The sequence below is a fragment of the Sceloporus undulatus genome, chromosome 9, assembly GCF_019175285.1.
Source record: "Sceloporus undulatus isolate JIND9_A2432 ecotype Alabama chromosome 9, SceUnd_v1.1, whole genome shotgun sequence".
In the NCBI taxonomy this organism is placed as follows: domain Eukaryota; kingdom Metazoa; phylum Chordata; class Lepidosauria; order Squamata; family Phrynosomatidae; genus Sceloporus; species Sceloporus undulatus.
The window spans coordinates 16,454,644-16,591,864 of record NC_056530.1 but is presented as its reverse complement, the minus strand read 5'-3'; the positions used below and the strand labels follow the sequence as shown (position 1 = coordinate 16,591,864).

General features: G+C 42.8%; 3 protein-coding genes across 3 annotated transcripts in view; 2 read left to right on the top strand and 1 right to left on the bottom strand.

The window, feature by feature from the left end:
- LOC121916068 (transmembrane immune signaling adaptor TYROBP) overlaps positions 1-2,078 on the top strand; it is a 13,697-nt gene extending 11,619 nt beyond the window's left edge. Inside the window, exons 4-5 of the mRNA XM_042440815.1 lie at positions 1,205-1,239; positions 1,946-2,078. Of these exons, the coding sequence (XP_042296749.1) occupies positions 1,205-1,239; positions 1,946-2,011 (101 nt within the window). The 3' untranslated portion in view covers positions 2,012-2,078. The remainder of the gene's footprint in view (positions 1-1,204; positions 1,240-1,945) is intronic.
- A 38,013-nt stretch (positions 2,079-40,091) lies between these two features.
- On the top strand, positions 40,092-50,479 carry NFKBID (NFKB inhibitor delta). The gene is made up of 11 exons (XM_042439814.1): positions 40,092-40,102; positions 40,407-40,440; positions 41,542-41,751; positions 42,529-42,731; positions 43,365-43,470; positions 44,969-45,115; positions 46,294-46,345; positions 47,012-47,157; positions 47,280-47,396; positions 48,129-48,293; positions 48,468-50,479. Exons 1-11 carry the CDS (start codon positions 40,092-40,094, stop codon positions 48,531-48,533), a joined length of 1,257 nt encoding a protein of 418 aa, XP_042295748.1. The 3' UTR covers positions 48,534-50,479.
- Positions 50,480-52,322: 1,843 nt separating this feature from the next.
- Positions 52,323-96,488, bottom strand: NPHS1 (NPHS1 adhesion molecule, nephrin). The gene is made up of 31 exons (XM_042439813.1): positions 96,458-96,488; positions 95,028-95,105; positions 93,954-94,154; positions 92,863-92,985; positions 92,173-92,304; positions 89,384-89,465; positions 88,713-88,816; positions 87,689-87,807; positions 84,782-84,953; positions 84,096-84,253; positions 83,823-83,964; positions 83,580-83,704; positions 82,642-82,743; positions 81,101-81,272; positions 79,179-79,308; positions 76,173-76,345; positions 74,146-74,286; positions 70,068-70,208; positions 68,418-68,539; positions 65,994-66,165; positions 64,371-64,527; positions 62,908-63,059; positions 62,681-62,792; positions 61,729-61,910; positions 60,587-60,643; positions 59,427-59,549; positions 57,879-57,903; positions 57,176-57,257; positions 55,423-55,525; positions 54,521-54,663; positions 52,323-52,518 (listed from the first exon to the last, which is right to left on the bottom strand). The coding sequence occupies exons 2-31, from the start codon at positions 95,086-95,088 to the stop codon at positions 52,390-52,392; spliced, it is 3,837 nt and encodes a 1,278-aa protein (XP_042295747.1). The 5' UTR covers positions 95,089-95,105; positions 96,458-96,488; the 3' UTR covers positions 52,323-52,389.
- Positions 96,489-137,221: the final 40,733 nt, after the last annotated feature.

Here is a 137,221-nt window from a genome sequence, read left to right as displayed (position 1 = left end):
AGCTGGTATTTTGACCTGTCTGTATGGGGCCTTTATTAGAAGATTAGAATAGCGCCAGCATTTTGTTGCAGTGCCACTAGTTTTTATTCATTGTTTAAGTCCAAGTAAAGAAAAACAGTATACATGTAGTTTCTTGTTTGGTTCTCACAGTGTGCAGACACAGCCTTTACCTGCCATCTTTAACCAAAGCTTTGAACTTTGTCATATCCTCTTGAGTCAGAGTGCAGTAACTTCTGTTCCCTTCTGCTGAAGATTTCTTCTGTTTGCCTTGGGCAGCAATGCTCGTGCTGGAGAGGGTGAAAATGGCATTTCTTGGTCTGTCATGACAGTAGTTCAGTAAGCTTTAGCCAAGGGGTTGGCACAGCATATGTGGCCTGAAGAGCCAGGACATGAAATCTAACATCCAGAGACAAATTTGGCAGAAAAGTAGTCAAATTCTTTCACACTTCTGTTCCACCCCATATAAAAGAGGCAATTATTGTTAAAAGTTTTAAAGAGAACATGGAAACAAACCTCCCCCCTGCTTTATGCATTTTAGTTACAGAAGGGATAATGCACAGCTTCTTAATGATAAACATAATGAATAACATCAGGATTCATTGTTGAGGAAATCACGATGTTATAAGATTCAGAATTGTTCAAAAGTCTTTGTAAATTGACCACACTGAAACGCATGGGAGCGGGTGGTTTCTGTATTGTAGAATAAAAACTGTGTCTCCTGATGCTGGTTTCTGTATTGTAGAATAAAAGACCCCTGCTATGCCATCCCCTCCTATCATTGAGGCCCTCCTGATAGGCAATCATAGGGTTGCAACTGCTTGTCAGACATAGGTCTAAATATGGCCACCATTCATTTAACCCTAGCACCTGCATGCAGGGGGTGGAAAACATATGGCTCTCCATGTTGGGGCCCTGCTCCCCTCAACGCACCCAATATAGCCAGTAGCAACGAATCATGGGAGATAATTCAACCAACATCTGAAGCGTCACATGCTCCTAGCCCTCACCTGTATAATCTTCACAAACCAACCTGTATTGACAATGAAGAGATGGTATACTGAAAAATGAAGAACAAGTCAGAAAGGAAGCATGGATGAAAAAGAACAGCACGCACATATGTCCTGTCTCTTGCCCATATTCAGTGGAGTAAAAAAAACAGAGAGCATGTCTTTTCTTCAACCTCCCCTCACTTTCTTCTTTGCAGACATAAAGAAGAGTCAACATGAGTCCCACTATGAGGTGAGTGTGACAAAATTGTGACCCCCCTAACTTGTTACAATCATCCAATGCAATGCTAACATTGACAATAGGCATTGTTGGGGAACCTACCATAACAGCCACCATCTCTGAAAAGAACTGAGCACGACTTGTCTCTCATAAGGCACTCCACAAAGTAAGCATATCTAAAGAGAGAAAAGAGGTACGTGTGTGGTAACCAACAGCCATGCTTTATGAGAGCTCTGGTGCAAGCAGAAAGTGTAGCAGCACCAGAATGGACAAATCCACACTAAAATGTCATACTTGGAACATCATGAGAAGGCAAGACTCACTAGAAAAGACAGTATTGCTGGGAAAGGTAGAAGGAAGTAGAAAGAGAGGAAGACCACATACAGATGGAAGACTCAATCAGAAAGGCCATGGCCCTGAGCCTGCAAGACCTAAGCAGAGAAGTAGTAGTGGGGAATGTAGAGATGCCCATTCACAGGGTCGCCATGAGTCGAGTTCAGCTTGAAGGCAGCACAACAAAAGGGCTCAACTGGTGGCACTATGCCAATGAAGTATGACCCTGGTCTGGGATGTTGCTGCAACAATCTGAAGTATTGGAACACTGTTGGAGAAATTTTAAGAAACATGTCTGATCTAGCACGCTCTTCATCAAATAACTGTTAGGTCTGCTGAATAATATAGATATTCCTTGACGCTCTGCTTCTGTCTCATTTCACAGGAACTTCAAGGGCACAGACTGGATGTTTACAGTGACATAAGGCGACCTGCAGCCACCTTCAAATAGTCTTCCCTCCTTTCCACCCCTCTTTTGTCCTTCAAAGTCAAAGCTTTGAAATACAAGCTTTCTACTCAGTCTCATCTTGAACAGGTCTACTCAAATGCTGTCCTTCAGAGCAGGCCTGCAACTGTGAACTTTCATTTGAATCTTTCATATAACTTCTTCCAAGGAGATCATCTGCTCTGTTTTAGGGGTGCCCCTCCCCTCTACAGACATACCTATTGCAGTTGGGTAAAACTACTGATTGTGCAACACAATACAGAATTCTTGGAGCGGGGGGGGGGGGGATAAATCCTATCCTTCTCCAAACAGCCATCTTCAAGCAAACATATTCAGGGTTAGCCATGTTGGGCATGCAGCAAATCCACCAAAGGCCACAAGCCAGAAAAGAGTGATGCCTTTATTGGCCAAACATAATGCACATCATGTTTGCTTGAAGCCCATTGGCTTCTTCATCAAGCAAATGATGTTTAAAAATCATTCAAGAGATTCCATTTTAACATTAGGAGGAACTTCCAACAGTAAGGGCTGTTCAACAGTGGAACACACTCCCTTGGAGTGAAGTGGCGTCTCCCTCCTTGGAGGTCTTAAACAGAGGCTTCATGGCCATCTGTTGGGATGCTTTGATTGAGAGTTCCTGCATGGCAGAATGGGGTTGGACTGGATGGCCCTTGCGGTCTTTTCCAACTCTATGATTCTATTATTCTAGAGTCTATTTTATCAGATGCATAGAATGGAGCTTCAGTGGAATGAGCAGACTAACTTTACAAAAGTTTTATGCTACAAATTGCTCCCCATTTAGTCTCATAAGTGTCTTTTTATACTACAACATTGCTGTCTCTATGAATGAATATTTACATCTGAGTCCAACCTAACAACTTGCAGTTATGATTGTGGGCTACTATAACTGCAGTTTATGGTAAACTGTATCATCCACTTAAGCTCTTTGCCATCTACCATTGTATTGTCAAGCTAGATTAGCAGAAGTTGTCAAGGGTCACAGACGTGATTTTTCTGTAACTGAAGATCTCATGAATTGAACGCGGAGTCTTCCACATGCAAAGCAAGTCCCCACTACTGAGCTAAGCGCCGCTTGCACAGTTTCGGTTCAGTTCAGTAAGAGTCATGTGCAAAGGACAGGCCAAAATAAAGCTGCTTCAGGTCACTTTGAGGTATGCTGTTAAAATGATGCATGTGTACTAAGAGTCTGGAAGCTGCGCCAAAGATGCGCTCCAGTCCTTAGTACTGGATTGTGACTTTGGTGTGGCTTCTGGACTCTTAGTATGCATGCATCATTTAAACAGCATACCTCCAAAGTGACCCAAAGCAGCTTTATTTTGACCTGTCTGTATGGGGCCTTTATTAGAAGATTAGAATATGCTGCAGCATTTTGTTGCAGGTGCCACTAGTTTTTATTTCATTTTGTTTAAGTCCAAGTAAAGAAAAACAGTATACATGTAGTTTCTTGTTTGGTTCTCACAGTGTGCAGACACAGCCTTTACCAGCCATCTTTAACCAAAGCTTTGAACTTTGTCATATCCTCTTGAGTCAGAGTGCAGTAACTTCTGTTCCCTTCTGCTGAAGATTTCTTCTGTTTGCCTTAGGCAGCAATTGCTCGTGCTGGAGAGGGTTTGAAAATGGCATTTCTTGGTCTGTCATGACTAGTAGTTCAGTAAGCTTTAGCCAAGGGGTTGGCACAGTCCATATGTGGCCTGAAGAGCCGGGACATGAAATCTTAACATCCAGAGACAAATTTGGCAGAAAAGTAGTCAAATTCTTTTCACACTTCTGTTCCACTCCCATATAAAAGAGGCAATTATTGTTAAAAGTTTTAAAAGAGAACATGGAAACAAACCTCTCCCCTGCTTTATGCATTTTAGTTACAGAAGGGATAATGCACAGCTTCTTAATGATAAACATAATGAATAACATCAGGATTCATTGTTGAGGAAATCACGATGTTATAAGATTCAGAATTGTTCAAAAGTCTTTGTAAATTTGACCACACTGAAACGCATGGGAGCGGGTGGTTTCTGTATTGTAGAATAAAAACTGTGTCTCCTGATGCTGGTTTCTGTATTGTAGAATAAAAGACCCCTGCTATGCCATTCCCCTCCTATCATTGAGGCCCTTCCTGATAGGCAATCATAGGGTTGCAACTGCTTGTCAGACATAGGTCTAAATATGGCCACCATTTCATTTAACCCTAGCACCTGCATGCAGGGGTGGAAAATGTATGGCTCTCCATGTTTTGGGGCTCTTGCTCCCCTCAACGCTACCCAATATAGCCAGTAGCAACGAATCATGGGAGATACATTCAACCAACATCTGAAGCGTCACATGCTTCCTAGCCCTCACCTGTATAATCTTCACAAACCAACCTGTATTGATAATGAAGAGATGGTATACTGAAAAATGAAGAACAAGTCAGAAAGGGAAGCATGGATGAAAAAGAACAGCACGCACATATTGTCCCTGTCTCTTGCCCATATTTCAGTGGAGTAAAAAAACAGAGAGCATGTCTTTTCTTCAACCTCCCTCTTCACTTTCTTCTTTGCAGACATAAAGAAGAGTCAGCATGAGTCCCACTATGAGGTGAGTGTGACAAAATTGTGACCCCCCTAACTTTGTTACAATCATCCAAATGCAATGCTAACATTGACAATAGGCATTGTTGGGGAACCTAACATAACAGCCACCATCTCTGAAAAGAACTGAGCACGGACTTGTCTCTCATAATAGGCACTTCCACAAAGTAAGCATATCTAAAGAGAGAAAGAGGTACGGTTGTGGTAACCAACAGCCATGCTTTATGAGAGCTCTGGTGCAAGCAGAAAGTGTAGCAGCACCAGAATGGACAAATCCACACTAAAATGTCATACTTTGGAACATCATGAGAAGGCAAGACTCACTAGAAAAGACAGTATTGCTGGGAAAGGTAGAAGGCAGTAGAAAGAGAGGAAGACCACATGACAGATGGATAGACTCAATCAGAAAGGCCATGGCCCTGGGCCTGCAAGACCTAAGCAGAGAAGTAGATAGTGGGGAATGTAGAGATGCCTCATTCACAGGGTCGCCATGAGTCGAGTTCAGCTTGAAGGCAGCTAACAACAAAAGGGCTCAACTGGTGGCACTATGCCAATGAAGTATGACCCTGGTCTGGGATGTTGCTGCAACAATCTGAAGTATTTGAACACTGTTGGAGAAATTTTAAGAAACATGTCTGATCTAGCAGCGCTCTTCATCAAATAACTGTTGGGTCTGCTGAATAATATAGATATTCCTTGACGCTCTGCTTCTGTCTCATTTCACAGGAACTTCAAGGGCACAGACTGGATGTTTACAGTGACATAAGGAGACCTGCAGCCACCTTCAAATAGTCTTCCCTCCTTTCCACCCCTCTTTTGTCCTTCAAAGTCAAAGCTTTGAAATACAAGCTTTCTACTCAGTCTCCTCTTGAACAGGTCTACTCAAAATGCTGTCCTTCAAGAGCAGGCCTGCAACTGTGAACTTTCATTTGAATCTTTTCTATATAACTTCTTCCAAGGAGATCATCTGCTCTGTTTTAGGGTGCCCCTCCCCTCTACAGACATACCTATTGCAGTGTGGGTAAAACTACTATTGTGCAACACAATACAGAATTCTTGGAGCGGGGGGGGGGGGGATAAATCCTATCCTTCTCCAAACAGCCATCTTCAAGCAAACATATTCAGGGTTAGCCATGTTGGGCATGCAGCAAAATCCACCAAAGGCCACAAGCCAGAAAAGAGTGATGCCTTTATTGGCCAAACATAATGCACATCATGTTTGCTTTTGAAGCTCCATTGGCTTCTTCATCAAGCAAATGATGTTTAAAAATCATTCAAGAGATTCCATTTTAACATTAGGAGGAACTTCCAGACAGTAAGGGCTGTTCAACAGTGGAACACACTCCCTTGGAGTGAAGTGGAGTCTCCCTCCTTGGAGGTCTTTAAACAGAGGCTTCATGGCCATCTGTTGGGGATGCTTTGATTGAGAGTTCCTGCATGGCAGAATGGGGTTGGACTGGATGGCCCTTGCGGTCTTTTCCAACTCTATGATTCTATTATTCTAGAGTCTATTTTATCAGATGCATAGAATGGAGCTTCAGTGGAATGAGCAGACTAACTTTACAAAAGTTTATGCTACAAATTGCTTCTTCCCATTTAGTCTCATAAGTGTCTTTTTATACTACAACATTGCTGTCTCTATGAATGAATATTTACATCTGAGTCCAACCTAACAACTTGCAGTTATGATTGTGGCTACTATAACTTGCAGTTATGGTAAACTGTATCATACCAGCTTAAGCTCTTTGTCCATCTACCATTGTATTGTCAAGCTAGATTAGCAGAAGTTGTCAAGGGTCACAATGACGTGATTTTTCTTGTAACTGAAGATCTCATGAATTGAACGCGGAGTCTTCCACATGCAAAGCAAGTCCTCCACTACTGAGCTAAGCGCCGCTTGCACAGCTCTGGTTCAGTTCAGTAAGAGTCATGTAGCAAAGGGTCCTTCCTGGGAGACTGTGTCATGTGCCTTTACTTTAAGGTTCTGATGCATAAGTTTGAGGATCATGCAGGTTTTGGATGTATGCTTGCTACATACTTATAACTATGAGTATTTGCATATAAATTTGCTTTCCTAATTATTTTCTGTGGAGTGTTTTTCATTTCAATGAAATGAAAAATGATAATGTAAGGCAGTTCCGATGCCACTATCAGCATAAACCGCCACTGATTTGCTACTTTCCTTCAAGGTGGTCATGTTGCTGTTGTGGCCCACCAATAACCTAACCAGTGGCATCACTAGGATTGGTATCAACTAATGTGATAACTCATGGTGTCACACACATCATGCAGATTCCTTAGTAATGCTTTTGTACTAATGTTACTCATAAATTGTAAGTGGCCACCTAACAAGACAATGTTGAAGATGTGAAAGATAAGCCACCTAGTAAATTAGGAAATGGGTGGCAAGTCTGGTCCTGTGGTCAATTGGAAGAAAGGGTTAAGCAATTGTTCCGTCTGTGGTTTGTTTTTAACCTGATATTTCTCAGCAGTGGCAGTGAGGAGTGTGAGACCAGACTACTTCCTCTTGTCTTCTCACTTGGAATGTGAGGCTGAAGGAGGAACTGGTTGCTGTTCCCTCCTACAGAGAAGGCCCTGTTTCGAGGTACTAGATCCAATGCTTGCACAAGGCTCAGTTAGCCACTGGATGGCACTACAAACTGTGTCATTAAATACCTCTTAAAACTGTCCATCTAAAATAATCCAAAAGACACCAGCAATACTAAAATTAAATTAAAATTAAATTAAAATTAAAATCAAAAAATCTCATAGCCATAGTGCCAGCCTACAGTTGCCAAGCTTGAGCTCTTTCAGGCCCGGAGATTTCAAAGCCTGAGATTTAAAAGATGACCTGTTTTAATGTCACAGAGGATATCATTAAGCATCAAGTATGTTAAGCAGGTATGGACATTATCACAGGAGGGAAATTGGGGGTTTAAATAGGCATTTTCTGGGGACAGTCGCACAATCGCGGCAAATATTTTCACACACCTTGTGCTTAGAGAGGACTTATCCCTGGAAGAACCAGGAATGCTCCAGGAACAAATCATTCACAGGACTTCCCCAAAGAGAATCTAGGCCCTGAGATCTGGAACCCGAGGTACCACCACTGAAGAGCTCAGAAAACAAAGTCTCAGGACTCAAGTATGTTCAGTTTGGGTTGGTGAGCCTTAAGGTAATGGCAACAAATCATTAAGGTTCTGGGAGGGGGTTGTCCAGGGGGGAAGAGTATACGCAGTAAGGAAAGTTCCTTCTAAGACTATCCTATCTTGGGAAGGATGGCATCTATCTAGATGAAACCAGTCAAAACCATCTTGGCATCATGTGTCCTCTTCCTACCATTACTGGAGAAAGCCACAACATTGGTAGAAGCATTGAGTGCAGGGAGAAATAACCAGAGGAGAAATAGGTAGGGACAGAGACTTCATATGGGAGAAATCAGGAATTGTGTGTTTTGAACCTTGGGTTAATCTAGTAAATTGTCGTGGACAGTGTGCATGTTTCAGCATCAGTGCCCTCCTGAAGCACCCAAAAAAGCACACCACATTATCATCTAGGATTCACTTGGCAATGTGATGCCTCAAGCCTTGTTTTTTCTTTGCAACTCTTTGCTGCTTTAATGGCAAGAAAAGCTTTGTAGTGTACGGTCCCTGCAAAATTTTCCCATTTCCTTTGCCTTGTTAAAACATGCTGCAATCTGCACAGCCATCTCTGCTGAAGCCTCAGCCCTGCAAAAGGACACAAAGCGACTCACACAAACCATCTGATCCTTTTAGGTTTCCATTTTCTCTTTTCTGAACAAACAAACCAACAATTTCTGATCACTCATGTCTGTGTAGATATAGGAATTGTTTGCTTTGCCAACTCTACAACACACACAACATAATAATTGTCCACATGAGAAGTAACCCGTGTCTAGATCTAAACCGCACAGTTCTAAAGATTGGCCCTGAGCTTTGTTGATGGTGATTGCAAACGCCAATCGAATATTTAGTATCGCGTGTGTTGCTGTTACTTCAGACAGATGGCGGTTTTTAAAATATATATATATATATATATATATATATATATATTTACCTGTCACAGATGTGACTATATAATAGTCGGTATAAAACATGTGTGTATTTGAAGGGAACGTCGTGTCAAAATTTCAAAGCAATCGGTGAAGCACTTTCAGAGATTTAAGATTTTGAACAAACAAACGTTCGCATTTTTATTTATATAGAAGATAGTATATAAATTACTACATGCAAATTTTATGCAAAGCCATGCTGTCTTTCATGCTTTGGTTTGATATTCCCCAAGTGGTCACTCTTGGCACCTGACAAGTAGGTTTGCCTGGTGGTAAAAGAGGCAGGGATCCCATCCCTTTAATGGTTGTCTAGAAGAGAGAGTGTCTGCAGATGCTGCTTGTTACCTGGTTGCGTGACAGGCAACATTTGCTGAAATTCCCTCATCTACACAACAGCAGCCCTGTCTCTTATATCACCAGGCAAACCTACTTGACAGGGACATAGTGCGTTCATTCCCAAGAGTTATAGAAGATTCAAAGCAATCTTTCAATTCTCGCAGTTTCCTCTGGAGGAAATGCCTTTGTTCTTTGTAACTTCTTTGCTATAAGAGCTATTTGACAGTGGAATAGATTGCCTAGAGGGTGATGGACAACTCTCCTTCTTTGGAGGCCTTTAAAAATCTTTCAGGAGTGCTTTAGATGTGTATTTCCATTGAACTAGATGGCCCTAATGTTCTATGACTTTCCCCCGTATTTCCAAGAATATCTATTTTCAAGTGTTAATTTGAATTTCCAGTGCCTATATATCAGTGGCATATTAAACACCTATATCAGTGGCCCTTTTGGAAATGAGAGAGGAATGTGTAACATTCATTACTGACTTTCATTCGTATGTGCCTATATGCGCAGCACACAATCCAACACATTGTGGAGAGCTGCGAATGACTAATCTCATACATATATAAAAGGTGTCTCTGGAGGCATATTCCAATTTTATTACTTGTAAACTCGAACTCGGAAGACTTTTTCAGGGCTGCCATCTTGTGGATTTAGTTGGAATAGGTACACCAACCAAAACAGTGTAAAGGTGGTTGAATGTCAAGCCTGATTTCCATTTCACTTTTTGACCGTACAAAAAAAATACCATTTTCCCCCCAAAGTGAGTATCTGGGATCCTGTTGGGGAGTTATGAATGTGTGACCTAGAGAGGTCACACAATCCCTTCATATTCCCTATTAGGGGAACTATGAAAGTCCTCCAGTCCTCACTTATTGGAAAACAGCCACTGGGATCAATGGGGGCCCATTCCCCATTCACTGAGGAAGAAGCTGACTGATGTTCCCACCCCATCATGTGAGCGATCTCCGATGTGAGGGGGGGGGATTGTGATCAGGACACCATTTCTGCCTGTTGCATTGAAGATGACTCACAGGAGCTTTGGGAACATCAGTCAGCTGCTTCCTGAATGAAAGCGGAACAGATCCCTGGAGATCACAACAGCTGCTGCCTGGGATGTGGGGACTGAGAAACGTTGGGCCAGGAGTCATATTGGGCAGAGCTGTACCATATATTTTCACCCATCCTATCCATATTGGGCAGAGCTGTACCATATATTTTCTTCTATTTATGACCCCCTTCTTACAGTAGCGCCACTGGCTGATGGTTTATTTTTGAGCACATTTCAAAATCCTAGTTATTGTTTATTAAGCCCTATACAGCCCAGGTTCGGGGGCTATACAAACCGCCACCCCTTTACTGACCGGATCGAGGTTGCGGCAACCTCATGCTCTATTGGCTGCAAATATGTAGCTGAGGCCCATTCACATGACACAAATGTAGTGCTATATACCACTTCAACTGCCATGGCAACCCTGCGCAATCCTGGAGTTTGTAGTTTGGTGATGCTCTAGAGCTCTCTGGCTGACATTCTAAATGCTCCTTCCTAAACTGCTAATACTATGAGTCCATGGGGTATTATCACAAGAGATAAAGTGGAATATAGCACTATCATTGTGCCATGAATTATGTCCTGGTCCTCCTCACCAGCAGCCCATCCAAAAGTAGATTTTTCATACACCATATGACCTATATTTTGGGGCAGACCATCTCAGACATACCTTCCAAATTTGATGTAAATCATCCATTTTTGCAGAAATTGGTGGGGTGCCCCAGTAGGAATGCCCTTAAATGTCTAATTAACAAATTAATAAGTTGCTTTGATAGCCTTGGCTGAAGAGCGGGGTATAAATTATTATTATTATTATTATTATTATTATTATTATTATTATTATTAAATTGAATTTCATGTACACTAGGTAGGCTATATTGTTAAATACTCTCTGAATATGTTACAACAATGTCCAGCCATTCTGGGAATTAGCGGGGTGCCCCTCTGGGTTCCCCCACCATAGAACTCATGGGTGCCACATAATCTGCATTTTAAATACAACTCCTCAGGCATAGCTTTCAAATTTGGTGGAAATCTATCTGGCAACACACAGAAAAACAGAAACTTAACTTTATTTATATTGTTGTTCATGCTAGAAATTACAGAGGTCCAGTTCAGTCTGCATCTCCCATGCCCTCCCCAGTGATGCCAATGTATGAGGAGGGAAAGAAGATCACAAGTGTGTGTTTTACACACGGTCAGTAATCAAATAAAAAAGTCAGTGATGTATCTTTGGAGATTGACTAGTCCAAATAGATGTGGCTGATTTATGCTTGTTAACTGATCTTTCAGTAGAGAAAATTGTAAGCATTTCACTAAGCATTTGTTTCTAGGTTTCACCAGCCATACCCCCAATACTTCCATCTTGAAAAAACCAGGGAAACACAATACTTTGTTCCTGTAATCCCCATTCCCATTCAGATAACACTTTAAGAAATTTGGTGCCCAATACAAGGAGAGGTCATCCTTGGCCAAGTTTCCCCCATCCTCCACATTTTTCTATCCTGTAGAAACAGCTTCTTCTGGTCATGTCAGTGTAGATACATACTGGAGGTCAGAGTCAGATAGGAAGTAATGTCACTGATATTTTCCAATCATGTTGATGTAATTCCTTGCTTCGCCTGTAGGAAAACATAAGGTATGACAATTAGGCCATATACAGTGTGTAGGAAAGCCAATGTGGTGTAGCTGTTTGAGCATTGGACTATGGCTCCAGAGGCCAGAGTTCAGATCCTGGCTTGGCCATGTAAACCCACTGGGTTTATAGCCTCAGAGGATGGCAATGGCAATAGGAACCCCCCTCAGAAGAAACGTGCCAAGAAAACCCCATGAGAGTCACCTTAGGGTCACTATAAATTAGAAACAACTTGAAGGCACACAACAACAACAAAAAACAAATGGTGGAATCTTTTTTCCTGGAGCTTGCATCCATTGCTCTGGGTCCTAATCTCTGGAACAGCAGAAAACAAGCTTGCTCCTTCCTCAATATGACATCGCTTCAAGTATTTAAACAGGGCTGTCATATCACCTCTTAACCTTCTCTTCTCCAGGCTAAACATCCCCAGCTCCCAGGTACCATTAATTTTAGCTCATCAGTATCAGTACTATATAATGGTCAGAGTTTCATATTTGCAAACATTTTAAATTATGTAATAACACTATTAAAATCTTCACTCTGAAGCAGCTGCTTCACACTGCCAAATGGTAGGCTGGCCCTGTACACACAGATATCTGGGGAGGATCCTATAACCTCTTCTTTGCTGATATTATGGTTACTAGTCACTCAGGCATGTTTCACTTACTTGTGTCGCTCTGCTTTGTGTCTTTGGGACGAGTGCAGTAATAGACCGGGACGAGGAGAAGTGCAGTGAGCAGAATATCTCCGGCTACAATTGCAACCATGATGTCTGTGGTGATATGGTAACAGTCTCCATAATGCCCTGTGTAAGAAAGGAAAGGACAGCCCTGAGTGCAACCTGTTTCCCTGGTCCCTCACTTATCAGGGGTGGCATGAAATACATTCAGAGCACAAGCAGAGGGTGCTGTGTCACCATATGATGCCAGGTCATCAGTTGCAGCCGTATCATATGAGATAAGGGGGAAAGCAGCAGCTTTCTCTGTGTCTCTTTGCATGCCACTGTAGAATGTTTGTTATCTTTCCAAATTTGTTCTCTTTCCAAGGGAGATGGCTGTAGTTTGCTTTTGTCTGAGCTTACCAGGAAGGACAAGAGTCTATCCCCTCTTTCTCCCCCTTGTTGAGTTGAATGCAAACTACGTTTGCACGTTGAACTCAAACAGCAACAATGGAAATAAGTGATGACAAAGGGGGCAATTGAAGGTGGAGTTTGAAACCGGGACATTTTAAAAGCAGCTGGGAAAATGGGACAACAGAGGGTTGATCAGGGCTATCTCTGCCAAACTGGGGCAATTGGGAGGTATGGGGTCATCTTGTTGTCCATAAAAGTGATGCTGTGGGTGAGCAACTCTTCCAGTACATTTCCCCTCTCTTTTATTTACAAGGGTGCCTAATGTTTACAGGCAGGTCGCAGTATTTGAAACAGAATTGGTACCTAGTTAAACCCAGCGAGCCTTGCTTTGTGAGGAAGACAATAAATAGAGCTGGAATATTCGCTGAAATGTAAAATGAGATGAAATGTCTAGTAAAACCTTTTACAACTCCAGGCGGACAGAGCAGAAAACATCTTTCTCCAGTTAGTAGTGTCCCTCCATCAGCACCATTAAAGTTTTACATGCTCTGATTTATTTCTTCTTCTTCTTCTTATGTGTTGTCCTTTCCTTTTTCAATTCCCCATTTGCTTCCCTTTTTATGCCTCTATTCTTTTTTTGTTTAAAATGTTTATTTATTTATTAGTTACATTTACCATATATACTCTATTATAAGTCGAGAAAATTATGCCCTAAAATTGACCCTAAAATCCTGGGTCAACATATATGGGTCAATACACTAATACTGGTTAGAAAGGTCCTGAAAGATGAACCGCCGTGATGCCCCACTCTTCGTGGGGAAGGAGTTTGTGTGTGTGTGTATATGTGTGTGTGAGTGAAAGAGTTTCCCAATTCGATTTTAAAGCCTTCTCTTCCCATCAAAGAAACACCCCTTTGAGCTCCACTTCTTTCCCTTCCCAATCCGATTTGAAACCCTTCCTTTCCCATCCAAGAAATACCCCCTTTAGCTCCGTTTCATTTATTACAAGCAAAACCCCTTTTAAAATCTCATCAATAAACAGGAAATAACAAAAGATATGAATGTTCCCAATTTAAAACTACTGTTTTTAATTTAAAACTGTTGTTTTTAATGCAAATTTACCAGTGCGCTTTGAATATTACATGATGCATTTGCAATAGGGGCAGTGTGGGTGTGAAGTGGAAATTCGGAAATATGTGCTATTGTAATTTATATGCAAGTGGGTCTAGTTATGGTCATATCATGTAAAATTCATTATTTTAAAAAACAATAATTTCAAGTTTCATGAAATCCCTCACCTGTTTCCTTGGTGGCTGTTCTAACTGTAAGAAAGGAGGAAAAAAGAGGACAGTTATGTTATTCCAGATAGATAAAATTGCAGTAAAAGCCAAGCTAATGTGCAGATCAAAATGCAATTATCTTTTAAGTTCACAGTTCTCTCCAATGTAATTCTCATTATTGCATGACAAAAGTAAGTCAACATGCAGCAAGAGGGAAGCGGCTTTGCGCTTACCTCTCTATATGCCCTTAAAGCACTTCTGTTCTCTTCCTGAGGAAGAGTGTTGTAAAAGCATGCCTTTTATTATACCTATTTGCATATAAATAACAACATCACTTATTTCTGAATTTCCAGTAGCCCCACTTTCATGCCCTTCATTCTGTTTACAGCAGTACACAGCGGCCCCTGCCTCAGTTGCCAGGAACATTGAAGTCCTCCTGGATTATCATTTGTCCCTACACCCCTTTACTGTGGCTACTGCTAAAGCATGTAATTTCCATCTTTTGAATAACCATAGGCTCCATAGGTTTTTGACCGTCCAGACTGTCCATTTGCTTATCCAGGCCTTGGTTATTTCACACCTGGACTATTCTAATATCCTACTGGCAGATTGGCCATCCTGCTCTCTTACTCCTCTGGTTTTAATCCAGAATACTGCTGTTTGGATTGTCTTAAATCTCCCAAATACTCATATCTCTTCCCCTTGTAGATTCCCCTTAACCTCCTCCAAATTTCTAGCAGCTCAGCTAGCATGATTTCCATCATCTAGGAATATAGGATCTACAGGCAAAGGATTATTGGCAATTGCACCAATGCATATGGCTCTCCCAAGGCGGCAAACATTTCAGGATCTGGCTCCACATTTGTGGAATGGTCTTCCTTTGTACCTCCAGCTAGAGGAAGATCTTGCCTACTTTCCTAAAGGACTGAAGACCTTCCGCTTTGATTTGCCAGATTGCTGAGTTGCTGCATGCCTAAGGTTGCTGAGATGGCTAGTGACTGAGGAAGAGTTTGTTTTAGCATAAATACATATTATTTTAGTATTTTCATAGTGTTGGGTTTTATTGCTTGTTTTTGATTACATATGCTTGATGCCTTTGGTGGAAAGGGTGTTATAAATAAATGTTGTTGTTGCTGCTGTTGATTTTGTCCTGCTAGAGAAACCCATTTGGCAACCATCTCCCTCTGGAAGTACAGATGTGCTATAACATCATGAGGAGAACTAAACTAACCAGAAAGCCACTTCTCCTGTGCTGCCTGTTGGCGTACTTTTGTCACGCAATAAGGCTATTTGTTAGGGACGCAAATCCTCGGTGTATTTCATGTATTTCATCCTTACATGCAAAGTCAAGTAACTATGGTAGATTTCTTCCTACTGTAGGAAAAAAAAGTAATATTCCTCTGCAGTATTCTCCTGTATATAAAGATCTGGATACCCTAAAGGCACCAGATCCTATGTGATCTTGGAAGTTAAGCAGGGTCAGCTCTGGTTAATATTTCGATGGGAGACTGCCAACAAATTCAAGCTAATGAAGGTTATAGTTCAGAGGAAGGAACTGACGAAACCACCTCTGAGTATGCCTTTACAAATTATTCCACTGAGAGAAAGCCCATGGACCTTTTGCACAAAAAGCCTGTTTTCTACACAGACAACAGGTTTCTTATGAAAGAAACAATGTTATAGAGCAGTGGTTCCCAACCTGTGGGTCGGGACCCCTTTGGGGGTCGAATGACCCTTTCATGGGGGTCGCCTAAGACCATGGGAAACACCTATTTAATTACAGTTACGAAGTAGCAATGAAAATAATTTCATGGGTTTGGGTCACCAAAACATGAGGAACTGTATTAAAGGGTCGCGACATTAGGAAGGTTGGGAACCACTGTTATAGAGGAATAGCATAGACGATCCCATTCTGGGAGAAAGGCAATAAGTGCAATAAATGAATAAATACTTTTGCAGGGAAAAAAACATATGAAATTTGTTTTCTGCATGGAATATCGATTTTTTGCTCAGGAAACAGGCTTTTGCACACACACAAAAACCCACATTTTTCTCTGAAGAATAATTCCTCTGCAGAAAATTGCACAAAATTCTCACTACCTGTAGTCTATTATTCTTCCCTGAAATTTTAAGTTACTGCAATGCTAGAAACTTGGTAACCAAATGAAAATTTCATTGGGGGAACAGAACTCTTATTTGGGTGGCACTGCTCTCATTTTACCTTCTCTGTTTATACACCTTTGCATTTACTCTTACCAAAAAAGGTAACTCATTGCAGTTACGTACATGAGCTATAACTTGCTACATCCAAGCTCTGCTCCTGCCTCAGGCCCAGCTCCTTCTTGATTGACTTTTTAAAAAGCCAGACTATGCAAAATTACATGGTTTCAAACTACTTTTTTAATATGTGGCACTGCTTAATGTTCCTCTTTCAAAATGTCATAATGTTTTCATGCATTTTATAAGGTGGTTTTACTGGTACTTGATGTAATATTTATTATGTATTCTGGTTTATATGGGAGCCCCATGGAAAAGGTTTTGCCTTGAACAGTAGCATACGAATATCTGAAACAAAGCAAATGGAGGAGGGGAGGCCATGTGTGGTCTGAGTGCAAATCAGTTTCCTATCAGCTGCTGTTTCCTCTTGCAACACCATCTTGCACTCCGACCCCCTTCCTCTCACCAGAAAACACTGGTTTCAGTTCCTCTGAAACATGGGCAAACCCTCTAATACAATGGGGTAGAAAACAGCTTTGAAAAAGCCCTTTATACAGTGCAAAACAAAAGCAGCAAAGCTAGATTTTCCTGAGTGTCTAGAATACTCCATGTACAAAAGAAAGATGCAAATCTGTGGCCCTTACAAATGTTAATGAACTTCAATTCCTGTGATCATTCACCATTGGCAAAGCCTGCCAGCAATGATGGAGCTGCAGCTCAACTATATCTCCTAGGAGGACACTGGTTGTTCCTCTCTGAGGTCCAGAATAGCACCTAAGGATCTGGACAGTAGACCCTTGTGGGCCACCAATTGTTTTTAGGCTATAACACTTATTGGTCCTAGTTAACATACCCAATGATGCAAGGATTATGGGAGTTGTCCAGAAAAGCATCGGGAGAGTCACAGCTGTCTGGCTCTGACTGAGCCTTATGAGAGTTCAAGGTGGAGAGAAATTAGTTCCTTTTGGATACTTTAGAACTGTAGCTGAAGCAAATTGATTTTCAAAAGTAATTTTCCAAGCTCAAGCTAAAATAAATAAGCAAAGAGGTTCAACAACATCCCCAGCACCAAAACTGAGCAGTCTGAAAAACTGATAACTACTGGTACCTGTGGCCTATAAGCTGCTCTATTTTTGTCTCTTAAATCACAGATTTCATAGAATTTCAGCAATTTGAAAAACTTGCTTTGCTATTGGCAGCAGTAGATCCCAAAAGAAGGCATGTGATCCATAAATCTGGTAGAAAGAAAGCCTCTATCGGTGATGACCCCAAAGCTGTCACCAGAGCGACACTTTGTTTCCTGGTTTTAGAAATGGCAAAGCATGGACAAGTTACTTTTCAAGCTACAATGTCCAGTGTTGGGGTATTCAGACAGTTAGAATCAAACAGTAATTTCTCCTAGAGCTAAGAAAGAGTACCTATGGTGAGGTATAAACTATTTAGTTTATATGAATTTTGTAAGCAATTTTTGTAAGTTTGTGGCTGCTCCTCTTCCTATTTTTGCTTTACTTCTTGTTTTAATACGTGGTTTAATGGTGGGTATCTTGTACGGGGCGGGGGTTTGGCAAGTCATTTTGAAAAGCAGCCTTAAAAGGTTTTAAAATGTAAGTTGTAAATTATTTTGAAAAGTTCTAAGCTGTATTGAAAAGTATACTTAAAATATTTTAAATCAATCACAGATAAATCCACATTCAGGCATCTCACACAAACAAAACAGTCTTCTGTCTCCAGCAGAAAGTAGCTTTATACCTCCTGGTGTCCTCTAGATGTCTTGGATTCCAACATCCATCGGCCTCAACTAGCATGGCCAATGGTGCAGAATGCTAGGAGTTTGGGGGGGGTCAACCAATACTTAAGGGGAGTGTAGATTATATTTCATCCCTGCTTATTAAAAAGTCCCAGTGCTTTCACCCTGTTCACGCTGGCTCAACTACAGCACTACTGTTGTCACTGCTTTTTCCCTTACCACCCACTGGGCCTAGGTTGCACTACCTTGCCAAAGGTAGAATAAGGGAGATACTAAAATAAGGGAGATAAAAGTCATTGCCCTTCCTCCTCCTTGTGGCTCTCTCTGCTCCCCTGCCTGAAGAGAACAGTCAAACAGACTGAAATGGGAAGGGGCAGATGCAATGGGCCCTGGACTCTCCAGAGATCAGCAGTGGGTCTCCCAATGGGAAAAGGGACCTGAGCCTATCATTCATGTTGATCTCTGGTGTCAGCATGTCTTGAAGATCAGAGTGAGAGGCCATCACATATATGACAGACACAATTTAATTCTGATAGCCATCAGACTGAGGTTGTGTCTGCCATGTGCTTTGCTTAGCGTAGAGGATGAACTGAGTGCTTTCCCTTGATCATTAAGCTCTTTTGGGGGCAAAGCAAGCAGAGAAAGTAAGCAAAACTATATAATAAAGTAGTTTCATAGTTTCATGAGATCTAGAGTGGTGTAGTGGTCAGAGCATTGGACTACAACTCTGAAGAATGGGGTTCAAGTCCCCACTCAGCAATAGAAATTGTACCACTGGGAGACCTTGGGGAATTTACATTCTCTTGCCAAGAAAACACTGTGTAATGCAGTTGTCATAAGTCAAAAATGATATGAAGGCACCCAACAACATTTCGTAGACAATGTTGATGAAGCAACCTTATTATATCCACTCTCATCTTGGGTCCCTGTAGTACTCTGCCCACTCCAAGAGGCAGCTCCTTACTGTGCAAGGTCTCAAATAGAGGTCTTCTCACATTCTGAGGTCATTCACACTATGAATTAACCCGCTATAGAAACTAGGTTATTTCAGGGTCATTCACACCATGACCCGAATGCACCCGGTGTGGTGTGCGGGGTGGTGGTGAAAACACTTTACCCAGTGCATTATTATTATTATTATTATTATTATTATTCAGCACCAAGTAAATAAAATCTTTTTGGGAGTGCCAGAGCAATTCAGATATGCGGAAGTGTGAATGCAATATTAAATCGATTCTGGAAATGGAGGTACCTCCATTTTGATCCAGAATGGTGGCAAATGGGAATGGCAAATCAGATTTAACTGCCATTGAGAGATTTGCTGCCCTAAAAAAGTGAGATTGACCCCTCTGTATTACCACAAATCCTTCTGTCTCAGTGGGTCTCTATTTTGGTTACTCTAAAGGTTGTGAGATTACAATACCCATCCCTCCATTTGTTTGGGGATGAAGGGAGTTGCAGTCCTGCACAAGGGTATGATTAAAAAGCACTGCTCTCCCTGGAGATAAACCTTTATGCAAAGTTCAGCAATGAAGCTGAATTTGAGTAAACCACCACCAGTTTCCTGTGAACTGATGAACTGGGGTCATGAAAGAGCAAGAAAGGTGGGAACAAGAAGAAGGAAACCTCTACAGTCCTAGGGGACACTAACTGAGATGCACATAAAGGTGGCACCAGGGATCCCAAATTCAAGTGCCAACCGATAAGAAAATTTCTGAAGACACACTCACCAATTAAGAGGCAGAAAATAGAAACAGCAAAGCTCCACATGGCTTTTTTCTCCACAAGTCTGACCTCTGGACAAAGCACGCTGATATGGGGATCTGTAAAGGGAGCGCTTCGCCCAATGATGCCTGAGCAGGATGTGGGATGACGCATGGAATCATATGTCAACTCCACTGGGCCAAACAGCAGGCTAATCTTTCTCTCTGGTGGTGGCATATTGACTTCCCCAGAATCACTAGATTATGACTCCTGTGAGCCGCCTGTGTAGCTGAAATGTTCTCACACTGTTCCTTGCCATGTTGCAGAATGCTCTGTGGAGCAGGGCCTTGGGCAAATCTGGAAGGGGCGCAAAAATAGGGCACTGCCTCCCCAAATAAAATTCTCCCTCCCCATGAAATTTTGTTTTAGCCTGTTCTGTATACAATATTTTCTACATACAGATTGTGTATATATAGGATGGTAGTATACAGCCTTGCCTTACCTCTTTGCTGATTGAGGACTGTTTCTCTGTATTTAGCTTGGATGGAAGCCTCTTATCCTGAGTGTAGGTTACATATCAGGACACCGTACAGTGTAGTGGCACTCAGTGGTGTCACTTGGGAGTGTGAGGGATGTGGACTGCACCAGGTGCAATGGTTGTGTCTCCTTTTTTGTGAATGGGAATGTATATTGATTACTTCCAATCTGTGGGTCACTGCTTTGTTTTCCATATTTGTTGGCTGGTTTTAGTTAGAGGTGAGCTTAATTCTGCCTCTGTGGCTTGCAGTAGTTCTATGCCGTCTGTTCCTGGTGATTTATTCTTCCCTTTTGCTTTAAGTGTGGCTTGCAAGAATACCTCTCCATTGACCTCTATGCTCATCAGCCCTAGCCTGCATGGCCAATGGATCAGGAAACCTGAAATCCAAACACATCTGCAACAGGACTCAGTGAAGTTATTTTGTGGGGTTACAACTCTCCCAGCCATCAGAAGTCAGAGCCTGGAAAAGCAATCTGGGCATTGGAAGCTGTACTCCAACAATAAGTTTTTCTGGTACTGTTCTGTAGGGCCACATGTTCTTCATTCCTAGATGATCCAACAAACAGGGGAAAGATCGTCTAGACAGGAATAAGAGGCAATATAAGGCATCTCTTTTGGGGAGGCAATGAAGAAGTTCCAGAACGAGACCAGAATCTTCTAAATCCTCATATTAAGATACTTAGAGGGAGTTCCCCAACTCCATCCCTAGTGATCATTTCAATAAGGCATGAATGGGGGAAAATCCCAGTAGATGGTGCATGTATTAGTTGAGGGCAATGGGGAAGTGTTTCAATTTTCTGCCTCGGGCATGAAATATCTGCTAAGGAAAACCCACTATGATGACGCATCTGTCTGTTGTCCTTCACTAGTAGAAAGGCTCACAGAAAGAAAAATAACCAGTTCCCCTAACTTTCACAGGTTTACTGAAGCAAGAGATGAGTAGCAGCTTTCTGTTTCTGATACTGCCCTTGTTCCCACCCCACCAGCTCCCACTACAAAAGCCTCCCCTTGCTTTTGGTTATATCATTCCCTAACACCAACACCACCCCCAAGAATAATGAAGTGAGAGACCACTAGAACCACCCACAACTCCCCCCATTCTTCCCATTTCAGGTTCATGTCACCCAATGATGTATCATTTCTTCTTGTTTTGAAAGCATACTATAATTATCCCTCCTATAAAAATCTGTCTCACTTAGGTCAGGGCACCTCAGTCTGTCTCAGGCATCTAGCTCATCTAGCATACAGTGGATTCAGACATATAGGTCTCCCAATCTGGTGTGTCCAGCAGAATCAGGGCCGCCACTGAAACAGACCAGCAGTGGACAGGACAATTCTCCAGCAGCCATTCACATACTCCATTTCCCACAATACCCAAGGGCTTTTCTGTGCTTGGGGAACTGAGGGTAATGTTTTTAAATTAAATTTAATTACAAAACCAAAATCCCTCCCGCAAGGCTGTATATGAAGACGCGACGCCATTGGCGTGCATTTGAAATGACATACAAAGGAAGGTAAGCATTTTCTAAAATCTGAAGGTTGAGTGTCAATTGATTTCTGATAGAGGACAAAAACAGACAGACCTGACCAGTTCGAAAGAGCCCCATATATATATATATATATATAGAGAGAGAGAGAGAGAGAGAGAGATCCCACCCACCCCAATTTATTAGGGTCACTTGAACAGAGTTAGCTTCGAAGGAGAAACTTCAGACAAGTGAAAGCAAGTCAAGCCATTGTGTGCATCTTTTACATGATTACAATGGACTGTTAAAAATCTGAAGATATTTTGGCCACATGAGAACAATTCCAAAAATGCTTTCCCACACTTATGTAAAATATCCTCAACTCACAATTCCTATCATCTTTTCCATGTTCAAAGTAATCCAGAAATATTTCAACACTCGATTCCAAGTTTCACGTTCCAGTTTCTAGCCCTCTGATAGAAAGAAACGCCTTGATAAAATCCAGCAGGCCATGAATATTTGTGTGTGTGTGTGGGTAGACAGGGTCCGTTCCTCAGTGGCACCGGAGGCATCTCATAAGACAAAATCCCCATTTTTATATGCATATACCCCTTCCAAGACGGCACCAAACTGTAATGCAATTTGACCAAGAAAAGAAATGGGAGTGAAAAGATGCAGATTCAAATGTCTTGAAGCTGACAAATATTCAGCAGGAGAGATATAGAAGAGAGAAAAAGAAAGGGAGATATTGTGCAACTGAGGGTAATAATAGTAGTTAGCTCTCACATACTGGCACAGATAGCAGCAGTACTATTACTATCCACTGACATCCATTGGGTCCCCAGCCAAAAGCACTTGCTGGCAATTTGGTTTTGTTTCTCCTATGTATTCCCTAAGCAACAATTTTGTCAGTCGGCTGGGTACCAGCAGCTACTGAAAAGCACAGGCGGAATGTACAGCCAGCTTTGCATGATGTTTCTCCTGCCAACTGGAATGATAAGCGGCATGTAAAGGGAATCTATGTTGTCATCTCCAATTGATCCAAGATAAGAGAAAGAATTCCTCTCTCTGGTGACCAAAGGGAAGACTGTGAACAAGATGCACACACATAGAGAGAGAGACATATAGCACAAATGAAAATTGTAGCACAAGTGGTTTGGCAACATCAGCATGTGCTAAAGATGGCAAAAAGTTATTAATGACAAAGAACATACAAGCTAGGAGAGGCTGCAGCAATTTGTTTTTGCCTGAGTCTACATGAAAAGGCAAAATCCCATATCCTTCTCTCTTCCACTTCTGCATCACCATCATCATCATCACCATCATTTATTGGATTTATTTACTGCTTTTCTCCCAAAATGGGATTCAGTAATTTTAAAAAGATACAACTAAAACATTAGTTACAAAAGTTTTTTTAAAGAATTAAATAATACTAGTATTAAAATATAACTTAAAAACACAGCATAGTTAAAACCATTTCAATAAAATTCCAGTAAAAACATTAAAGCATTAGAAACAGCACACCAATTACACACAAACTCTACATAGTCAGATTCACACTTCAAAAGCCTGTTTTTGCATCAACTCAGCACAAGTTTCTTTTGCACTTTGAACTCTATTTGCAGCATCTGAGGTAAGCTGAGGGCAAAGAGGGAGAGGAGGAGGAGGAGGAGAGAGAAACTGGGGCATTTTAAAAGCTGTTTTAAAAAGTGGGGTGGCGGAGGATTAATTGGGAGTGTCTCGGCCAAAGTGGGATAGTCGGAGGATATGCAGGTGGAGACTTTCTGTAGGCCAGACTAGGACCATGGGCTGCAGTCATTTCTGTCCAAACATGTAGCTTTTCCAAGTTGTGTTATGAACTGGAGCTAAGATGACATTGGTTCTACCAGGCAGTGATGGCGAACCTATGGCATGCATGCCAGAGGTGGCACTCAGAGCCCTCTCTGTGGGCACATGCGCCGTCCCCCCAGCACAAAGTTTGCCAGAGTTTGTTACTAGAAAGCCAGAAGGACATGGCACTTTGCAATAAATATGTGGGTTTTGGGTTGCACTTTGGGCACTCAGCCTCTAAAAGGTTCACTATCACTGCATGTATTCAACTAACATATGGATTTGGGGAGAAAGGCGAGAGAGAAGTGCAATCAATCAATCAATCAATCAATGGGTCCATTTGTATATTGATGTAACTGCATAGAGCTACTGCACCTCAAGAACTAATGACTTAACCTAATCAAGTGAGCGCCCTAACAGAATGAAAATGAATGTAAGATTATGGATATTTTATTTTCCAGATGAATTAATCCACCATAAAAGAATAACAGTGAGAGAAGAGAACAGGCATGCAAGATTGCCAGGGTACTCTTCCTGGTTAATTTATGTACATTTGAATTGTATTTAAACCCAAATAGACCCTGTGTGCATTAAACTGTAGTAAAACTGTACTTCAGAACAGATCAAAACAATATATCACAAGTACCGTACTTAGCTTCTCCCATAATAAATCAGCAGCTGCAAATGTGTGAGCATATTTCTGAAGACAGAGAAAGACTGTTTGCAGTCAGTGGGACCATAGTATATCTTTCATATTTTGTCATTTTTTAAAAAAGGGGTAGAGGCCGAGAAATAGGAAAGGTAGCAATCAGTCACATTTTCTAGGTACAGCCCAGATCTGCACACAAAATAACAAAGTTGCTAATTCGCAACACCAATTGCTAGGAATTGTTCTGTCAGTCTTGCTATTACAGAATGTGAAACAGTTACTTTGTCTGGTGAGAAAAATGGGTAGGGACGGTCCCAGCCCTCTTTGAGACAAAGGGAACCATTCCACATCACAGGAAGAATACACAACTCGGGGCTGCAGCAGTTTGCTTTTGCCTGAGCTTCCCGGAAAGGGAAAAATTCTTCCCTATTATCTCCCTCACACCCTTTGCTACTGTAAGTTAAATAATTACTGATTTTGCAAAATTGCGAATAAGATGCAATAGAATCATAGAGTTGGAAGAGACCGCAAGAGTCATCCAGTCCAATCCCCTGCCATGCAGGAAATCCAAATCAAAGCATCCCCATTGACAGATGGCCATCCAGCCTCTGTTTAAATACCTCTAAGGAAGGAGACTCCACTACACTCCGAGGAAGGAGTGTGTTCCACTGTCGAACAGCCCTTACTCTCATGATGTTCCTCCTAATGTTGAGGAGGAATCTCTTTTCCTTCAGCTTGCATCCATTGTTCCGGGTCCTGTTCAATATTATACAATGCTATATCAGAATGCTTCTGTGATCCTCTATATTGGATGAACCGCTGGTTTTTGTTGCTGTGATAATCTCCTAAAACCTTTTTCAGACAAGACTTTGACTGATTTTAATCATACAGCAGAGTTCAAAGAGATGGACTTCTGTTTTTATTTTGTAAGTACGGTATTCGATAATCCTTTAAATGCTTTTTAAAACTGTTTACATATCTTTAGTAGAATTGTACATATAAATTCTGTAAGCCGCCTTGTGTCCCTTGACAAGAGGAAGTCAAGTTGTAAATTAAATAAATGCATATATTTTAATTGTATTTTTTCTACTTGATGTTACCCTTGTTTGATTTGTTAACAGAAAGGCAAGGTATGCATGTTACTAATAGATAAATGTTGGAATTGAGGGGGAAGATAGGCATGGATAATAAGCAACTGGTCATGAGAAGGACTACTTGATTATAGGTTTCCCCAGAGGAAGCTGAGATTCATTGATGAATAAACACTGTTGCTCAGGTGGGTTGTTATTACCAAAGGAATAGGCCCAATGACACATGCATTTACTGGAAAGTTAAAAGAAGCTGCGCATAATTCCATTGTAACGCTGGTGATTAATACAGGATATGTAATGACACACTTTGGGCACTGTGTATATTCCATCGCCGTTGCGATTCTGTGGAAAGTGCACATAAATGGCGACAAGGTGGCACCACTGAGCACCCTTTACATCACTTTCTATCATCTAGATTTAAGGCAGCTGAAGATGTTTTATCAATTCATCATCACCGATGCCAGAATTTCCCTTCAGGGCGTTTTTACAATTAACAACACCTCTTGGTCTCAGAGTATGTGAGACTTGTAAAATGTTCTTTAAAAGCGCATGGCCGGGGGGTGGGGGGGAGCTGTTTAGTAGAATATGCATTTGATTTGCTAACTTGTCCAATTGATTTCAGGGAACATAAAAACTGAATTGTGTGTCAAGTGGGGCTTATGATTTCGAAGTAAGCTGTATGCATACATCTGCAGCTTTCGTCTCCATTTGATTCTCCCTGGATGGCAAACGGATCTTAAGATATGCTGAATTTAATTGCTGTTGTTGTTACTAATGCTTGTGAGCACATCCCGAGGGTAGAATGAAAGTATGTGCAGCCTGTGTATGTGTTCATTATTCTAGGGCAGCATTATCCATTAATCCATCTTTTTTCACCCATGAAGCTGCTTTTTGCAGCTAAAGGCTAAAGGAAGCAAAGATCTTGGAATACAGTCAAATCAGAGGCAGTAGCTCTTTGAAGGCTGAAGCGGAGAGCTTGGAAATGTTATTTTGGGGCTGCAGTTTCCAGGATTTCCTAGTCAGCCACTGAGAGACTCTGGGAAATGTAGTCCAAAAAAGGTAACTTTAACAAGCTCCACAGAGATCTAGCCTACTCTCAATGATATCATATGAACTGATTGTGGCATAGATTATCATGTATCATAATAACTTATTATGTACTAACAGGATTCATGAGATAAAACCAATATAATAAAAACTATACAACATAGAACAGAGTATCCAAAGTTTAGTAAAGTCAAGTCAATGTTGTTGGGTGGGTAATTGTTTGGGTATCCACTGTTTGTCCAATATGGGACCCTAGGCAGGTCAAATCCAGTGTGGTATAATGGTCTGAGTAGTGGACTGCAACTCTGGAGTCCAGGGTTTGAATCCCCACTCAGCCATAGAAACCCACTGGGTGACTTTGGGCAAGTCACACTCTCTCAGCCTCAGAGTAAGGCAAAGGCTCCCTCTGAACAAATCTTGCTAAGAAAAATGCACTATAGAGTGGAAACAACTAGAAGGCATACAACAACAACAACAACAACAACAACAACATCAGGCAGGTTACAAAGTAGGTTAAAGCAAAATGTCAAAGGGGATTTGCCATTGCCTTCCTCTGAGGCTAAGAGACCCTGGGACAGTCATGCGCAGGGTCTCACAGTCAAGTGGGAATTTGAATCCTGGTATCTGGGGTCCTCATCCAACACTCAAACCACACTGGTTTCCAGTTAACTGCATACCCTCCAACATTTCACACATGAAAATTAGGACTATCCCTAACAAATCAGGAAAGTTGGAAAGCATGTAAAAGTAAAACAGAGAGACTGTCGTACCTGTGTCCCACTTAGACTACTTTTGTGTCCTACCGGTGGTGCATGCAGTACCAGTGGTTGAGAAGTGTTGGCTTAGGGAATAAAAGACAAACCATATAGCACACCTAGCTCTGTCCTCCAGTGTGTGTCTGCCACATGGTGAGCCTCAACATCTGCCATTTGAGGTGGATGATACATGGTAGAGCTGGTCTGATATGCAGTGGACTATCTAATTCCAAACTATGCGCCTTCTGTCATGTTTAAGATAGAACTCTTCCTGCATTCCTCTTTGCCAAATCTGGAAGAACTAGGTGGGAGTCAAACCAGAGCAAAGCCTTTTCTGCATAAAAGTTGTCAACTTTGACTTCCGTATCTGTGTTATCTTAGCCACATAACACTGCATTTCCAGCTGTATCTTAGACTTGGCCCACAGTACATGGTTTGTAAATTCTAATGCAAACCTGATTCACATCTGACTGACCAATGGTTTGCTTCTGGATTTAACCACCCATTGAGCAGACTCATTGAGATCATTGGCATTTAAACTTTCTATCTGGTTTATTGAACCAATAACATACCCTCCAAATGTCCCAATTTGGCATGCAGAGTCCTAATTAATCCTCTGCCATCCTACTTTTTCACCTGCTTTTCAAATGCTCGAGTTATTTCTGTCTTTATCTCAGCTTGCTTCAAATGCTACAAACTCTGATGTTGCTTGGGTTTGATCTGTAAAATGTTAAAGGGTATGCATTACTGCAGCAATAAAATGTATGCTCAATTATATTATTTGAATTTCCCACTGTTGTAATTATTACTTGTGCTTGTGTTTGGTCCCATGATTTTTCACATCCCTAAAAACTTACCATAAATGATAAACAGAACAGCAGACTGCCTATAATGGTATAAATGTCTTGCTGAGAAAAAGAGGGCTTTTTGGAGGTGGCATGCCTCTGTGAAACAGCTGCCAAGGAACATAAGATGGATGCATTTGTGTTCTCCTCATGGGCTTCCTGAGAGCAATCTATCACTTTGTGAACAGAATGTTGAAATACGTGGGCCTTTAGCTTGAACCAAACGTAGTTCTTTTTATGCCCTTTTTTCATGGTGGAATACAGTTCTCCAATAAGAGTGATTGGCTGGACAAGAAACAAGAGTAAGAACCACTATTCTAAGCTAGTGGCTCCACTGCCAGTACTCGCATAAGATTCAACTCAGTCAGGTTGATTGGGGTGTAGATATATTTTTATATATAATGAAACAAGGGTGCCATCTTATCTTCACCCTAAGAAGAGTCCCATGTGATTGCATTCCAACAGTTGATCCAGTAACAAGTAAGTAATGCCAAGAATACCTTAGCTAACATAAGGGCTGTACAGGCTGGCCTGGAGTCAGAGTCAATATGTGGCATCCACACATCCTGACTCTACCCCCCACACTGGCTTGATGCTGCATCATGGTGCTCCTCTGGTGCTGCATCTAGATGACACAGCACCAAAGAAGCGCCAAAAGGCCAGTGGATATGGCACCCTTTCCATGGCACAGAAAGGAGCCAATTTTTGCAGCTCCTTTTTGCACCATGGAAAGGCAAGATCGGGGCTTTGCCATGCAGTTGCCACGGCCTCAATTTGGTGCTAAAAGGGGCGGCCACAGGCTGCCCTTTAGTGGTGAACTGTACAGCTCCATAGCCACTGGCCACTGTGTTGGGCCAATTCTGGGAGTTGTAATCCAAAAAAACAATTTCTCCAATGTGTGGGGCAGTATGAACATGCACATATGTAACTGCCTTACCATGAAAGGCTTGGCATACACATGTGCCAGGCAATTATCACTGACTCTAATCTTTGTACAATGATTTTGTTGCCCCCCACTGAATCTGCTAGGATTAACCTTTTTTGCTTCTCTATGCAACCAGACAAAACAGCATAAACACATACCCTCCAATTGTCCCAGTTTGGCAGGGAAAGTCCTGGCAAATCTTCTGTCTTCCAAATTTTTCAGTTGTTTCTAAAATGTCTCAGTTTCTGTCTCTGCCCTTTTATCCCACTTTGCCCTTTTATCCTCAGCATACTTAGGTTGGTGTAAAGTGAGTTCAAGGTAATTTGCACTCAGTTTAGCAGGAGAAGATAGGAAGGGGTGCAGTTTTGCTTTTCCCAGTTGGGTTCAAGCAAAAGCCAACTGCTGCAGCATCTCCAGGTTGTCTGTTCTTTCATATTAATAACTATTGCTGTCTTGGCCACACTCTGATATTCTCCTGCCGCATATGTCCTGGTTTCTATCTGTGAAATGTTGGACAGTATGTAAACAAAATGATGAAGACACAAAATATATAGAAGACATACATGGGGTGCATTCCATATTTTTATTAAATGCTGCATGTGTGCCATCTAATACTGGCAAAACTCACAAAAATGTATAGCAACCAGATGTCAAATATTGGAGATGTCAAGGAAAAAAATGGCTTATACTTTCACATGTGGTGGAATTGCAAATTGGCCTGAAGCTATTGGAAAGAATCCATATTAACGTGACAGAAATCCTTGGAATCGTCTTTCCTATGGAGCCAGAGCAATATCTATCTTTTCAATATGACACATGCCATCGACAAAAAGATGAAGAGGAAGCACTGGAAATTAATTTTAGAAATGATTACTTTCGTGAGAATATTATACGCACAATCACCCCCCGTTGAAGAATGGATAGTCAAGCTGATGGACATTAGAATTATATAGACGTTCGGAGAGAATTAATTCATTTCTGCATATCCTGGATGCTATTCTTTTTACAAAAAGTAATAATAATGATAATAAAATTCCCGTTATTCAACTAACTGAAGACATCACAACTCTCTCAGCATTTGAACACATGGCATTTGGACGCCAACTTTTTTATGGAACTGTTGTGGAGATATTTTCATTCTTCTACTTCAATGTGGCAATATTTTGTCATTTAAAAACATGTATTTTTTTCTCTTTCTTTTCCTTTATGTGATGTTTGCAAATTAATTAATTAATTAATTGAATTAAAAAACATGTTAGTTGTATCCAGGTAGCTGGCGAGGGTGTGGTTCTTCAGCAAGGGGTTGTACATCGACTTCCTCTCGCAAGTATAAACGACAGCTTTGCTTCCTCCTCTTAATCTCAAGAGTGCCTTGGCAAGACTGGTGTGTGTGTGTGGGTGCATGTGCGTTGTCAGACGCAGCAGAGGAAGGTGGCGGAGGAAGGTAATGGGTCTGGTGCCCCACGAGGGCTGAAGATGGGAATGAGACTGCAGAAAGGTAAGTGAAGGATTCTTGAAGACTCTTGGGAGAAGTAGGCTTTGATGGGCTCCGCTGGGGATTTGTTGTTAGTTGTTGTGTGCCTTCAATGTGTTTCCAGCTTAAGGCAAACCTATCATGGGGTTTTCTTGGCAAGTTTCTTCATTGCCATCCTCTGAGGCTGAGAGTGTGTGACTTGCCCAAGGTCACCCAGTGGGTTTACATGGCCAAGCCAGTATTTAAACCCTGGTCTCCAGTCGTAGTCCAATGCGCAAACCACTACACCATGATGGCTCTCAGGTGAGGGGAGCATTTTGTCCCCTGTATTCAACAAGAAAAATCCTTCCTGACATGGGTAGCACCTGGTTAACTGCATTTGTGCCCATTTTGCAGCTGTTAGAGGGCACATGAGCCCTACCAGAAAGAAGAGGTGGCAACCCTAGCTGGCAGTCGCTTTAAGAAGACTGTGTGTCACATAGCATCTACTTCACTATCAGCAAAGAAGATTTTGGCTACATCTGCATGTCAGAAACAATCTGGTTTCACACCACTTTAACTGCCATGGCTCAGTGCTGAACTGTGAGACACTTCTCTGTCAGCGCTCTGGTGCCATAACAAACTACAGTTCCCAAGATTTCATAGCACTGAGCCATGGCAGTTAAAGAGGTATCAAACCAGACTACTTCTGCTGTGTGGATTTGTTTTGTGTAACTGGAATAGATTTGGGTGGAAGGGAAACAAATTTATCCCCAGTAAAATCACACCTACTCAATATTTATGGCTCACTGTAGCATCCACCTCCTATTGGGATGGTTATGTTTTACAGTGCAAAAAGGTGTTTAAATTCAAAACCAGCCCAATTCCTCCACCTTTAATAGCAACCTGACCTCAAGAAAAATAGCAGGTGGATTTTTTCCTCTCTGGCGGAGAGATAAGCCACGGGAAAAACCTGACGGCGCAAACCTACACATGTTTATTCAAAGGTAAGTCCTGCAGTGTTTGACTTAGTCCCTAGCAAGCACATTTCATACTGCATCCTTACTCAGCTAAGTTTCTATGAGTCAGACAGTTCACGGATCAGAGGTGGATAAAAGGAAATACTGGCAATGCTTTCTTCAAAGCTGTGCAGTTTTTCTACTTTCCAGTCCAGAAAGGAGAAACCCACCATATTTTCTCTGTCCTAAATAGGATTCCAAACCCGCTGGTCTCTACTATTGCCAGTCTTATTGATTCAGATAGACTCCAGTGTCTGTTTGTCTTTTAAGGAAGAGGCAGTTAGTGTAATTTCCAAAATGAAGTCATCCCACAATCTCCTTTCTTGTGTTTTATTAACTCTAAGGAGTTTATCAAACGGGAGGAATTCCTCTTAAATTTGAATGAAAAGAAAGTGGGGGCAGAATGCATTCACTTAAAGTCGCTAGTTTAGCGCAATTATGGGAATGCGCATTGCGTTCAAATTGGCTTCCCGTTGCCCGAAAATAGCACGCCATTGCCCGAATTTGCATGTGGCAGACTATCACGCAATAACATGAAACCACATGATTGCGTTCAGACTGACTTCCCATTGCCCAAATTTGCGTCTGGTGGGTTATCACGCAATAACGTTAAACCCCATGATTGCGTTCAGATTGCCATTGGATTATACTTCCAATTTCCCTTGTCTGATAAACTCCTAAGATTACTGTCATATCACTTTTGCCCTGCTTGGCCATAAGACCTTGGACAAGTCACATGCTCTCAGCCTCATGTGAAAGGAATGGCATAACTCTTCTGACCAAATCTTGCCAAGAAAGCCTCATGAAAGGCTCACTTTAGGATTGCCATAAATCAGAAGCAACTTGAAGGCACACAACAACAACAACAACAACAACAACAAACAAACCCCCTTGGATTCCCTAAAACCCAGGTTAAATATGCATCACAAATCAGGTGTTATTCAACCAGTGTTTTATTTGTTATTTTAAAACATTAATGGCACCAACCCTGTTTGAAAGGAAACATGGTTTGTCTTAAAAACCTCTGCGGAATAAGAGGATGTTTATTGACAAGGATATTTGGCTCTGGCTGCATCCACACTGTAGAAATAATCCAGTTTGGCAAGACTTTGACTACCATGGTTCAATGTTATGCAATTCTGGGAAATGTATATATAATTCCCCCTGATGTTTGTTTTATTTAGAGGTGTCTCATACCCTGAAGGCCCTGGGTTGTCATTTGCTTTGCTTGTGGCATAAATCTGGCACAGCCTCCAAACAATCTGAGAACTGCACTGGCACCCAGGCATTACATAACAGCTGCCTTCCAGTTTCATTGCCTGTTCTCTAGTCCAGAGCAAAGGCAGCTTGCTCAGTGCTGCGATCAGTTGGCAACTTTTACAACTTAGCACAGCAGCAGGGAGGAAGGTCCCGAAAACACACACCACAGAAATAATCCAGTTTGACATGGCTTTAACTGCCCTGGCTCAATGCTCTACTCTGGGGCCACAACAAACTACAAGGCCCAGAATGCCACAGCATGGAGCCATGCCCGTTAAAGCGGTATCAAAACGGATTATTCCAGCAGTGAGGACGCTGGGGGAGAGAAGAGAAAAGCTGGATTCCTGGGTTGCATCCGCACTGGAGAAATAATTCGGTTTGGCCCCGCTTTGTCTGATTCACTGCTATGGAATTCTGGGAGTTGGAGTTTGTTGTGGGGCCCAGCCCCACAACAAACTCCAACTCCCAGAATTCCATAGCAGTGAACCAGACAAAGAGTTAAAGCGGGGCCAAACCGGGTTATTTCTCCAGTGCGGATGCAGCCCTCACCTCTCTCTTTAGCTTGCCTCAAGTGGGCTCCGAGCCAAGCAACCCCACTCAGCCTTTCTCCTCCCCCGCGGAGGAGATAGAGCCAGCGCGGCCTAGTCACCCACGACAAGCCCCGGGCTTTCCCAGTGACGTGCCCCCGGGGATTCCACTCCGCGTGGGCGGGAGCATGTCACACTTGGCCACCGCTCTCTGCAGGGCTGGGGAGACTGGCCTACTCCCAAACAAGGGGGCGAAGAAGAGCCCTCTGCTGGTCCTTCAGCGCCCTGGAATCCCCAGAGCCCCAGGCTTCCCCGAGAAAGCCCCTTATTGGTTCCTCTCTGGGGGTATCCCCGGCTGCCTGTGTTTACTTTAGAGCAAGGTTGGAAAGGTGAATAAGATCAGAAAGCTGGGCCCAAAGTGACAACATGAATTACAACAGAGAGGAATGTGAGATTTGTCATAGGATCCTAGAGTTGGAGGAGACCCCAAGGGCCATCCAGTCCAACCCCATTCTGCCATGCAGGAACTCTCAATCAAAAGCATCCCCGACAGATGGCCATCCAGCCTCAAGGGCCATCTAGTCCAACCCCTTGGCCATGCAGGAACTCTCAATCATAGAATCATAGAGTTGGCAGACACCGCAAGAGCTATCCAGTCCAACCCCATTCTGCCATGCAGGAAATCTCAAACCATCCCCAACAGATGGCCATCCAGCTTCTGCTTAAAGATCTCTAAGGAAGGAGACTCCACTACACTCCAAGGGAGTTTGTTCCACTGTCAAGCAGCCCTTGCTGTCACTAAGTTCCTCCTAATGTTGAGGTGGAATCTCTTTTCCTGCAGCTTGCATCCATTGCTCTGGATCCTGTTCTCTGGAGCAGCAGAAAACAAGCTTGCTCCCTCCTCAATGTGACATCCCTTCAAGTATTTAAACAGGGCTATCATATCATCACCTCTTAACCATCTCTGCTCCAAGCTAAACATACCCAGTGCCCTATGTCTTTCTTCATAAAGCATGGTTTCCAGGCCCTTTGCTGGTGGACCTCCTTTGGACCCGCTCTAGCTTGTCAACATCCTTTTTGAATTGTGCCCAAAACTGGACATAATATTCCAGGTGGGGCCTGACCAAAGCAGAATAGAGTGGCACTATTATGTCTCTTGATCTAGACACTATACTTTTATTGCTGCAGCCTAAGAGCGGGGTATGAATAAATTATTATTATTATTATTATTATTATTATTATTATTAAAATTGCATTGGCCTTTTTAGCTGCTACATCACACTGTTGACTCATGCTCTTCTTGCATAGTCCTGTCCCCCAAATATGTGTACATTAGTCCCTCCACATTTGGGGCTTTGACTTTTGTGGCTTTGCTTATTCACAGATTTTATTAATATGGTCTCTCTAGGAATCTCTAGGTCCTCCAGCGCAACTCTATCTATGGTCAACTTTAACCAACAGCCACACTGAAGGACCTAGAGAGGTCCTAGAGAGGACACTGCGCTAGTCATTTGTTGCTCCTCCAGCCCAATTCTATGATCAATGTCTGTCAGATGTTGACCACCAAGCTGCACTAAAGGGCCTAGAACAGTGTTCTCTCAGGTTAAAATGTAATGCCAACAAAACAACAAGTCTCTTTGCCAGCTTGCACTGCTGTGATGCTTTTCCAAAGGAAAAATGTACACAACCAAGTTAGTGGGGCCAGTGGGGGACTGGACAAGCAATGGATGCTCATTCATTGTTGTGCAAACTACTTCCTAGCACAGCCCTCCTCACCAACAAAAACCCATGCTGGCTGGCGATGATGGGAACTATAGTCCACCCTCAAAAGGCACTAGACTGAGGAAGTCTAGTCTATTGTCTGTGCCAAAAACAGTTCTCACTATGGCTGCAAATTCCATTATTGTGATGGGAGGGAGGAGCAGGGACAGACTGCTGTCTCTCTGCAACACTCTTGATTTACAATGTTACCTGCATGTACATCACATTGATTTCTTGCCACTTGTTTATTTGTTTAATCCTTTGAGGGTTTGCAGCTTGCCTGCAGCTCAACAGGCAGAAAAAGCAAAGTGGAAGAACGGGATACAGTATATCACTTCACCATGCAGGTGAAGATCTCTCTCTCTGTCTCTTAGTGCTCCTTTCTGTAAGTAGGAAGCTAGCACAGCCAGAAAAGGACAGGTTTTTCTGACTAGTTGCAATAGCCCCCACTCACACACATTTTAAACCATCACCCCACTTACACTGTGGCTGTATTCACACTTCAGAAAGAATCTGGTTTGACACCGCTATAACCACCATGGCTCAATGATATGGGACTCTGGGAAAACAAGCTACAATGCCCAGAATCCCATAGCATTGAATCATGGCAGTTAAAGCGATATCAAACTCGATTTTTTTCTGCAATGTGGGTGCAACCTACGTCTATCCTATCACTCTATTTGGCTGCATGTGTAAATTGTTCTGGAAAGGAGTATATATCGATTTCAGTGGAACAACTTTGTCTTCACACTGGTTTTTTTTTTTAAGTTACCTTTTTGGACTACCAATCCCAGAACGCTGCCTAGGGATTTGGGGATTCCAAAAGTAACATTTCCACTTTGATTTAGAGCAATATGATAATTCTGGCAATGTTGTACAGATGAGCAAAGGCACAAGATTATACACGGCCAACTGGTGACTTGCTCACGCAAAGCAACCCACAGTGACTCACCACCAATTCACATTCATGGGGAAAGTAAGTGGGACTTTTAACTCAAGCCTCCCTCTCCCCAACGCAATGTTATCTGAATCGAATTCAATGACAGACTTTAAATGGAGAGTCGGTTCTGGTGTGAGTGTGCATAGAAATTCAGATTTGCAATAATATTGTTTTGTTAGCCCTATTATTTTGGCACATGAAATCCAGCACACATCTTTTCCCATCCCTAACTGTCAGCAAATCAGATAACTAATAGCAATAGCAGTTACATGTCTATACTGCTTAACAGTGTACTCAGCGTTTTCTAAGTGGTTTACAATGTGTTAGCCAATTGCCCCCCACAAGCTGGGTACTCATTTTACCAACCTACGAAAGGACGCAATCCTCATGTGGTTTCCCATCATTTCTTTCCTCCTTTTTCTTCTCACAAAAGAAATCTGTTGGGAAGGCAAAGATACAATAGTTGAACAATGTCTTTTGATTGGTCGCTCTAGGAGTCATTCTTGTGGAAGCATCCTCCATTTAAAGCTGTGACTATTTTATTTTTACGTGTGACATTTATATCCCACTTGCTTCATTGTGATCAAGGCAGTGTTCAAGGCTCTCTGACCGGATGAGAAGGAATGACAAGCCAAAGGCCACCTTGTGAATGTCGTGACTCATTTCTTCACAGGTTTTGACTCATTGGGAACTTGAACCTGGATGCCCCAAGTCCCAGTCCAACTGCACTGCCTTGAGGCTTTGTGGCCACCACATTAAGACAGGGTTTTCCCCCTCTCTCATCTCCTCGCTCCTGCCTTGTTTGTAGAGAAGCTGCTGAACAACTAAGGGGAGCAGAAGGCTCTGGGGTAGGAAGCAAGGGGTGTCTATTGAAGATTTGTTCCAGGAGTTGGAAAGTGAAACCAGTTGGAATTATGAAACCAGTAGCAGCACCACTCCGGCAGGCAGCATGTCGCATTTCAGCATACTGGAAGTTATGTCTGGCCACGATTACATCTGTCCACGATTTTCAGCCATTTTGGTTTGTGGTGGAGTGGGGTGCTTGAGAGGCTGAGAAGGTTTGGGAGAAGTAAACCACCACAGTTGTAGCCAGTGTTGGGTTGATTTGGCCAGATCTGGAGTGAAAAATTGCCCCCAAAATAGAATTATTTTTAATAAATCTGGGGGCTTTAGGAGAGCTTCAGGAGGCTTGTTTTGCCCACTCTTGGTTTATTCTCTTGAGTGTAATCCATTTGGTTTCTCACTCTGTACCCTCTCTCTCTCCCATGTCTTTTTCCCTCTCCTGCTGCCCTCTGTGCCACCGATTTTTGCCTACAGGCCACTAGGGAGAAATATGCTGTTCCTGCTAGAGATCTGACCTGCTTGGTTGCAGAAGGCACATGCAACCCCAATGCTCTCTGTGCACCCCTTTGCCTCAAGATTTGCCACAGACCCCTGGTTGGGGTGTAAGTCTTTGCAGCTTGGAAACCTTGGCACCAGTCTAGCCCACAAGATTACTTGGCCGTACATCATTGCAATGGGAAATAGGGTTGAACCCTGTGAGATCAGGTCACGGTGCCTGGAAACAATCCTCCATTGTGGGGAGAAATAAGTCTTGCTATTAGCCGGTACCTGTTGAGGTTTCCTTCCGCATCACTTCCTCCAGGCTGAGTCTCATGCCTTCCATCATGGAAGCAATGCTGCAGCAGTTTGGTCTTTCGACAAAGGCAAGCCAGGATAACCGCAGAACAATTCTTTCAACTAGCAGGTTGGCCTTTGCTTTTCCCCCTCCTCTTCACAGCGTGGTTTTGAACAAAAGGAAAAGAACAACCCCACGGCATTTGTGTCTGGGGCACAACCTGATCTGGAAAACATCCTTTGTGCATTGAGAAGGGAAACCACAGCTGAAGAAGGTGGAAGGGGAGGGAGAAGGCAAAATTGATTCATGGGTAGCAGGTAGAGCACTGTGATTTCCTGCTGACAGATCTGACTGTGTAATGGACAGAGTGAAATATGAATCATCATGGCATGTGAGGATTCAACACCTTGATTTGCTGTCAAGGCATTGGCTAGAGGTTGCTAGATGGCCATTCATTTGGCAGGCAAATTGTTGAGGGTACATTGTAGTAATACGTTTATTAGGTCAACCAAAATGCTTTCAGTGCCCACTGTCTTTGTCATCAAACAAAGGTTGTTTAAAAATGGCACAAAGAAATGTGATCGTGTTAGAGACACATGTTCTCCAACATTTCGCAGAAGGAACCTGAGACATGTGCAACCAAGCAACATCACAGTGTGGCCAAGTTGGGAGAAGTTATTAATGTCAAAGACACACAAGCTGCAGCTGTTTGCTTTTGCCTCAGCTGTATCGTCCTATTAGCTTAACCCATCTATCCAAGTAGTTATTTGTGTGAGTTTGCCACCTGGTGATTTATCAGAATGACGTTTCACAGGTAGGTACTGATGTGCCACCAGCAGCAACACAGTGCTGTCTTGCTCTGCGCTACTGCTGTCCTACTCTCCACTGCAATAGTATCATGTTCTTACACAAACAGCAAACTCTGGGCCTGAATGATCTCTTCTTGGGAAAGGAGAAAGTCACATGTTTCATCTTAACAGTGTTAATTTTACAGGTTGTTCCCCCAATATAACCAGTCTACAGTTTATAGTCAATCATAGGAGGTCTTGTTGGGTGTGATGGCATAGGGATGTGCTCCTGCCAGTCTATCTGTTGTGGATAACCCCAATTTCTCTCTCTCTCTCTCTCTCTCTCTCTCTCTCTCTCTCTCTCTCCCTACCTACAGGTTGCAAAGTATCACATACCAATGTAGCACCCCAAACTGTGAGGAAATTACTGGAGCAAAAACGACGAGAACAGTCAGTGCAGGGGCACAGCACTAAATCCCTGGTGAGTCATTCACTGAAAGGAGTTATGATTATCTGTCACTCTTCCACACACCCTCGCTCTCTTTCTCTCTCTCTCTCTCTCTCTCTCTCTCACACACACACACACACACACACACATCCTTGCTAAAACTTGCCTCTAGAATATTTATAGTAAATATAATGAGACCCATTTATGTAGTAGGGTTTATTATATATGCTATGAGTAGCATGTCCCATTCATTTCAGCCGGTCTAACACTGGTTGGACTAACACTGGAAGTAATCCCTTTTGGGGGGTTTGGATCCAGCAGCCTTTTCATTACTTCACTCACTTCCCAGGCTGATGTCAGACTAGACACAATTTGTGCTACATATCTGCACATTTCAAACCAGCAACAGGCGGATCTGGGGAGGGGGGGAATGTGCACATTTGAAAAGTATGCGTATATAAAAATGCACAGAAGGAACAAGAAATGCCTGAAGATTCTCAAACAATGGTTATTTTATTAGGTGAGATGCCCAACACATTTGGACTGTGTACTCTTAAGGCGAAATTCCTGAACCAGGAACTCTCATGCCATTTTACTGAGCAAGTTAAAACATGGGAACAAACGCTGAACAAAGCTCCACAGTTTCTACTTTTTTATTTAAAATTAATGTCAAATACTGCTTTAACACAATGTAATGAATGAGTGGATACATACAAGCAATTTGAATAATTTTAAAGTGCCCACCAAAATAGACACATTCAGGGAAGGGGATATGCAAGAAGAAGGGCAGATCTCACTCCGTTTTTTAAAAAGCAACATAGTAGAATGGACACAGAAATGGGAATCCAGGCATCTATTTTATAGATGTTCACATCTCTAATCATTATAGGATAGTAGAGTAAGATCAGTGGTGCAGTACATATTTTGTACAACAGAGTTCTCAGAATCAATTCCTGGCATCTCAAGGTGGGGCTGGGAAAGACTTCCATCAATACAGGCCAACCTTCTCCAATCTGATATTCCCCAAATGTACTGGGCTACAGTCTCCATTGTGTGGGAATTGGTACTGGAGGCAGCAATCTATACAGCACTCTTAGTACTCTGATACCTGTATAAACTAGCACAGATGACAGGTGTGGCTCAAAAAAGAGGGAGGCCCATCATATAGATTAATTGGCACTAGGCAAGTACAGATATAGATTTCATGGAAAGTATGCGAGCTGAATCTCACTCTCCCTTGTTGGAGAAGTGGGAGCTCTGGTTTGTAAACAATGGAACTTTATCCCCAACCTGCGCATACCTGCCAACATTTCACAAATTAAAACTGGAGTACCTGTGGCTAAGTTTGAGTGTGGTCAAACCGGCAAAAGTTATTATTAAGGAAGAATAGACAAACTGGAGAGGAATTCTGTCTTCCATCAGCCATGGACCATGTGTAAAAATTCTTTGGTGCTATCATTCACATTCTGCATTTAAATATTAGTAAACTGCATGTGACTTAGTTTCATAAGTGGCTTTTTTTTCCATTTTGGTATTCCCAGAATCTGGTTTGGCAGGAATGAAAATGGGTCAGGCTTTCAAAATTTGTTCAGCCATTTCCCACAACTAGCATAGCTAGATCAAGGTGAGATCAAGGAATAGTCTAGCCTGCATATGAGTGCTGTCTGGCCCAACCAGTCTTACTGTTTTAAAAGAGTCATTGCCAACTTTTGTTGTTGCTGTTGTTGCCTCCTCTCTAGATCCCCTTGGGAGCTCCAGAAGCCAACCACCCAGGTGAGTAGATCTGGACACACGAGGATACATTTCTCTCCATCTCATGTCTTTGCCCAAACCTCTCCTTGCTAATTCTTTATGCCAAGATTTCTTAAACTGGAGTGAGCGAGGCTTATTTAGACCTTATCAGGCTTATTCAGAGAATGAACCTATAGATGTACCTCATTTCATTAGTCAGGGAGCCTTACTCATGACATGTGGGCATAAACTCTAGGTTCTTCCAAAGCACTGGCAAAGTGCAAGGGACCCCAAGTCATTTCTACTTTTTCCTGCATTGCTGGTGAGCCCACACATCTGCCACAGAGAAATGTGACCCTACAGCTGTCACTCCTTCTGCTGGCCCCATCCTTACCCTGCCATTATATTTTTCTCCCTCTAAGGAATACTGGAGGAGCTCTGTATAAGCTGCAGCTCCATGAAAGCCGAGTCTTTTGGAATCAGTCACATAATTCCACTTTCTGTCAATCTCCACTTTCACTTTTCATTCCTTAAAAAAAACCAAATCCTTCCAGTAGTCAACATTGTTTGGGCAGTGAATGCTGGAATCACATAAGCCAAAGAAGTGGCCTAATGAGATTTTCTGGCAGCTCAAGAAGGATCTTCAGTACCTTGCCTCTTCCCTGTGACTAACCAAACCAGAATGAAGGATGCAAAGCGAAGTGCAGATGTGAGATGCGATTTGTAATTGATTTGTGCTGCTTTTCTTGACCCCTATTTTGGGACAAAATTATTATTTCCTTTGGTATAATTTAGTTGTATTATTATTATTACTATTATTATTAAAGTTTATTTATACAACACCGTACGATTTGCACAGGGCTTTATATAATCGTTAAAACAAGAATACAGTTAAAACCTGCCTGCAGTGTACAATCTACAAAGCAGACATAGCTATGGGAATGCTCAGCTGTGCATCTTCTCCTTCTCCTTGCCAGAAGGGCAGCCTCACACAAGTGAGACCAACCCTGTGTGCTTCCTTTGTATCTTTACTTAGCCAAACTCCTGTTCTCAGAGCCTGCAGGAACACCACAAGAAAGGGGACCCACGCCAGGACAGACAGCCATTCCTGAGTACCCCATTGGTGCTTTTCCTGCCTGGCAGGAAAATGCCTTGAATGAAACTACCTTCCCCCCTGGCTGTCCATACCAGCATGTGGACAACACAAATAGCTGCTGCATCCAGCCCCCAGCATCTCAATATGATGTGATGAGCCCCTTCACTCCTTTGGAACCCAGTGTTTATGAAGCAGCAGGACCAGCAGCCACTGGGCCAGCACATGACTCCAAGATAGCACCAGCCATGGATTTTGAGGTAAGGTTGGGACATGAGAATTGAAGTTTATAGCAATTGTGGAAACACTAACTACAGTTTACACTCAGTTAGCAGCTGGGAGGGGAGGAATCTTCCTTCTTCTGTAGTCTCAGGCAAAAGCAAACCTCTCCTAGCTTGTGTGTTCTTCCTGAGAAATAACTTTTTGCCATCTTGAGCACACTCTGAGGTCCTGGCCCACACACATGCTGCTTTCATCTGTGAAGTGTTAGAGGTATGGAATTGGAGCCCACTTGCTTCAGGCATGCCATTTGCTCTGTAGCTCTGGTGTAACCCAAAATACTCAACTACTTTTAAATTCATCCTATTGAATTCAGTAGGACCCACCTCTGAGTAGACATGCAAGCTTGCTCCATCCTCAATGTGATACCCCTCAAATACTTAAAGAGGGCTATCATATCAGTTTAAATGGGTTTCCTTCCTTGGAGGTCTTTAGGGAGGAGTAGTTAGAAATCTCACCCAGAGAACTCTAGTGCCTCACAATCCCCAGGATTCCATAGGATGCATCCATGCCAGTTATAATGGAATCATAGTGCTATAATTAAGTAGTGAAAGGGCTCTTGTACTTTATAAGCCACAACAGTATACTGGCTCTTCTAATGAGCTGCTGTCCATTGGCACTGTCACTGAAAATAATTATTTGATGAAAGTGTGGTGATTAGAGAGGGATGACAACAAAGGCTACAAAAGGAGGACTGAAAGATTAAGGAGAGACTGGCCTTGCTGCAATGCCTCTTTGGCGTGTTTTCTCTATCACAGAAGGCAACTGCTGAAGCCCAGGCCTTAAACCTTTATGAGAGCAACTGGCGAGAGCAGGAAACAAACAACCCCTGTTTCCTTCACCCTGGGAATTACGCAGTCCCATCTGAGGAGTTGGATCCAAGAGAACTAGCTCAAGCTCGATCCCAGATCCAGAATGTGGAGCTGACACGGCTGCTGCAACAGGATGAGGATGGGGATATGTGAGTATATACGTGGGGTATGGTAGGAGGGTGGGGGTTGATCTGTCCTGCCATTCCCCTATGAAACATGTTTGGTTGGAATGTAATCTTTTGTTGATCAGAGTACAGTGCATAGTCACAATGGAAGGAGATGAAGACAAGAGAGGCTTAACAGAAAGCCAATTTTGCAAATTCATGTTGAAGACTGGCCAAATTGGTTAATCTGTTATTGTAAAGCAGGAAGATTTAATCTCTGTGTTGGATTAAAATCCAATAGGTTGCCCATGCCTAAAATCAAAAAAGAAGGACAGGGATTGTGCGGTTGCTTACACTTCGCTAAGATATAGGACAAAATAGGAAACCAATTTGCAAAAAAGGGTACATATGCTAATCTATATTAAGTTAATTATTAAAATAATTATATCATTCTCTATATCAATAGATCTCAGAGTGGATCACAAAAAGTCATAGAATCACACAGAGAAATGGACAGGGGGAGTGTGTCCCTGTTGATCTTGCTGGATCTCTCAATGGTGTTCCATTGACTATGGTGTCCTTCTGGGCATCAGTGGGTGGATAGACAAAGGATCTTGTGTGGCATTCCCCAGTTTTGTTTTGTTTTTCAATTCCATGTTCCCCACTTACTGTCTTCAGGCTCCTTCATCTGCTTGTTGCCCAAGGATTCCGCACACTGGCCTATGCTGCTGCTGAGATGCTCAGAGATTGTGGACAGCTGGATGTCAAAGAGCACAGGGGGAAGGTAAGTGTGTGGCCCAGCATTCTTTTGCTATGGGCAGGGGCATATTGAAATTCTCTTAAACTCTTGCTTCCTGTCAAACGCGTCCTTCCCCTCTCAGCTGGAGTATGTCCTATATCATCTGATCAACAGGTGGAGAACACACAGCCCCTTTAGATGTTGCACTACAAATTCTGCCATCCATACCCAGCATGTCCAAACTGGCCTGGGTGATGAGAGCTGTAGTCAACATATATAGAAACCTTTGTATTGAAAAAGACTGAGGACACATACAATTTTACATCAGGAGTGGGGAACAACGGCCTTCCAAATAATCAGAAAAGACACCAACTCCCATCTGGCCTGACCAGCAGAGGGATGATGCAAGTTGCATTCCAAAACATCTGAAAGGCCAAGAGTTGCTCATGCAGAATCATCTCAGGTCCTGAAACTTAGGAATGTCCCTTTGTAATGTCATAAAGACTTATGCATTAAGTACCAGCCACAGTTGCTCACATTTTGCTCCCCCCAAATCCAAAATAATGCCAAGTTCAGGTGACACGAGCTGCCCCCACACCGGAGTCTGAAATAATTCAAGGGTTCAGGTGACTGGAATGGATAATGGAAAAATGGCTTCTGTATCCAAGAATGCCTCTGGCTTGTAGCCAGTTGTCCTTGGATTCAGGGTCAGTTGGATGAAATGCAACTATTGGATGAAATGCCAGTGCTTGAGGCCAGGATTAGGTCCATGGGATTCCTATATGATCAGGACAATGTTTAGAGAGAGATAGTCATTGGCCTCCACAGCCAAGGCTGTGGGCATGAAAGTGTAGATGTTCCTCCTGCCTAAAGAAACTGAACAGGCATTTTGGTACTGCTGCACCCATGAGCTTTGCTCTGACCTATGCAAATTATCTGAAGTTCCCAAAATGTGAGGGAAACTGCTATGTTTTATTAAAACAGGCCTTATCAACTGCCTCCTCTTCCCTTTTTCTGAGAAAGGAAAAAAGTAGCTGATAAGGCATTCTATTAGCTATCATGGGTACTTGACCTTGCAAAAATTCACCATGACCGAGGGTATGCTGCAGAACGATGGGGAGGCAGCAAAAGGAGGGGAGTTGTGAAGAGTGCTAGAGTCACAGGCAATCCTACATCTCTGAGAGGCAGCAAAAAGGGTCATTTCATTGTACTGCATTAATAGAATGTACCAAAGCAAGGTTGTGTATTGTTTTTGACTCTGGAAAAATCAAAGCTAAAAAAGAATAGAATTAGCTTTACTGAGCTTGACCAGTTCACTGGCTATCTCCAGTCTGGTGATTTGGTGTTGAACCCAGCACATCAAGCTGGACAAACAGATAACCAAAAGGATCTGAAAAAACAGAATTATGAGAGATTCCCACCATGAATCATTTCCTGTAGCAGCAATTTATGTGGACAGGGTTGCAATGTCTTTGCCATTGTGAGAGACCTCCCCAAAGTGGCATTATCTTAAGTCACACACTGATTTTCTCTTTTGGGTCAGACTCCACTGTTAGTGGCAGCAGCAGCAAATCAGCCAGAGATCGTGAAAGATCTGATCATGCTGGGAGCAGATGTTAATGCTGTTGACCAGAAGGGCCAAACTGTGCTGCATCTTGGTGCCACCTATGCGCTGCCTCGTGTCATTGAGGTGAGTTTGACTCTAGAGTTTATCAGACAAGGGAAATTGGCAGTATAATCCAATGGCAATGTGAACGCAATCATGAGGATTAACGTTATTGCGTGATAGACTACCACAACGCAATTTCGGGCAATGGCAAGCTATTTTCAGGCAATGGGAAGTCAGTTCAAATGCAATTCGAATTCACGTAAATTCGCTTAACTAGCAAATTCACATGAATGTGTCCTGGCCCCACTTTCTTTTCATTCGAAATTAAGAGAAATTCCTCCCATGTGATAAACTCCTCTGTCACTGTGCGATGAGAATTGGGAGAGAAGTGGTATTGAGTTGTTACCGGCAGTAGGGCATTTCCTGTGTGTATTTTTAAATTGCATTAAATTGTATTTGCAATACCAGGTTGGCACACAGAAATTAAGCAGACAATGCTTTGCTCTTCTCCATATTTGGCGACTTTGTGCTGGCTAATTTTCTACAGGTCAGATCTGTCCTTGGGTTTTTACTAACGTTTTTTCTAATTTAATTCTAATTTAAATCCTGTTTCTGTTCGGGATTCCATGAGTGTGATAAGCTCCTAAGACAACAGTCTTAGGGGAATTTTTTTCTCTTTTAGCACTTGGGCACAAATTCCAGCTTGGGAATAGAGCTGGAGGCTACATTGCAGCAGTGGACAGGAGTCACCATGAGGCAGAGCCTTAAAAGAACTTCCTGAGCTGCCAATGAGAGCGTAGCTCCATGTAACAAGCTTTAAATAATCTCTTGTCTCTAATCTCTGATTGCAGATAACAATAAAAGAAACTTGGGCCTGTTACAGACTGCCAAAATAAAGCTGCTTCGGGTCCCTTTGGAGGTATGCTGTTTAAATGATGCATGCATCCTAAGAATCTGGAAGCTGCACCAAAGCTGCCCTCCAGTGCTTAGGAATGGAGTGTAGCTTTGGCGCAACCTCCAGACTCGTAGGACCCATGCATCATTTAAACAGCATACCTCCAAAGAGACCCGAAGCAGCTTTATTTTGGCAGTCTGTAACAGGCCTTGGAGACTAAATGGGCCTCCTCCAGACCTCAAACTAATGGCTTCCTGTGTTTCCTTAAATATGACAACATGTTTCTATCTCTGTTTGACAAACATGGCTACCCCTTTGAAAAAACATGTCAATATCATTTTTTTTTTATTGATCTCTTTTCCAGGCTGTCATGATGACTGGCATCCCTGTAAATGTGGAGGCAAGAAATTTTGAAGGTAACAGAAGAGTTGCATCTTCCCAGATATGGTTTTGACTGGAGCATGCACAGAAGGTGGCAAGAGCTTAAATGCAGAACTTGGAAAGTTTAGAAATGAGGCACATTCATTAATAATTCAGAAATTCAGTTAATTGTCTCAGTGAAGTTTGGAAAATTAATTAATTACATTGCCAGCCACAGATGCTAGTGAAATATCAGGAATAAACTCTTCTAGAACATGGCCACATAGCCCAAAAAACCCACAAAAAAACTATGGATGCTGACCATGAAAGTCTTCAACTTTACATTGAGGGATCTGTTCTTTTGTTGATCAGGAAGCAGTCAACTGATGCGATCTCCGGTGTGACAGTCAGAAGCAGGTTCCCTGTCATAATTCCCTCTCACACTAGATACTGCACATGCAAGGGGGTGGATGGGAATGTCAGTCACCCATCGATCATGTCACACTGCCATTGCTTCCCAGTATGTGGGGACTGGGGGACTTTCTGATCCCAATGTGTGCCCTAAACTAGTTAATAGATAGGGATCATGAATACAGATTAGTTACAAACACATGACTCTAGGTTACGCATTTTTTGCCTGTCTTAATGAATTCTGGTCATTATTTCCAAGCTGTGCTGCTATGGTACCCAGCACTGATGTCCTTTCCATACTCCCCCGACAGGTCTCACCCCACTGCACTGTGCTGTTATTGCTCACAATGCAGCCTTCCAGACACAAACCATGGAATCAGTGTCTCAGAGCCACCTGCAGAACTTGGTGTTTTGTATTCGCTTGCTCCTGCAACTCGGGGCAGACTACAAGAGCCAGGTAGGCTAGCTGACCATTGCACTGGTTATTTTATTGCTGCATCAGGTTAGACAGCTGAGAGCTCTAAGAATAAAGGCAATGCGGCTGCTTGAATACTTTTCTTTTCCCTGTCCATTTTCTAGGATTTGAAGAGCAGCAAAACCCTCTTGCATTTGGCTGTCCAAGCTGCAAATTTGCCTTTGATTCAGTTCCTTCTCCAGCTCCCTGGACAAGAACTCCAGCACTTTGTAAACATGAAGGTAGGCTTCTGGGTTTCCTCCAGCAGAGGGGGATATGACCCAAGCTTGGAAACTTTAGGAAGGGAGCAAGCAAGAGGATGGCTTGTTTTCTTGTAGGGTGTTTGCAGCATGAAGCATAGAACCACAGGATGCGGGTGGTTGCTTAACGCTGATCATGGCAAAGCTAGTTCAACGTTTTCAAAAAGCTATTTGTCTGATCAGCTACAGAAATGAACACTTAGCAGCAGCCTGAAAGAAACAATAAGAAAAGGCCTAACAAACAAGGCTGTGACCTAACAAAAAATGGAGACATCTTTTATCTGACTTACCTGGAATACCTTTTTGTATTGCTAATGGAATTCAAATTTTATATCCTGGACTTTGGAATGCTTTGTTCCCAGCCAAGCAACATCACAGTGTGCTCAAGGTGGCAAAAGTTCTTAATGGAGAGAAACACTCTTAGGTGGGAGATGCTACAGCAGTTGCTTTTGTCTGAGCCTACTGGACTCAGCAAGATTACACTCTCTCCTCTCCCTTTTCTCCTTTTCCTGGCTGAGTTAGTGAGTGCAAACTGCTTTTGTATTTTGGACTCAGTTTGCAGCAATTGAAGAAAGGTGAGGATAAATGAAGGAAGTGGGAGGTGGATGGAGAAAGTGAATATTTCAGGGCTCCAATTGGGGGTTTCACGATGCAAGGTATGAAGGACATGTATTTTCATTAATGCTGATTAGTATGTAAAATGTCTGCCTCCAGGCTCATGGAAATACTGCTCTGCACATGGCTGCCGGCCTACATGGGCACCCCTTTCAGGAGGAGATTGTATGCCTGTTACTACGATACTGGGCAGACCCCAGTGCCCGGAACCTGGAGAATGAACAACCAGTTCACCTTTTGGCTCCTGGGCCAGCAACAGAGCAGGTAAACTTGCACTGGAATGAAATTGTGGAATGGTTGTGATTATGGACTACGGCTTCCAGAATTGGCTAGGAGATTCTGGGAGCTATAGTCCAAAGTCAATAAGTTAACTCAGGGATGGCAAGAGGATAGGCCAACCATTAATGTTCACCAATGGTTGTCTTGTCTTCTCTCTAGCTCCGCCTGCTTCTAAAGAGCCGTCGGGCATGCCCTGGTCCAGCTCATCTCCCCTCTCTTTCCTGATGCCCTTCTGTTGGGGAAAACATCAGGTCTGGGATCAGAGGAACATCCTCTCCACCACCACCAGACAGAAAGTGAAGAAATGTGGATGTCTTTATCAGTGTTGGTTTGGCTTGTTAAGATTTTTTTTTCTTTGTGCCAGCTATATTTAACTAATTTATTGGAACCAGGGCTTGGGTGCCCGACTGCTTCCTTGCTGATGCTGATTTGATTCCCAACAGGCAGTTGTAGTGGATGCTCAGTTCTGTCCCAAGACAGAGGTAAGCCACAGTCCTGCTGTTTCAATGAATTCTTTCTTCTCTATCGTGATTTTTCAGCCATAGCCTGGTGAGAAGACTGGGGACAAAAACCTGACAAAGAAGCACTAGCCTCCATTGCTTCAGCAAGGAAGTAGTTCAAAATCTGTGATTTTTTTAACCCCAGCTGCCTTCCCGATCTGCAATGTGCTCCTAAGTGGCATTATTGGTATCATTTCTGTGAAATGAATTTTAATTTGAACCATATTGGTTCATAAAAAGTTTGGATTGTATAGCATGGGACCAGCCTTGCCAGAGAAACAACTGATGCAAAATCCAACAATAATCAAATCCTGTACATGTTTACTCAGGCAGAAAGCCCTGTTTGAGTCAATGGAGCCTACTTCCAGGTAAGCAGATACAGGACTGCAGTTGAAATTCCTCTTTAGGCCATGCCCATCCTTATCCACTCTTCGATGCTCAGTACGTATCTTAAGAAGGTTCTTCTACCACCTGAAAGATCATCAGAAAAGGAGGAAACTTTCACCAGGTATAACATCTGATAGCTGTGATCCTGTAATTTTCTATGTTACAGATAGGGAATAATTCCCTTTGCTACAGAGGGGGGGGGGAACATGTGTCCCTCTAAATGTTGCTGTACTCCCATTAGCATTGCGCAGCATAGCCAATATTGGGAGCTAATGGGAACTGCATTCCAACATCTGGAGGGTCGCACTATTCCTCCATCCCTGTCTTGAGAGTATATCTTCCATACAAGCTTAACTGGTTTAATAGCTGTTTCCTCTTCCTAATGGAACCCAGGGAACTCAGATTCTGTGGGTGCAGCAAGGGACTTCCAACAGAAGTCTCAGTGCCCTCACTGAATAAGAAATCCCAGGATTCTTTGACAGGAGAAGGGACCATAATGATTAAACCTTTTAAAACTTGGTCAGTTTTGTAATGGAAAGTTGCCCTTTAAAGGTAGAAGAGTCTTCTCAGAAGATGAATCTGGCAGTGTGATAAATTCTGCCTAAAATAACATGAGGCAAATATTAAGCAGTTTTAGTGCTGTCCTCGTAATGCTTAGAACCAGGCTGTCAAATAAGACGGGGAGTCTTCAGCCTTCTAAGCTGCAAGGATCATAAACACAACGTGTTTTTGTTGTTCATTAGGCTTTGGCCTGCATTGCACCTTCTCACAGCATCTGTGCCCAGAAATCTGTAGCCAGATCCCTGGCTTAATTCAGAGCCCTTTGTGGCTCTCTGGCTCGGTGCGAAGGATTCTTTCTTGCCATCTCCCCACAACTTCATTGGCATCCTTCGACTCAAGATAGCTATATTCCCACAAAGTGGGAAATTAACCCCCTTCCCTTTTTTTTCTGGGTTCCACACCAGAACTTGGAAAGTTACTTTTAAAAAGCAATTATTTGCTGTTTCACATCCCTGTGAAGAAGCTACTTACTGTTCCAATTCTTTAAAAGCAATGCTTCATTTTTCATATTATGTAAAAGTGAATACATTTGTTACTTTTTTATACCATCCAACTCTCCTGATTTGGCAGGGACAGTCCCAGTTAATCTTCTGTTCCACTTTTTTCATTGCTTTTTAAATGTCTCAGTTTTTCTTACCTCCTTCCACTTTCTCTTGTTGGAGATTGTCAGATGGGGGGGAAAGCCAGGAGTAAAAGGCATACTCCTGGCAAAGAAATGTGATCATGCTGAATCATAAAATCATAGGGTTGGAGCGCGATCATGGCCACAAGGGCCATCCAGTCCAACCCCCTGCCATGCAGGAATTCACAATCAAAGCACCCCAGAGAGATGGCCATCCAGCCTCTGTTTAAAGACCTTCAAAGAAGGAGACTGCCCCATGAATGGTTTGTTGCTGGAGCATTTCTGGTTCCTCATAGGTTAAGTCCTGGATAAGCGCAATGTCATCTGAAAATCTTCAGCACGATTGTGTGACTTTGCAGGAGCTGTGCCTTTTCCCCCCTTAATTTTCCCCAGTCTGATAATCTCCATAGTCCTCTGTTCCTTCAGTTGCTGAAAACTGAGCTGAAAGTGCAGAAATTGTTTGCACTCAATTGCTCAGCGGGAGGGATAGGACAAGACAAGAAGCAAACTGCTTCAGCTTCTCCTAGCTTGTGTGTTTTCTGCATTAATAACTGTTGCCATCCTGATCACACTCTGATGTTGTTTGGCTGCATATGTCCCAGTTTTCATCTGTGAAATTTCAGAGAGTGTGCCTTTTAATTACTTTTTTTTAAAAATGGAAGACTATAAGCAAGTGGTCAGTGATACGAACACAGCTAGGTAGTGGGAACTTGGAAAGTTAATTCCTAAAAGTAATTAAAAATTTTGTTACGCTTTATAATATATCAGAAAAAACATTAGTTGCTGTTCATTACTATGGTGTTTTTTCAAAGTATGCCCTTGTGTTAACTCACTGCATTGTTGTTGCTTTATTAAAATAAAAATCGTAGGATTGATAAGAGAATGGCATAAGAATTGGAAAATTGCTGTCACAACTCTTGTAAAAATATGGTTCTAAAAATTGCCTTTAAAGTAACCAGAAAGCCTTGTGCATTAAATCAATAAAGTGACTTTGTTCCCACTTGTGAGGTCATTTTTGAAACATGATTATATTAAGCCCTGACTAACCCTCCAGCATTCAAATGTAACTCATCACAGCAACTACATTACATCCAAGCTCTACTCTGTAACTATAAAAGTGTATTAGTTAACACACAAAGGGTATGGGTCCTTGTTATATTGCAGCTGTACTGTAACATAGTTATGCCTTCGTTGTTTGCAAAAGGAATTACAGTAGTTGCCAATAGGTCCTTATCTGTATCACAGTATTTCCACTCCCTGCTCCCCCATCTCCACATGACACTCTTAATATCTCACTTATTAAACAATTCTGTCCCACCCATCAATCTCTTTATTTATTTATTTATTTATTTATTGTCTCTAATCTACCATATTTCCTCCTACTTAAATATTTTAGGAGTCAGGGACTCTTCCCTATTCCCATCTCAATTTGCCAGACCCAGTCCTGGGACTCGTTTTAAATCACTGAGGGGAAAGGGAGGATTTTGGCAGCTACAGCTTCTTCTCTCATAAAATGCTATAGAAGTACTGTCTAAATTTATGCAGCCAAGGAGTGAGAAGCAGAGGAAACCCCTGTCGCTCCCTCATTCCCTCTTTCATTCTTTGGAGTCTGTCATCTTTTCCCATGCACCCCTCTGTGTTTAGTCAGACAGATAATCTCAGAGTTTGTGCTACATAGACCCTCCAAACCATGGAAAGGGGGAGCAGGGGGTTATGATGAACCAACCATATGTTATCAGAACAGAAATGAGCTAATTGTGGCTATTAAGAAGCATGCTTTTAAAAATGTTTCTGCTATACCAGGACCTATGAGGCAACCAACCACAGTCTGTCTTTGGTCTCTTTCCTTCTACCACATTGTCGCTTCCTCCTAATGAATCTTTGACTGTTCACTCCACTACTTTTATAAAAGGAAACAGAGACACAAGGGACTGAGGAGTGTGCAATCAGAGGTTACTTTATACAAGACAACCAAATCCTGATGGATCAGATACGCTGGCTGTAGCTTTGCTTAGACCAGTTCTCCTTTCTCCTCAAAAGGCACCTCTCCTTCCAGGAGCAGGTAATCTGCCACAGGATCGTACATCTGCACGGCTTCTGCATACCCAGCTGGCAATCTTCCGCTCTGTTGATACGGGCTCTGGACACATGGAACAAAAAGGCCAGTGAGGCTTTCTGCCATTTTCAAATTGTAAGAGCTGGTCTTCAGAGGACAGAGCTATCAAGGGCTCACAGCCACAATCACTACGTGGGACCTTTGCTATCAAGAGGCAAGGTACCTCTGATCCACAGCTTGTGGCAATTTTTTTAGACTGCAGCTCCCAGAATCCACCAGCCAGCATGGCCAAGGCGTCTTTTGGCTATTACAGATTTTAAAAGTCATTTTTTCCAGACTCTGCTCTGAACACTAGCTGGTCAGGCCAAACAACACAGAACTATTGACTCGGTGGCTCCTTCAGTGCAGAACTTTGGGGCAGAGGTTCAGTGCCCTATTTAGCAGAATGAGCAGCAGAGCCCCCGGAGACAGAAATAATACACATTATCATTTAAAGAGCAGGGAGGGCATAAGGCCATTAAATCTAGAGTCTAAAATTAACTCACTGCACTGCTGGATTGCCTTCATGACCTGCATCTGGTTGGCAAAAAGAGAGCTGGTTTAAAGAAACCATCCTCCTGGTTCTGGGAAACTTAAATAGTCTTGAAGATTGAAACATATGCCCCAAACATTTTGCTGCCTGAAGAAAAGGACCAGATGGCACTCCCCCTCCCTCTAAAACCTGTATGTAACTTGGCTACACTAGTCAATGTATCTTCAGTACCAAAACCAGAATAGGGCACATCCAGTTCTGTTCACAAATGAGAATGGCTGGGGCAACTATTGCTGTCCTCTAATATCTGCCACTTGAGGCAGTTTTCTTGTTTGGTTTCATTTCAGGGCTGACCCTCCTCTTCCATGAAAGTACTATAAAAGATCTTAAAGAGTAAAGATATGCAACTGAGCACTAAAGGCCATTGCATTCCCCGTCACCATGTATGGATGTAAAAGCTGGACAGTAAATGAAGTAGGCAGAAAGAAAATAAATGCATTTGAGATTGGTGCTTGAAAAGAGTGCTGTGGATGTGACTTGCCCATGCTCAGCCAGTGGGTTTCGTGGTCAAGCTGGGAATCAAACTCTGATTGTAGACCTTGTAGTCCAACACTGAAACCACTATGCCACACTGGTCCTACAACCAGCAATACAGGACTACAACTCTTATAATCCCATTGGTAATGTTGCCATGTTGGTTAGGAGACTGTGGAGGAGGTAGTCCAAAAAAAAAATCTCTTGCTGGAAGAATGGCAGGACATAAATTAAATTTTAAAAATCAGAATCCGAAAGTAACTTTTCCAAATCTGTCAATAAGATATCAAAGACCTGAGTCTTGGTGAGAGGATCATAGCCAAGGATCAAACACGTTTGGCATTCGGAAGGCCCCAGGTTTAATCCCTGGCATAACCCACTTTCACAATACACAGTTACGGTGCTATGATTCCACTTTAACTGTCATGGCAACATCCTGTGGAATCCTGGGATTTGCAGTTCAAGGAGGGATATTTAGAATTCTGTGCCAGAAAGCTCTAGTGCTTCACCAAACTACAAATCCCAGGACTCCACAGCACAGAACCACAACAGTTGTGGTGTGAACAATGCTATAATTGTGTAGTGTGAAAGAAAGCTACAGACAGAGAGCAAGTATGATCAGAAAGGCTCATGGTGGTAAAGAGCTGCTTTCATTCAAAATAGGTTATACTCAGTTAGATGGATAAATCATCATGCCTAATATATATGACAGCATCAATCAAATATCTGCATGTAGGCAGAGCTTGGTAAAGCTGCGGAATTTGAGGCCCCATACAGACAGGCCAAAATAATTCTGCTTCAGGTCACTTTGGAGGTATGCTGTTTAAATGATGCATGCGTTCTAAGAGTCCAGAAGCTGTGCCAAAGTCATGCTCTAGTCTTTAGTTATTTTGGCCTATCTGTATGGGGCCATAGTTTACTTTTAAAGAAGTCAATGAATCACACAAGGGGAAGGAGATAGACTGGAAAGGAGATGGAAATGACACACCACCCCCTGCAAACCTCTTCCCAGGTACTCACTGCATATTCGTGAATCCACTGTTCTTCCTTGGGGGGCCAGACTTCATACAGAGGTGCTAGTTTTTCATATTGCCCAGACAGCCTCACTTCTTCATATTCATGGGGCTCTGGGGAGCCAAGCCAAGGGGGTAGGATGTTGCAATCTGCGGCAAGAAAACAACTGTTCTTTACTGGGAATTGGGGCTAGAGCTTGGAAAAGATGATGGGTATAACATGTGCTTTCCATGCTGGGGATAGCTGTATATATTGACTTGCATAGGTGCTAATGGGGGAGAGTTCAGTTTCAGATTGTTTTAGTATTCACCAGCGTTTGCTAATTTCTTCTTATGAATTCACTTATGAAAATATTTGTAACGTGTCCCAAATCAACAAATTTCACTACCACCAATAAAATTATATTTAAAATAATTTTTAAAATAACATAAAAAATTAGCATAAACCAAATAAAGCTTGCAAGCCAATAGTTCAATAACCAAGCCATGGCCTCACTGAGGCCCAAGTGCTTGAATGAACTACCAAATTGGAACTTACTGCCAAAGTAAAAGCAATGTCAGTGTCTGTCAGGCCTGCAAAGGAAGAGAATACTACAGTGGGGGAAATGCAGTCAAGAAAGCCCCCTCAGATGCTTCCAAGTGGTGCAGTATATCCAATGGTGGGACACAGAGAAGCTCCCAGCCCTGATCATCTTAATGTTTGCATATCATGGGTGTGTATTTGGGGAGGCATTCCATCAGGATGGAAAGAAGCTGAATGCCTCCCCATATCCATATCCATGATGCACACACCTTAATATTCTAATGTGAAAGAAAACAAACTGAAATATTTTTACATCCCTCACTTCAGATTGTGGGAATATGGTTCAAAGACACAGAATTTGGTGGAGAGCAGAGAGGAACACGTACCTGTAATGCTGCCAACTCTCTCTCTGTCAGCTTGGTGACCCAACTGGGACCAAGTCTCTGTAGTGGCTGCAGATCCAGATGTTGACATCTTAGTAGAGCTGATCTGGAGACAGAGCCAACCAGTCATGTTAGGAGTAAAGATGACTTTATTGGGAACAAACATGATTTTCTGCACAGAACATATTGTTTCTACCCAGAAGGTCATGTTTTCTGCACAGAAAATGTTTACTTTGCAAAAAAAAAAAACAGACACTGGTTCTTCTGGTATATATGGCCTCAACCAGAATGTGCTGATATTCTCACAAAACCTGAGTTTTTACAAGCTAGTCAGTTTCTAGTAATCATGATGATGGCAGAAGCTTAAGAGATGCATACCTTTCTGTTGCTAAGAATCAAAAGGAGATCTATATAAGGATCGCAGAGTGCAGGAAACAAGTTGCAAGTTGGCAGAGTTAGGTTTTAACTACCAGTATATTTCCTTTCTTTTATGATCCTCTTCCTCTGTAGGTGTGATTTTTCCATACTACAGATAATGTATTTACTAACAAAAAATACCAGAGTTCTTGTCAAATGGACTGTATCTAGAGAGATTTCAAGCTTAACTCTTTTTCAAAGGATATAACCTTGACACTGAGTGGATGTTGAAAATGTACAAATCCAGTGCCCTTGTTTTAATGTCAAGTTTGCATCTCAATCAGGGGAGAGGGGCATTAAAGGAGCACTGAAAACAAAGGACAAAGCAGTAGCAGCTGGTGGCTTCCATATTGGCAAGGCGTTGAATTCACTATGGGTCCAGACTTTGAAAGAGTTATCCAAAGTACTGAACCTATTTGGGGATTAGAACCCAGCACCTTGGACAGATCTCTTTAAGACAAAACATCATTCAAACCCTCTGCCCACACCCCATGCAGCAGTCACCAGTCAGCATTGAGAAAGATTTCCCGCTCATCCAACCACCAGGATTTAATTTTTTCTTGGACAGGGTTGGCAGTCTTTGTACCCATTCTTGAGCTTTTCTAAATACAGTACAGATTATACAATACAGGCCTATTCTCTATGCTACAAAAATCACACCTACTGCTCTTTGTCTATCAAGTTCCTGTTAAACAGTGGGGTAATGGCAAATCATGAAGTTCAGACATTTATCTTGACAGTCCCCATAGACACATTCCCAAAGAGTCCAAAAACAGAGGCATCTAGATCAGGGCAAGAAAGTATGGGAGGCTAGGGGCACCTATCAGCCCCCCAGGAGACATTGGAGGGCCACAGACCCCTCACACTGGAGTGTCCCTTTGTGCAGCTCAAGGGCCATATTTTGCCCACCCCTGACCTAAGTTGATCCATGTCAACAAACTGCTTGAACAGTTTGCATTTCAGCTGGAGCAAGTCTTTTGTAAACCAAACAGGCCTTAAATGCCCATTCAGTCCTCTAAACCACCACAAAATTCTTTGAAATACACCAGGGATAGGGCAGAACAAGAGACTGATGCTGGGAGAATTCATCTTCTCCTCAGCCACTGTAAGAACTGTTGCTAAGCTCAAAGAAAACAGGGAGGTTTGAAGAAATGGCAGGCAGTGTCTTCCCTCTGCTAATCAAAAGGTATTTGCACTTTGAAGATGCAATCCCTGATTTAGTTACATACTAAAGGCACAAAAGCAGGCCTGCTGAATGGTTCTTTTCCTAGTAATCTGATAACCTTACTTACTGTCTTGCTACTATGAACAGTTTCCCATATCCTGAGAGATGTCTTACCTCAGAGCTATGCTCCTCTAGCCGTGCACCAGGTTTCAGCCAACTGCATACTGTATAGCTGTTCCCAAATCGCACCTTACCCCTGAAATAGGAACACCATTTTAGTTTAATATAATTTAAGCCTCTGTAAGGTATAAGTGGGAACCAGCAGGGTATAGTGGTTTGAGTGTTGGCCTAGGAGACTGGGAGGCCAGGGTTTGAATCCCCACTCTGCCATGGAAACCCACAGGGTGACCATGGGTCTTGACTTAAAATGACTTGTAGGTGCAACACAACAAGGCTATAAGCATGGTATAGTAGTTTGAGTGTTGAACTAAGAGCCTGGGAGATCTCAGTTCAAATCCCGGCTCAATCATGGAAACCCACTGGGTGATCTTGGGCAAGTCACATTCTTTCAGTCTTACCAAGAAAAGCCTAGAATAGGATCATCATATATCAGTATCAACTTGAAGACACATAACAACCATGCAAAATTAGTAACTAGTGGTCAAAGCCATGTTTGTATGTAAGGTAAAATTGCCAATGTTTTGCTGGCAGGGTTCATGATCAGGCAAGTAAGAAGACTGGAGGAAATCACTGGCAAAACTTTCCCCCCAACATACCAATATAGTGATGGCCCTTTGCAGGTCCAGGAGCTGTGCCAAAAGAAAAACTGGCAACCTTTTTCTCAGGTCTCCCTCCTTCTTGTCCATTTAATACTCACTTGCTTGCTCCACGGGTTTCATCTTCTGCAAGAAAAATGAGAAACAAGAAAAGGGTCACACCAAAACATACAGATTTCTTAACCAGCATTTGGAGAATTTCCAAAGCAGGGGCTCCTAGTGATCCCAGCCCACAGGTATTATACAACTCCTCCATCTTTTCTATCTTAATATGTGGGAGATTGAAAAGAAAAAAAGACAAAGGAAATTATGGGAGAGTATGGCAAGATAGAGCAGGATGGCTTTGTGAGAAAGGTCTCTTCTCGAAGCTCCCCAACTAGAGATGGACAAACCTGTCAGTAGTTTCCCCACATCTTGCCATCCTTCAGTTTGGTTCCTCTCAAAGTTTCAGAATTTTCCCAATTTTATATTTAGTTTGTCCTTAATTTGGACATTTCCCCCCCACAGAAATCAGTATGCAGCCTGTAGAATAATTTTTGTCATACATGCATTTCATTCACAAATTTCATCTAATGTACACATCTTTTGCAGCAAGCCAAAATATACTACATTCTCTAGTCTATACAGAACATTATTTTCACAGATGTATGTATTGTTGTCTCTGCTTTCCTGTAAAACACACACACACATTTTAAAAATTGAATAATCCCAGTATAAAATTCAGAGAATTTTGAAAGATTATTCATGTTTGGTTTGCATATTAGTTGTAAGGCAGGGAATTAGGGAGGCAAAGATGAACATCCTTGTGATCTCTTAGATAAGACAACTAAAATAAAACAAAAGGAAAGACTAGCACATAAACAGAGAGGTGGAAAGGAAAAACTCAAAGACGGGAAGTCAAACAGCAGACATGTCCAATAAGGCAAAGATAGTTTGAAACAGCACAATATATATAATAGGAACATGGAACGTGAGAAGTATGAGCCAGGGGAAGCTAACATTTGCATCCCACTCCCACACAAAGGGTTGGGATGGGATGCATAGTTTGCCCATGCCCACAGGGAGACAAGATTTAAAAGATGCCTGGGGATTGTAGTTTGTTGTGGCACCAGAGCTCTTTGACAAAGAAGGCTAAATGTCTCCCAAAAGCACAGTTTCTATAATTCCCTAGTACTGAGCCATGGCAGTTAAAGTGGTGTCAAACTGGATTGTTTCTGCTATGGAGATGCAGCCCTTAGAGTAAACCCACTGAAATGAATGGATATACAGTACAATCAGATCTCTCTATCTGCGGTCTTGACATCTGTGGATCTGAGCATCCGTGGATGGCAAGCTCCATTGTCCACAATGGCCATGCATGCACATGGCAGTGCTTGTGGGCATGCACATCTTGGGCTACTATTAGGGAGAATGGGACTTGAGGTCCTGTGGTTTTTGTATCCATGAGAGAAGGGATTCTGGAGCAGATCTGTGTGGGTACAGAGGTCTGACAGTACTTTAAGCATGACCCAGCATGGTGCAGGAACAGTATAAGCTGTCAGAATCCTTTTCTCAATGCCTTAGCCACTGGAAAAGTGGACACAGAGTGGACAGTGAGACCTAACCACCAGTGACCCAATTGAATATTGTGGGTCTGTTGAGGAACTTACCTTTGAGGTCTTGGGCCTGTCGCCTACGAAGTAGGCAGCCCAGGAAGAACAAGTTGGAAAATATCAGAAGCCCCCCAAGGGCTCCAAGAAGGATGATGATAGGAAATGGCAGCAAGGGGCTTTCTAGGAGAGAAGAAAAACATGGACAATCAAGGGCAAAGAAAACATTGCCTTTCCCAATTTTCCTTTTCTCTTTGTAAAACAGAATCCACAGCTTGGAAAGATTACTTTTTGGGGCCATGTTATTTGGGGGATGCTGGGAGTTGTAGTCCAGAAAAAAAATTTCAAGCTCAGAGCAGGGGTGAAGCAAAATGAGAGCATTACCCACCAATGAGAATTCTGCCCACTCCATGAATTCTTCCTTATGTTCTGAGATTTCCAGCATTGCAATAACATAAAATTTCGGTTGAGAGCTTAAATATACAGTTTTTACATCCACAGAAAAGGGTCAAACAAAGTTACTAAAGTAATATGAACAAGCAAATCCTAAGATCTGCAGGTGTGAATTATTTTTAATGTTTAATTATTTGTAATGTTTAATTTGAAATGTTTAATTCTTTGCAACCCACCCCATCCCCATAGCTACACCGTGGTCTCTGGAAAAAGGACAGATACTCCCCTCCCACTCATAGTTTCTACCCACCTTCTTATAACAAAATCTCTATACAGAAGAGATGGGAAAATGCAAGGGAGGAGGAGAAAAAGGAATGTGGCAACCCCTTTAAGACTAATTGGTTTTTATTTTAGCATGAGCTTTCATGCATTTAAATCCACTTCTTCAGATACAGCACTGAGTGGTATTAAGGCCTCAGATAAAAAAGCACATTTATACATGTGTGGGAGTGGAATAGAAAGTAACAGAATCCAGAAAAATGCAAAACATGCCCCTTCCCCTAAATATTCCAAGGGCTGAGTGAAGTGATACAGGACCTTTAGATCTTTACAATGATCAGTTAGTGTGAAACCAACAAATGTTTTATGCTTTGTTATATGCTCAGTAGCAAGGACTCAGTATATGTAGTGTGCCATGATGCCACTATCTAAATGGCTAAAATAAAAATTGGTTAAAGGTGCTGCCATGTTCCTTTTTTTTTTCTCCCCTTCCCTTCCCTTCCCCCCTTTTTTTATGCTACAATGAAGATGTTTTTATGCTTTTGTACCTGGTTCAGGTATGAGTGGAATCTCTGTCTCTTTGTCAATTGGTTCTTGCATTCTCTCTGGAAGAGAACACATTGAACAATGGCTGGATAGTACCCAATTTCTGATAGCAACAGATAGGAGACAAACTGCCCTATTTATACTGTTATAGGCTGGGACAGGACAATTAAGCAGATCCTGTATCTTCAGGAAACAAGAGTGGAAAGCGCAGAGATCTTCCACATTGAATTATATGAATAATGTGGATTTTTCTAATAAACTCTTTCTGAAACTCCTCCACCAGGAGCCCTGGTGGTGCAATGATTAAATGCCAGTACTGCAGCCACAACATTGTGAGTTCGGTCACAGAGGGCTCCAAGGTTGGCTCAGTCTTCCATCCTTTCATAGGTCAGTAAAATGAGTACCCAGCTTGTCGGGGACAATTGGCTTACACACTGTTAACTACTTAAGAGACTGCTTAATTCAGTATAAAGCGGTATAGAAATGTAAATGCAATCAGAAAGAACAGCAAGAATTCTGCACAATTTTCTTCTGATATTTGACATCCCAAAGTAGTGTGTGGGAATCATTCTAAAGAGAAAAAAAGATGTTTTATGGACAAGCCCTGTCCATCCACCCCCACATCTTTTGTGTAAAAACACAATTCCTTTTTTTTCTTTTCTCCCCCCCCCCCCTTTAAAATGTGATTTTTATCTGCCTAACAAAGCCTGTACAACACTGTGGAATCATCAAATGCTGTACAGGAGAATACTGCAGGGGAAGATCTGTTTCCTCCCACAGTAGGCAGAAACTGCATTATTTGTTCATCTTCACATGCAAGAGCAAAATAGTCAAGGTTTTTCATTTTATCCCCTGTAAAGCAGTCTGTAGTGTGTGTGTGTGTGTGTGTGTGTGTGTGTGTCCCCACACTAAGTATGCTCATGACAATCTTGTGAGGTAGGCTAACCAGAGAGAGCATCTTTCCTATAGTCACTAAGTGAGAGTCATAGCTGAGCAGAGATTTGAACCTGCATCTCTCTAGGCTACACTCACTGCTCTGTTCAGTCACTGTACTACACTGGGTTTTTTTGCTTCTGTGAGTATACTTATACCCTTGTGGCCCATGATGGAATCTGTCATCACTATACAGGAAGATAGTCCTGACCTGCAGTGGTGACACTGAGCCCTGCACCACCATCAGCAAAGTCACTTTCTCCAAGAGCATTGTGTGCATTCACAGAGACATTGTAGAGGGTGTCTGGCTGCAGGCCCATTAAAGTGAACACAGAGGACTGTGGTGGGAAGACATCCACATACAGAAAGCTGGGAACTCCTGACCAATGATACCTGGAAAGAAGTAAACAGAAAAGAGGTGCAAGTGAGGAGGGAAGGGAACCATGCTTTCGTTCCTCCCCTTTCGTTTGGGGGATAGAGGCATAACTCAGGTCCGAGACACACCAGCCAAAAATGGCATGCCAGAGCCGAAACTAGAGTTCCAGAGCGCGCAGCAACAACATGCTCCGAAACCCTAGTCTGTACTACATATTCTGCATCCTACCTAGTTACGAATGTGTAACCAGTGGTAAAGTTACCTGGCACGAGCCCCCACCTGCTTTTCAAGGCAGCAGCTGCACTGAGAGATGGGAGCTGTGTGAGCTGGTTATTGAGGTACAGCAGAAGTATGTTTTCATCCCCCACCCATCGGTAAGCAAGGCTGCAACAAGGAATTGCAACAGGGGACCTGCTTCTGATTGTTTCTGCCTTGCTTGCTGGCGGGAGGCAGATGAAAATATCATCCTCATGCACTCCAATTATCTGCTGAACTGACCTCCAACTCTCAGTGCAGATACTGCCTGGCAAAGTATGGTTGAAAGGGCATTTATGATCATGGCAGTAGTGAATAGAGTTATGAATCTGTAACTCTACATTATGAAACTATAATACAGTACAGAATGCTAGCCATGCTATTTACCACTGTACCAGTGGCTGTGAGTTTCAAAGTGAAGTTAAACACATAGCCATATGAATGAGCCCCCTTTAGATATAGAAGTCAGTCAAACCACACCACTCTTCCTATTTATGTTGCACACGCAGCTGCTCATAACTCAAACCCCTACCTGACACGAAAGCTTTGCTGAAGCCCTCCATCAAAGCCTGGGGTCCACTCCAAGGCCAGCGAGTTGTGAGAAACGCCAATGACCTTTAACTGTCTAGGTGGGTCAGGGCGGCCTGATGAGAAAAAGAGGGATCTAAGTGAACTAAAAAGAGGAAGGTGATCTGTTACTCTTCATTTTCTAGTGCTATCCATCAAACATTAACATTTCAGCAGAGCTGTGTCCCTTACTGGTACTAAGCAGCTGGATGTTGAGAGTATCTGTGCCAAGTTCATTGCTGGCTGTGCAGGTGAAGGTGGCATAGTCATGAACTGCACTCACGTTGGCAATGGTTAAGGTGCTGGTGTGCAAGGAGCCTGCATGATCTGTAACCACAGTATGCCTGGGAAAAGGTAAGAACGTCATAAGATTAAATATAAGAAGGTCATTTTCCGGGATCTTATTTATTTATCTCAAATAAATCTGTAAGCTGGAAGTCAAATAACTCATAACAAGGTGAAAACACAAGTATCGTAAAAATTAGTACTGTGCAGTCAAAGAAAAGAGAAAGAAAGAGGGCCCATGTAGTGTAGGAGTTTGCGTGTTCGACTATAACACTGGGAGACCAGTGTTCAAATCCCACTTGGGGAAGTTGTACTCTCCCAGTCTAAGAGGAAGGCAGTGATAAACCTCCTCTGAGGAAACCTTGCCAAGTAAACCATATGATATGATTGCCATATGTTGGAGTTAACTTAAAGGCACCCAATAACAACTGCAACAACAGCAAAAGTAAAAACATATGAAGTCCGTATTCATCATGTTGTCTTTAATTAAAGTCTAGGTTGGAAAGGGAGGTTGTTATTGTTCCACCGCTATTTTTCATGTCTGGGGGTTAGCTTCTCTTTCAGTCTATCCTTCTCTCTCTCTCTCTCTCTCTCTCTCTCTCTCCCTCCCTCCCTCCCTGCCTGACCTGCCTCCCATATTGCAAAGAAAGGGAAGAAAACCACATATACCACCATGAGCGCATAAGAGGAAAGGTAGGATATAAATGTAGAGCTTGAAAAGCTACTACAAATCCTATGATCTCGTTGCTAAGGGGATTTCAGGAAGTGTAGTACAAAAGGATAACTTCTCCAATCTTTGAATAAATTACTCTAATAACCAAACCTGAATAAATACAGACCCAACAAGCAGCAAGCAAAATAAAGACCGTATTGTATTATGGGTTAACAGCGTGAGCCACTGGAATTAAACAGTTCATTTAAAAAAAAAAATCCCAAGGTTACAGCTAAGTGTTCTGGTTATTTTTATTTCATACATGCCTCATACTATTTATGGGTTATGGCTGACATTTAGCTGGAACAAATTAGATGCATTAAATTGCCCCACCTCCATTCTACTTCTCAAACCAACACAGGAACATACATTTTTAAAAATGTGCCCAGTTCAAAGCTGAACTGGTTCCAGATGTGCATCCAACAATCCTACTGAACCTTTACCGACTTGGGTTAGAGTTAGACCATGACTGTGCTGGTCACAAAAAAAAGACCAAATTCAGAACAGAGTCAAATGTTTTAACCATTTCACTCCCAGGATTTGCTCTCATTAAGAGCAAATAAAGATGTATGTTTATCCTAGTGCTAGCTAGAAGATATGGGATCAGACTCTCATCTGTTACAGATCAATTAGGTATTTTTACTTGTGTTCTTCCCACCTGGGACTGTTGAGATCAAGGGAAACACCATTCTTGGCCCAGCCAAACTGGACCCTAGGAACACCCTGAGCACTGCACTGGAGCACAGCTTGGCTTCTTCCATCCCCTGTAGCTGCCACTTTTCTCTGTCCAGGGCCCTTGATGATCTCTGGTGGGTCTGGATAAAAAAACAATACCAAGGTAAAAATTAATTGATGATGATGATTATGATGATATTTATTTATATCCTGTACATCTCCCAGAATTGAGATTCAGGCAACCTACGATTTAAAGGAGCAATGCTGTTAAAAGAGCAATACAGCAAGTGAACATTAAAATAGAATTAAACTAGATACAATATTAAAACACTTCAAATCGCTAGTTAAAAGAATAAAATGCAATATAAAATATTAAAAAGCTATTGATAAACTGTGGGGCTTTGGAAGGTAGGAGCAGGGAAAATATCTGCTGCCTTCATAGAGGCCAAATTGGTAAGTGAACAGAGCAGATCTGGAATGTTGAATTTCAGCAGACTATCATCTTTCCTGCTACACCAAAAAAAACCTCCACAGCTTATCTGCTCAAACCAGTCTCCAAAAATCCAGCCAGTATAAGAAAGTGTTGGATTTACCATAATGCTATTAAAAGATACCCAGGCTTAGACTCTGGGAAATGTTCAAAGAGCTCCACAGTTGTGGGGCAGATGTTATGCTCCTTTGTTATCGAAACATGAGGGACAGGTCATATAAACCACTTCCTGCCATTATCTGCGGTGTGCTTGAGGAGTATGTGGAGCAAGGCCTCCTGTTGTTGATCCGAAGGCTCTGGAGCTCCCAGGTGCAGGAAACTTGTTTAGTTGTTGTATCTCACATTTAAGAAAGATGGCAAAAACTGTTTGTGGAGACATGTCTGACCCCAGAATATGGTGCTGCTATTTTTAATAAATTGGCTGTATATTTTGGATTGACTTCACTCTTATTGTTACGTGTTTTAGATTACATGTGAACTATCTTGAGCACACCACTTGGGGCTGACAAAATAAATAAATAGATGGAGTTCCATCACAAAGCATTGAGAAACTATAGTGTGTCCAAAGGAGGGCGACTAAAATGGTGAAGGGTCTGGAAACCATGCCCTATGAGGAAAGACTCAGGGAGCTGGGGATGTTTAGTCTGGAAAAGAGAAGGTGAAGAGGTGATATGATAGCCCTGTTTAAATATTTGAAGGGATGTCATATTGAGGAGGGAACAAGCTTGTTTTCTGCTGCTCCAGAGAACAGGACCTGGAACAATAGGTGCAAGCTACAGGAAAAGAGATTCCACTTCAACTTTATGAGAAACCTCCTGACAGTCAGGGCTGTTTGAGAGTGGAACATTCTTCCTCTTGTGTAGTGGAGTCTCCTTCCTTGGAGGTCTTTAAGCAGAGGCTGGATGGCCATCTGTTTGGGATGCTTTGATTGTGATTTCCTGCATAGCAGGGGGTTGGACTGGATGGCCCTTGCGGTCTCTTCCAGCTCTATGATTCTTATGATTCTATGAGACATCTTGCAGATGCATGGGTGACTATGACAGGCACAAGAGGGAGCCTCTATGGTATGGGGGGGATGAATGCATAAATTAGTAAGAGAGCTAGTATGACACTTACATCGCACAATCAAACGGGCGCTGCTCCTTGCTGCTGGGGAGATGCCATTGTCTACCTGACACTCATAGAGTCCAGCATGGATTCGTTGTGCCTCTTGGACCCTCAGTTGTCCTGTCAGCCCTTCTGAAAGCAGTACAATGCCCAGCTCTTCCAAGCTACTCTCCAAATCACCCTGCAGGAGATAGAGAGATAAGAGTGCTTATGTATTGGTACAGGATGAAGCTTCATGCAGTCTGAAACTGGAGCCTCTCAGAAGAGAGGGAGCTGCATACACAAGTTTTCCTTCTAGTAACTAGTGTATATCAAAACCAAACATTCCATGTTGTTGACAAGGAAGGGATGGACACATGAAACAGTTTGCTTCTAGTTTGTTTCACTCCCAAATGCATGCACCCAAAATCCATTTCATCCCATTTCTATGTTACTCTGAGCTTATTGGAAAATTTGCACAAAAAATCACATACTTTGACCATATTTTCTCTCAAATTCTACATTTCTGAAAGACTTTCCCCTCAAAACAGACCATTTTAAATTATCTTTTTTGTTATGAGTCAGGAACCCTATGAGAATATTTGAGAAACACTGTAGCTGAAAGATAATGTAAGTTTTAATTCCTATACTGACTTAAGTCATTGTGTAACAGAATCTGCCAAAAGCCAGCTCCTCGAGGCATTCCTTATGGAAAGGCAGGAGAGAATGGCAGAAAGAACTCTGCACCCTCCTATGAAAGAAGTCCAATCTTTAAAATTGCTCACAGGGACCTGCTGAGTGGGAAATTGTGTTGTCAGATCAAAACCCAGAGAGGGTTCCTGTACCTGTAATGGTTGTGTAGAACAGGGCATTTCAGCAGCTGTTGCTTCACATAACCAGGTAACAAGCAGTATGTGCTCAAAATCCCCCTTCTACACAACCATCAAAGATACAAGGGCCCTCTCCAGTTTTTCCTCTGGCGGCTCCAAAAAGTGTTTTATATTGCCATCTAGTAAGGTAGCCAGGACAGGATTATTCCAAGTCCTGAGATTTCAAGGACAAAACATGAGACCTTGGGGTGACAATTTGCGATGTTATGGAAGTCACAAGCTGGTTGTGTCATTAAGTAAGATAATTAAGCACAAAATATGTTATCATTTTTTAAAAAGTTACTCTATTTTTTCAAGGTAGTGCGCTAGAGAAAGGATCCAAGCCCTGAAATCTAGGAACCCTACCCTCAAGCCACCAAAAACCCAGCACAGAGTTGTTAACAGTCAGGCACAGCATTTTTCATATCCCTCGCTTCCTCTAGCTTTGGCACAATCTAAGCACAGGCCTTTACAGGATCAGTTTCTTCATGAGCCAAGAGTACTAAAGTCCTATCGCTTTGCTTGGTTGTAACATCTGCTTATTTTCAACACAAGTGTAGGGAAGGCCTGGCCTGCAGGCCGACTATGATGCCCAGCCCAGGGACATCCAATGCCTTGCCAGGGCACCCCCATTCACCCCCTCTTTGATTGTCCTACAGTAAGCCCAGTTGATTTATAATGCCTCCCATACTTGGGCAGCTATTGCCAGCTCAACTATTCTCCTATGTGCTGCTTTTTGTCACTGATAAGCTCTCTCTGTATTGCAAAGCTCTTTGGCTTGCTATTTAGCATTCAGAAGCTTTTGCTCATTTTAGGAAGTACTTTCTCTTTGGCAGCTCCAGTCAACTGTCCTCAGGCATTTTTGGAAAACTCCTACAAGCATCCCATGGATGTCCCTGCTGAGGCATTCTGGGTAAACTTGTGCTTGCCTTTGTTTAAATGTGATCTGCATCTGTAGAAGTATGGATGCTTGGGTGCGCTTAGGATTTTGATGTGTGTGCATGGGACATTGGCTGAAATCACCAGTAATACATTGTTTCCTCAAGGTTACCCATAGGGGAATGTGGCTATTGAGCTGAAAAATCTTCCGCACCCCTAGTTTACAAGTACAAATTGAGCAAACAGCTGGTCAAACTGCTACTGCTAATCTCTAAAGACCATAAATATTAGACACTCAAAGCCCTACAAGACTCCTTCATGCCAGATACAAGCAAAAAGCCTTGTGTTCAGTTGCTTTCCATGGCTGTATTCAAAACCGTTTTTTTCCTCCAGCTCAACCAAGCAAAGAGAGTGTACTAGCTAGAAGCAACCAGTCATAAAAAGCTATTAAAACAAGCATTTTCAAGCTAGCAATGGACATTAAAAAACATTTTTAGCTATTATGCTATACAATAAGAGCTTGAAGAAAAGGTCGTCTCACTTTGTATGGCCATCTTATATCAATTTAATTAGGAAAGGCAAGAAAAAGTATAAGAAACTGATTATAGATACAATGAATGTCCTTTTCTTACTCCCTCCATGGAGCTGCGCCTGTACAGTCCTCCCATACTGTTATTCTCAACATCTCTTCCAAACAAATGCTTACCAGCCACCTCCACTGAAACATGTTCAAGGGTGCAGGGTTGGCATCGGCCTGGCACACAATCTCTGCTGTGCCCCCCAGGTCTACATAGGTTGGGTCTCCAATGCTGCGAATTGATGGTGCATCTATGCAAGAAAAAGAAGTCATCAGGTACTGCCGAGAACTGCTTTTACCCTCTCCCCCCATAAGTTCAGAGAACAAGATGTCTGTGTAGCAAACAGTTAACTTCATTCCAGAAAATACCAAGGTAACAGGAAGACAGGAAGTGCTAATATCCCCAAATATCAGCACAACTTTAACAATATTCCACCTATGAATTTTGCAGGTTTCTCCTTAATTTGTTTTTTAATCACAATATATTAGCCCTCTAGTTTCACATCAGCCTCTTTCACCTAGCTCCCAATACTGTACCAGGCTCCCCACCATTATCTGCTTCACATCAGTAATCCTGGGAAAGATCCTCCGACACACACACACCTGCAAATTCCAGCTTCAAACACAAAGCATCCTTTTGAATCACCATTTTGCTGATAAAATTGTTTGGATTCACTCTGACATACCGTATATACTTGTCTATAAGATGAGAAATTTATGCTCAAAAGCTGACCCCTAAATCCCAGGCCAACTTATTTAGAGGTCAGTATGGTAATGTGATAGCAGCTCTTTCAGATTTCCCCAAACAGTCAGGAGAGCAGTTTCTTTCTCTTTTGAGCCAAGCAGAAAGTCCTGGGTGATTAAGTGCTTTTAAACAGAGTCCCTCTCCAGGGACTATTTGGAGAGTGAATGCTGAAATAAACTGTTCTTTCCTATTCTAGGTCTCTCTAGTTGCTCTACAGTGCCCATCCTCCTTAGTTATTGGCCACCTTATCTAAAGCCAACAGGCATTATAGTCCAAAACATTTGGAGGGTAACACACTGGGAATGCTGGAATGAGGAAGGAAAGTCCTTCCTCAATTGTCAAGCTACAATTTCCATCAGCTCTGGCCATCAGCTATGTTGCCTGGGATAAATGGGATGGAGTTTATCACGTGGCTTGAAAACACAATTTACCCTTGCCGCATTGAAGTCTCTTTCGGGATAAAGTCAGGTATTATCATAAGCAAAATGCCACCAATGCCTCTGCCCAGCTGAATCCCAGCTAACTTCCAGCTAGAAACCATGCTCAGCTGGCCAATTTGCAAAGCCAGAAGTTTTCTGGTTTTGAAAAGAGCCTGGCTGAGCACTACTTCTAGCCAGAAGCTAGCCAGGTTTCTGCTGGGTGGTGGCATCGACTGCGCTTTGCATATGATAATACTGTACTCGACTTTATCCCGAAAGAGATTTCAACACGGCAGCGATAAGTCGTATTTTTTAAGCCATGCAATAAACTCCATAGTCAAAAACATCTGGAGAGACCCAGGTGATGTGTAGGGGAGTGTTTGAGCAGAACCTATTCACTTCTTTGGGATCTATATCAAGAGTGGACATTGTGAAATACACCCCCCCCCTCAGATCTTGTTAGATTAAAGCTTCAATAAGTCTCAGCTAGTTTAGTCGATGGTGAGGCACAGTGGGAGTTGCAATCCAAAATAACTGAAGGGCCACACTCTGTTCCTCCTGTATCATATGAAAACCTGCATAGAACTTGTGATTCCTTCTCCATTTGCTACTCACACTGCACATCCAAAGTGACTGTTGTCTCATTGTGCCCTTCTGCATTCTCACAGTAGATTTTGTATTTTCCAGCATCAGCTCGGGTCACGTTCCAAATCTCCAGGGAGCCACCATCCCTCAGGTGGTACCGTGGGGAACCCTCTGTAGCAGACATGAAGCCAATCAATCTCTTTTTTAAACAAAATTGAAGTATGATTACAAAAAAGAAAAGGAAGGAAGGAAGGAGCAGAAAGAAGAAGAAGAAGAAAGGGAATAAAAAAGTACATAGGATATAAAAGTGGACTAGCCATATAAAGTACGTACACATTTTTCCAAAATACATTTTCTCACATTTGATGTCTATAAAATATACACTCATGTATAGTTAAAGCAACAAGATCTTCTGAATACTGAATACTAGTTGTTGAATATTTATCTTCCCAGCCTTGGAGTGTAAGTCTTGTAGCAACAGTAAAAGCTTACAGGATTCAACCATGTCGACCAGAGCCAGTCAGTCTTAACACGAAGCATGACAAAAACAAACAGATACAAGGAATAAACGAGACATATTAGCCAGGGGAGAAGGTAAGATTGTGGCCCAGTCAGCCAACACTGATCCGAGACATTTCTGCACCAGAGGTGGCCTGCCCCAGATTCACCCCAATATGTGAAGAAGCCCTGTGGGAACCCTTGCCAGGCATGCCCCTGATTTCAGGAGTTCAACTAACAGTAGGAATCCTTACTTTACAGTTTGCAAGCCAACATCTCTTGCTTACATTGTACATAGTACAAAGATTCTTTCTGATTCCTGAAGCAGCAGAAAAGAGCAGAAAGCAAGGCTCAAGTGTAGAAATATCAAACTACTTTAGATATACTTTGGCTCCAGTCCAAGCCCTCTAACTAGAATGATAGTACGAAAAAGTGGCTCCTGTACTTTTAATAGCTATGTCAGACCTGCTATACCTACTAAAATTTTGCTCTGTGTGCAACTTGTTAACTGCCCTCTAGTCAACTTCTACTCATGTGGATGAGACATCTCCAAGACTCCATCCTCAAGCTCTCTGCTCAGGTGATGCTGGCCCAGGTCCATGTTCTCCCTGATTGAGACTAACCATCTGGCAACCTCTCTTTCTACTGCCTTCCACCTTTCCTAGCATCATTGCCTTTTCTAATGATTCATTTTTCCTCATGATGTGACAAAAGTACAACAGCCTCAATTTAGTCATCCTGGCTTCCAGGGAGAGTTTGGGTTTAATCTGTTCTAGAACCCATTTGCTTGTCTTCTTGGCCATCCATGGTATCCTCGGCATTTTTCTTCAGCACCACATCTCAAATGAGGTGATTTTCTTTCTATCAGCTTTCTCCACTGTCCATCTCTTGCATCCATACAATGGAATACAGTGGCTTAGACTATCCTCACTTTAGTGTTCAGTGTTATGTCTTTACACCTTGTGATCCTGTCCATTTCTTTCATAGCAACCTTTCCCAATCCTAGTCTACTTCTGATTTCTTGACTTCACTCTCTATTCTGAACAATATTTGAACCAAAGTATGGGAATTCTTTAACTATTTCAATTTTCTCATTGTCTAGCGTGGATTCTTGTAGATCTTCCATGCTCATTATTTTTGCTTTTTAATGTTCAACATTAACCCAACCTTGGCAGTTTCCTCCTTGACTTTCTTCAGTAATTGTTCCAGGTCTTCATTTCTGCTAGCAGTATTGTGTCATCTGCATATCTTAGGTTGTTAATGTTCCTACTTCCAATTGTCATTCCTCCTGCCTCTGAGTCTAAGGAGATTTTCACACAGGCAAAAGTGACGGGAGCATAGCAGGATGCTTCTGTCACCATTGTGCAATTGTGCAAAAATTATAAGAAGAAGTTGTGTAATGTTGTGATAATCATATCATTATCCCATGAATAAAGAGGAATTCTAGTATTACTTTTTATTCATGGGAAAGTCCTGTTTGGTTGATAACCAAACAGTCCTGTTTTGGTGTGTTGCAAGTATCTTCCTGGACTCCGTCATAGAAATTCTCAAAGTCTTTTTCCTCTGCCTCTATAGTTGATATGTATACTTGTATTGTGGTGATGGTTATTGGCTCTCCCCGAAACGTTATTGACATGATTCAGTCTGACTTTATGTTATATCCTTTAACTGATTTTGCTGTGCCCTTCCTCACTGCTATTGCTAATCCATTTTTTCTCTTTTTTCATTTCCTGAGTAGAACACTATGTAGTTATCTGACTCAAAATATCCAATTTCTGTCCATTTTGGCACACTCACTCCTGTTTATTCCCTCCGTTTCCTTTTTTTACAACGTCTAGTCTCTCTTGATCATGCTTCTCAAATTCCATTTACCTATAACATTTGTGGCTCTGATCTGGACCTTCACTGCATTTTTTTTATTGTCTGTGTGGCTTCCCATTTTGTTTGGTTCTGTTGTGCCCTTGTCCACATCTCTATTTCTGTTTGCCCTCTGTTCTACCCTTTTAGCTTTCTGTGTCCTTTTTCTGTCTCTTGCTCTGTCTTAGATTATCTCATCCTGGAGTTTTCTTGGTGAGAGGTTATTGCAAGGAGGTTCACTTTTGTCCCTCTCTGTGCAGCACTAACATGCATTAGCAATGTGTCACTTCTGTAGTCTCTGGAAAATGCTCCAGCAGTGTCACCCACCATTACTGCTGCCCAGCATTTGTTTAGATTTGCTCCAAATCCCTTCTTACTTTTTTTCCTTCCAATCCTACCCTCTCCATGTAGACCGTCTTAAGGTCACTTATGTCTCCTTCATTCCTGTCCTCCTTCCTACCTCTTGTCCCAGGTTTCACTCCATTCATTGTTCCTGCTCCTCCATCAGCAACTGTCAAAAATGCTGCAGCTCTAAAGTTCTCTAGACTAGAGCTGGTTCTCAAGATATTAGCTACCAGGAGAGTTTCCAGGAGCAATGGCAGTTAGTGGACACAAATATGGAACAGAAGGGAGGACCTGCCAGTCCCTCAACTCAGACAGTTTAAGAAGTAGTGATCTAAAGGTTCCCTGTTTGTTACATTACTTTGTCCTTGCTGAAGATGGATCCAGATCTAAGGACGTTATCAGACAAGGGAAATTGGAAGTATAATCCAATGGCAATCCGAATGTAATCATGGGGTTTCACGTTATTGCGTAATAGACTACCACACGCAATTTCGAGCAATGGGGAGTCAGTCCAAACACAATCATGGGGTTTCGTGTTATTGCGTGAGAGGTGATCACACGCAATTTCAGGCAATGTCAAGCTATTTTTGAGCCATGGGAAGTCAGTCTGAACGCAATTCGAATTCACGTAAATTCGCTGAACTAGCGAATTCATGTGAATGTGTTCTGGCCCCACTTTCTTTTCATTTGAAATCAAGAGAAATTCCTCCTGTGTGATAAACTCCTAAGAGAGATCTCTGGATAATATGGAGTAGATCAGCAAGGCCTGCTGATCCTTGAATTTTTAAGAAGTTGGGTAGAAAGGCATGGATGTCTCTGTGAACTCATTTGATTATTATTATTTTTGTCTTCTGAAACCAAGCCAAAGTGGTGTCACTGAATGGAATGTATATTCTTCCCATTTGCCTCTTCCTCTCTTCCTTAGTCAACTTCCACACACTGAATGCTAGAGGCCAAATGAGACCAGATGCTGAATGTGTCTTGTGCAATTTGCTAAATATGCAGTCTAAATAGCAGCCATGGGGAAGATTTTGATAAGAAACCAAGTATAGAGGTGGGAAATTTAACTCCCCCCCCCCCCAATATAATGCATTTCTAAAGAAAATAACTCCTTGAGGTTGCTGTTTGCCAATGGAAGATATCCTCTTGACGCTGCCAGACTGCAAATCTCATCTTTCACCCATAGCTATGCTGGTTAAGTCAGATAAGAACTGTTGTCCATCTGCATCTGGAGGGGTGTGGGACTGCCCTTGAATTCACTATAAAGATCCAAGAATAACCATTCTGATACAATTATTATTATTGCTGCTGTTTTCTCCATCCCTGTAATAAACCTTAACAACAGCTACATTCTAGGTCCAGCCCAACCCTTGAAAGCATTAGTAATGCTGCATCTTGTAGGACTCACCTGTCAAGAGCACCTCTCCCAGGAAGCTCCAGCGATAAGTGATCTCAGGAGGGCTGGCAGAGACCAGCAGGGGCAACTGGACAGATCCCTGTTCCACAGCTTGCACTATGTGGGGCTGCTCACTGGAGAACTCCGGTGGAACTGCATACAAAAAAAGTAAATTATCTTCCACTGATCCCCCTTCTGTTCCTTGGAGTCCATCAGTACCTTGCTATGGGAACATGGCAGGTTGGTGCTGGGGGATTTCAAAGAGTAGAGGAACCATCAGACCAGAATTTCAAGCAATATATTGGAATAATAAAATCCTAGAGTTGGAAGAGACTACCAGGGCCATCCAGTCCAACCTCCTGCCATGCAGGAATACATAAAGCAGCCTTGACAGATGACCATCCAGCCTCCATTTAAAAACCTCCAAAGAAGGAGACTCAACCATTCTCCAAGGCAGCGTGATGGAACAGCTCTCACTGTCAGGAATTTCTTTCTGATGTTGATGTTGAAACTCTTTTCCTGTCGTTTTAATCCACTGCTATTATCTGGAGCTGCAGAAAGCAAGCTCCAGCAGAAAACAAGCAGAAAACAAGCTCCATCCTCAGTAATTGTTGTAATGGAGCCAAGGTTCACAGGATGATGCAACCAAGAATCTTTCCTTTGCAGATAATTATGTCATCTGCACTCCCCTTAGAGTTCCCTTTTTCTCTCTGAGTTTAAATAGAACACTCTTAGTAGATGAAAGGATAGATTTTTCCCAGCCGCACAACATTGTTCTGAGCTGACTCTGTTGTAAATACAAAGTATTTCCTTGTGACTTGTTTCTGAATGAGTAATTATGCCCTAGTAGCTTTTTAAAAGACTCAATCCTGGGGGAGATAATAGAACTGGTTTGTTAATATTGATCATGCTATCTTTCCACAGCTAGAAAAGCACAGAGAGTGTGACACTTGGGCAAAGACCTTTTGATGTAACTGTCCTAGGTTTCCCTTGCAAGCCCATTGATAGGTATCAATGCTTGATAGGTATCAATTCAACTGCTTAAATTGTTGGATTGTTCTAAAATACTAGGTGCTGGGAGACAATATAAGACAAGACTGAGTCATTTATTCCTTTCTTGTGGATTTCCAGAACTATCTGGTTAGCCACTGGCTGGTTTAGGGAACTAAACAATCTTTAACATACTAATTTGGGCACACTACAGTAACTAAGCAAGGTCAAGCCTGGTCAATACTTGAACCAGAGAGGACCAGGGAATAATGGGGACCTCCAAGAAAAGCTAGGAAAGGGTCCTGTCTGAAATCTTGGAAAGTCACTTTCAATCAAAGCTAAGAATACTGACCTAGATGGACCAAAAGTTCGGACCTGGTATATGTGTCAGAACCATGCATGCATGGATTCTGTCAGAGTTCTGAATATGTGGTTAATAGCTGGAGGAGGGTTGCTTTTTCAGTTAATAAAATATGCTATATGCTTGCTTGCTTGGGGGCTGATGGGTAGGTTAATAGGTGCTGTGGCTTATGGGTAATCAGATAGCTAGTTGGCATAGGGGTGATGGGATGTGTACAGATGGCTAGGATAGTTTTGGGAATGATAGTTCTGGAATGTGTGAGATGTGGGCTGCATCAGTGTCTGGTAGTAACAGAAGGAGATGGAGAATGGAAATGCCTGAGTCTGAATGAGACAGAGTTGGTGAGAAGGTTTGGTATTGGGGCTGGCTGGTAGGGGGGATTAAGCTGTGAGAATTGGAGGTGGGTGCTAGTTTTGGCACCGAATGGGGTTGGGGTGGAGTTTGGATTTTGCAGGTTTTAATATACTGTTTGGTTTTTTGGGGGGGTAGGGGGAAGTTTCAGTTTAAATGCTGACTGGTGAATTCCTGACTATGTGTATTCAATAAAGTTCTTTGCTGTTTCAAAATCCTGGACTCTTTTGATGCACATTGGTTCTGAGTTTACTCAAGTCTGACAATACGGCAGTTTCCTGTGTTTCTTTGTGCCCTCAGTGGTGTGATCTGATCTTAAAGGAATCCTCTTACTTACACAGGACAGTGAACTGATAGAAGGAATTCACACCCTCAGAGAGGACCGAGCTGTATGCATGGCATTCCACTCTCTTCCCATGATCTGCAGATGATACCCTCAGAGCTACTCTCCCAGAAGCAGAGAAACCTCCATACTCTGCTTTCTTCTGTCCTAAATTAGTTGCATCCAACCTGAAAGAGAAAAAAAACAAGAGCAAGAACAATGAAGTTTGACATTTGTGCAGAGTGATGATAGAAGAGGTTTGTGTATTTTGCCTGAGGAATCCTTATGCTCTGAACAAGAGTGGTATAGTGGTTCAAGGCTAAGGGGAAGGCAATTTATGTCCCTCCAGAAGTTGCTGCACTGAAACTCTCATTAGCCCCAGTTATCTCATCTAATAGTGAGGGATTAAGGGAGCTTTAGTACAACAACCTCTTCATGCCACAGATCTCTCACACCTTGGTGAGAGTGCTGGACAAAGATTTAGGAGATCAGAGATCATGGCATTGCTTGGGCCTCTCTCTCTCTCTCTCTCTCTCTCTCTCACACACACACACACACACACACACACACACACACACATGTGACCTCTCTATCCACATGTATGTATGCACCATACATCCTAACTTACAGAGGTGTTAGAAAGACAAAATGGCAGGAAGAACAATATATGGTTATTTGCACTCCCTGGAGAATAAACAGGCTGTCCATATGATAAATAAAAACATTCCCAGAACTTGCTAAGATAAGCCAATATTACTTCAATGGCCCGGGTATAGCTAGCACATTCATGGCAAAGGTGGCAGGGAAATTAAAAGACCTGCTGGATGACAGCTTCATCACTTAATCTCTTAAACTATGCTACCTCCACAGAAAAAATATCATGTACTGTCAGAAGCTGCATATGCTTTTTTCCTGCCATAATGTAATAATGAAATACATAGTTGTGATCGTACGTTTAAAATGTTTTAACACTGTGCTCTAGAACTATGAATATATTCTAGGTGCTGGAATAAGACAAGAAATTGAGACAGTAACAACAACAAAAAGAGTGGTGTGGGAATAAGCAGAAATGTGTTTATTGTATTTCACCAATTAGAATGAAGCCTGCCCCATGTTTGAATTATATGCCACTTACTTATATGGTTGTAATGTTTGCTGGTCAGGTCTAACAATGAAAGTCACCAGACAGGACCTGTAGTTTCTTAATAATGGATTTCTACTAATATGCCTGAATTTCAGAACTAGGGAACCCAGCCAGACATGACATATACTTCCACAGAAAACATATCATGAATACAGAATTTATTAATAAGACATATTCAGGGAGAGGGGGTAAAATATTTGAAGAGTGACCTTTTTGGAATATACCACACTGAATCCCAATGGTCATGCTAGCTAAGGGATTCTGAGAGTCCTAGGGGCTATACATACAGGGTGAGGGCTGAGCATCCGCATACTCCAAGCCCTTATGCCAGTGCCTGGGCACCATTTTGGCGCACACCTTTCTAGACGGTGATTATCTAGATGGTGATGCACCTCCACCGCAGTTCCCAAATGGTGCAGCGTGGAAGGGGCATTATAACACTATGCTGCAGTGCTTATGATGCCCCTTCCAGGGAGCTGCTTGGGGCGGCTTCTTTTGCTCCCTCCAGGGAAGCGGATCATGTGGTTGCTGAGTCACCGATTTGAGGCAAAAAGGGGTGACTGTGTGCCACCCATCTGTATAGCCCCATCACCCAAAAAGTCACTTTTCTTGCTCTGTTCTTGGGATGTAGCCATAACTATTAACCATGATAAGGGAATAAAATTGCCACATATTTCTGAATAGCGACTATTGGAGAAAAGAACTGAGGAATATTTGTTGCCTTCCTGGCCCCTGTATGTAAGTTATTCCACAGGGACTGTTCAGTTGCTGTCAAGACCGAGATGATGCTTGGACTAGTTGGCACTCTGGACTGATCCAACTGTACAGTTCTTATGCTGTTATGAAAGCCTGTGCCTGGGGAGATCAGAGGCCTGTGGGGTCAGAAGTGAGGGACATTGATGGTGATATACAAAGACAACTGAGACTGGTAAGCTTTGGGAATGCTTTCATATTTGGTTATTTGTAGCAAACAGATTTTTTTATGACATTGAAGAGAGATACATTGTGGGGAGAGCCAGGATGTTGTAACGATTCGTGGGCAAAAGTGGGGTGGACAACACGCAGCTGACAAACTACACAGAGCTCAAGCCCCACACCCCCAAAATAGGCTACTGAAATTCAGCAGCAATGATGCATGCTTTTAAATGGTTTTCCTATTTTTCTTTCCAAAATCAACAGTACCCCAGGAAAACCCAATAAAAACCAGTATCTCCTACTTGCTTCATTAGCTTTTTAGTGTTTGCAGCTGAACCTTGGTGAGGTCATGGAGATGAAGGTGGCCCACAATGGCTCTCATTGAAGAAGGATTGGCCCAAAGACTGACTTCTGAACTGAAGTATTGAACTGTAAGTTGGGAAACCCAGGTTCATGTTGCTATTGAACCATGAAACTCTAAGGTGATCTTTGAGCCAATTACTTCCACCCATCCTGGCCTATCTTACAAGGTTGCTGTGAGGATAAAGTGCCGGGAGAAAAGGCATGCAGACTCTCAAATTCACTGGAGGAGAGGCAGGATATTTATTTGTTTGTTTTGTATCCCTCGCTTTTTGCCAAATGCATATTCAAGGCAGCTAATGCACTTATTCAAATACAACTAATGTGCTTATGAAATACGTGCTTGTAAGGTTTTACCAGCAGCCTGTTGTTTATGACCATGGAATATATTGCACTAGCTTCTAACTGGTTCAAGGATAAGAGCAGTAGCCCACACCCAGAGAACTATCACACTGTAGGTAAGAGTAAGAAAAGTGGCAATACAAGTAGCAAAATCTCTTACATGGACTGGCCCTGAAAAAAATGGGACAAGGGACTATGAGGACAGAGGACAATAAATGAAGTTGGTACAAAACTAGCCTTGAGTGAGCAGCCTCTCTTACTTCTTTCCATCTTTGATCCAGGTGAGAGTGGCAGGAGGGTTGCTGCTTCCCGACTTGCAGGTCAGGGTTACCAACTGGCCGCGTCTCAGTTCCTTGTCTGTAACTGTTATTGTTGCATGTAAAGGTGGGACTGAGGAAAAAGGTAGAGGTGAGGAATTAGCAGGCTACTAGGAATCAAATTTCATTGTCATGCTGCTCCCAACTCTCCCCTTCACAGTCGTTCTATTTTCATCCCCCGTGGTTTTAATGGAGCTGAACTTAACAATGATGGGAGCTGGGAGGAAATGTGGGGCACAGCCGTTCAGGACTATACCATTTCACAAATACAAAGGAGAGAAATCACTTGATCATATGCTTCACTCATACCATAAACTCGCTGCATGTCAAAAGCCAGCATAGCAGGAGGAAAGTTTCTACACTGAAGTCTTGCTGTGACATGCTAGCTTTCCATGGAGAGCATCCTAAACTGGGGCCTTCTAAAGCACACAGGTCAAGCTCAATAACCCCTCCTAGTTTACAGGGAGACAGGACCAAGGACAGCTCATAATGAATGTGCAAAGCTAAACACAAGGCACTCCCAGGAGCTAACGGTGAACTTTCAGCAGCTCTTACACTACAGTGTTACAGCACTATGATTCTACTAACTGCCAATGCTATATCCTATGGAATCATGGTTTGTAGTTTGGTGAGTCTCTAGAACTTTCTGGCTAAGAGTTATTTAATAGCAAATTTCAGGATTCTATAAGTTAAAACAGAACCATGGCAGTTAAAGAGAAATCATTGTGCCATAGTTTTGTAGCGTGAAAGAATCCCAGGCTGCAGTTTCAGGCTTTATCCCTTTGTTGGTGGCATTGAAAGAAAGCATATCCTCTTTCACAACCTTCTGTACAACTAGCAGTAATAAACAACTGTCCTCTTGTGTAGCTAGAATTTAGTAAAGGAGATCTCTACCAGGGCAAAGTCGGTAGAACATATAAAGTGGAAGGGCTGAAGGACACATCAAGGTCACACACAAATACAGTATGCCCTTGCCTTACATGGAGGATCTGTTCCAGACACACACACACACACACACACACACACACACACACACACACCCCAAAGGAAGACTGTACTGTCAAAGAAAGGATCAAGTAGAACAGGAAATCCTCTTATTTTATTTCTTGTCCAGGAGAATCCAAGGGTCAGCCTGGGTTGGGCAGCACTAGTCTAGGTTTTGGGGTCCTTTCTAAACTGGGGATGGACAACTACAGAGGCTGCACTCGTCTCATTTTCCACATAAACCCAAAGCCTATGGGCCTCATCCATGCATTTTTCCAAATGGGAATTTGCCAGTCAGTTTTATTGAAAACAACTTTACCCACTCAAAAAGATCTAGGGAAGGCAAAATAGTTTTTCAAATAGAAAAGTGCCTCCCCTGTGGTCTGGGAGCATGTTCTCCACTTGGCATCTGAATTTGGGGAGATGGATAGGGCATGAGGGCACTAAAGGCTTGGCAAGTTGAACAATTTTCACCTGCTGATCCAGACAGTTGGAACTACTGGGCAGTCACATATGCAGCCTACAGCTATCCACTCTGTTTCCAGCTGCTTCTGACTTCCTCGGGGGGAAAGGAGGAGGACAGAACTATCTCTTCAAGGTGTGTTCTTGGAAATACCACTGGTTCCTGGAATTCCCTGCCCATGGGAGTATCTGATGAGAAATAACATCTGAAATTCTCTCCAGGGATGGCCCTTATACCCACTTTTTTTAGTCCTCCCCTCCTATGACAGGAGGAGGACCAAATCCTGGATCATTATATGTAAGTTTTGGCATGGAGTCATAAGCATATATCTCCCACCTTCACTCTGAAATGGGATGGTTCTCAGGGGCTGCACCTGATGCTTTTTCTGAACCTTTGGATTTCATGTGTTGAGGCTTACACTGGACATTCAGAAGAGTATATGCAGTGAGTGCTGGGGTTCTGGAAACGCCAGTAGCATTGCAGCGGTAGGTAGCCATGTTGTCACTGGGAGTAAGGGTCAGGATCAGCTCCCTGGAAACAATATTCCCCGATGTCCTTGAGGTTATTCCATCCCTTACTGTTTTGATATCCTGGAGAAGTAATGCAAATGGTGGTGAAGGTAAGAAAGAGGCAGCAATCCACTTCAGACCTTCTATACATGTGGTGGCGAATCTATGGCACATGTGCCCTCTCTGGCACAAGAAGCCATTTTAGAGGGTATACAGAGAGAGAGGAGGGCAGGGAAGAGGAGGAACAGATGCACACCTATTCTTCATCTTCTCCCTACCCTCCCAGGCCTTTTGCTGTCTCCAGGGTCCTGGTCCCAGAAGTCCCACTTCTTTGAGTTTGGGCACTCAGTCCCTAAAAGGTTTGCCGTCTCTGTGAATCTATGCCTGGATCTAGGCAACCAGGATAAAGAAGAGGACAACAACGCTGGCTATATGACAAGGGTGATAAAAGGGCACTTCACTAACAGTTCCATTGCAAAATCACATCATCCCTGGGAGAAGTCCTCTTAAGAGCACTTTCTGGCCAAACAAAGCATCATGATGGACACATGACACAGATAGAATATGAAAGAATATATCGCCCTACAAATGCCAAAGTTTTTCTAATACAAAATTAATACATTGTAATGCAACCAGAAAGGATGTAACCATTGAACATGGCCGCATCACATACCACAAAGAAGCATTATCTGAATTGCAGTGCCAACATTTAGTAAAAGTAGAGAACTAAATTTAACTAGAATTTAACTGATGGCCAATGTTATTGGAGTGTGTATGTTTTTAATGTTGCTAAAAAAAAACCCTCTATGGATGGCAAATTTACCATCTATCATTCAAGGGTGAGAAGATCTTACTGATTTAGAACTTCCAAAAATGTGGTTTTGGAAACATGCTCTGCTTATATTAATGTATATGCCTAGCCCTGTATTAAAAGTACAGTTTTTTCCCTTTCCTTTTTTTCATCTCTCACTTCTTTCCTTTCTTTGCCAGTATACCTCTGAACATCTAAGATTTTTCTTTTTAAAAGATGGAGAGATGGCTAGGGCACACACAGTAGAATGCAGTTTGCCTATGGCATGGATGTACTGTTTTGAGAGGCCCAAGGCATGGGGGGTGGAGGTAGAGATGCTAGAAACTCATTTATTCAGACTACAGAGCTGGGAAATCAGTAACAATTTATTTGCTTTCAGGGATCAGAAGACATTATGAAAGAGTTCGACAACCAGTAGCATACAGAAAAGCCACATCTGCAGGGTATGTCTTGTTTCAAAAACTTGCAGATCACATTTGATTGAAAGCAGCCCTATGTATGTACATAGACAATCTATCAGGGAAAGTTCCTTGTGTAGTACAGATGGAGCTTTGGCCTCCTGTGTGCTTCCACACCTATTGCATGTTTTCTTGCTCCTTTCCCCAAGCCAGTACTAGCAGTCACTCACACCTTACTCACCTTCTTGCCCAGGCAAGGCTGCAGCAGTCCACTCTGCCTAGGAGACAGTTGCCCTTGCTGCCCACACATTCCTGTGGCTCCTCCCAAGTGTGTACAGGTCACCTCCAGGGTAGAAAAACACAGCATGTGTTCTAATGCAAAAACTGCATTTATAAAGCTTGAAGGGCATGTTATTATTCATACAGTCATAGAATCATAGAAGTTGGAAGAAACCACGAGGGTCATCTAGTCCAACCCCCTGCCATGCAGGAACTCTCTATCAAAGCATCCCCGACAGATGCCGACAGTCATACTGCCCCTGCCTGTGGTTCACTTTCTACACTCAGGAGTTTTATTTTTTTTTTTTTACTCAACCGGGCTCCAACATAATTGTCTGTAGGGAGAACAAACTATAGGGAGATAAATCATAGTAATCTTTCACTTATAGATTCCTTTTGCTCTTTAAAGTTGGAGGCTGCCGCCTTGCTTTAGTGGTAATTGGGGCCAATTTGCACTTTCAAGGGGCACAGTTAGTTTGACCATGAGTATTCTAAGGTTTGCTGGGATTGTTCAGCTACCTTATGCCTTCACCTCCCTTTGAAATGGAACATAGTTATCGGCCATAAAGTAACACAGGAGTGAAAATCATGCAGCCCTTCAGATGTGGTTGGACTGCAACTCCCAGCACTCCTCACCACTGGCTATGGTTGCTGGGAACTGAAGTCCAAGAACATCTGGAAGGCCACATGATACCCTTCTCTACAACAACACAAAATGAGGAGGCTTCTTCCAGGAAGGGCAAGGTCCAGTAGACCTCCATGCAAGTGCTTGAGATAGGAAATAAACTGGAGTGCCTAGCCCAGCTGCCATTACAGAATCTTGAAACACTGCTTGAGTCCCAGTTCCAGGGTTTTTGCTATCAATAAACTAGGCAAAGCAGGCCAAGGGAAGATAGGCACCTTGTACCACTCGAGACGAGGTGAAGGGCTCCCGCCGCTAGCAAAACAGGTGAGCTTGACTTCAGTGCCAGCTCGAAAGCATGTTTCCAGAGGTGGCACATCAATCCAGATTTTCTGAGGTGGATCTGAACAAAAAGTAAAGAAGGTAAAGGAGGAAATACATTAGCAGAAAGTGTTCAAAACATGTCAAAATACCCACTGTTGTTGCTCCTACTACCTTACCCACCCTATCCTCATACTCACACATTACTCTGAGGGTCACACTTGCAGTTTTGGTGTACACAATGGCTTCGTTGAAGGCCTCACAGATCAAAGATAGACCATTGTCTTCTCGGTGCACTACATGTGTCAGATTCGATACTGTAATCATCCCTCCGTGAGCTGCCTGCAAGAGGAAAGCAATCCTCACTGAGTGATTCTCGTTTTGCCAAGATGGAGAAAACACAGATCTAAAGTGTCTGTTCATATAGATATTTGGACTGAGCAATTTTCTCACCCATCACTCATCTTGCCTACCTCTGAGTTGGTGACCTCAGTGGCATTAAGCTCCTTCCAGCCCAGCCACCAGCGCAGAAATACAGGAGGGTTGCTGGGAGAAGTAAAACAAGACAGAGAGATCTCCTTGTTCTCTTGGGTGCTGCTTGAGCCGATGATTTTCACCTGTTCGGGAGGAACTGCCATCCAGAAATACAGTGGGAAAGAGATCACTCACCCAGTAAAAGACCCCCACTCCTATAAATGAGCCAGAAATGTCAGTTTTCCCATAAACTACTGAGTGTCTTTCTCCCTCAATCCCTTCAATGAATAGGATATCTTAAGGACATAGTGCTTCTGTGCATGTAAGCAAGGATGAAGGGAATTTGACCCTAAACCTCTTTTGCGCACCCCAGGCTTGCCTGGATACCTTCTGAAAAGGTCACTATACTCACACACAGACACACACACAATTAAAATTTGGGAGAAGGGTTGCCTTAAAATGTGACCCATCATTCCTGGAGGCCATGTGGAGGTGTTTAAAACAGACTAGCTTATCGAGAAAAGTCCTCCTTCCTTTAAAAAACTGATGAAGCAATGGAAGCACCAGATATGGGGAAACAACTGAGAGAAGACTCTTTAGTGTAACCATGGTAGGAGGGATGTCAAGGAGAAGGACGTGGAAGACCTGCCTAGGTTGTTTTTACAAGAAGCATTCTGACACTTACAGACCACATTCAGGATAGTGCTGGCTTGCAGAGGAAATTGTAAGACTTGATTCAAGGCCTGGCAGCTCACTGTCGCCATGTTGTCTTCTGCTTTGATGCTGAAACTCAGAGAACTCCTGGACAATTGGTTGGCTTCGTCCGTCTCCCAGTTAGTGGAAATGACTTCGCCATTCTGTAAGGCAAAAGATGACCAAGATGCAAGGTGTCAAGCCTGAAAGGGATCTAGTGGTCCAAGTAGATCACAAGTTAAACATGAGTCAACAGTGTGATGCTGCAGCTAAAAAGGCCAATGCAATTTTAGGCTGCATCAAGAAAAGTATAGTGTCTAGATCAAGGGAAGTAATAGTGCCTCTCTATTCTGCTTTTGTCAGGCCCCACCTGGAATATTGTGTCCAGTTCTGGACACCACAATTCAAAAAGGACATTGAGAAACTGGAGCATGCCCAAAGGAAGGTGACTAAAATGGTGAAGGGTCTTGAAACCATGTCCTATGAGGAACGACTTAGGGAGCTGGGATGTTTACCCTGGAGAAGGGAAGGTTAAGAGGTGACATGATAGCCCTGTTTAAATATTTGAAGGGATGTCATATTGAGGAGGGAGCAAGCTTGTTTTCTGCTGTTCCAGAGAATAGGAGTTATGGGGGTAAAGGCTGTAGTAAAAGACATTTGGTGACACACATACACACACCTTCCTGGGTCCACCTCCTTGACTCTGTCACAGCTAACCATTCATTTCCCCCTCAGTCTGGATGAATGCAAGGAAAACACTGACTGCCTTTGTTCCTTTATATTCATACTACTAGTGTGCATGGAAATGGTAAGTGACTAGGCTGCAAAAAACAGAGGAGGAGGAGATGGCACCCTAGGAAACTTTGGAGTCAGTAGTAGGCCTCCTTTCAGGGTGTGGATCTTGGCAAGTACCCAACAAGGTCAACCCTTGATGCCAGTCTGAGCCTTTTGCTTCTCGGTTTTTACGTTCCTGCTTCCTACAGATGCTTCCTTTCTCGGGTCTCCCTCTCTCTTCCTTTCCGAATTGCAACTCCAGGCAGATTCTCAACAGTTCAAGCCACCCACACTTGGCTTCTTTCTTAATTATCTCCACCACCTCGGGTGAAACTCCGATCTAATGAAGTTAATCCAGGAGGAGTAGAAAAAAAGAGTTAAAGAAGTATTGCAGTACAAACAGAGTACCCTAACCAGCTCCAGAGATTACAAAGAGCCTTTGTTAAAGAATAACCAATAACTAAGATCTGCCTATGGGCTAACTGCAGCTGACGGAATCAAGCCCAAATTCTTATGATTTTATTGCAGAAGAAGATGCTGGAGTTGTATGTAACAAAAAGAAATGGATCTTTTGCAATGCAGGTTCCTCTGCCTTGGAACGACATGCCTTTACTGTTTTTTGTTCATTTGTTTATTGTGTCATTTTTATTGTTTGGCTAGTGTTGAGCTTGGGCTTACTGCACAGCAATATCTGGGTTTTAGTAAGAAATAAAGCTCTGGGTGATTTCATTCATATTCTCTCTCTCAATCTGACCAGCCTACAAGTTGTCATGATGATGAAGTAGGAAAAAGGAAAGCCATGTAGATTGCCTTGATCTCAGTGGAGGAAGATGTAACTAAATGATGGAATAAATGTAACTTGAGAATAAATAGATACAGTTTTGGTCATCATCGCCATAATCTTGGCTGTCTTTTTATGCTAATTGCTCCAAACTGCAGAAACAGAATTAACCCTGTGTAATTCTAACAAAAATCTGCCAACAAATATGGGGGGAAATTTGGCCAAAAATTGGAAATGATCAATACACATCTCCATCCCTTAAAAAAGGAGACATAAAAGTGTGCAGTTAACTACAAGACCATTGCATTAAATTCCAATGCAAACAAAATCATATGCGAAATTCTGCATCAGAGACTCCTACCATAGAGAGCAATTCCAGGGGTACAAGCTGGGTTCAGTCAAGAAAGAGGGACTAGGGACCACATTGTAAACATGGAGCGCACCAGGAAATTCCAGAAGAAAATCAGCATGTGCTGTGTGTGTGTGTGTGTGTGTGTGTGTGTGTTGCGGGTGTTCAAGATGTTTCCAACCTATAGCAACTCAAAGGTGAACCTACTATGGAGTTTTCTTAGCAAGATTTGTTTAAAAGAGGTATGCCATTGCCTTCCTCTGAGGCTGTGAGAGTGTGACTTGCCCAAGGTCACCCAGTGGGTTTACATGGTTGAGCTGGGAATCAAACCCTGGTCTCCTGAGTCATAGTCCAATGCTCAAACCACTACACAACACTGGATCTGTGCTTTATAGACTACAGCAAAGCATTTCACTGTATAGGTCGTGAAAAATTATGGACTGATCTTAAAGAAATGGGTATACCTTACACTTGATGCTCCTGATCCTCCTGTACAGGAATCTACCACCAGAACATAATATGGAGAAAAGGAATGGTTCCCAATTGGAAAGGGAATCAAACAAGGTTATATTCAACTTCCGTGCAGAAAATATCATACACAGAGCAGGTCTAGATACAGAGGGAAGTGGAGTCAAGACCAAACACCATTCCCACCCTCTGAAGTAGCCCATTCTACTACCAAATAGTAGTAGAGGTTATTCCTAATTTCTTGTCATTTTCAAACGTTACGATTGTATTATATTTAAATATACAATGATGTTCTTTGAGGACTGGAAAAAGCTGCCTATGAGGATATTGAGATACACACACACAAACACCTTTTGCATAGACAACACAATAGAGCTCCTTTCTTTTCCCACAAAACACAGCAAGTGCAGCTTTGTGTTGTTCACACCCCCTTTTGCCACAGCCCATAATCCCATTCTCTGCCGGCTTCTGACAAAAAACAGTTGAACCCTTGATCCTACCTAGCCTCCCCAAATTCTCTTGCTCACCTTCAGCCACTGCAGAGTGGCCAGTGGGTTCCCACTCAAAGAATGGCAGGTCAGTTTGAGTTCCTTGCCTGTTACTATAAGTTCATTATATCCTTCAATGTGGGGTGGCTGAGGGGGGACTGTCAAAGAAAGAAAGAAACTGTTTAAAATGAACCTGAATGTCTTGCACAACACACACCCCAACTCCGCTTCTATGCTGGCATGATGCTGCGCCCCACTCCATGGCGGATGGCATCACAGTGCTCCCCTGGTGCTGCATCCAGATGATACAGATGCAGTGCCAAAGGAGCACCAAAAAGCTGTGGCTCCAGCCACTATGGCACCCTTTCTGTGGCTTTTTGTGGCTCCTTTTTTGCGCTGCGGATAGGCCAGATTGGGGCTGGGGTGTGTGGTTGCTGTGGCCCCAATATGGCAAAGACAGAGGCGGCTGCAGGCCACTCTTTAGGGACAGTCTGTTCAGCCCCTCAGTCAACATCATCCAAATGATAGAATAAAATTTGAAGCCATGCTGGGTGGGGGAATGGAATTGAGGCTTCTGCTTTGAATGGCAGACCCTACTGATCCACCAAGAAAATTAAACACACCCACACCCAAATAGACTGTCTACAAAGCAGTATTCTCTCCTCTTTTTTAAGGTGATAAAAATAGTTCTGATTAAACTGACCAATATAGGTCATTTCCATCACATGCCTACCTGCTCTCTGTCACTCTTTTTTCTTTTAAGAGCCTCAACCCCCATTTATTATCTTGCACTGCAAATTCCTGCAGATTGATCTTGTCTGTTTGCTTTCTCTTCTGTGGAGTCTCTTGTTTCTTTTTCCTTTTATTACTAAATGCCCAGGGCGATCTCTCGCCTTTCTCCTCCACTTTCCACCCTCCCTTTTCTTCTCCTCATCCCACTTCCTTGTGTGTTTGTTTTTTATTAAGAGAGTAATAAAGAACTCTCCTTGGGCACTTAGATGCTGTTATAATGATGTTGCTGTAGCCCTGGTAAAGGTCTGACAAAGCATTTTGTTTGACTTACACAGGATGTTCATAGTGAAGCCAACCATCACTGGGATTAAAGCAACAGCATTCGAGGCTCTGCAGGTCAGCCGTCGCTTATTGTCCGAACTCCTGGGTGTGATCCTGAAAGAAAGCGGAGAATGAGTCTTGGGGAAGAATTCATTGCTGGTATTTGAAAAGTCACCGGAACTATTTATTCCATTTCTTTAGTCACTTATTGTATTCTTGTTGCAAATTTGAAAAAAAATTACTTCTGTGGACTACAACGCTGAGAATATGCCAACTAGCCTGGCCAGTGATAGTTTGCAGCATGGCAAATGTTAACTGAGTACAGCTTGTGGCCTGGTTGGCTGGGGGATTCTGGTAGTTCTGGTCAAATAATCCATTTTTCCCAGGATCCCAGCTCCGGATATTGTCCTATTATATTTTTAATAGTCAATATGATGCACACTACCCAGAAGAATTTGATTAGTGGTCAGTTTAAAAATGGGAAGAAGGGTCAAAAAAGTAGACAAGACAAGAATTCTGACACTCTAATCCTTTCCACACTTCTTGGTATTTTCTTCTTCCACTGACTGCAGTTTAAAATGATAGAAAGCAAATGGTCCAAACACAAGACATTTTGTTTCCAGAGACAAATGAAGTCCTATGTGCATCCCACAACTGAAATCCCCTCTAAACTCTTCCCACCTCAGAGTAGCCTCAGTGCTGAAGAGTTTGTCTCCGGAACCAGGCTGGATGTAAGATGTCACATCTGTCAGGTCTTTGTCACCTGCAGAGAAGGAGAAGGTGTTGAAGAGCTGTGCAAATTCACTGGTGTCCTAGGTTTGGCCCCTTTCATTAGAGCAGTATGATTCTACTTCCGCTTCCATGGTCCAAAAGACACTTCAGAAATAATCCAGTTCTTATATATTTTCATATGAATATCATATACCAAGTTGTTACTCCAGGGTCTGGCCACTGCACCATTCCTCTTTTTCAATACCCAAGTTGATATGGCTCCGCATGGGGGATGCTTAAGAGCACATATCCAGGGTAGATCAATCAAGATCAGAATCTGCATAATACTTTCATGAATAGTGATGGTGAGCGACCAGATGTTTGCAAAAGAACAAAAGTCTGAGTATACTTTCCTCTGGAGGAGATAATCCATTGTCCAGAGACATTTGCACTGATTGTCCAGGCATTTACAAGTTCCCTTCTCATTCTTCTATCCTGGAAACTTCATTTTAATCCCAAAATCTGCTCCAGGATACATTTTGCCCTATAAATATGCCTGCCAAGGTACTTTCATTTTGGTCTTGTTTGAGATTCAGACAGACACTCTGTCAATATCTTGCTTGATTCCTCAACATTGCTGGCAGCCGCTGAGCCATTTCACTTCACAGTGAAATGGAGCCCCGCTTCTGGAATCAATACAGTATCACCTCCTGCGATCCCTTCAGTTGCTATCTCCTACTCCCTTTTATACCATTCGTTCTTGTGAGTGTGCTTTTGTTTGAGTGGTGATTTCTTTCTACAAATAGAACTACATTTTGACCGCACATTTTGTTTCTTTGAACCAGTATATACAGTTGTCCCACCAAATTCGTTGGGGTTAATGGTGAAAGAACCTCGGGAATGTGGAAAAACTGCAAATAAAAACCACTATTCTATTTAATAATAATAATAATAATAATAATAATAAATTTATTTCTACCCATCTCTCCAACAAGATCGAGGCGGCGTACATCAGTAAAATCCATACAATACAAGAGAATAAAATCCCACAATCCCCCTCCCTCCTTAACCCCAAATCAACAACAATAAGTGCAACATCACAATAACTATAAAAAATACAATTAAAATCATTAAAATGCTTGCTAAAAGAAAAATAGGACAGTCAAGGGACAGTCAGTAGGATGGTCCATATCAGTGGGGTGACTGAGTCAATTATTTTGGGAAGGCCTGTTGGAAGAGAACCGTCTTGACAGCCTTTTTAAAACTGTCAAGGTTGGTAATATGTCTGATCTCCTCCAGCAGGCCACTCCATAATTTGGGAGCAGCAGAGGAAAAGGCCCTCTGGGTAACCGTGGCTAGCCTAGTCTTTGTTGGCTGCGATACTGGGGACAGAATGGTACCTTGAGGGACGACAGATTTAAGCTCCCTTTTAGAGGAGCATTTGTCCCCAAGCATCACCATCTGGAATCTGCCTGAGAGATAGGATTGAAACCACTGCAATGCAGTGCCCCTGACTTTTACCTGAGAGGACACTTCTCTAGGACTCTCCAGGTCCTCCAGTGCAACTCTGTGGTCAACATCTGCCAGGGGTTGATGATAGGATCATGCTGGAAGACCTACAAATGCCTAGGGAAGTGTTTTCTCTAGGAACTTCTAGGTTCTCCGGTACAACTCTATGGTCAGCTTCTGGAAGAGTTGCACTGGGGAAACTAGAGATTCCTAGAGAGAACATATAAATCAAAACCACAAAAAATCAACTATCAAAACAGTCAAAGCCATAAATGTGGAAGGCCAACAGCTTGAACTCTGCTTTTAGTTGCCCAAGCCCTCTCATCAGCTTTAATTGAGCTAATAAAATTCCTCCAATAAATAATAATAATTGAGCTTTAATTGAGCTAATAAAATTCCCCTAATAAATATTGATTGTGTGTGCTCTCTTGGGACCCTGGCATTTTGAGTAACAAAGTTTGTAATACATCTGTAAACTAAAACTTTTTTAAAAGATATGTATGCAATGAACTACTTTGGCTGGACCCAAGACTATGTGTGAGAGGAGCTGGCCTATTCCCTTTTCCCAGCAACCGCAGTGAGTAACCTATTGTGGTCTTGAAGAACAGCATGATATTTCAGTGATTCCTGAATAACTTCTAGTTAGACTGTACTCCATAAACAGACCTGAGAAGAATTCCATTTTGGGGGCTCCAGAATCCCACAGCCATCATGGCCAATGGAAATGCAGCCATGGACTGTTGGGTATTTCATCTTGCTATCAGAAGAATTTCTTGTCTTTGGGGGATACCTCTGTGCTTCTCAAAGACAACCCAAAGCATTTTGTTATCTGAGGCAAAGAATAAATGGACACCCTTATACGAAAACCAAATGGCAGCTGATTCTTTTCCCAGAACTTGTGGTTAGATAGCATCTTGCACCACACCTGAAGGCAGTAAGCCATCTTAGACAGTGTGCTGCACCTCTCTCTTCCAACATCTTGCTGTACTTCTGAACATCTGTCACCCACAGCAGCTCCCTCACAAATCATAGGACTTGCCTTCCATACTTGTGATATTCATATACAAGACTGGCCTGTTTATGTGTAAATATTACAAGGACATGTTCAGTTTTCCATTCTACAAATGAAATCCTGCCTAGCAGCACAATGCAGCTCCAAAACATCTCTCACAGCTTAAGGGAAGTGGGACGCATGTGGCAAATCATTCCAGCTTCAGGAATGAATGAGGTGCTGGAAGCCATTCCCTTACCCATACTGAAGGCAATCTCAGCTGGAGGACGGGCATCATTCACTTGACAACGTACTGTGTATTCCATGCCGGCCACCCAAGTCACAGTGCTGTTGGCCTCATACTCCATAAAGAGTAGTCTTTTAGGGGGAACTGTACAGAAAAGAAATACAGTGGGAAATATTGACTTGAGGGTTCTTTCCTCCCTTCACTTCTGAGTCAGAAGCACCTCCAGAAGTAATTTTCATGTCTTAAAACCCTTGGCACAAATTATATAATCCCTGCCCACTCCCAGTGATGGGAAGTGGGTGAGTGAAGAAAGAGAGAGAGAGAAAGGGACTTTGGCAGAAAGAGAGAGAAAGAAGGATGGAAAGAGAGAGAAAGAGGAAGGGATAGCAGAAAGATGGACAAGAAGAAGTAACAGAAAAAGAGAAGGGGCAGCCCACCAGCTTCAAATTTTGATCTCAATCTTCGCTGGCTTCTTCCCTCCCAGTGCCATCATGAGGCCCCTAACAGAATATCAAAGTTGGTCCTTGACAGAGAAAAGATTTTTCATGGGACAAAAGTTAGGCAAATAATCTGAGCTGGTATAAAGGAGCTATGACTTATACTGAGATGGTTTCTAGATAAATTTTGGAGGAGGAGAAAGCGATACACACCTGATTAGGAGAGCAACTGAGCAGCTCTCCACAGATTCTCTCTGGTACTTACTAAGCACAGTGAGTTGCACACTGCAGGAGATAATACCACCACTTTTCTCTGAAGGTCCCACCTGGCATTCATATGAAGCATCATCATCCAGTTGACTCTGTATTACTTGCAAGTTATACTGGCCTAGAGCATCAAAAACAATTATTTATTAATTACATGTATATCCTGCCTTTTCTCTAACAATCTCTAGAAAACATGATTCTCCTCCTCCCTATTTTATTTATGGATTACATTTGTATCTAGTCTTTCTATTCATTGAGTTCAATAAGTATATATGGGTCTTTCCTACATACTTGATTTCTACAATAACCTTGTGAAGTAGACTAGGTTGAGAAAGAGTAACTGACCCAAGATCACCAAGTGCGTTTTATGGATCAGATCTCAGATTAAAGCTCTCCCAAGTCCCTTTGTACCACTATGGCTCTTACCACAAGAACAAGCTTAAATAGCACATATATGATATTAATTCATCAGCTGGCAACAAGAAGTCTGAAGACTACATGAAGGGACCATGTCCTTCACTACTACCACTGAATTTGCCACTAGAGCACCTGCAGCAAAGAAGGCGAGGTATAACAAGGTCCACAGGGAGCGCACATCTTTTTTTCAGGCTGAATCACATCTAGAAGAACAATTAGGCTTAAAAACAAGGTGTATTCTCTGCAAATGCCTTGTTTGAAATTTACAGTGGTAGTTGCCACTACAGCTACAGGTGTAGTGGATAACAATTTAGTAACAGTAGGACATGTTCTTGCCATTGGGGATGTGGCTACCACTACCCCAGAACTGCCCCACTTCTGTCCTACCTGGTGGTTGTTGTTGCATTCCTTCAAATCATTTCTGACTTATGGCAACCTTAAAGCAAACTCTTGGCAGTTTCTGTCCAGAGGTCACTTGCCTTTGCCTTTCTCTGAGGCTGAGAGAGTATGAACTGCTCAGTGGATTTCCATAGCCAAGCAGGGATTCTAACCCGGTTCTCTAAGAATCCTAGCAACACTCAGTTCACTGAATCATACTGACTACACATCCCAACTGATAGCATTGACTAAACCACCACACCTTGCCTTCTCTGTAAACAAATGATGGCTCACCTTTGTTAGGATCTCCCACCATGCTGTAGCGAGGGAACCGTGGAATGTTTTGATCAGGACCCAGCAAAAGCCCATCCTTCACCCACTGCACAATGCCAGAGGGGTTGTCCACCTCACACTTTAGTAGAGCTGTTCCCCCTTCATGAATGGTGATGTTATCTGGTTCCACCCGAAAGGCCTGCTGAAAGTTCTCTGCATGATCTTAGAGAGACAAAACATGAATAACAATCACTCAGGGACTGTTTATTTCCTCTACGTTCAGTATACACATACTGTACAAAGCTCTCAGTTTCTATTAAGCTGAAGTGAGCTTTAAAAACTGAGAAAAACAAAGAACAGTTGAAATTCCCAGGTTCAAAAGATATATCTGCTTCCTCATCAGAAGAGGCCCTGCTGAATCTCCTGCCAGTATTTGATGGGAACATAGAATGGGCCCGGGTCATTTTCTAGTTTGAGATAAAATGCTAAATAGCATACCCAACCCCTTATCTCAGTACTGAAGGCAAGCCAAATTATCATGGCCCAAGAGGCAAAAAATCCTATAAGCACATCTCTATGGGAGGAAAGATACAGTTGGCCGTCTATATCCATGGAATTTTTTATCCACAGATTCAAGCATCCGCAGATTGAAAATGATCCCAAAAAATTAAATTCCAAAAAGCAAACCCTGATTTTGCCATTTTATATAAGGGACAGCATTTTACTATGCCATTGCATTTAATAGGACTTAAGGATCGATGGATTTTGATATCCAGGGGGGGGGGGGGGCTGGAACTAAACCCCAGTGGATACTAAGGGACCTCTGTATAAGTAATTAACAGGTTCCTACTGTTTCACAGCACCCAGAACAGGCCTGTCATTAGATGGAATGAGGCAGCTTGCCCCAAGCAGTTGATTTGGGGTGTCAAGGCAGCAAATGGTCTTTAATTAATTAATTACTTAATTAATTAATGCATTATTGTTATAGTTTTACTCTTAGGGAGAGAGCTTCGAGGAAACAGGATAAGATATGAGTAGTCTTTGAAAAGACAGAGCAGCAGTCAATTTATATACTGTCCAGTTAAACATTCTCACCTTTTCTGGCCAGCTCCAGGAGGAAACAGATGAGTAGGACATGCACACCTTGGGGCACCATTCCTACCTGCCGAAGCTCTGGGGGTAAACAATCAGAATTTTTGAACATTGAGAACTACATTCAGTCATCAGACACAAGGCAGTGACTGTGGCAAATATGGGTGATAGCAAGTGATAGCAGGAGTGACCACTGGAACTCTTCTCCATTTGATCCAGTTGAGAATGTTGGGCATAAACATAACAGGAGATCTAATGTTAAGAACCTAAGAGGATGGGAGTTTCTAGACCCACGACTCTCAAACTTGGTTCTTCAGATGCTGTGTGATTACAACTCCCAGACATTTTTCATTTATCATGCTAGCTGGGACTGCTGGAAAATGTTTTTAAAACATCTGGGGACCCAAGTTCCAGCTTCTATTGGAAGCTCCTAGTGCTTGCATTAGAAAGACATTGTGCAGTTATTGCATCTTTTGCTCTTCTTAGTGATGGTAAGAAAGAGGCTAGGAGCAGCAATGGGAAAATAGAAGAGGATTATAAGCAGAAGCCCACTCCTTCAATAATTTTTTGCCCCATAACATTTTTTGTAAATGAGGCATGTCAATTGCAATTCCAGCCACCTAGAAGCATCATGTTGGACCATCATGTTGGACCTGTCATGTTGAACCATCTAGTCCAAAGATAAAGTTGAGCCCATGGATTGCATACAGCCCTCAGAGACTCCAAGGAAAGCATGAAGCCCCTTATCCCATTAGCAATTTGGTGATTTTCTCCACAGGCAGTCCAAAAGGAGGGTCCATGCTTATGAACCAATGGAAGCTGCCTGGCAACACCTTCCCAACTCTCAGTCCCAGCCCAACCACATTTCTGCCAGCATTGTCTGTCCTGTGAACTCCTGGTAATTCTCCTTACATGTCCCCAGCCCCACATCACCATGTACTCTCCCAGACTCTGAGGCCTCTCTCCTCCCACCCCTCCATCCCTATTCCAGCAGTAGTACACCATTGGGGTCATCCAGGAGGATGGCCCTATTCCTCCTTCAGGTGGGAATTAGGAGCTGCCAGACACTTATCCTGGGCATAAACAATAGCCCTAGCAGGATGTTTAAGACACAGTCACACAAGCCAGGGAGGTTCAACACATGGGGCACCACTCATCTAACCCCCAATATCCTTCCCAACCACCAGCGGATGGGAGGTACAAAGTGTTCTTAGAGTCTAAGATTTAGATCTTGCAAAGGAGGGGACTGAATAGCAAAACTAGTTCACTTCACCTCTTTTGGAGACCCCTTTACCCAACCTTTAGTGACCCCCCCCCCATCCCACCAGACCCATTATGCATGAGCTGCCACTGCATGGAAGTGTACTATCCTTTAAATATGAACCATGTACCACAGTAATGAAACGGCACCCCATCCTTTCTTATGAACTTACTTTGTTCCCAGGAAGAGATGTCAGTCAGACTCTTAACTGCCTCTCCAGAAGTGTGACTGTGAAGTTAATGAGATTGCTGAAATTCCAGCTCTGGTCCCTCCTCCACATCTTCTCCTTGCAGGATCTGCCCATTTCTGTCCCTCAAGGGAGCCCTAAAAATTTGCAGTGGGAGCAATCCACCTATGCTCCATGGGGGAGTCTTTGAACTGATGCATGGGATGTAGCTTCCATCCAATTATAGCCACATTCAAGTAGTAAGCAATTTCAAGCATGCTGTTTCCCCTTGGGTTTTTACTTTTACTTTTCACTATCTCTAAGTAGGCAAATAAAATTTATAAGGATTTTTCCCCATCTTGATTTAAATTTATTTGGAGAATTTAAAGCAATTAAACAGAAGAGACCTAATCCTGAAGACCCTCTTACCCAAAATGCTCAGAACCACATCCCCCATTCATTCCATTAATTTATTTAACAATCCATTCATTCATCCAATTAGTGCACATGACACCATAACACATATCATAAGATGATAGAGTTGGAAGAGATCACAAGGGCCATCCAGTCCAACCTCCTGCCATGCAGGAACTCTCAAACAAAGCATCCCCAACAGATGGTCATCCAGCCTATATTTAAAAACCTCCAAAGGAGGAGACTCCACCACAATCTGAGGGAGTGTGTTCCACTGTCGAACAGCCCTGTCAGGAAGTTCCTCCTAATGTTAAAGTGGAATCCTGTAGCTTGCATCCATTGTTCCGTGTTCTAGTCTCTGGAACAACAGAAAACAAGCTTGCTCCATCCTCAATCTGACACCCCTTCAAATACTTAGTGTCCGGACGTCGCACCCCGGAGGTGACGCCGCAAGTGCGCGACTAGCGCCTCACGGTGCCACTTCTGGGGTGCAAAAAGAAGCACCATTTTGGCGCTTCTTTCTTGCTGTATCTGGGAACTGTGCGGTTTGGCTGCTGCAGTTCCTGGATGCAGCAACCGGCAGCGCCGGCAGACCGCTGCTTTCAGGCGGTCTGTAACACGCCATTGATAAAGATGTTGAATAACACTGGGCCTAGGACAGAATCAGTTGAGAAGTGTATCACCCTTCAGTCCACAGAGCAGCTTGTATTCTAGAGAATCACAAACTGGAAGGGACCTTAGGAGCATTGCAACCCGCAAGTAATCCATAGCTAGAGCATATCTCATAGAAGGCCATCCAGCCTCTGCTTAAAAGCCTGTGATGAAGGAAAGTCCCTCCAAGGCAATCTGTCTGACAATTGAAGCTGTTCCCTCAGAAAACTCTTCTACACATTCATTAAAAATCTCCCTTATTTTGTCATTTGAAATCATTGTTCTGGGTCTTAGCCTCTGGCACAGCAGAAAACACATTTCCTCCATTGTCTGTGCTTTTCTTAGATCAACTCCCAATGTGTGTGGATGGTAATAAATTTCAAGTAGCGTTCGACTAGTAACAGAATTTGAAATCATTACATACCAACATCAGAATTATCCACACTATTGTTTTTCCAGCTTCTATCGCACCGCCTTTCCTCCCACGCTAGATGTGGGATGTAAACTTAAATAGGCAGATTTTATTGCACACACTCGTGTGCAACCTGCACCCAACCCAGGCTTCCCCATTTTTTAAAAGGTGCGGGAGAAGCGCAGATCAGGTGCAGGATGCCTACTGCCCAGGCCTGATTGTGTGTGATAAAATCCACCGATTTAAGTTGACATCCCATGTCTAGTGCGGGAGGAAAGGTGGTGCGATAATCTCCATAGTCAAGCTGTGAAAGCTTGACAGTGAAGGAAGCTGATAGAGAGAAAATGAATTAATTTGAAATGTTTGCTGGAGGACAGTTCTAGATATACCATGGACTGCTAAAAAGACACATTAATGGGCCCTACAGTAAGTCAAACCTGAACTGTGGACAGAAGCCAAGATAACCAAGCTAAGGCTGTCATATTTTGGACATATTATGAGACAATGTGACTTACTGAAGAAGATAGGCACAGGTCCCATGTTACTCAAAACAGCCCTGTGGCTGCAGGATGTTTCCCTCTCTCCTTGCTACAAATGGAATAAATGCCCTTAAATCATGACTGTGGGTGCGAACTAAAGAAGAAAAACACCTAGGCTGCATCTACACTGGAGAAATAACTCAGTTTAGCACCGCTTTAACTTGTCTGGCTCAAGGTTATGGAATTCTGGGACTTGGATCGGCTCTGGGCCCACAACTTCCAGAATTCCATAGCCTTGAGCCAGACAAGTTAAAGCGGTGCCAAACCGGGTTATTTCTCCAGTGTGGATGCAGCCCTAGGCACATCCATGTCAACCTTTAGGCAGGCAAGTTCTTGACAGTAGGGGGCAGCAGCATCACACTTACTAAGCTTTCAAGGAGGGTGCTTGGCACTTAAGCCACCACAGGGAGGAAAAGCATCTCTCTTTAAGAGAAAGGCGAGTTCTGTAAATGTTGTCAAAGTCAAAAGGACAAAGAAAGGCAGAGTATCCATCAAAGGTGCAAACACCAAAGGTATCCCTACAACATTCAAGAGGATAGGCTGGTTTTTAAAATCTGCCATCCTGCAGTATTTTTCCAAAATGTGATTACATGCAACCAATTCCTGGCCAGAGACGAAGGCCCTGTCTTCTCAGGCAGAACCTTCAGCAACATTGAGCTGTGCTTCCAACCCGCATATGTTTACATTGTCCACACTGCTGCCGACCACCTGCACAATCCAGATCTGTGCCAGTCTCACCACCAATGTATGCGATCTGCATTGCAGCACAGACATAATCACAGGTATAATAGCTATCAGAGTGGATTGCGGGAACAGCAATAGCACCAGGTCATCCTGCAGCGCACTTCATTAGTATGGTGCGCCATTCCCTTTCCTCCCGCTACATTTCACACCAGACCGGCAAGACACTAGTAAAGGCACGGCCTTTGGCTTGTCATCTCGGAATCCTCAGCCAAATGTCTTTAGACACAACAGATTTAGCACTCAGTTGAAGTCATATATATTTATATGGATCTTGGCAGATGGCCTCCATCAGTGGATTCAATTCCAGTGCACATCCTCACAGCTAAACAAGGGCTGTATTTCCTTGCTTCCTTGCTCACTCATATGGCAACGTGGCTTGCCTGGTGCACATCACAGCACATGATAGCCCATGAAAGCAGGGATGTCATGAAGCATAAGTCTATCAAAGCCTACCAGTCATATGACCTCCAGGATCACAAGACTCTCAATACTAGACGCATAAATGTGTGCTCATGTTAGATCCAGCTCACAACATTTTGGTGCTTGTGTACAGAAGCCAGCTAAACTGGCTGTCGAATCTTATTTGAACACTTGTGACGGGATAGTGGCTTCCACCACACTTGAAGCAGCAGGCTGGTTTAGAGTGCCCAAGAGAGGAAGGGTGGCATATACGGCACTGTCCTCAAACAATTGAACACCTGGAGAGTTCAAGAACAGATTGACACTGCTTCCCTCAGCACCTGTGGTGTTTGCTTCAATCTGCCAAATGGTAGAGTTGCCTTGGCTTATGTCCTTGTTTTGTGGAACTAGATAAGCCTTTGGCCTGATCCAATGTAGCTCTTCTTATGTTCTTAGCTAAAAACAGCCCTGGTTTTCTATAGCCCTCTTCATAGATTATGATGCATGCACATTGAAGGAGAGTGAATAGGTATAGAGGAAATGGGGGGAATTGTGCTCACTGTCCTCACATCTGCTTCTTGTACACATTCAGCATACGTTCTGAATAAGTCTATGGACACCAACTATGCACACAGATAGCGAGGCTCTCTATGTGCAATCGAGACTCTTGCCTTCTCCCCCCCCCCCCCCCGCCCCAATCTGCAGATAGAAAGCATGCATACCTGACATTTATGCAAGCATATACATTTCAGCCCACATGCTTCAGAAGTTATGCAGGCACCAAACCCAAGGAGTTTATGAAGTATCAGGTGGGCCATGGTACACAGCTTGTGTGCTGGGTTCTACTTGAAAAGTTATCAGTTAGCATGACAATACAGCTGTAACCTAGGAACTCTTGAGTAACGTATTATTATCTTTTTCCTTGGCAGAATTAATGAAACAGAACTAATACCACAGCAGGTGTTTCTCTATAGGATTAATGGGTGATTATTAATTTCTGCAGCTCTTCGTCGCAGAAGAAGCACTTTGTATACAATTTGGATCTCGTGTTGTCCTCATAACAACCCAGGAAGGCTGAGAAACATAGAAATAAAAAGGGCCCGTGCCTTTTCCAAGGCCACACAATGTATTTCATGCGCATGATCTAGGCTGGATATGGGGTACTGAACAATCCCTTCATGTGAATCTGATACTCTCCACCTCACCAAACAATGCTCCAGCTAGATGGAAAGCCAACCAGCAGCCTCAACTAGTGGACTTAGTGTTGGCCCCCAAAAAGATAGGCCAGGGCTTGAAAAAGCATTGTGTTACCATTCAAAGAAGAATCCCTACTTTTCTTTTTAATTTCTTTCCCCCTCATGCTGCTGCCCAAAGCACAATGTTTTATTCTGCATACAAGGGCCTGCCCCAGGTGGAATTCTCCAGAAGGTTTGAGAGTCAAGTGGGCAGGTGAGCTTGTTGAAGGAGCTTAGTTTAGCATCCCTAAATCATAGAATGATAGGGGTCATTCAAACATGTTTTTTTAGCACAATTATGTGAATCGTCTTATGCATGCATTCCAGGTTTGTTATTCACACTATGGAACCGCATCAACACATATCTCTGCAAGTTCAGTTGTTCACGCGTGCAAACATGCGAATAAAGATGGAGTTGACAATGTGAATGCATTCAGAACCCCTTTTTTTTTGGTATGTAGTATTTTATCATGGATCTATTCAGGTCTTTTCGCATCAGTTATTTACACTACTGACAATGCAGATCTTATTTTTAAAACTCATGGAAAAAACTGATATTGACTATCTCAGATTAAGTGGGGGTTTTGGCAGCACCACCCCCAAAAATCAGATGCATTCGAGATGCGTGGGAACAATGGAGATTTAACCCAGATTCATACTGGATTAATTTCACAGTGTGAATAACCCCATAAAGTTGGGAGAGACCTCAATGGCCATCAAGTTCAACCCCCTGTTATGCAGGAATCCACAGTCAAAGTACCTCTGACAAATGATACCATTCTCTCTCTTTCTCTCTCTCTCTCTCTCAGGCCTCTGTTCATCTGTTTATTCGTGCCCTATATTTGACGGCTTGTACATGGATTTGACAAGGCTGTGCATTTTCCAGACAGTCAGGGAATGGGGGAGGGAGGCACTGGGCAACAGGCTGCACTTTGCTCCCACAGCAACCTCTCTGTCACAAGGGAGCACTCCATCCTCTTGCCCTTTCACAACTAGGTACTTAGAAAGATTTGCACCTATATGTTGCACTGTTCTAAGCAGTACCCGGCAGAGGGTAGAAAGCAACAGGGCTTTTCACAGTCTCCTGGCTGTGGCAGGCATGTGCGTGCACGGATGGACATAATGGGGTGACATATGCCCTTGCAAGCAGCTGAGGGTCTAATCCACCAGCAGAGAAGGGTTTAAATCCTTGCCGGTTTAAACCTCTCGACCGTGTGAAAATCCCACCTCAATCACAGATGGGAAATGGGGATCAGGAGAGTGGCAGTCGTATTCTGCAATGGAGGCCAGGAATATGCTCTACTGAGGTTGCTATCTGATCACTCCCAGGCACAGGAGCCACTTCTTTGGGAAGTCAAGAGCAGGGGAGCCGTTCTGCAGTTGCATCCAGAGCACATCTGCAAAGCAGCACTCCTCTCTCCTTAAAGAAAAACAGGTGTCCATTCCAAGGTCCAGAGGCAAAAGGAAATTCTATACCGCAGAGCTGCCAAAGACATCACCCAGTGGTGGGAGAGGGCCAGCAAGAGGAGAGGGTGGCAGTTTCCCTTTTCGAGAATGCCTTAATGTCTTCACACACACACACACACACACACACACACACACACACACACACACACACACACCATTCCTCTAGGCACCCTCCACATGTAAGCAGGACAAGAGAGGGCTCACAAAACAGCACTCTTCCTAGACTTTGGACCCAGGGCAGTTTTATGGACTAAGCAAATGTGTAAGTGGGTGGCACTGGTAGCAGGTGGGCCTGTTCAGGGAGGGTGCCCACTGTGTGCATCTTTCCATTGTTGTTATTGTTGATGTTGTTGTGTGACTTCAAGTAATTTCTGACTTATGGCAGAAAAATCTTAAGGGAAATTCTTAATTTTATTTCTTTGCCAAGACTTGTTCAAAGGGTATTTGCCATTGTCTTCTTCTGAAGTGAAGACAGTGTGACTTGCCCAAGGCCACCCAGTGGGTTTCTATGGCCAAGCAGGGATTTGGATTCTGATCTCCCAAAGTTCTAGTCCAACACTCAAATCACTACACCACTCTGGTACTCTGCTTCTTTCCCTAACCTGGTTCTGGCACAGATTCTAGTCCAGAGTTTGGGATCATTACATTTTTAGACTACATATCACAGAATCCCTTAGTAAGAATGGCCACTAATTTTGCTGGCTGGGAGATTCTTGGTGCTAAAGTCCAAAAAGTAAGTTTTTTGGACTCTGACCCGCGCATGCACACACCCTGCTTGAGTATCCAGACCTCCTGATCAACTGTTTTCTTCCTATTCTAGATTTGATTCCCTTCCCCGCTTGTCACTTTCCTCCATGTTAATACTATTTGAGTCTGTGTTGACCCAACATAGTCCCTTCTCTCCACATATACACCATGCAATCTATCCTCCTTTCTCCTTTTCAAACTTAACTGAAGGGCTATTTGGCAATTAAAGAGCTCCTGTTAATGAGATAACAGGATTAACTAGGAAACACACCATCTACACACACCCTGTTGGCAAAGATTGGGGTGAAGAGTTAACACCTGCCAAGATTAAAAGGAAAAGGAAAGGGGGGGCGCAGATATTAGTCTGTGCCATTGTTAGTTCTTACTCCCAGTCTTTGGTGGGATCAAGGCCAAAGAAGGGGCTTGTGGAAGAGAGCTTAGCTGCAAGCAGTGTTTTGCCACCTCCAAGCATATATAACCCCTTTACCCTAGGCTTGATAATGGGATACTTTTTCTTAGGGAAGAATTAGAGCCAAGACTCATCAAAACTCTGGAATACTTGAATCTACTAAACATGAAAGGATGTTGTATGTAATAATAACAAGTGCATGCCTTTCAGGATGGGCAGAGTATCTTTTCTTTCACCCTTGACTATCTAGAAATGCTGCACAAACGTCTGAGAGTAGGGAGAGAAATAAGTCTCTAGAGCCCCATATAAATAAGTCTCTAGAGCCATGCATATAAAGCAACATATATCTCTGCGAGTCTGGATCGGATCAAGTTTCTGAATCGCATTTGAATCAGGTCCATCATTCCCATTACAAAAGGGAGCAAATGGACTCGGTTTTTCTTGACCCATATTCTTGTTCCCAATTATATTTCTCCATTGTATTTTGACATGGATTTTTTTGTTCCCCGTTCCCATTGCCTTTCTGGAACCGTTTTTTTTTAATGCTGTCAATCAAGCACTTAGGCGATTAGATGTCACAGTGACGTCTAATCCCCCCCCCCTTCTTCTTATCCCTCCCTTCTTCTTCAAACCACCCCAATATGCAGCAGCCAGCCACCCCTTTTCTGTCTCAAAAAAGGAAACAAGGCTGGATGAAGGAACCACGTTCAGGGTTTGGGGGGTTTTTCTCTCTTTTTCCTTTCCGCTCACAAAAAGTTTTTGCCAGCCTCCCTTTCTACATTTCCTTTCTTTTTCCCTCCTTCTCTAAAAACCCAGTTTAACTTTCTTCTTTTAAAAAAAAGAAAATGTTTTACACACCACCGGGGAAAGTCTACGCGAACGGGGGGAAATGGCGTTTCTTGTAGCTTGCATCCATTGTTCCGGGTCCTGTTCTCTGGAGCAGCAGAAAACAAGATTGTTCCATCCTCAATATGACATCCCTTCAAATACTTAAACAGGGCTATCATATCCCCTCTTAACCTTCTCTTCTCCGAGCTAAACATACCCAGTTCCCTTAGGCGTTCCTCATAGGGCATGGTTTCCAGACCATTTTAGTCGCCCTCCTTTGGACACGCTCCAGCTTCTCAACATCCTTATTGAATTGTGGTGCCCAGAAGTGGATGCAGTATTCCAGGTGAGGCCTGACCAAAGCAGAATAGAGTAGCTCTAATTCTTCCCTTGAATTAGGCACAATACGTCTATTGATGCAGCCTACAATCGCATTGGCCTTTCGAGCTACCACATCACACTGTTAACTCCTGCTCAACCTGTGGTCTACTAGGACTCCTAGATCCCTTTCACACACAAGTCTAGTTAAGCCAGGTGCCCTCCATCCTATATCTATGTATTTCATTGTACACAGCCCCTACCACCACCAACATGCCCAATGAAAGCAGAACTTCTTATTACTGAGGAGGGAATATTTTCATATGGGGCAGGAGAAAAGGGATTTAAACTGGTTTCACTGCCCATACCCTGCATTCCCAGTGAAAGCAAGACTACTTTACTTAATCTCAGATAGCTGATGAGTAAACAGAACAGTAGTGCGATAAGATGCATCAGCAACTTGTTATCAATTCGCAATTGCGTGTTAAGATGAAAAGAATAGTTGATGTTTTGGGTGTTTTAAAAGCCGCAACAGCATCGGGAGGGAAGCTTCATGCGATAATCTGCACTGTATTGCCCTGAGCTGACTGGAGGAAGAGCATGATGTTTTTAAAATATGTACAGTAATTAGATTCAGTTGTATAATTAATTACTGAAACTAGGTGTAGCCCAGATTTCATTCCTTGATGTCTCTTCTCCACCCCCCACCCCCAGGACTCTTCCTTCAACCAAGGGGAAATTGATGCCATTCTGAACTTTCTCTCTTTTCTCTAAATGCTAATACTTCAAAATATTTTCCCTTAATGCTGTAATAAATGTCTGAATAAAGGTTGGACCGTTCCCTCCGGCCATATCAGCCTGCATCATCCAGCCTCCCTCTACCATAGCCCTAGATAAGATATCAGCCTGGAGGGGATCTTAAAACTGCAGCAGAAATCCAGCTTCTCCCACACTCTCTCCCACGAGGAAGAATTTGGGCAGGTGCTGCTAGCAATGGTGGTGTTACTTGAGTCTGCAAAATGCTCTCTCCTCAGTAAAGCATTTAAGAGGCAGTCTTGTCCCTGGACTGTTTCTCAAATAAAAGGCCCAGGCCTGTGTAACGGACAATAAAGCGAGTCGCCTTTTATCCGCAGTTGATTCCAAGGGATTACCGTTCATCAGCCAACATCTGCATTAAACACTTTCTGGATTCAGAACACAGTTGGCGAATGACAGCAGGAGCCCCAAAGCACAAACGGTACCCTAATGTTGGCTCCACAAGAGGTGCAGCACAAAGCAGCTGCTGGCCAGTCACTACTGTGTCCAGCTATCTTGTTATGATTGAGAGAGAAGGGGAAAGCAATCCTTTTGTTGCTTTTTATTCTTCTTCTCATTTCATACTGAACAAAATGGGCATCTGGATGGAAAAGGAAGCAGTGACCAAGAGTGGGCAGAATACTGCCTTATACAGTGGACCCTTGTTATATGCTGGGGTTTGGTTCCAAGTTCCCCCATGGATAACAAAATCCATGGATGCTCAAGTCCCATTAAATATAATGACATAGCAAAATGGTGTCCCTTATAAAAAGTGGAAAATCAAGGTCTGATATTTGAAATTTATACTTTTTTTGAACATTTTCAAACCATGGATGCTTGAACCCGTGTATAAGAAATCCATGTATAAGAAGGGCCGACTGTACCACCTAGAAAATTTGCCCAGATGGAAGCAGTCTTACTCCAGCTCAGGCTATTTATTTGCCTAGAAGTAGGAATTTGAGTGGATTGTCTAAGTTTGTATTTTTAGTGGATGTGTGTCTCCCAGAAATAAGTACAGAGTTGGATGATGTAATGTGACACTAGGAATCCAGATATTTCAGGATTGTGATGTGTTCAACAGAACCAAAAGGAAAAGGAAAAAAAGCACTTGGCAACACACATTTCTAAAACGGACACACACTTTTAGTCAATGGGCACATGCATTCAAAATGCATTTCATATAACTGAAAATGCAGATCAAAATACATAAGTTTAGGGGAGGGAATGCAAACCTATACACACACACACACTTGTGTGATTCGGACAATGCCCACAACTTCAACAGAACAAAGAGGAAAAATGAGTGGAGTAAAAATGAGAACCTCAACAACAGTGATAGAGCTGTAAATCCCTACCTAGATACTATCTTACATCACATTTGACCATCTAACTCTGATCATTTTGGAATTAACTATCTTACAAGTATGTCTGTAGCCATTGCATTTTGGAGTTTATTGCATGAACTTTAAAACTGGCTCAAGCCTCCCTGGCTGCAGCTGGGACGCGGGATGGAGATAGGGATTATCACATGTTAAATCTCCACCTAATCACCACCTGCAGTCAGCCCAGGTCTAAGCCACTCTCCGCCAGCACTTTTCATAAGCCGGAAAACTTCCAACTTCAAAAAAGTGCTGGTGGAGCACAGCTGGGACCTGGCTTGGACCCAGTCTGATGGCAGATGGTAAATCGGCGGCAATTTAGCATGCAATAATCCCTGCCTTCATCCCGCGTCCTGGCTGCTGCCCGGGAGGCTTAAGACGGTTTTAAAGGACATTATCAGACAAGGGAAATTAGAAGTATAATCCAAAGGCAATCCGAACGCAATCATGGGGTTTAACATTATTGCATGAGAGGTGATCAGACGCAATTTCGGGCAATGGCAAACAATTTTCAGGCTATGGGAAGTCAGTTTGAACACAATTCGAATTCACATAAATTCGTTGAACTAGTGAATTCAGGTGAATGCATTCTGGCCCCACTTTCTTTTCATTCGAAATTAAGAGAAATTCCTCCCATGTGATAAACTCCAAAGTTCATGCGATAAGCTCCTCGTTGTGCAAAAACTGAAGTAAGATGAGGATAAAGGGGGGATAAAGGGGGGAAGTGAGAAGAAGTGAGAGAGATTGGGACAGTTTTAAGGTAGCTGAAAAAGTGGGATGACAGGATTAATCCCTGACAAATCGGAAAACTTGAAGAACATAGATTTAGGCCAAAATATTTTGAAGAACAGAAGACAAAGTTGATGATGTGATGTTCTTAGATATCTGATTTTTTTTTTTCTTATTGGGAAACTCCTTTCTTCACATGTATTTCCAGTGTTTCTGGTTTCTACAATTTTCTGAAGACCTCCAGATTTAGCAGACCTAAAGAAATGTCTGGGTTCAGTAATATGGATACTTACTAGTTTAAGAAACGGAGTAGAAAGGATTAATTTATGAGGATGCCAACCTCAAAAACCCTTTAAAAAGTAGATCCAGCATTTGAAGTGGTTTGAATCTTGTGACCTAAGCCTTGTAATTCTCCAATGCTGAAGCACTAACTGAAAATTAGAAGTAATTTTGCACAATTCTAAGGTAAACTAGGCTTTGGATAAAGAACCAGCTTGGAAATGTAAAAGTTGTTCGCACTTTAGCATTATCTTGCATTTAATTAAATAACAGTGGGACTTCATTCTGGCATTAAGTTAATGCTAAAATTCCAACTTAGGTCAATCAGTTTAGTTAAGAAATTAATTAAATTGCCTCTCTTCATTTGGAAATTTGCACAACATAATTTGTAACTTTATTGATTTTAATTTGTTAGGTCCTAACAGCCAAGAACCTCATTTGTTACCGTTAATATAAGTGGGTTGCTTATGACTCATTCCATTACTCATTACTTTCATTACATGTGCCTCATGAGAAGAACGTTAGTACTGATTTTTAAAATGGTATAACATTTGAAAAATGTATACTCAATATGCCTCTAAAATGCTTTTAAATACCATTTTAAAAGAACTAAAAAGTAAGGACCGGTCGCATGCCTGCAACTATAGTTCTTCAAGTGGTCATTTGTGAACTCAACCCACTGGGATATTCCAAGCCTGTGCAGTGCATCTTTGGAACTTGGAAGATCCATTTTTGGAGGTAACTGCACCCATCCATAGCTCTCTGCCGCCTTGTTTATTTACCTCAATTCGCAAGGATGCCATGTAGCAGCATCCCATGAACTAACGTTGCTGGAAACATGAAGAGGAAAGGATCGACGGATATGTGTGAGTTCACAGATGATCACTCAAAGAACTACAGTTACAAGTATGCAACCTGTCCTTCTTCATGGTCTCTGTGACTCACACACAGGGGATATCACAAGCTACCCACACAGTTGATGGGGGTATCATGCCAGAAACAATAAGTAAATCATAATCAACAAACTTTATTAAACACACTGTAATAGTACTCTTATCCAAAAATATCAAAGCCATGGACTCATTTCAAAAGGGAGAGCAACAATGCCTTCCCAAAGGCTGCGTCAGTTCTGGTGTGGGAATCCAGACTAGAGTGAAAGATAAAGGCCATTGGTGGTGACCAGTATAAATAAGGACCTGAAAGCACGTAGCCAAGCAGCAAACTGCCTCTGCCACTATTATCAAAATAGCATTTGCCATGTCAGTTTATCTCTTCAACACAACTCTGGTGATCAGAGGGAACTGTAGGATAGCACAGACCATTGGCCCCATCCATTTGTAGAGGAAGATGTCACCCTGTGAACCACTCCCTCAAATCCTGGAGCAGAATTGGTTGCATGTTCAACTTGTGGTCTCCTTGGACTCCTAGACCCCTTTCACACATAGTCTCCTTAAGCCAGGTGTCCCCCATCCTATATCTCTGCATTTCCTTTTTTTCCAACCTAAGTGCAGTATCTTACATTTCTCCATGCTGAAATCTATTTTGTTAGTTTTGACCCAGATTTTTAACCTATTCAGGTCATTTTGAATTTTGATCCTCTCCTCCGGGGTATTAGCTACTCATCCTAATTTAGTGTCATCTGCAAATTTGATAAGCATGCCCTGTATTCCTTCATCCAAGTCAGTGATAAAGATGTTGGATAGCACTGGCCCCAGGACAGAACCTGGCACGCAGCTAGTCACTACTCAGTCCCTGGCCAGCTTGAATTAAAAAGATCTGATTCTGCCATCCTAAAACACATAGGCTCAAGCTCTGGTGAGTTTGCAGTGACTTCCAGAGTTAAGAGCCAGTTTTATACACACACACACACTTCTCTAGTGTTGTCCTCTTTTGTACCATTGCTGTTTGTTTGCTGTTGTTGATTCTGGTTTAGTTTGGTCTTCTCTTAATAATCGATTGTGGCGCCTTTGAATTGTTTTGATTGATTTGTGTGCCTGAGTTACTATAGAAGAAAAGTGGGTTAAAAAGAAAGAGAGTGGGAGTGAGGGATTGAGAGAGAGAGGTCTTGAACAAGCCCATAAATAAAAATTATTTAATGGCTTATAAAAATAGTGAATGTTAGCTGGCCAGAAATGTAAGTACTTCTTGGGAATAAATCACCTTGTGGCCTGAAATCTGGATGGTGAAGGTGGGATCAGTATGCTGTGCCACTTCTGTACTCTTCAAATGGTCTCTCTGAATAAGGACAGCGCTTTTTGTGATTCTCAGTCTCAAGATGACACAGCCTACTTGAGCAAGGGACTGTAGCCATCTATTGGGATTGCTTTTATTGTGTATTCCTGTATGGCAAGCGGTTGGACTGAATGGCCCTTGTGGTCCAACTCTATCAATCTATGGAGATTATCACACACGATCCAACGCAACTTATCCCCAATGGGACAGACACGCGTTTCACTGGCAATGATGGATCTTACCACATTCCCCATAGGCAGCTCATATGCAGCCCGAATGCAACCCAAACTTATCCCACTGCTTTTCAAGAATGGGAAAATCCTATCACTGCCTCTGAAGAATGTGGTAAGATCCGTCATTCCCGGTTAAACATGCATCTATCCCGTCAGTGATAAGTTGCTTTGGATCACATGTGATAATCTCATATGATTCTATGAGTGTAGAAAGAGTAGAATTTGGAAGTAATAGATTACAGGTAAGGAGAGATCCTGTAAGCTTTGAGAATTGGATTAAGTCTCCAAGATGCCAAGGTTCAAATCCCGCCTCATTCATGGAAACCAAAGTGGTGACCTTGGGCAAGTCACTCTTCCAACTCTGTGATTCTGTGAAACATATTCTCAGCCCTAGAGGAAGCCTCAAGTATTTATTTTTTTGGCACAACAAAAATTGGGGGGAAATGGACAAAAGCATGCTGGGGCAGAAGGGAGGACAGAGTTAAAGGACAGGACAGGACAGGAAGGGAGTGCGATGGAGGAAGCAGCTCCAGCTGTGCTAAATACAATCACAGTGCAACGATGGCTGTGATAACAGCGCTAGGTTGCCATTTTGTGTTTTGACTGTGATGGCAGCGTGAAAGGGACTAGTGTGATAAAGCCCCCAGACTTCCAAGTGATACGACTCCTTTCTTTTTGAGGGCAACTAAAATGGGGAAGGGCCTGGAAACCATGCCCTATGAGGAACGACTTAGAGAGCTGAGGATGTTTAGCCTGGAGAAGAGAAAGTTAAGAAGTGATATGATACCCTGTTTAAATATTTGAATGGATGTCATATTGAGGAGGGAGCAAGCTTGTTTTCTGCTGCTCCAGAGACTAAAACATGGAACAATGGATGCAAGCTACAGGAAAAGAGATTCCAGCTCAACATTAGGAGGAACTTCCTCACAGTAAGGGCTGTTTGACAGTGGAACACATTCCTTCCTTGGAGAGTGGTGGAGTCTCCTTCCTTGGAGGTCTTTAAGCAGAGGTTCGATGGCCATCTGTTGGGGATGCTTTGATTGAGAGTTCCTGCGTGGCAGAATGGGGTTGGACTGGATGACCCTTGTGGTCTCTTCCAGCTCTGTGGAGTTTATCACACTGGGGATAATTTAAGCATTAAAAAGAGATTAAAGCGCATTTAAAACATCCCACAAATAAAGCGAAAATGGTGGGCAATTGATTATCACACGCACTTGTGCAGATGAAGTGATATCGGAAATGCATGGTCGCTGAAATCCCGAAAGGAAAAAGATGCACATTAATGCTTCTTTGTGACCACTTCAATGGCGGATTTGTACAACGGTGTGTGAAATAGTTTCGCGTAACTGCATGATTTCTCTGGGACATTCACAGGATAAACTCTCGATGTGATAAACTCCTATGATTCAAAGATTCACCAGGAAGACGTTTTCCTAAAAGCCCTCCACAGTTTGCACGCATGATATCCTTCACCACAAAGCATGGTCCTGTACAAAAACTCTTGTTCCTTGGAAGCTAGATTCTTGGGCTGCATCCACACCGCAACGTGGTTTGACACCGCTTTATCTGCCCTGGCTGAATGCTATGGGATTCTGGGAACTGTAGTGCATAGTCTTAGAACACACTACAGTTCTAAGAATTCCATAGCATTCAGCCAGGGCAGTTAAGGCGGTGTCAAACGGCATTGTTTTTGCAATGTGGATGCAGCCTCCCTCTTTCAGAATAACAGGAGCACAGAGAGCAATAGGAAGGCAGGAGGAAGGTAGCCAAATTCCTGTGTGCTCCTCTTCTCTCAGGTTTCCAACCGAGGGATGCATTCCAATATAGAGGCTTCCATTGGTGGTGGTGGTGGTTGTGAGGGGGAGGCTGTGGTGCTTGTAGCATCCCTTCCCCCGCCAACATGTCAGGAGGGAGTAAACACGGCAGAAACAGATGGTGCTTTTGTGACCTTGGTGGGGGATAATGGTGGGGCTGCTGGGAGCGAGGGGGAAGGGACTCTGTCAGGCAGGATTAATAGACTATGCAGGAATGTCCGAACCACACTTTTAATGAACTCCGATAAAGATTTAATGAAGCAAAACACCAAGAGACAATGAGGGTCCCCGACCTCAGTGGGGGTGCAGGGGTCTCCATGGAGAAGAGCACACCCTCCTGCCTCACTAGAGAGAGACAAAGCAGAGGGAGGGCCCCACACTTGGTTATAGATTAAACCAACTGCCAGACTTGCCAGGAGGGGGATGGATGTGTGGAAGAGAGAGAGCAGCACAGGATGGATAGATAGACAGATAGATAGATGAGCAAGAGTTAGAAACTAGACTTGCTCTCAGTAGGCCTCATGCCCAATCTCTCACTGATTCAAATGCAGGTTAACACAAAAAAACCCGATCAATTTGTTGCTGTGAAGTGCTAATGATGTGCAGCAATTAAGCCAATGTTGACTCTGAGCAGATAAGATTTAGACATCGCTCCATTCCGAGTATTCCAGGCCGAAAGAAAACCCTACGAAGTTCATGGGGCGGCTATATAAGCCGGCCGGCAACGTGAAGGGACGCATGCACCCCTCCGTGAAAGAGCGTGCCTGGTTTAGTCGTTCAAATGTTGGACGGGAATTCTGGATTCGAATCCCCGGATGGCCTTGGCTCTGCAGGAAACACACTGCAGGAATGGTCCAGTTTGAGACCTATTTATTTATTAACCTTTTCCGACTTTGCATTTTGGGAGACCTGGGTTCAAATCCCTGGGTAGCCTTGGCTCTCTCAGTCTCAGAGGAAGGCAATGGCAAATCCTCTCTGAACAAACAAGTGCCAAGAAAATGAATGATAAGGCAAAGTCAGGTTAAGGACAAAAAAAAAACCCCACAGGTTCTCCCCAGAAGTATCCATATGTTGTCAGGACTGTCACCACCAGCTTCAGGGAGATTACGGAGTTTTTCACCAGTGTAGACAAGCCCTTGGATTCTTCAGACAAAAAGAGCCCTAACATAGTTCCATCTGGCAAGATGTGTTCTGTGTATTTCTTTTCTTTCTTTTAAACCAAGTTGACAACTGGAGTTTCTGGTTTATATTTCTCCCTAGGTGAGGAAGAATGTGCTGTAACCTGCAAGCTAGAACATTCTGTCTGTACAATATTCTTCCTTACACATTACTCTGCATCCATTCTCACAATCTAGGACATAGTATATGTATGACAAAGAGATGCTTGCTCTTGTTTAGAGGAATGCGGGAAACTAGGTTTTTAAGTAGCTGATTCTCTGCATGTCAGTTTCAATAATCACCTTCATATTTCTGTGGCTTCACCACTGGGAAGGAAATTGATATGATGGCAATTAGGCTAGCGCCACATATATTTGACTAATACATGGAACTGTGCATCATCTTTCTGTTTGCCTAGTAAGACCAGCCCTATCATTGGGCGGAACCAGCCATCTGCCTTGGCATTTAAACACATATGCACACACACACACTGCATTCCTCCAGACTCTTTGAGCCATTTGCCTCTCTTAGAGACAGTGATGCAGGAGCAAGGAATCAAGAAACCAGGGGCTGGATGGCCATTTGTCGGGAGTGCTTTGATCGTGTCTTCCTGCATGGCAGGGGGTTGGACTGCATGACCCTTATGGTATCTTCCAACTCTGTGATTCTATGATTCTTTGATTTTACAAACCACTGCTCCACTCCCATTTCCTACTCCATAATTCCCGAAGTTCTGGCTGGATGTATTTCATGCCACATTCACCATATGCCTTGCAGAATGAACGGTGCGCGAATGAAGAGCAAAGCTGGCCCATTTCTGCCTGTCCCTCTGTCAAGGTTTCAGAAAGAGGAGATGCAATTGGGAGACATCTGCAGGTCAGACTGTGCTCCCCAGTGGGCCAGTTTACGCCACAGCTTCCCTTTCTGAGCCACAGCTAACCCATAGCTTTCAGCTGCAATGGAAGAGGATGCTGTCCTTTTGCCAGAGTTGAAGTAAGATTATAGACATTTCTGTTGCGTGGAATTTGCAGAGGCGGAGAGGGCTGGCTTCTATCTTGCCCTTCACAACAGGCAACAAAACGTCTTGAGCCAGCTTTGTCCTATTTGCAAAAGTCGGTGATGACTTTTAAAATACTTACCGAATCACTAAACATCGGCAGCAACTCCAACACAAAACACTGGGAAATATCAATCAACTGCTGTTAATGAGGTACGAAGGAAGGCATTTTGCCAGTTGGGGAGCAATCTCTTCATTTTGCCACTTTTCAAGAGGAAATGACTCTGAGACATCAAGGACACAGTATTCAAAACCACTTGATGTGAATTAAGCACTTAATTCTTAGGGTGGTAAAAGAATAATCAGTCAATGAGCAAAATGAGTTCATTTTTTTTGTACTGACCTTCCGATGCAAGCTTATGGGTGAAGTAGGGACTCTGATTTGCATTCGTGGCTACAAGTATGGATGAAGGGAGCAATAATTACTCTGGGTTAATTAACTCAGCCTGCAGTCAGATGTATGCTTACCTTGGAAGAAGCTGCATTGAATATAGTTGGACTTATATAGGACTGCACTGCATGAATTTTAAAAACATATTTTTTATTGATGTTGACTATATTGCTCCAGAAATATAACTAGGCATATAGCCCTGGAGTTTCTTTCAAAATTTCTATCATTCTAGTGCAAATCATGACACAGATTTAGCTTCTGGCCTACTATCACTTGACTATCCTATTAATAGATGCTGCGCTCCTTTCCACTGACACACATTACTGTGCCTACTGTACAGTATCACACTCAGGTAGTGATATTAGACAGAGAACATAATACATGTTCCCTTTAGTGTGCATAAGATTGTGCCTAAGAGAAGTTGCTGCTAAAATGTAACCATGGCCAAGTCACTGCCTCCCGACCTCAGTTCCCCATCTGTAAAATGGGAACCGTCTTGACGTCAGAGTAAGCACACATGAAATAGGAGAAAGTTGCTATGTAGAATGGCTGTAAACCCATTGTTCATGAACTGAAAAATACAGTCACCCCTCCTTTTTCACGGGGGATCCATTCCAGACCCCCTCGTGAAAATGGAGTTTTGCCTATATTCAAGCCCCACTGACTTGAATATAGGCACGAGGCTGTGGGAGCGCATGCATGTGCCTCGGGCACACGTCCCATTATTTCCCCCTCTGTTCGTCCCTTGTGCATAAGCGAGGGACATGGGTTCCAAAACCAATAGAATGGAGGGAGGACTGTACACTTCTTTTTTCCTATATTCTATATCAGTCTAGCTATTCAATTACACAATGTAATTACTTAATGCCCACTGCATTCTATATTATTAGATAAATTTCTCCATGGTATACCAACTTCTAAATTAAATGTGGGGAACCTGTGGTAGTCGTTCAGATGTAATTGAACTACAGTTCCCTAGCTGCTGGCCATACTTTGTGCCACTGATGGGGGTTGGAGTCCAACAACTTCAGAAGCACTAGTGGTTCTCCACCTCTGTACTCTCTCTCTCTCTCTCTCTCTCTATATATATATATATATATATATATATATATATATAATATATATCTTTTAATTTGACATGTGTAGTCTCTATTGGCTTTAGCTCCTGGAATCTTCTTTATACCACTGCTGGTGAAGTGTGATCAACTTGACAAAGGTCCAGTTTAGAACTACAGTTGACCCTTCACATTTGCGGCTTTGACTTTTGCAGATTCAATTATTTGCAGTTTTGATTAATATGTTCTCTCTAGGTATCTCTAGGTCATCTCTCAAGGAATCTCTAGGTCATCTTTAGATTGACTTTAAGGTCAACTAGCTCCAAACATCATGCTGGAGAACCTAGATATTCCTAGAGAGAGCATTTCTCTAGGCATCTGTAGGTCCTCCAGTGCAATTCTGTGGTCAATTCCCAGCAGATGTTGACAACAGATTTGCCCTGGAGGACCTAGATATCCCTAGAGAGGCGTTCTCTCAGGTTAAAAAAAGTGTGTTTTCTTATTTGCAATTTTTCCAGTTTCATGGGGGTCCTGTGTCCCTAACCCTAGTGAATGTGGAGGGTCCACTGTATTAGCATGGGCATGACCTATGGGCTATGATTGTTATCTGTCACAGGGAGCCTTTATTAGGATAGCCACAGTTGCACAAGCTTTCAAGTAAGCACACTTTCAAGGTCTCCAGACTTTTTCATCAGGCTAGGTAGTTTACATTTTAAAAAAAGAAGGAGGAGGGGAAGAAGTCCAAAAATGTAGCTAGATGGGTCTGACTATAACTGATGAGGTCTGCAGTTAAACTCATTACCAAGAGTTATGAGAGTTCAGACCATGAGTCACTGTGAGGCATGTAGGTATCACAGGATACAGAGCAGTTGCCAGGCCCTGTGAAAATGAAGACAAAATGGTGGCGCCACATCTTTGGAAAGCATACAATCATAGAATCATATAAGTCTAATAGCAACATCTACCTGAAGCAGCATTCAGCAGAAGAACAAAGAAATAACACTGTCATAAAATAAGCAAAGCTGACAATTAAATTTTAAATGGTGTACTAGAAAGAGTCATGTAATGAAGTGGCTATACTGGCTAGGGAATTCTGGGAGTTATAATCCACAGAGGTAACCTTTCCAAGTTCAACAAAATCTAGAATGCTCTCATTTATACCTTCTGCAATTTGCCTTCTGCAGCTTGATGGGTCACAAGTTGTCTGGTACTGATTTAAACCTACATTCTCAGGTCTCTTCTGCAATATTCTGGTACCTGAAGCAAAATGGGGGAAATCAGTTTAATGCATAAATATAAACAACACATATACCTTCCTTCCTTCCTTCCTTCCTTCCTTCCTTCCATCCCTCCCTCCCTCCCTCCCTCCCTCCCTCCCTCCCTTTCTTCTTTTTCTTTCTTTCATATGATATACAATACACATGTACACGCTGGAGGCCTAAAAACAGTACCCCCTCTGGAATTGGCTGCTACATGAAGCAACTGTTTCCCTTTGCTTCGCAATAAGCTTCAAGGCCACGCTAGACAGGTAAAAAGGCATCCCTAAGGTATAGCCCATTCAAAACAAATAGAGCATGATCATCTAAAAGACCCAGCCAGGTAGCAATATGTCTGCAAACCAAAAAGAGAAAGGGGGGAAACAGTAGTCCTGGATTTTTCATAGTTGGGAAGAAGAAAGAATTTCACTGGATGCAATCTGATCATGGTGCAGGATTTAGGAAAGCTGTGCCTACTACAGTCTTTGTTCTATACCATTCACTTCTTTCTCTCTTTGTTGAACATAACAGATTAGGGCAGGAAATGGGAATGTTTGATCTTCTAAATAGTGTTGGACTACTGTACAATATTCTCATTACATCTGCTTCCCATTATCTAGGGTACCTAGGGATGATGGAAACTGCAGTCCAAGAATATTTGCAGAGCTATTTGTCATCCACCCCTGTCTATGGATTAGGGAAGTAGAGATTCAAAACCTCACTTAGTCACAAAGTTCATTAGGTAACTTTTGACAGAGATATCTCCCTTTCTTTTCTCCTAACTTATTTCACCAGTAAATAAAATGAACCATGTATACTGGGATATGGGGCAACAAGTCACAACTTTCACTCTAAGAGGATGGCACAAGCAAAGAAGACCCTACCATGGCGTCAATATAAATTGGAGTTAACTTAAAGGCACAGCACAAAAACAAGTGCTGCCTTGAAGTCTTTGGGTAAGGGTGAATAATTTGTGTTCTTCCAGGTATTGTTGGCTAAGACAATATTCCTTTTGGGACTAAACATCTGAGAGTATTCCACCCATCACAGCCATTTAGTAAATAATTTTTTGAGGTTCGATAGTTGGACTGTAACTCCCAACAGCATTACACAGCACAAAGTAGCCAATGGTGAGGGATGATAGGAGCTTCCATCCAAAATCTGGAAGATCAAAAATTGCCTATTCCTACCTTGGAAGAGCAACAAGATTTATAATCAGTGATGAACCAACTCTACGGTAATTCTTTCCTCCACAATACATACTTCCTTATTTAACATACTATCTCCATGTGTCGAGATCGACTTGAAGGCAGTTAACAAAAAAACCCTCTGTCTAATAATCAAATAATAAAGTATGTCCGTTATGCATGGATTTTACTCTATCTGCACACGTAGAAATACACACACACACACACACACACACACACGTACCCATGCATACTTTTATATCTAATGGTTTGGTGGAAGAGAGAGATAGATCAGAGTCGATAGCATTCACTCAATCACTGTCTTCTTTTTTCTCTTTCCTCAAATTTATTGCCTCCATAATCAAGTACATGCCATAATTCATATATCCTATCTGGCTTCTTTTCATAGTAGATTTCCTTATTTGAGCTATGAGCATTGGGACTAATAGCATATTTTGCATAAACCTTTTATAAGAACAATTAATGCTCTCTTCATTAATATATCTCAGCAAGATAGCCAGTGGCTGGAATCCCAGCTTCATTTATATAATTCTTAAAAGAACAGGAGAACTGTCCTTTTTTTGCATTAGGCCACCCTGCAATGTTCCCTGATGTATACATTCCTACCTTCAACTAAAACCCATGTCTTTCTGAATGATCTTCCATAATAGTGTGAATGTGTGTGTCTCCTTTCTCTTTTCTTTCTGGCATTCCTTACAAACATTTTTTAAAATTGCCAGTACACTCCCTTTCATTATTCTGTCTCTAAGCGAAACGTGCCGACTTCCTTCAGCCTGTCTTCTCTTGACACATATCTTCTAGGCTTTTTTGCTATCCTCATAGCTCATCTTCTCCATGACTGTCCCAATGGCAGCTTCCCCCACAGCTGATATAGTGCAGAAGTGCAAATTTGGAAGAAGGAGGATGAATTGTTTCAGTGAAGGAGCAATGACTGAAGGAAATTAGACTTTTCGAACTGTGATCTTGCACTGATTCTGCAAGTCTACTGTCTGCTATTGGGGGTGATGGAAATGGTCCGTGATGCTTGGGTTGCCATTTGTCCTGGAAAACCTGGAAAATCCCAGATTGAAGAGACTAAAAAAAATCCCACCTTATTCTTCCATTACCGCCCCCTTTCCTCCAACAGGCCCAGAAAATGGGAAAGGAAAGGAGACAAGCGGGGATGGCCTTGCATTGTGTGGAGACTGTGTTGGTGGCTTGAGTCTAAGGTTAGGCAGCACAGTGGAACTTTGCTTCAGAGACTAAAGGGAGTCCCTTTACTCTCTTGGGGCTGCTTAGAAGCTTCCCTGTGTTCGCAACAGCTAGGAGGAAAAAGAGAGCTCTTAGCTTGGTACTGCTACTGAGGTTGAAGTATAATGGTAGAAAAAGTGCAATGATTAATGTGTTGCATTTGTAAATTAGATGCCCAGATATGAGGGACTGGAATATGGCTTATGGGAATCCTATGTGATGCTATAGTCAAAAGGTAAGTAAGCTGTTACTGGACTGCATCAGTACATTCCCAATGTGTATGATGCTCCATATTTACAGTGCTATCAAGACATTTTGCTGCCTAAAATGTAACAGCACATGTCCCTACTCTCACCTCACCCCATCCCGAAAAGCTTCTTAAACTCAGTGGGAAAAGGCTTTGCAGTTTTTACCAGAGTATACACTGAAATCTGCAGAACTGTGCACTGTGGCCACCCGGTAGCTTCGCATGCATTTTGATGACAGCACATTTTCAGCAGAGGGAGGGTGAATAGATGCGGATTTGTGCAGGAAAGTGAAGACAATTAACCATCAATGCAAATGTGAGAAAATGAGCACCAATTCACATTGTACACCTACATGTAGACTGTCCCTTGTTTTCTAACCAGCTGAAGCAAGAGGACATAAACCCTTCCTCCCCTTTGCCTTATTCTGATGGTTTCTTTCCAGGGGTATAGGAAAGAGCATGGTCACTTTGGTACAGACAGTATGCAGCACCATCTCCCCCAAAATGACTCACCCACTGAAGTGGTCTCTTCCAACTCTATGATTCAATGATTCTATGATCTTTGGGACTCCATAGAGAATCAGAAATAGCCTGCAGTGGCAAAGAAAGCAGGTGCAAGACTCTCCAGCAAGCCTGCCCAGCCATCTTGTTGCCTTGCTCTGAAGGGTCCTCAGACTGAGACATTTGGTCATTTGCTTTAGAAGCTAGCCATTTTCCTGTTTTCCAAAGTATCTGTCTTCCCTTATGTTTCTCATTATTAGGTTTTGGCCTAGGGTAAAAGGTGGTAGCTTTCATGTTTCCATGTGGGGAGATGCTTTTTTAGCAGGTGGGGAAAGAAGAGGAGGATATAGAGCAAGAATGGGCATTTTGTGGCCCTCCAAATGTCATTACACAGCATCACTGCACCCCATCATGCATAACCAACATATCTAAGGGTGAGGGACAATGGGGTTTGAAGACCAATAACATCTGAAGGGCCACATGTTGCATTTCCTTCATTTCAATGGAATGTTTAACGTTATATTTATTTTTTTCAATGTAACCTCCTTGATGATACACCACATTTCAATGTTCAAGGAGGGTTTTGTTTGTTTGTTTGTTTATTGTTTAGTTATGTATAGGAAAACTTCTAAAATATACCATATCAGCATTTCAACCTACAGCCTGAAGTTAGATAATCCAGGCAACCCCGCACTTTCACTGAATGTATGAACTAGCTCTGATTCTCAAAACACCCGATGTCTGGAAATGCTTTTAGTAGTGGAGAGGCAGCTTCTTTCTTCCCCATCCTCCTTCGTCTCCTTGCCCTCAGCCACCCGCCTCCATCAGACAGAGCCCAGAGAATTTACCAAGCAGCAGGAGCAGGCACACTGGCTGGATCCCTGGAAACGCCACTAGAGCGAGGAGCAAGTTAAGTTGCTCACAGTGGGAGCCTGCTAGGCTAGTCCAAGCACAGCAAGTCTGAGCTGACTGCAGGATTGAAGGCCAATCTCCCTTCCATTCTTTGCCATTTCTTTGTACTTCCCCTTTCTGCCTTCTTCTCCCTTTTTTCTTTTCTAACTGGTTTGTTATGAGTTGAGTTTTGTTTTAATAATTTAAAAAAAAAATTATAGTACACGTTCTTGCTCTCTGTGTCTTTCTTGGCTTCGGAGATGGTAAACCATAAGGAAAAACTTGTCATTTTCAGTACTCTACAGTACCTAGTGCAACGTTATGTGCCATAATAACAACCGCCATAAAGATGATTGTAAGCTGCCTGGAGGGCCTGCTTGAGCCAAAAGGTTGGGTTATAAATTGAAAAGAAAAGGAAAGAGAGGGAGAAAAAAGAAAGAAAGAAAGAACCAAGGCTACTATTTTTTTCCTACCAGAATTCAGGAATGGCATATTGTGCTATTTTCATGAATACAAATAATAAAGCCCCACAAGAATAATAATAATTTTTAAAAATTCCATCACCCATGTATCCTGAGCAAAGATAGCTGCCTAGACTGTGGAGGAGGAGATGGTGGTGGCGATGGTGGTAAAAACCCATCTGGAGCAGCCCCATACCATGGCATCCCCAACAGAGAAGACAGCTTTCTGCCATGCTGTTACCCTACGGCAAACAGATGGGTGACCGGCCATGCACACCGTTCATCATTCGGCCTGTCACTGCTCTATTGGAAGGACTCGACAGGGAGCAGGCCACAGCCAAAGGTGACAAGAAGAGGATCAGTATGTACATTTGCAATAGGGCAAAGGAGACCAGGGGTGAGAGGGAAGGTCGTAACAACTGTGGAAACAGGCTGAGAGAAGCAAGATACATCCGATCACTAGAGTACAGCACCTGTTAAGAATACAAACAAATTGTCTTTCTACAACTGAATATGTTAGAATTCCAAGATCAGTTTTAGATAAGTTTGCTAGGTCAGTCTTGTCCCAGGTCCTGAAGTTTCTGGATCAGGACCTGAGACCTAGGGGTGGCTTCTGGTGATATTGTTAAATGTTATACATTAAGTTCTAGCCACAGTTGCTCACAGCTTGACACACAGAGAGAGAAACACACACAGAGAGCATATTTTGCTGTGGAAATTAAGGCAGAAATATTAGCTAAAAGAACTGTTCTGATATCAAGGCAAAATGTAATAATAATAATAATAATAATAATAATATGTTTTATTTGTATACCGCTTTTCCTATGATCAAAGCGGTTTACAGCATACATATGCATATAATGTAGGGATTATACCTTCTCACTTACTTAGAATGAGAGAATAAGATACTGTAATCTAGTCTTCTAATGTCTATCCAGAAATTGGATGTGTATTGGAGAGGACAAGAGATTGCTAGTACGTACTGCAGTGACTGCAAGAGAAGGAGGAAGCTAACTGAGTTAATAGGTAGACTTCCTGGGGAATCTTTGCAAGTATAACAAACCAATTAAGCCTAGCAAATTGTGAAAAGCTGCTGGTGTGCTAGCAGAGATGGAAATGTGTACACAAACCTTTCCTCCCACCTGGATCTGACCCCACCAAAACTGGAGAATTTGCACACTCCTCTCCTAGCTGGATGTGACCCAGAAAAACTGAGGTCCTAAGATTTGGCAACTCTAGTTTTGGGACCAGCTAAAGGTCCCATAATAGTACCCAAGCTTGGACACACTTGGACACTAAACTGGGACTATTGGTTTGTTTAATGACATGAATTAGAGATTTTTTCTTAAATTTAACGTTTCTTTTTTTTTCATAAGCCCAAATGAAATTCAGTGTTTTGCTTCAACGCTCTTTTCGAAAGTGGCCTGTTATGTTGTATTACGAACGAGTGGAAATGGGTCACACAAAACCAGTTTCAAAGCTGGATAGTCACAAAGCAGACTGTGTGGACTTCAACACTGGCAGATAAAATGATATACATTAGGCAGATAGCAATAAGAAACCTTAGATGCATCATGCAGATGAATGTGCACATGTACCTGTTTACTGATAAAATGAATTCTTCTTAATGCTTCATTAAAAATATGTTTTTAATTTATAATTTCACCATGAAGCCATCAGTCAATAAAACCCCTTCTATCAGGTATGATCTCTTTCTCTCTCTCTCTCTTTCTCTTGGATTATCGCACTACACTCTTAGAATGCTGTTATTCCACTTTTACTGCTTTGATTGCCTCCTGTAGCATTCTGAGGTTTGTAGTTCAGTCTGACCTAAGAGCTCTCTGGCTGAGAATTCTAAATGCCTTTCCTTAAACTGCAAATCCCAGAATGCAACAGGAGGCAGCCAGCACAATAAAAGTGGAATAGCAACACTATAAGAGTGTAGTGCGGTCTCTCCCTCTTTTTCATACACATACGTACACACATATTTTTTTATCCTGACCATCCTTTGCCTTTATCAGACTCTACCATTTCAAATACTCCATAAAAATTCATCTCAAGAACTAAAATGAATGAATTAATAAATTGCATTTGAAGCTTTTACACAGACGCCGATTTACCCACATACCTGGAGTACTTTAGTTACCCATTTAGTCTCCTCAAAATTCAAACCAGAGCTTGAAAGTTTTTACTTTTTAATTGCAGCTGTCAGAATTCCCTTTGGCCAAGCTAGCTTAGAGATTTGGGGAACTGTAGTTCAAGTCATGATACAGTCCTGTAGTACAAAAAGAAAGGAAGAATTTCTTCACACTGTACATAGCTAAAACCATAGAATTAACTACTGCAAATGTAGTGATTGCCACCAACCTGGGTAGCTTTAAAGGAAAATTAAACTGAAGGAATATAGCTCTGCAAATGTTGTGGTTGTGTGCCTTCAGGTTATTTCTGACCTATGGCAATCATAAGCCAAACCTATCACAGAATTTTCTTGGCAAGATTTGTTCAGAGTTTGTCTTCCTCTGAGGCTGAGAGAATGTAACTTGGCCAAAGTAACCCAGTGGACCATGGTCTCTCGGAGTCCTAGTCCAACTACATAATGCTGGCCCTCCCCGATAAATGTCTTCGAGTCATAATGGCCTTATCGTGAATCCCAGTGTAGAAATACGGTGCAAATGTTGAACTGGAGCACCAGAAATCCATAATGTGATCCCTGCTAAATCATGAAACCCACTGGATAAATTTGGATCAGCCACTGTCCCTCAGCCTGAGTTATCTCCTACTGCTGTTGTGAGAATAAAGTAGTTAGGAGTACAGTCATGTATTCCATTTATGTTCATTGGGGGGAATGTGGGATATAAAAGTAACAAATTCTGTCTCTTTTGCCTCTCAGTACAGTACTAGTTCCTGGTGCTAGAAACAGAGTCAAGAAGTGCTGTTGCGCTCTTAATTGTGGGCTCCCCACAGGCATGTAGTCGGCCACTGCAGAAAGAGAAGGCTGGCCTATATAGGCCTTCAGTCTGATTTGGCCCAGGTTTTCTTCTGTTCTTCTGCTAACTCTTGCAATGGAAAATCTTCTCTCCCTTGAGACCTGCAGGTTATTATTATCTGGAAAACTGAGCTTTAATTAGCAACTCGTTAGCATGCTGTTTATTTTTCTTGCGCTCCGTGCTCCTCTTCCTTCTACAGCTGCTGTCCAAGCCAGCACCTTAACTTCATTCATGACATCAAGATTACTTCCCACTGGAGGTAATTATTGTCTTGGCTCTACCTGCTTCCTTCCATGAGCTCACCCAGCAATCCCACAGGAATCCTCCGCAGGGCTGGCATACAAACACGTGCAAATGAAAGTGGATCATTGTAACTTGAACTCTTTTTTAACAAAGAAAAGCATCTCACAGAATCCGAATGGACCTCATGGAAGGCCTCATCATCCAGGCCTTTTTCCTTTCCCATATTTGATTCCGATGGGACTTACTTCCTCTGGATCAGGGTCACTGTGCTAAGACTCACAGCAGAACAAGATATTACTTTAGCATCTTTCACTTCCAGTGTTGCACCAGCTGAGTGTTGAGAAAGGTACAATATGTTTTTGGTGGAGAATCAGGACTTTCGGGGTGCTTAACCCTTCTTGCTGGCTTTCTCCCATCCCACAATCATAGGATTATAGAGTTGGAAGAGACCACAAGGGCCATTCAATCCAAGTCCCTACCATGCAGCAACTCACAGTCAAAGCATCCCCGACAGATGGCCATCCAGCCCCTGTTTAAAGACCCCCAAAGAAGGAGACCCCACTACTCTCCAAGGGAGTGTGTTCCACTGTCAAACAGCCCTTACTGTCAGGAAGTCCCTCCTAATGTTGAGCTGGAATCTTGTTTCCTGTAGCTTGCATCCATTGTTCCAGGTCCTATTCTCTGGAGCAGCAGAAAACAAGCTGGCTCCATCCTCAATATGACATCCCTTCTAATATTTAAACAGGGCTATCATATCACCTCGTAACTATTTCTTCTCCAGGCTAAACATCTCCAGCTCCCTAAGTCGCACCTCATAGGGAACGGTTTCCAGATACTTCACCATTTTGGTTGCCCTCCTCTGGACACGCTTCACCTTCTCAACATCCTTTTTGAATTGTAGTGCCCAGAACTGGACACAGTATTCCAGGTGAGGCCTGAAGCAATGATACCAATGATAGAGTTAGAAATAAAGTTGGAAGCCATCTTAGTCCAATTTGGTTAGGAAGTTTTTATTTCTTTGGGTCCATAGCTCCCAGAATCCCCCAGCTGGGGGACTCTGGGAGTTGCAGTCAAATAACGTTTCCAAGCTGTTTCCAACCCCCCTGCATGATGCAGGATTTGCAAGACAATGCCAGCATCCCTGATAGATACACATGCAACTCCTATTTTAATGCCTTCAGCAAAAAAGAGCCATCGGCTTTTGGGCCAAAAGAGCTTTTTAGCCAAAAGAAAAAGAAAGAAACAGCCTCAGTTCCACCTTCTACCACTAGAAAGCTTATTCTGATGTTTACCCCCAAATCTCTGTCTATGCAATTTACACCTATAGCTTCTGTTCCTTGCATCTCAAACATCAGAGAACAAACCTGCTAATAAGCTCCCGCACCTAAATCCAGAAACATCTGGTGCCATTGACCTCCCCTCTGCAGCCACCAGTGAACAAGTAATCCCTGGGTAATGTCACTTAGTAGCTGTTATTATCTGTTCTTATTCAGAGGCAAGTACTATTACTAACTTTTTCCAATACAGACAAGCAGTTTGTGTACCTAGATATGTGCGGGTGCAGGGGGAGATGCATATATGGTTGCGTATATTCATAGGATGAGTGGAGAAGGCACTGCATTTCAATGTGGGGTTTTGCAGAACAGTCATTAAAGATAGAAAATTAGCAGGTGATGTTGGAGAATACAAATTGATCAGAGATGTTTTGTACATTTTTGCCTTATTCACATGCTGCCATGTCAGTGTCACACATTGCTCAGACCATAGATATAGAATTATAGAATCGTAGCGTTGGAAGAGACCATAAGGGTCATGCAGTCCAACCCTGTTCTGCTCATCATAGGGCATGGTTTCCAGACCTTTCGCCATTTTGGTCACCCTCCTGTAGCTTATCAGTATTCCTCTTGAACTGTGGTGCCCAGAACTGTACACAATATTTGCGATGACCAAAACAGAATAGAGTGTACTATTACTTCCCTCTATCTAAACTCTACACTCCTATTGAGGAAGCCTAGGATCAATCCTATTGGCTTTATAGCTGCTGTACCACTCTGTTGACTCATGTTTAGCTTGTGGTCTTAAGACTCCTAATCCTTTTCTCATGTCAAGCCAGGTGTCTCCCTACTGTATACTTTCCAGAGGTGATAACATTCACCAATCATTTCAAACCTTATCAGCAATGCACATTGTTGCCATACTGCTTAAAGCCTATGCATACTCATATGGCAATGTGTGAATTCCCATGAGCATACATGTGTGCATTCTTTCCTAAATATATACCCAGTATTTAACAGCCCACTTACCCAAAGTCTTCAGCTGGCTTAAATGTGTCACTATCAGCTTATGGCTGACATCCACTTATCTTTGAATTGGCCCAAGGTTCTCTGGGGAAACTGCTGTGGGAGTAGGACTGGGTTTGAAGGTTTACCCTAGAAGTCTGTTGCACTGTGTTCAGTGGGGTTTCCACTTTAGCAAGTGTGTTGGGAGTTGCAGCTTCTTGGGGGGGGGGGGGACAGAAGGATGCATTTTATACCTGGACATTACTGGAGAAAACCACATTAGCAAGATGAGAAGAAGAGGAGGAATTGGATTCCTCACTGTGAAAGTTTCACATGTTTTGATTAGCATGGGATTAGTGAGTCTCAGGCATCAGAGCTATTCGAATGAGCCTCTTGCATTTGCTCATGAGAACGGGAGAATAGTAGCAAAGGTCAAAAATTGTAGAGCCATGGTTTCCAGGATCAAAACACTGTAAACAAGTTGTGTGTATGTGAGGGACCTTCAAATCCATAATAGGAGGAATACGCCTATTTAAGTCTGGGCTCAACATGCTTAGACCTGGTTATTATAACAGAGCTTAGCCTATCAATATGAGGACCTGAGGCTAGGAGAGAGGAAACCTCAGCTCAAATTTTTACTGAGCCATGAAGTTCCCTGGATGATCTTGGGTCAGATACTATTTCTCAACCTCATCTATGTCACAGAGATATTTGGGGTCGGGAGAACAATAAACACTGCCTTAAGCTCCTTGGAGGAAAGATGGAGTAGAAATTAATCAATATGATAACAAACAGTGTAGTGTAGTAGTTCTAGGGCCAGACTAAAACCAGGAAGATCCAGGTTCATATCCTCACTCAGCCTTGAACATTACTGAGTGACTTTGGCTTACTGTGTCTTTCATACCAACCTACCCCATAGGGCTGTTTTGGGGATAAGGCAGGCAGAGCAAATCTTGGAAGCCTCCCTAAGCTCTTTGGAATAAAGGTAAGATAACCAAGTAAATAAGTCGGTAGAATTCATGAGATGGCATCTCCTGCCCATGGAGAAAACACTACTGGCTTCCAGTCACCTAGCATTAGGTAGCATTCCTTCTGGATCAAAGAGCAGAATGCAATGTCCATATGGGCTCAAACACATCTCTGCGTTCTCCCCTTAGAGACTGAACTGACAGAGATGGAAGGGGTACTACTGCTATGTCCTCAGGCTACTCTACTGTCCAGCTGTCCTACCTGATCGTGCCTTGGAAAAGTTTCTTTTCAAAAGTTAAAAAAAGTTGCAGCTTCTAGAATCCTCTATCCAGTACATGCTGGCTGGAGGATTCTGGGAGCTGTGTTTTTTAAAAGCAATTTTTAAAAACAATGCACCCAAGAGGCAAAATAGCTACTAGGCGACTGTCTGTGGGTATCTCTGAAGACATTCTGTTTTGTGGGAAAGATGCCCCACTGCAGGAGGATGAGGGGAGTTATGGGAAACACTCTGTGTGCCTAAAGTGCTTCTCTTTTTACACCACAGCTTCTTCTCAAGCTCCAAAATGGGGGCAGAATCCACTTTCACAACCCATTCATCCCTTGGCATCTCCCCGCTGTGATTATCTGTGAAAGCGCCCATGAGTGCCAACTGCCAACAGGCACTGGCTGACTATTAGATAAAAAGACAACCACGCACAACAAGTGGAGAGAATCAACCTGCCCTTGGTTTATAGAGCTCAGGACAGAAATGTCACTTGGGCTGGATTCTTCGTGCTAATTCCCACCTGACCCACTTCCACCTGCCTCGAATTCCTCGCCTGTACAATAGTCGCCCACTCCGCTCTGCTCCTTCGACATTGCTTAAACTGAAGGGGGAACCCATCAATTGGCAGAGACATCAGAAAAAGCTGTTGGGTTTCCCAGGCCCAGCAAGAGCCAGGAGCTGGGCATCGGCCTCATCTCCCCTGGTAACGGGGCCTGCTGTGTCCCTATTGAAAGAACAGCAGAAGGGGAGGTAGTGGGGAAGAAGAAGAAGACAAAACCGGAGGGGGGAATATGTGAAAAGGCAACACTCCACCCACCCTGCCAACTTTGTTTGAAGGCCTCTATTTGAAACCAGTCGGAGGAGGAGGAGGAGGCTGACTAGAATCGCGCTGCCGGCCAGCCATGGCAACATGTGGCTGCTCTCCCACCAGATCCTTGGCCGGTGGCTCCGTAGCCCAGCTGCTGTCAAACAGCCGCCACTCATGCCACACAGCGGAGTGTTGGAATTGGGGGGTCAAGTGAATAGGGATGTGGGAGACAAGCCTCAGCAGACAGAAGGTATCTATGGGAGAAAGGAGGGGGCTTGAGAACCACAGCACCTGGATGCCATTCCAGTTCAGCGCATGAGGGCACCAGCATGTGCTCCAACTGTCCCTAACTGCCAGAGGAAAACCTCTCATGTCTGCTAACTGGTATCCGTGACAAAACATTGCCTCCCACCTTTCATATTCTTGGGAAATATACAGGAGACACGTTTGCAAAAGCATTAGTATGCAATGATGTGCTGCATCATTTGGGCTGGGGGTAGTCCTCTCTTTCAAGACTTTTAAACATTAAATATCGGGCACTGAGTGGCTGCCTCTTGGGTGGATCACATCCACAATGTGAATTCGACTCACATGAACACAAACACCTATCCAAATAGTAGCTAGAGTACAGTCAAATCCATTGTGAAGTCAAACGTTAAATGGTTTAGGTGGGGTAGGGTTTAGAACCATAGAATCATGGAGTTGGAAGAGACTACAAGGGCCATCCGGTCCAACTCCCTGCCATGCAGGAAAACATGATCAAAATTTGTTTCCTGTGAAATTCATGAAATATAGAGGACCAGGGATGGCAAAAGAGGTGAAACAGCGCTTAGTATAAGAAAATGTTAAATAATACAACTGTACAAGTCTTTTTTGTTCATCTGTCAAGTACTGGAGAGTATGTGAATTATGGGAGCCAAGTTTCCTTGTTGTTTCTAATATTCCTGTGTCTGGAAGGGGAAGATTGGAATACAATAGTCAGAGAATGCATTTGGAGAGGAGAAACCTAAGAATTTGATTTAGATAGTACTCCATTATGAGCAAATAGTTGAAGCACTTTAGAGAAAAGTAGAGGACCCAAGGTGACTAGTGAGGGCTGTCCACATGCTGAGTGGCCAGGAAAACATCATTATTCCAAATATTGTGCTAGAACATGGCCCTTTCCACACCTCATTGCCTTTTCGCTATTGCCTTTGAAGCAATATTTTTAAAATGCATTTTGCCTGCACAATTCCATGCAGCCCAGCTCTTTTTAGCATACTTCTTCACCACCTTGAATCCTATTTTGGGAGAAAGGCGGGATATAAATCCCTTAAGTAAATAAAATTCTTCAGAGACCATAGAAATCAAAGCAATATAAGTCTGGATGTGCAGTTCATGTGCTCCTGTTGCATGTGAATCCTGTAGAATGGCACAGCTGTTCCTGAATAACCTCTGGCTTGGTCCTCCGTATAGTTTGCTTTTGGAGGTTGTAAATCCAAAGCCAGAGCTATGGTCTCAAATTCAGGTGGAAATTTCATTCATTGAGTACGATGCTGTTGTGAGGCGCATCCTTTGCCCAGTGTACAATCCAAACCCTCCCTTTCCCTCTATTCCGCACAGATGCCAATTTTTCCCTCTCTTTAATCCTCAAATCTTCAGAATATTCTTTTCAAATCCTCTTCTGGTGGATTTTCCGTGGCTGCTTCACTTATTGTCTTGAGCTTTCCTTCCCCCCAGCCAGCTGCAATGCTCATCCAGGATCCTACTTACACATGTGCTAAAACACACATGTCCCATCAGTAAGTATGTGTGTATGTGCATGTTTGCACACACACATGGCACACACACACACATGCTTGTACATATTATCACAAATGAATATATCTGTCCATGTTTCATTCAGATTCTGCTGGTGGTCCCTGTCTAAGCAGTGCTCAGTCAGAGGTTGGCGAACTGTCACATGTGGGGGATTTAAGAGGTAAAGATGCCGGAGCATATTTTGTGAGGCTGAGCCTTCAGTCAATCTTCCTGGCCTGGTTAAATCTCCACCTCACAGAAGGAAAAATATAAACCAGCAGAAATCGCTTTAAATCTCCCCCTCCCACCCTTTGATCAGCAATCTGCTTCCCATTTGCTGAGATTTACTCAGGGGACTAACCTGTGACATGGGATAATTCCCACAGCATTTGGTCTACTATTGGCTTGGAAAAGAGGGATGTGGGGGTTCCAGCAGTTTTAAGCTCTCAGCTCATGGCAAAGAGGAGTCAGGGAGCAAGGAGCAGAAGCCTCTCTTTTGGTTTCAGGGCCTGCCAAGCTCCTTCTGAATGATCAGGGCTTAGGGCAGTGGTGCCAGCAGGGTAAGACTTTAACCTAGATGTCCTGGGGCTGGGCCCCTTCAGCAGAAAGAGTGTTCCAAATCTGGCCTTTTAAACTCTGTTGATGCTTATTGAGTATGGAGATTATTTTAATAGCTTGATTTATTTTTAGATGTGTTTATTAGCCACCTTGAGCACGTTTTAAAATGGAGGCATGGGATAAAAATAATTTTGAAACGCAATAAAAACAAAACAGAGCTAGTTTGCCACATTTTGGAAGAAAGAAAGTATTACATGTCAGTACTGAATCTACAGTTTCCCATCAGATCAGGAAGTTTAGAGTCTGGTGGAGCGGTCTGGATTAAGGGGGCTGATAGAGCCCAGACATTGCGCCTCCGCTGTTTATCCAAAGTGTGTCTGTGTAAAGGTGGCAGGTGGTGGTGAGGAGAGAAATAGTAGTGACACCTCTGGCTAGGGAAGGCCAGTAAGACCTGCTGGGGCTGGCGGAAGGAAACAGACAAACTTGAGGTGGGTGCATAGGACTGAATGCAATCATTGTGACGAGAGGAAGGCAAATGTGTGAGTCCTTACACCCGACCCATCCGTACGCACCCACCCACCCCCTACACTGGCTGCCTGTTGCACACACTTCGAAGAGATAATTGGGAACAGATGCTAGTGGGAAAGGCATGTGCTGAAGGAAGGGGGGTGGTCCACAGCCCAACGGCATCTCAATTCTCAGCTACAACAGAGCATCACACTAGAGAATGGGGAAGGAGGTCAGCAGAGGGGCAGCCTCATTTTTGTCCTGCTAAACGGAGGGCTCAACTCATGAGCCCTATGATTCATAACATTTGCAGCCTACCTGTGTCTCCCAACCCTTCTTGTAGTCCACTTACAGGCCACACTTATGAAGTTCGCTCTGCTATTTTCCTGGTAAACCACAGAGCAGACCATTTTACAGGATGTGGGTGCATTGAGCAAATCTGATTGATCCATTCTTGGTTACAGGCCAGGTGAATTTGACCCAGTATTAAGACTGGATCTCTCAGATGTGGTCGTCACACTTTCCACATCTCCTAGGTCATCCCCTGCCACATATCAAGTAAAGAGGGAGATCTAGTGGAAATTTAGAGTCAGCCATGACAATTCACACCATCCTGTAATCACCTCTTCAAAAGGAAAGTCTTTGCTCGTTTTAGCAGTATGGTGTGTAAGCAGCCTCATAAATGAAGAATTGCAACCCACCTTGGTTTAGTGGGTTCCACTTCCTGGAACAAGTGACAGAGATATTCACAATAATTTTACTGCTTTACTTGAAATCTCTAAGTGGCCTTCCCTCTCAAAGGTAATAAACTCTAGCTCCCTATAGCCCAACCCAACCATGCTGGCTAGAAAAGAGGAGAGTTGCAATCCAATCAGACTGGAGCCAGACACCGTTTGGGGGAAGGCTGCTGAAAAAGTATCATCCTTAATGTGTGCCCATGTCAGCACACAATGATCAGGTCAAAAGCATCATTGTGAGTCAACCTATAGCCTCAAACAGCATGCATCTCAAACACATGAGTCCAAATACCACATTACCTTCAAAGGTGTCCCACACTGTTTGTGTGTGTGACCAGCATCAGTGCAAGGTAGAAAGCAGAACACCGTCATCACTAGGATTCATGATGTTACCCCAAAATCTGGCCTTCTGCACCCTCCTCTTTTCTGATATCAGGTTGATATCAAAAGGGATGTTTTAGGAATGTAGCCAAGATGGCACCCCCATGAACATATAAGGAGATCCAATTGCTCAGCATGGGGCAAGCTCAAAAGCACATAGCCAGGATAGATCAATCAAGATGGGAATCTCCATAATCCCTTCATTGATAGGAGTGATGGTTGGTGATAGACCTTGTGCTTACGAATGAACATAAACCTAAGTAACATTTCCCTCTGGAGAAGATATTCCCTTGTCCAGAGATATTTGCACAGATTGTCTCGTCATTTACAAGTTCCCATCTCATTCGTCTCTCATGGGAACTTCATTTTAACCCCAAAATCTGCCCTGAAATACATTTTGCCCTATAAATATACCTGCCAAGGCACCTCCCATTTGGTCTTGTTTTGATATTCAGACAGACACTCTCAGTTGACTCCTCTGCATTGCTGGCCACTATCCATAGGCAGCTGCTGTGACATTTCAGTTCACAGTGTCCCCTGATTGACGCTCCACATCTGGAATCAGTACAGTCTTGCCCTCTGCAACCCTTTAAGTTGCTATTTGCTACCACTTTATATGGTTAGTGCTTGGATGTGTGAGAGAGAGTGTATTTGCATGAGCGGTGTTTCCCTTTGATTCATAAAGAAAACTATTTGATCCTTGTGTTCTAGAGTTCTGTTTCTTGGAACCAGAATACTGTACACAGGCTTGATCCCTGCTTCAGTTGCCCAAGCTCTCTCAGCAGCTTTCATTAAGCTAATAAAATTCCCTTATTAAACATTGATTGTAGGTGCCCTTTTGGGACCCTGGCATTTTGGATAACAGAATCACTCAGTATGTTCTCATAATATTGCCCTCCTATATCGCATCATACAGAATCCTTAGTAAAAAAAAATGTTTTTTTTACTAATGTTACTCATAAATCATAATTCCAAACAGTAATACAGGAGGAGTAGCATTATACACTAAGGACATGTACACCTGTGAACAGATCCATTACTTAAATCCTGGAAGCCAAATTGAGAGCATCTGGTAAAAATTAAGGGGGGAGAAAACAACAGGGATGTAGTAGTGGGGATCTACTATAGACCTCCAAGCCAAACTGAGGACTTGGTCGATGCCTTCCTAGAACAGATGACTATGCATTCAGAAAGAGATGTAGTAGTAATGGGGACTTTCAACCAGTGGCATCACTAGGGTTGGCATCACCTGGTGCAGTAATGCATGCAGGGACGTAGCTAGGATTTTAGGAAGGGGGGGTCCAGACTAAGTGCTACCATTATAATGGGGCTTGGGTGCGGCGGCGCAGCAGCACACACCATTCATTTTTTTCTAATGGAAGGGGGGGGCCGGACCCAAAGAACCCCCCCTTGACTACGTCCCTGATGCATGGTGTCACCACATCATACAGAATCCTTAGGAATGTCTTTTGTACTAATGTTACTCGTAAATTGTAATCCCCATATATGACTGAATGCCATATGACTGACATAAAACAACTAGCAAAATTAAAATTATACCTTTAAATTACAATATCGGAAGTTTTCAATATAATAATAATTATCGAAATAATAATTTAAAAAATTAAATTCAGTTTTTAAAAACGGATGCCTCTCTCCTCCGCTGAGCCTTACTTCATCCACAGCATCTCTCCAACTGAGCTCCGGTGTTTTAAAGCGATGCAGATGAATGCCACAGCCTGCTTCTGCCAAAAGGCAGGTGTTTTTGGGAGCAGGGGTGTTACCTGGTGTCACCTGAATCCCCTTCATCCCCTTGTGATGCCCCTGGAGCAGAATACAGATCTTTTGAGATGAAAAGAAACACAATCAAGGCAGGGTTTAATGTTCCAGCCAAAGAAATGCAAATTAAAAAAACAACACATAATATAATTGTCATTTTTAAACAAATACCTATCACTCTTCCCTTCCCTTTCCTTTTATCTTGTGCTGTCTCCAGTCCCCTCTCCCAATTCTACAATGTCCTTCATAACAAAACATATTTCATACAGTTTATTATTATCAATCCCAAATTTCATTCCAGGATTATATGAAATACTGCAATGGGGGTTTTCTGCAGCTAATAACTGCACATCTGTATTGAACTGGGAAAAATTAAGCCCTTTTGTCTCAGTCGAGTTCCATCCGCGTCTAATATAAAATCTCTACTTGACAAGGTTGTTGTAAGGATAACTGAAACAGCCAAGACAACGTACATTGAGGACTTTAAAGCACCAGAAAAATGCTCAGAATAATGTATTTCCAAAAAGAAACTAAAGAGCTCAGACAGCCTGGGATCCCTTCAAATAACTGGGAAATTTAATTTTGGACTACAGGTCCCAGAATGCTGACCATGGCGGCTGGAGAGTCTGAATTGTAGTCTAGACAAGGAAGGTTTCCAAAGTCTGCACACAACCGTCTACAATGAATGCTCTTCCTCCACTAATCTGAAGTGGTACAAAAGCACATCACGATCCATGGTTCATGCCCCACTTTGGGCCCCACAACAACTCCAACTCCCAGTATCCCACAGCCTTGAGCCAGGGCAGTTAAAGCAGTGCCAAACCGGGTTATTTCTCCAGTGTGGATGCAGCCTTAGTTAGGCCTGCATGGGACAAAGATGTGGAGAAGCCAGGCAATTGGAGCAAGTAATGCCTCCTGGGGGCAAGCAATGCCCGGTCAAGAAGCTGCTGTGATGTGTGTTGTTGTTGCATCAGATTGTTGTGTAGTAGCCTGATTTCCTCCCGAGAGTTGGCTTCCTATTCTTTCTCGCCTTTCTCTCCCTGCAAAGCCAATCGGAAGATAATCATAAACAACAACACCACAAATAAATAATGCAACTTCCACACTTTTCAGTCAAGGAACCCAGAACGCAACTGCAAGCAAATACCAGGGGACTACGAGTTAGATTTCAGAAAATAAGAAGTGTCATATTTTTGTAGAGAACGTTCGAGGGGAGAAGCCTGAGGAAAATGCACACACTCCAAAATAAAATCAATAAGGCTACTCCATGAGGCTCTGTGGAAGGAGTATGGCATAAAAGGATTTAAGGCTGTTGTTTCTAGCTGCTCTCAGAGTCAACCTCAACTCATGGTGACTCTGTGAATGAGATATCACTAAGCCCAGCATCCTCCCTTGTTCTGCTTAAGTCTTGTCGATTCAGGCCCATGACCTCCCTAAATGGTTCTATCCATCTAGCATGCATTCTCCCTCTCTTTCTACTGCCTTCTACCTTGCCTAGCTTCACTGTCTTTTCTAATGTGCTATGCCTTCTCATGATGTGGCCAAGGTACAACAGCCTCTATTCAATCATCTTGGCTTCCAGGGATAGTCCAAGCTAGATCTGTTCAAGGATCCATTTTTGGCTCTGCATGGTATTCTCAGCTCTCTTCTCCAGCAAATAGGTTGATTTTCTTCCTATCAGCTTTCTGCACTGGGCATCTCTCACATCTGTACATGGCGATGGGGAATACAATAGATTGGTCGATTCTAACTTCGGTGTCATATATCTTTCCTTTTTAGGATTTTGCCCAGGTCTTTCATTGCTGCCCCCCCCTTTTTATTTTATTTTATTTTTTTTGTTTTGTTTTTTTGTTTTTTTGCAGAACCCCAAAAAGAAGCAGTAAGGACTCGGTACCAAATGCATTTTTACACACACACCCCAAACTGCAGCTAAAAAATGTCAATGTGATCCTAGGCTGCATCAATAGAAGTACTGTATAGTGTCTAGATCAAGGGAAGGAATAGTGCCACTCTATTCTGCTTTGATCAGGCCCCACCTGGAATACTGTGTCCAGTTCTGGGCACCACAATTCAAAAAGGATGTTGAGAAATTGGAGCGTATCCAAAGGAGGGAGACTAAAATGGTGAAGGATCTGGAAACCATGTCCTATGAGGAATGACTTAGGGAGTTGGGGATGTTTAGCCTGGAGAAGAGAAGGCTATGATAGCCCTGTTTAAATATTTGTAGCCATGTCACATTGAGGATGGAGCAAGCTTGTTTTCTGCTGTTCCAGAGCCCGGATCAATGGATGCAAGCTCCAGGAAAAGAGATTCCACCTCAACGTTAGGAAGAACTTCCTAACAGTAAGGGCTGTTCGACAGTGGAACAAACTCTCTGGGAGTGTAGTGGAATCTCCCTC

Excerpts from the sequence above, each read along its gene's own strand:
- NPHS1 (XM_042439813.1), bottom strand. The coding sequence starts at position 95,088 with ATGGTGCCCCAAGGTGTGCATGTCCTACTCATCTGTTTCCTCCTGGAG. Across the intron at positions 57,904-59,426 it reads ACAGGCCCAAGACCTCAAAG|AAGATGAAACCCGTGGAGCA; the intron begins GTAAGTTCCTCA and ends TTTTTCTTGCAG. Across the intron at positions 54,664-55,422 it reads GAGAGTTGGCAGCATTACAG|ATTGCAACATCCTACCCCCT; the intron begins GTACGTGTTCCT and ends TTCTTGCCGCAG.
- NFKBID (XM_042439814.1), top strand. Across the intron at positions 42,732-43,364 it reads CAGGATGAGGATGGGGATAT|GCTCCTTCATCTGCTTGTTG; the intron begins GTGAGTATATAC and ends TACTGTCTTCAG. Across the intron at positions 47,158-47,279 it reads GGGCAGACTACAAGAGCCAG|GATTTGAAGAGCAGCAAAAC; the intron begins GTAGGCTAGCTG and ends TCCATTTTCTAG.